This window comes from Bufo gargarizans, chromosome 3 (genome assembly GCF_014858855.1).
Source record: "Bufo gargarizans isolate SCDJY-AF-19 chromosome 3, ASM1485885v1, whole genome shotgun sequence".
NCBI classification, from domain to species: domain Eukaryota; kingdom Metazoa; phylum Chordata; class Amphibia; order Anura; family Bufonidae; genus Bufo; species Bufo gargarizans.
The window spans coordinates 212,481,693-212,625,871 of NC_058082.1; the positions used below are offsets into that span (position 1 = coordinate 212,481,693).

At 44.6% G+C, this 144,179-nt stretch overlaps 1 protein-coding gene across 3 annotated transcripts; it reads left to right on the plus strand.

The window, feature by feature from the left end:
* The first annotated feature begins 21,301 nt into the window (after positions 1-21,301).
* Positions 21,302-115,937, plus strand: UXS1 (UDP-glucuronate decarboxylase 1). Of its 3 annotated transcripts, XM_044284611.1 has the most exons (16): positions 21,302-21,548; positions 47,499-47,526; positions 49,910-49,961; positions 51,608-51,651; positions 54,043-54,103; positions 59,900-60,080; positions 67,983-68,087; positions 72,274-72,333; positions 72,676-72,797; positions 82,706-82,825; positions 85,629-85,672; positions 96,939-96,999; positions 99,764-99,821; positions 111,620-111,723; positions 115,001-115,112; positions 115,217-115,937. In XM_044284611.1, the coding sequence occupies exons 1-16, from the start codon at positions 21,455-21,457 to the stop codon at positions 115,231-115,233; spliced, it is 1,263 nt and encodes a 420-aa protein (XP_044140546.1). In that variant the 5' UTR covers positions 21,302-21,454; the 3' UTR covers positions 115,234-115,937. The 3 variants fall into 3 exon arrangements, with proteins under 3 accessions (XP_044140546.1, XP_044140544.1, XP_044140545.1); XM_044284609.1 differs by having other exon boundaries at positions 115,001-115,937; XM_044284610.1 differs by having other exon boundaries at positions 49,913-49,961; positions 115,001-115,937.
* The last annotated feature ends 28,242 nt before the right edge of the window (positions 115,938-144,179 follow it).

The following is a 144,179-nucleotide window of genomic DNA, read 5'->3' on the forward strand; positions in this document are numbered from 1 at the left end:
GGGCGATAGGATGTAACTGACAGCGGGTCTTTCCCTCTTTTGGGGATTAATGTGATGGTTGCTTCCATCCATGAGGGTGGTAGGGACCCCATTATCCAAGATTGATTTAGTACCTCCAACATTTGGGGAAGGATAGTTCCCTCATGTTTCCGGTATAGTTCAAATAGGAAACCGTCCACCCCTGGGGATGTATTACCCTTGATTGATTGCAGCGTGGTCTGTAGCTCGGTCAGTTGAATCGGCCTGTTCAGCCAATCAATGTCTGGTTGGTCAAATTCGGGGATCTTAATATTATCTAAATATTGGTCCATTTTTTCTCCTTGGTTTTTGGGCCCGGCTTGGTATAACGTTGAGAAGTATCGGGTAAATTCCTTTAAAATATCATCTGGGTCTCGTAGGATATTTCCTGCCTCTGTCCTGATTCCAATGATGTTATTACTCCCTCTTTGGTTTTGTACTATCATGGATAACAGTCTACTAGGTTTGCCGGACTCGCTGAAGCTTCTCAGCCCTGAAAAGAACATTTTGTTCTGTGCTTTATTATATAAATATTGTTTATATTCATCTTGTACTTTTTTAAGTTGAAGTTGTTTCTCTGGAGTGTTTACATTAGTACTCTCATTCATTATCTGGTTGAGCTTCCCTTCTATTTCTTTTTGAGTTTGGGCAAAGGCATTTTTCTGTTTCCTGATTTCATGTGAATATATACCCCGAAGCGATGCCTTAAGCGAGTCCCAGACCATATGGATGTTTGTTGAGTGAACATTATTGCTCCAAAAGAGCTTTATTTCTTCATTAATCTTATCCAGATCCCTTATTAATGTCATCCAGTGGGGGTTAAGTTTAAAAATTCTATTTAGATTTGGTTTATTAGGACTATCCAGTATTACCGTAACCGGGCTATGGTCAGAGACCCCATGACACTCATAATTCATTTTTTTAATCTTATTAATGAGCCCGGGGCTGGCGAGGGCCAGATCAACTCGAGACATGGACCTATATGTGTTGCTGAAACATGAGAAAACTTGCTTATCTCCATAGAGAGATCGCCATATGTCAACCAATGCCATCTCTTTACATATTCTGGATAGTACAGTACTTGGACCAGAATTGAATTCATAATTAGTTATGGTAGAGATCCTATCTTTTTTTATGTCCATGACCGAGTTGAAGTCGCCCATCACCAGCACCGGGCACTCCTCTCGTGCTGCAATATATTCCATCAATTTACATAATACAATTGTTGTAAAAGGGGGTGGAATGTATATAAACGCAATAATTCTCCTCTGCCCCTGCCAATTACAGTGCAGAAAAATATACCGGCCCTCTTGATCAATTAACTGTTCTATTGGATCATAGTCTACCTGTCTATGAATATAGACACTGATTCCTCTAGAGTATGTGGAGTAACAGGAATGATATTCGTGAGATGACCATCTCCTTCCACCCAGTGCCGCCACTTTTTTACTTGTAAGGTGGGTTTCTAGCAAAGCCACCACTGCTGGTAAATGTCTAGAGACAAGATCAAACACTACACATCTCTTAGTTTTAGCCGCGAAACCGCGGATATTCCAAGTCAATATTCTAGACATTTTTTAGTAGTGGGACAACACTGGGTGGAGGAGCAGGAGCCCCCCCAACTATGTACACTCAAGACCTCGACAGTTCCCCGCGGAAAGAAACCGGGATCTGTCCTCTAAATCCGCCATTTTTTCCTTCAGTGCCTTATTGTCACCCTCTACTGCTGCCATCCTTTTTTTAATCTGCCTAGATTCTTTTTGCAATTCTATAGTCAGAGTTTCGTACTTTTTAATGCGTTGCCTCATTTTATTTAAATCGTCCCGGATTACCGAAATATCGGACTGCACTGCTGCCACCGTTATCGTCAACGTACTTAATGATTGATTAGTTGTTTTAACGGCATCCAGTATACCCGCTAGTTTGTGGTCTATATTACTCATCTGATTATCAGCTTCCGCTGCCTGATTTCCTCCCGCCTTCTTTAGCGGGATTTCACTCTCTTCATCGTCCCCCATCTGTGATATTTGTTTCTGATTTCCCCTTGTTTTAGTTAATGGAGGTGGGGATTTGAGGTATTTATCAAGCTGCGTCCTTACAGCTCCCCCTTTGGGTGAGGAGGTTCCGATAGACTTTCTGTTTTGTTATTTATTTATTTATTTATTTTTATTTTTTATTATTCCCTTCCCCTTTCCCCCTTTTACAGGGTTACTTCAGAATCAATATTGTATAAGACACGATATTACTATGCACACAGTCAAAAACATCTTATGGCACCCAGGCAAAGTAAATAAATCCGGGGGATCTTGCATATAAGGCCCCGATATCCTGAATCCCTGAAGGCTCCAGAAATGTGATTGCCCTGATTCTAGGGCTCATAGATTCCGGGCTCTGGGGCTCAGAGGAGTAGTGGAGAGGTTTTCACCCCGGAGCGATACAGTGCAGTGTCCAGCGACGGGGTAAAGGCAGCGCTAATGTACACTGGTATACCTGGTATAATACCCAAAGACTGCCGTTTAGGCACAGCAGTTATCACAGCGGTCCCACAGATGAATCAGATAGAGCCGCTAGCAAATGAGGCAGCGTATGGAAAAACCGGCCAGTACAACGTCAGCTGGTGGGGAAGGGGGAACCAGCCTCTCCCAGCCGGACAGCACACCTCTCTTCAGGGCCCCCCCCCCCCCCCAGGAAACAAGGCGGCAGGGCAGATAGGGCATCAGAAACAGCGCTAATAAGGCAATCAAGCTCAAAAACGACCGCTCCTTGCGGGCAGCACCAGGCGGATGGGGCTCCCCAGAATGGCAACACGCAGGGGGACGTCTACTCACACCTCACCGCGCCGCGACTACCGGAATCCGGACACCACATGAACACCACATGGAACCTCCAGCTCAGAGCAGGCACAGATGGAACAGCCTGGGACAGCAAGGACCCCCGGTAAGGATCCCGGACGGCCAGCCTCTGACACCGGCTCAGCGGAGTGAACAGCAGCGCTCCAAAAGTGCGGGGAAAGCAGGAAAGCAGGTCAGTCTCTCTCAACAGGAGTTGGGTAGCTCACCAACGGCATCATCGCTCGTGCTGCAGCGGAAGCGGGAGCAGGAGCCGGAGCCGTGGGAGGGGGCGGACCGCTGCACACCCGTCTGCTCACGTCATGCCGCAACGCCTCCCAAGTTGCACTTTCTAATTCCAGCATTTAATATTGTATATGACATAGTGGGGAGATAAAATAGTGGGGACCATAGTGGGGACCATAGTGGGGATAAAAATTCCAGATGGGGTGAAATTGGAAAAAAAGATGCAATTCCACAACAGTTTTATGAGTTTTGTTTTTACAGCGTTCTCTATACGGTAAAACTGTCCTTTTAATTTTATTCTTCAGGTCAGTATGATTACAGTAATACCACATATGTATAGTTTTTCTTTTGTTTTAATACTGAAAACAAATAAAAACCTTTAAAAAAAAATGTTTTCTTGTCACATATCCTGACCCATATAACTTTTTAGTAGTTAGAAGTACGGAGCTGTGTGGAGATTATTTTTTGCGGGACAATCTGTACTTTTCATCTGATATGCACTTTTCTATTGTGTACATATTTTTATTTACATTTTGGGGAAAGGTGGCTTCATAGAAACTAATGTGCGGCAGCCTCTTGTCATTCAGGACAGAGTCTGCCACAAAATGCATTAGGTTTCACCGATCCTCGGCACAGCCAGAGCACACCCAGAAACACGCGCTTCCGGGTTTTTGCTTGTATAGATGCTGTGGTCAGGTTTGACTAGGGCATCTGAAGGGGTAAAAGTCCGCGATCAGCATTACTGCTGGTCGCGGACATTAGTTTAAAACAGCAGGCACCTGGTGATTATGGTGCCCTTTCTCCTTGCAAGTCTCAATTCAGTAAGAGTTAGTTGCGCCACTATCTGCAACTTCGCCTCGCTCACGCCACGTTTCACCCCAGAACTTTTTCTTTTAGTGTGCAAGCACAGCCACCGTTGCTGGATTGCAGGGTGGTCTTAACCATGGAAACCAGCAATGTATAATGTGATGCAAAAATGAATCAAGCCAGCAAAGGAGGCAATATGGACAATCACAATAAATTAGTAAGTGTCTTGTATTAACTTTGTGTACATGATAAATGCTATTTGCTGAATTGAGACAATCCCCTTTCCCATACTCAGCTCTTTTAACCATCATTCATAGGTAATTTCTTAAAGGTCCTTCACTAATGTCCGTAATGCTTTATTCACAGTCTGATTTTGGTCCAGTTATAGTCGTCTCCGGTACCCTTGGAGTTGTAGCAGGGGTGGAGATAAGCAAAAGATACAAGAAAGTCAACCCCCGTGCAGATCCCATGGTGTGTGCATGTAGAGAGCTGAGCTCCCCCTTTCCTTTTCTTGTCTCTGGTTTTTGGACATAACATTCTTGACGCTCCTTCTGTAAGTACCTCATGTATAAATTGCTATTATCCATATCCTGGATCTGGGGTAAGGTGATGATATGTCCAGCACCAGAAATCATAGTATATGGCTGTCTTTAAATGTTTATAACTGGAGTTGCTGAATGGATTAAAAATAAAAAGTAATTGTATTGTAATGATGTTCGCGATGTAACGATGTAACGCGATATCACACCACAGTATAAAAAATAATGAAAAAGACAAACATACCTAGTTACCTTTCCTCTCTATAGGTCTTTATTTTCATCGGAGAGACATTACTGACCTTGAACTGGGCCATCGTGACTGACATCCTCCTGGTGAATGTTGGACTTCCCATAGCTAAAATTATACACAAGGCGATCTACAGCCCAGTTGATGTTGATTACCTGCTAGGTGTTGCTGGGAGCCCCTATCTCATCGGGGTGGTAAGTAGTTGTTATGGCATAATGTTTGAACTGCACTTTTAACATAAGGCCTGTTTGGTCGTTTGTGTGAAGCTGTGTTTTTGTGGTAGCCTTCATACCACATCCAACAATATATAGACAGTATATATATATATGCAGCACGCCAGACCTGCAGGGTATAGCGATAGTGAGGTCACGGTTATGGGCAATCGAGGGTTACTCACTTTTTAGAGGGGAACCCTGGACAGGCATGCAACAGTGAAGGAGAGGTAGACACTAGTTCCTCTGGGGCACACTCTGTAAATAGGGACCAGGCCTGATGGTGGAGGAGGTGCCCTGGATGTTGCAGGTATTTTGAGTGCCTGAGGCAAAGTCCCTTTAAGGATTGTGACGCCAGTGCCTGTAACGGTGGCACACCGATTTGTAGGAGGATTAAGAGAGTACACAGATAGTAAACCAAACGTTGCTTTACTTTGGAAAACAGTCCAACTTTGTACAGGCAGTTACAGTAGATGATGATGCAGTCCTTTATAGCACAAATGCACAGCAGGTTCACTTTACAATACGGCAGGCATAAATCTTGCAAGATACTTGGAGGGTAAACAGTTAATGCTTTGCAGTACAGTGCTGCTCTATCCCCTCAGCTATTCTAGCTGGCTGGATCCCAAGGCCCGGATGCCTAATTGCTGGCTTGAATCCTTGGTATATAAAATCTTCCTCCAGTATTGACACTTGCTTTATATATAACAGTGCCTCTGCCTCTCAGCTTACTTCTCTGCTGGGTTGGAAGGTGGCTGTAAGTTTCTCCCAGGAGGACCATTCCTACTACTGGGGTGGCTCATCTGTGTTAGCTGGATTACTGGTCTCCAGGCAGGCTGTACTCCTTCTAGCCTCCTGGCGCAACTAGAAACCAGGACTGTCTAGCTGCATGTCAGGAGGAGGCCCTCAGCATATCTTGGGCTGGTGCCTTCTCACTTCTGTCTCCACAGACTCCTGACTATGACCTAACCCCTCCCTGTCTGGGCCTGGACATTTATACTAGGGGCTCCCTATCTCCCTCTAGTGTCTGGGATGTCTAATTACACCCAACTAGGCCTGCTAAGCATTAACAGGGGAAACATACAAATGTAAAAACACACAGGAAATACATTACAATGCATGGATAAATATAATATCACTGTCCCTTGTGAGCAGAAGTAACACGTTACCCAATTGACCCTTGTGTAGTGCCCACTCCTACCTAGTGGAACATTACATATACAGTGAGTCCACACGCAGAAACTATACACAAGCAAACCATTCTTACCTTGTGTGTATGACACCAGAACTCCCATGGCAAGATGTCCTGGAGCTAGGTCATAGATGATCAGCTATGTGAGCCATGTCTATACCAATGTCTAATACCAGTGCTGTTTGTAGTTGGGAGGATAGTGGCTCCTCCATTATCTATAGAAAGTACAGGGGCTACATACATGAAGGATGAGCACAGTTATTTATTACCCATACATATTTTAACTATATATCTCTTCTCGTTCAGATTTCTGACCGCATCAGAAGAGGATCTGAGGAATCGGCTCTTTTGATGTATCACAATCTGTTGTATGCTCTCATGACTTGTCCATTTGTAGTGGCTATTGGAGGAGCTTTCTTTTTCCTCTTTATTGAAAAAGTTTATATGAAGGCAGAAATGGAGTCTTCAGATGTGTGTAAAATATGTCCATTATTCTCTCTTGTAGAATTAAAGTGAAGCTCCACCTTAGTTAACATTGGCTCTATCTATAATCAGAAAATGTAACGCCCTACGCCTTAATATAGCAGCTGTTAAAACATGTCATTATGACTTATCATTACCTTACATTTCATACGTAAATAGCCGACCAATCACCACTTCCTCACTAGTTACGGGGCTGTTTCAGTATGGCATAAACATTTTTTACTAAACCCTTCCGATCATAAACAATTTCCATTTTTTTATTTTGTTTCCCCGCCCCCCCTCCAATGGCCATTTTTCCTTTCACATAGCCTTTTAAGGGCTTGATTTTTTTTTTTTTGTTAGACAAGTTGTACTTTCTAGTGGCATCATTTAATATTCCATATGATGTATCGGGAAGCTAAACAATTATTAATGAGGTGGAACTGGAAAATTGCAAACGTGCCATTGTTCTCATGCTCAGTAAAAATGAGACATTACCTTTTTCTGTGGGTCAGTGTGATTGCAGCAATACCAAATTTATATATTTTTTGTTAAGTTTTAATACTTTGAAAAAAAATGTCCTTTGCATCACAATATTCTGCTACCCAAAACTGAGTAAGCCTACTTTTTTGCAGGCGATCTGTCATATATATGACTTTTTGATCACTTTTTATTCAGTTTTTTTGAGAGGCAAAACAACCCATAAATGGCGATTCTGGTATTTTGTTTTTCCCATTACAGCATTCACAGTACAGGATACATACTTTTATATTTTCAGAATTTAGACCTTTTCGGATGTAGCGATATCAATTACGTTTATTTATTTTTATATATACTATAGGGAACGGGGGTGATCAGATTGTTTTCATTACTTGTGTACCTTATTTTTACCCTTAATAGGGATTTCAAGATGTGAATGCAAAAGGTGCCTCCGATCGTGGACACTGCCAGCAGTTGTCTGCTCTATAAAACAGCTTCTGAGTGGTTGCCATAGTTAAGATCTGAAGGATGTAAGGGGCTAAAAACAAAGTAAAGTAGAAGTTTCTATGAATTTTTGGGTGGAATCTATTTTCAGTTCTATTAATTATTGAGTTCTGCAGATTAAGGGTACATGCACACGATCGTATGTGTTTTGCGGTCCGCAAATTGCGCATCCGCGAAAAAAACAAAACGGATGCCATTCATTCATTTTGCGGATCCATTGTAACAATGCACAATGTGCTGTCCGCATTTTTTGCGGACCCAGTGAAAAGAATGGGTCCGCATCCTGTCCACAAAAAAAACAGAACGGAAACAAACAACGTTTGTGTGTATGTAGCCTAATAATTATCTTGTATTCTTTGCACTCTTCTTGTGAATATCATACTGTCTCCGGGATAATGTTTATCCATTCTTTTTGTCTTTTCTTAGCTGAACACTGCACTTAAGACATTTTTGGCATCACTGAAGTATATGTAGTAGACCTTTGCATGAAGTTAACCTTTTACATGAAATTGCCTGTATTTTAGTGCCACCCTCCATTTCTAAATACAGCATTAGTGGCTGATTTCTCATATAGTGATTGGCAGCCCACCCTATAAGAATATGCATACACTTAGTTGTCAAGCAGAGATTTAGGCTACTTTCACACTCGCGTTTGGTGCGGATCCGTCTTGTATCTGCACAGGCGGATCCGCACCAATAATGCAAATGCTTGTATCCGTTCATAACGGATCCGTTTGCATTATTCATTCAAAAAAGAGTCTAAGTCAAAACGGGAAAGTCAATGGGGGATGGATCCGTTTTCAATTGCACCATATTGTGTCAGAGAAAAACGGATCCGTCCCCATTGACTTACATTGTAAGTCTAGACGGATCCATTTGGCTCTGCATTGTCAGGCGGACACCAAAACGCTGCAAGCTGCATTTTAGTGACTGTCTAAAAAACGCAACGGAGACCAAACACAGCCAAATTGATGCATTCTGAATGGATCCTTATCCATTCAGAATGAATTGGGGCTGAACTGATCCGTTTTGGGCCGCTTGTGAGAGCCCTGAAACGGATCTCACAAGCAGACCAAGAAACGCCAGTGTGAAAGTAGCCTTAAAGGGAGTGTCACCTCCATATGGCCATATACAGTGCTTACATGGCTCTGTAGCACACCTATACAGGATTGTAACGGTACCTTTGTTCTTTTCTTTAGACTTGCACAAGCAGTAAAAACAAAGTTTAATTCATATGTAAAATAGGGCTGGTGATGAATCATGTGATGGACCATGTGATGAGCGTAGTGACGTCACCAAAGGTCCTTTTCCTCACAGATGAAGACAGAAGAGATGCCGGCTGCGCGAACAAGTGGATTAAGGTGAGTTAAAAAAATATATATATATTTTTTAACCCCTCCAGCCCTATTTTACTTAGCATTCTGTATTCAGAATGCTATTATTTTCCCTTATAACCATGTTATAAGGGAAAATAATAATGATCGGGTCTCCATCCCGATCGTCTCCTAGCAACCATGTGAGAAAATCGCACTGCATCCGCACTTGCTTGCGGATGCTTGCGATTTTCATGCAACCCCATTCATTTCTATGGGGCCTGCGTTACTTGAAAAACGCACAAAGAGGAAAATGCTGCGATTTTCACGCAACGCACAAGTGATGTGTGAAAATCACCGCTCATGTGCACAGCCCCATAAAAATGAATAGGTCCAGATTCAGTTCGGGTGCAATGCGTTCACCTCACGCATTGCACCCGCGCGGAAATCTCGCCTTTGTGAAAGGGGCCTAACTCTGCCTAAAACATAGCTATACACCTAGTCCCACCCAGTCCTCTTAATGCCCCACATAGTAATTATTCCCCCTTTATGCCACCGCACAGTAGTTATGCCCACATGTGCCTCCTTCACAGTAGTTATGCTCAGATGTGCCCCATTACAGTACTTATGCCCAGATGTGCACCTTCACAGTAGTTATGCCCAGATGTGCCTCTTCAAAGTAGTTATGCCCAAATGTGCCCCCTTTAAAATAAATATACCCAAGTGTGCCCCTTCACAGTAGTTATGCCCAGATGTGCCTCTTCACTAGTGATGTCCCGAACTATTCGCTGGCAAACAGTTCACGGCGAACATGGCTTGTTCGTGTTTGCCGCGGCAGGCGAACATATGCGATGTTTGGTCTGCCCCCTATACATCATTATTGAGCAAACTTTGACCCTGTACCTCACAGTCAGCAGACACATTCCAGCCAATCAGCAGCAGATCCTCCCTCCCAGACACTCCCACCTCCTGGACAGCATCCATTTTAGATTCATTCGGAAGCTGCATTCTTAGTGAGAGGAGGGACAGTGTAGCTGCTGCTGATTTAATAGGGAAATCGATAGCTAGGGCAGTGTTCTGTGTCCACAGACTCATCTGCTGTAAGGACAGCGTCCTGACAGCACCCCAAAAAATCCCTTTTTAGAGCTGGTACATCAGTCTGCTTTTTTATATATATATATATATATTTGTGGGAGGAGCTGAGCGAGGAACAGAATAGGCATGCCTACGTACTGTCCTGACCTAACTGGCTGGAGTGTGCCCGACGCCAGTGACGAGGTAAGGCCTGAATAAGTGGGCCACCCAGGAGGAGAGCATTAGAAAGGGGATGGGAGGGAGGGGCAAGAAACGGGCGCCCTCCTGCTTGTAGGAGGGGGTTTAAATAAGGTAAGTGCGCTCCTCCCACAATTACAGGCTGCAAGCAGCCTTCAATATTTGTGGGAGGAGCTGAGCGAGGAACAGAATAGGCATGCCTACGTACTGTCCTGACCTAACTGGCTAGAGTGTGCCCGACGCCAGTGACGAGGTAAGGCCTGAATAAGTGGGCAAAAAGAGAACTGGCACGTTGCAAGGTATGAAGCATTTATTGAAGCATTGTGTGACCTATAATGCCAAAGAACAAAATGCTCTGGAGATCTCAGCTCGAGGATTCGGAATGTACCTTGCGAAGCAGGACGACCGCCAACGACCCATCTTGCAGATGACGTGCGCCGGTACCTGGTGACTAGATGCTGCGGACGCGGCCCCTATACGAAAGGAGTGCCCGGATATCGTGCTAGGGTTGTAACCCAACCCTGCGGCTAGGGTGCGGATGTTGGAGATGAACAGGGTTGAAGACAGGGGCTTACCGTTGACCGGAAGCAACGGGTCGTTTAAAGCGGGAGATTGGAGGGAGGCCAGGAGCTCCTGGAGCACCTTGATAGGACACCAACAGTTGGCCGTAGGGTAAAATTCCACCTCTGTGGGAGGACCAGTTTGATTGGTCTTGGAGGATGGAATGGACAGGATGAAGTGGTCGGAGTGCCAGGCGAGATGTCGCCTGAGCAGGGTTGTTCGGGAGATGGCACTGCAGGTGAACTCCCCAGGTCTGAGGAACCCATAGAACCCGAGGTACATGGCCGCTTTGGCAATGATGCTCGCTGATTGCCCAAAAGAAAGACCGTCTAGGGCTATGGATAACCTGCGGAAAAGCTCACCTGACACAGGTTGCCTGCGCACCTGGACTGCCGCGCTAACTTTCTGAATGCCCCTGAGGGTGGCTTTGATGGGCTGATTTGAAAAGATGGATCTGGCCGAGGGGTTGCTGAGCATCCGGTGGTGTTGGATGCCGGCCAAATACAGCTTGATGGTATTAAAAGATAGGTGGCGGTGGGTGTGGCAATGGGCTATGAAGGCCATGAGAAAAGTGACCTCGTCCACCTCCCCTTGTGGATGGGTGTCAGTGAACCGCTTGAACATGCTGAACCCGGCGTCATAGTTCCTGGCGGTGTTGGCGGCTAGCGACCGCTGGACTAATGACCGTGCAGGTGCTATCAGGGGCTCTAGTCCAGCAGGAGGGCGCTGTATGGTGGAGCTGGAATGCCGACGGGATCTGCCTCTGGGAGTTCCTGAAAGAAAACATTGAGGTTAAAACGAGACAGGGCGTCGGCCGCCACGTTCTGTGCTCCCTGGATATGGAAAGTGAAGACATAGAAGTTAAACTTCAAGGACAGCCAGACAAGCTTACGTAGCAGGGACATGATCCTGAGAGATTTGGCCCTCCCCTTGGAGATTACCTCTACCAGGACTTGACAGTCCGTTCTGAAGATGACTGACTTGCTCGCCCAGAGCGGACCCCAAACGTGGGCAGCCGCCACTATGGGGTATAACTCCAACAGCGGCGAGGACCTCATAGCCTCAGCCTCGGACAGGAGCTCCACCGGCCAACTGCCAACCAACCACTGCGGATAGAAGATTGCTGCGAACCCGCGGGAGGCCGAGGCGTCGGTGAAAACCGTGGGGGATGCTGCATCCGGGGATGGCACAAACAAGGAGATGCCATTCCACCCGGTCAGGAAAGCTTGCCACATCTGAAGATCCGCCATGGCGTGACCGTCCAGCCGGACGGTGGAGTCCTGATCCGGAGCAGTCGGGAGGAGATTGAGAAGCCGAGAAATGAAGGACCTGTCCTGTGGCATGATTTTGAATGCACAGGTAAGGAACCCTAACAGGGACTGGAGCTCCTGCTTGGACAAGACTCCGGAAGAGGCCACAGGGGAAACGGCGGCCTTGATCTTAGCCAGCTTGGCCGCGGGGAGGCTGGCCTCCATGTGGACCGAATCCAGGGTGATGCCCAAGAAGGTAACCCCGGTGCCTGGACCCTCTGTCTTGGCGGATGCCACGGGGACCTTGAGACCAGCGAACAGCTGGAGCAAGCTCGCCAACCCTGATGGGGGGCCCTGGGGCCTCTCGACGATCAGGAAGTCATCTAAATAATGTATGACCATGTCCAGACCCCCATGATGGACAAGGATCCAGTACAGCGCACAGGCGAACCTGTCGAACAGCCACGGGCTGCTTTTTGACCCAAAGGTGAGCCGATTAGCGAAATAGAACCCGTCTGCCCAATGCAACCCATAATATTGCCATAACCGAGGAAGGATGGGGAGCAGTTTAAAGGCGCCCGCGATATCGGCCTTGGCCAACCAAGCCCCCTCCCCAGCCAGCAGGATGTACTGGATGGCCTCGTCGATGGACGCGTAGGACATTGAGAATTCCTCTGACGGGATCAGGGAGTTAAGGCTGGGGATCGGCGACATGTGTGGAGCTGACAAGTCGTATATCAGACGTTTTTTATTGGAGGCCTGCTTGGAGACCAGACCAATGGGATTTATCCTCCAAGTAGCAAAGGGGATGGATTTGAACGGGCCTAGCAGGAAACCCTTTCGAACCTCGTCCTGTAACAGGGTGGCTACCGCCTCTGGGTCCTGACTAGCCGACTGTAGGTTCCTTCCCTCCCAGGAAACTTGAGGGAGGGCAACGAAGCCCGTATTGAAGCCCCTCTCGAAACCGGTGAGAAGGAACTCTACTGACTGGCGATCGGGGTGGTCTCGCAACAGGACGCCCTAGAGCTTGATGTTAATGTCGGCTAGTCATAGAGTCTTACGTTGCCTCTTCGGGCAGCTGGAGTGGGGGTGGGCCCTGAAGCAGAGGGAGCAAACGTGCAAGGCTCTACAACTATTGAAACCACAACCCCGGCGTTGAAGTTGTTGCAGACCTGACTCTGCCCTAAGAAAGTAATGGGCCTGCCCAGCTTGTCGGTGGAAGCTTGGAACCGTTGTGTGCCAGAGGGGCCTGGCAGGGAGCCCTCCCGGGCTGAGGTGGGGAGGTTGGGACACCAGTCGGCCATGTGCTGTATGGACTGGCACGCTGCGCACGTGGGGGCCTGCAACCCGGCAAAATGGCGACAGAACAGCTCCATGTCCAGGTTCGCCCAGTCTGTGATGAATTGGAACTGGGCGAGGGCGGCGGCCGCCTTGGCTGAAAAAGACCTGTGATAATCATAGAAGTTCGTTCTGTCGTACTTGTATCCTAAGTCGGTGACCCGGTACAAATAGGAGTCCAGCTCCTCACGTCTGTGTGGCTGGACGCCGCAGATGGTATCTCGGTAGAGGCTAAACGCAAGGACAAATTCTGGGATCGTCAGCTTACGGTTCAGGCGGGCATCCTTGGCCCGAAGAACCACCGAGACCTCCCCGCAATTAATAACCTTATTCTCAGATACGTCCTGCGACGCAATGAGAATGGACGCCAGGTTGACGTCCCTCCCCGCCAGGATGTCCCTTTTCAGGTTTTCTGGGATGAAATGCGAGGGGGCAATCTGGGGGCTGGTACGGACCGTACCTGGCGCCGAATCCTGGGACGTAGAAGGTAAGGCCGGAAGGGCTGGGGAAGGTGGTGCCGCCGGAGGCCGGGACTCCAATTCCCCCATCCTGGTTTGGATATCCGCAACCGAACCTGCCAGACTGCCGATGGTGGCATGCAACTGCAGGAGGGATAGCTGGATCGACGAGAGAGAGGGCTGGTCACTTGAGCCCGATGGCGCCGTCATTAGGAGACGGTACAGCTCCGCTTTTCTCGTGCAGGCGGGATGGTGAATTCCTCTCCTGTTGAGCTCTGCAACAAGCTTTGGGATGGTCCAGCTCCGCAGAGAGGGGTTGCTGGTGCGCCCTGACACGGAGGTCCCGGGTAAAGACAGGCTATCATCCGACTCCGGGGCCTGTGACATCTTCAAGCTGCATGGAGGAGGTATGAAGGTAACAGATGAGATTTCCTTCCCCCTCCCCCAGATGACCGAACAAGAGCTGCAGGGGAACGGGTTTGACCGTATAGAGGTGTTCGCTACTTACCTGGAATGAAACAAACCACGCTACTGACTTCTGTAGTGAGATGGAGACCTATGAACGGGAGCTTGTGACAACGAATACTTAACGCAGTGACAGGGTGTAATAGCAGCCTCGTGGCTGGATCTTACCTGGACAAGGAGGAAACTTTGGCGCAACGATAGTGGCTTGCTTGCAGCTCTGGTGGCCGAGGCCCTGTTTATGTGAAGAAATAAGCTGTGTTTGGACCGATACCCAGCGAGGGATGCGAACAGCTAGTCCCTCATGCAGCGACAGGGTGCGTGACCCTGACCCATGCGAACCTGGACCGGAACCGTGCCCGAGTGACTCAGGGAACACATGACACCTGACCAACACGGGGAACACATGACTCCTGAATGAACAGGGAACACATGACCCCTGAACGCACGGGAAACACAAGACGCCCGGCCAACCAAGGGGATCCATGATACCCGAGCGAACAGGGAACACATGTCCCCCGAATGAACAAGGGACACATGACCCCCGAGTGACCCAGTGAACACGTAACACCAACACGAAGCCAGGCGGACACCGCACCTGAACGATTCGAGGGAAAACATGACATACAGGGAAGACATTAACGCCAGAGTGAATCAGGGCAGATACCACACCTGAGAGAACCAGAAAAGACATTATACCTGAGCGATTCAGGGAAGACATTACACCTGAGCGATTCAGGGAGACATTACATCTGAGCGATTCAGGGAGACATTACACCTGAGCGATTCAGGGAGACATTACACCTGAGCGATTCAGGGAGACATTACACCTGAGCGATTCAGGGAGACATTACACCTGAGCGATTCAGGGAGACATTACACCTGAGCGATTCAGGGAGACATTACACCTGAGCGATTCAGGGAGACATTACACCTGAGCGATTCAGGGAGACATTGTACCTGAGCGATTCAGGGAAGACATTACACTTGAGCGAATCAGAAAAGACATTATACCTGAGCGATTCAGGGAAGACATTACCAGTGCGAATCAGGAAGTTATTTACACCTGAGCGTTTCACGGGAGACCCTCACACCTGAGTGCGTCGGGAAGACATTGTACCTGAGCGGTTCAGGGAAGACATGACACCTGGGAGGTACGGGGAAAAATAGAGTGGTTTGGGGACCTCATTAATTGAGCGAATCAGGGATTACTAGCACCTGAGCGATTCAGGGAGTACATTATACCTGAGCGATTCAGGGGACAAATGACACCTGGTGGTTGCAGGGACAATATGACAACTGTGCAGATCGGAAACACGTGATACTTGGGTGGTACTACAAATGACGTTACCCTGAGCGATTCAGGGAAAGCGGGACCCCTGGGTGACCTAAGGGCAGCCGCACCGGCGCGAGGCCCAGGTACCAGGCCCCTGACCTCAAGGAACGACTGCCCTCAGTCACAGGGGGTGAAGATCGGTCAATGTACTGGCGCGGTTGGCAGGCGCCCAGCCTGGCATTAAATCAAAGGTTCCCCCCTTTTTTTTATTTTTTTTTCTTCACAGCAGTGCGGGGGTTAATGGGCAGCAGGCCAACAGCCAGGGATTCAGCCGACAACTCGTTCATAGGAGAACGGAGCCCCCCTGGAGGCAGGGCTGCTGCGCTGCTAGTCCTGGCGCCCGGACCCCCGCACTGGGAATATGGCAGGAAGATGGTAAGGACGCCATGGTGCCGCTGCCAACATTAACAAGTGGGAACACCCCTGACTGAACCATGGCCCGATGTGTAACTTGTGTGAGTCGTCCCCGCCTGCCCCCCTCACTCTCAGTGAGGCGCGCCGCCCCAAGTTGCGGCGCATGCGCCGGAAGACCGGTACCTGGATGGGGGGGAGGAGGGGGAGGCGCCGCGATGTGCACTCACCGGTAGCAGTCGCGGTGGCGGGCAGTGCGGGGGTTAACGGGCAGCTGCTGCGCTGCTAGTCCTGGACCCAACGCAGCTTCAGGCCGGCTGAAACAGGGAACACGAGGTGCCGGTGGCAGGTGCATCCGACCGGGCCGCAGAGCGGTAATACTTACAAGAGGCGACGCGGCTGGCAGCACGAACGGGATGCGGGGTGACGAACCGACGGAAGACGCGACCGGAGGTGACATCAGGCGCTGAAGCAAGAAGCATTAGCAAGCAAGAAACAGGCGCCCTCCTGCTTGTAGGAGGGGGTTTAAATAAGGTAAGTGCGCTCCTCCCACAATTACAGGCTGCAAGCAGCCTTCAATATATATATATATATATATATATATATATACAGTACAGACCAAAAGTTTGGACACACCTTCTCATTCAAAGAGTTTTCTTTATTTTCATGACTATGAAATTTGTAGATTCACACTGAAGGCATCAAAACTATGAATTAACACATGTGGAATTATATACATAACAAAAAAGTGTGAAACAACTGAAAATATGTCATATTCTAGGTTCTTCAAAGTAGCCACCTTGTGCTTTGATTACTGCTTTGCACACTCTTGGCATTCTCTTGATGAGCTTCAAGAGGTAGTCACCTGAAATGGTTTTCACTTCACAGGTGTGCCCTGTCAGGTTTAATAAGTGGGATTTCTTGCCTTATAAATGGGGTTGGGACCATCAGTTGCGTGGTGGAGAAGTCAGGTGGATACACAGCTGATAGTCCTACTGAATAGACTGTTACAATTTGTATTATGGCAAGAAAAAAGCAGCTAAGTAAAGAAATACGAGTGGCCATCATTACTTTAAGAAATGAAGGTCAGTCAGTCCGAAAAATTGGGAAAACTTTGAAAGTGTCCCCAAGTGCAGTCACAAAAACCATCAAGTGCTACAAAGAAACTGGCTCACATGCGGACCGCCCCAGGAAAGGAAGACCAAGAGTCACCTCTGCTGCGGAGGATAAGTTCATCCGAGTCACCAGCCTCAGAAATCGCAGGTTAACAGCAGCTCAGATTAGAGACCAGGTCAATGCCACACAGAGTTCTAGCAGCAGACACATCTCTAGAACAACTGTTAAGAGGAGACTGTGTGAATCAGGCCTTCATGGTAGAATATCTGCTAGGAAACCACTGCTAAGGACAGGCAACAAGCAGAAGAGACTTGTTTGGGCTAAAAAACACAAGGAATGGACATTAGACCAGTGGAAATCTGTGCTTTGGTCTGATGAGTCCAAATTTGAGATCTTTGGTTCCAACCACCGTGTCTTTGTGCGACGCAGAAAAGGTGAATGGATGGACTCTACATGCCTGGTTCCCACCGTGAAGCATGGAGGAGGAGGTGTGATAGTGTGGGGGTGCTTTGCTGGTGACGCTGTTGGGGATTTATCCAAAATTGAAGGCATACTGAACCAGCATGGCTACCACAGCATCTTGCAGCGGCATGCTATTCCATCCAGTTTGTGTTGCCAAGAGTGTGCAAAGCAGTAATCAAAGCAAAAGGTGGCTACTTTGAAGAACCTAGACTATGACATATTTTCTGTTGTTTCACACTTGTTTGTTATGTATATAATTCCACATGTGTTAATTCATAGTTTTGATGCCTTCAGTGTGAATCTACACTGAAGTCATGAAAGTAAAGAAAACTCTTTGAATGAGAAGGTGTGTCCAAACTTTTGGTCTGTATTGTATGTAATGAACATGGAGGCAATCCACAGTGCCTCTCTTTTGTGGGGATAGAGCAGGTGCTAATTAGGTCCTGAGGTGGGGAAAGGGACCGGGCACTCCTGCAGAAAGAATCCGCGTGGATTATAAGAGTCGACGCCGTGGGTCCTTTGGGACTCAATGACAGGAATGACCTGAGTGTGTTTATTTAAACTTACTGCTGTAAGTATGTTGATTGTATTCCAGCTGGGCTCGATCGTATGGGCGGTAGCAAAGAAGTCTAAGCGTCGTGGTTGCTATGACGACTAGACGCAGTGACGAGTATAAGATGCGCCTGTGAGCACTACCCAGTCACTGACCTGATGATGCGCAAGTTAGCGCAAAACGGCTGTCGCCGCTGACCCCAGCTGTGTCTTACCGCACCATACGCTCCAGACCGAAGTGCCTTTCTTTTTCATTTTTATATGAATAAAGAACCGTTCATCAATGCTGGTGAGTGCCGCCTGTTCTATTATCTTCCATTTTTGCACATTATGGTGGGTACTATGGGGAAGGGGGGAGAGGATTACTATGGGGTCATCTACGGGGGGCACTAAGAAAGGGTATTTTATACTTGCAAATTATGGGAGACACTGAGGGCATCTACTGGGGCATTTTATACTGGTACATTATGGGGGGCACTAGTAGGAAGGGGGAGAGGAGCACTATGGAGGCATTTACTGGGGCATTATATTGGGGTATTTTATACTGGCACGTTATAGGGGCACTATGGGGACATTAGCTCAACTGGAGGCATTACAAGGGGGTATTTTTTGCACTGTCACATTATAAGGAGAATTATTACTACTGGGGGGCATTATGATGGGCTTTATTACTCCCCCATGGTATGACCCCCTAGTAGCAGCACCAGCCTCTCCCTGCTCTGCTATCCCTCTGCCCCTTCTCCAAATCCTTATTATGAAATCTTTCTCATTAGGATAAAACACATCAGCTCCACCGAGCCCCCGGCCAAAGTGTTGAAGTGGTGTCCGAGATCCCCAAGGGCCAAGCCAAGTAATTGTAAGTTTTCTTGTGAAATATGTTTATGTTATACACATATAGGATACACTGTGCCACACAATATACAGTATACCTCTACACTGTGCCCCACAATATACAGTATACCTCTACACTGTGCCCCAGAATATACAGTGTACCTCTACACTGTGCCACACAATATACAATATACCTCTACACTGTGCCACACAATGTACAGTATACCTCTACACTGTGCCACACAATATACAGTATACCTCTACACTGTGCCCCACAATATACAGTATACCGCTACACTGTGCCACACAATATACAGTATACCGCTACACTGTGCCACACAATATATAGTATACCTCTACACTGTGCCACACAATGTACAGTATACCTCTACACTGTGCCACACAGTATACCTCTACACTGTGCCACACAATATACAGTATACCTCTACACTGTGCCATACAATGTACAGTATACCTCTACACTGTGCCACACAATATACAGTATACCTCTACACTGTGCCACACAATGTACAGTATACCTCTACACTGTGCCCCACAATGTACAGTATAGCTCTACACTGTGCCCCACAATATACAGTATACCGCTACACTGTGCCACACAATATACAGTATACCGCTACACTGTGCCACACAATATATAGTATACCTCTACACTGTGCCACACAATGTACAGTATACCTCTACACTGTGCCACACAGTATACCTCTACACTGTGCCACACAATATACAGTATACCTCTACACTGTGCCATACAATGTACAGTATACCTCTACACTGTGCCACACAATATACAGTATACCTCTACACTGTGCCACACAATATACAGTATACCTCTACACTGTGCCACATAATATACAGTATACCTCTACACTGTGCCACAATATACAGTATACCTCTACACTGTGCCACACAATATACAGTATACCTCTACACTGTGCCACACAATATACAGTATACCTCTACACTGTGCCATACAATGTACAGTATACCTCTACACTGTGCCACACAATATACAGTATACCTCTACACTGTGCCACACAATGTACAGTATACCTCTACACTGTGCCCCACAATGTACAGTATAGCTCTACACTGTACCCCACAATATACAGTATACCGCTACACTGTGCCACACAATACAGTATACCGCTACACTGTGCCACACAATATATAGTATACCTCTACACTGTGCCACACAATGTACAGTATACCTCTACACTGTGCCACACAATATACAGTATACCTCTACACTGTGCCCCACAATATACAGTATACCTCTACACTGTGCCACACAATATACAGTATACCTCTACACTGTGCCACACAATATACAGTATACCTCTACACTGTGCCACATAATATACAGTATACCTCTACTGTGCCACAATATACAGTATACCTCTACACTGTGCCACACAATATACAGTATACCTCTACACTGTGCCACACAATATACAGTATACCTCTACACTGTGCCACACAATATACAGTATACCGCTACACTGTGTAGTCTGTTCTATAAGCACCATTGTTTTGTGGTGGCGGACAGAAAATAATCTGGAAGTGCCCCTCCCAAGACCAGGCTCTGGATCCGCCACTGCCCTGTGCTCCCCAGCAGCAGGTAAGATGCAGTCACACATGGCGCTACTGGGCTGGGTAGGAGGAGCACAGTGTGAGGCGCCAGCAGCTCAGCTGAAGTGGGGAGCGCCCTATGGAGGCAGAGACAGCTTAAGGTCCATTCACACGTCTGTGATGTGTTGCGGATCCACAACACACCCGGCAGGCACCCCCTATAGAAATGCCTATTCTTGTCCGCAGCTGCGGACAAGAATAGGACATGTTCTATCTTTTGCGGAGCTGCGGACCGGAAGATCGGGGCTGCGCTCTGTAAATGCGGACAGCACACTTTGTGCTGTCCGCATCCATTCCGTCCCCATAGAGAATGAATGAGTCTGCACCCGTTCAGCAAAATTGCGGAACAGATACTGATCCATTTGCGGACGTGCTAATGGAGCCTTAGAGTAAGGTATACCTCAGCCGTTCCAGGACCGCAGGACAGCCATCGAAACCCGGGCCTGTCCCGCCGGATATAGGACGGTTGAGAGATATGCTCTAGGGGTCAAATGAAAGCTGGGCTGCGATTAGTTGTTACGGGCAACAAAGCCAGATTTCCTTTTAGACAGTCTACATAACTTTGTGTGCTGCAGCTCGCCCGAATATTATAACATGAAATAAAATCCAGCAGTCATGTAAAGTGCGCCCAGAATGGACGTGCCCGCCGCGCACATTACTACAGCTTGGTGTTGCTAGGTAAAGCTATTCCTATAACTGAGGCCTAACGTCCTATCACGTGATCAGCGGACGCCAGTCAGCGGCGCGCATGCTCTCTCCTCTTATTTGCTTGTGTTTTTTTCTTCCTGTATCGAGAGTGGATGAAGTGCGGTACAGTTGTGCGCATGCGTGGTGTCCTGACCGGGCAGGAACTCACGCTAGTCCCCCTATCCTGGCCTTCATCCTTCCTCCCGGGGTTTAATCGTGACGCCGGGTTCCATGTCCCCAGCTCCGAGTTCGGGTACGGAACGCGGTCCGGCTGGTGATGGTAAAAAGCCGAATGCGTCGCTTCCTGACTGCAATCAATAGACGGATGATGAAGCTGCTCATTGCTCTCGCCTTGATCGCCTATGTAGCCTGTGAGTGCAGTGCCCGTTCGCCCATTCATTCCTTACAAGTCAGCCCGGGCCCTGAGGTGGGGGCAGTGTGAGGTGTATTCTGGTCACAGAGCAGGTGGCCCCTACCCGCCTTGTATTCTGCTGAGTGTACCCACCGCCTTCTGTGACAGGGCACTGCCAGGCGCCCCTAGTGTCCAGGTGGTGGTTAGTGCCAGGGGCAGCAGTGCTGACAGCTGGCACAGGGCAGTGACATAGACCTGTGTGGCCCTGGCATTATGAGATGGCATGGAGCTGCTGTGCACACTGCCAGGAGTGGAGGAGGTCCTGGACTGGAGAGGACAATGCCCCCTTTTTTCCATTCACTGGGCTGGAGCTGCCATGCTGGAAGTTTTTCCATCTCCGCGCTGGCGGCTAAGCACTCCTCCCTACCTGGGGTATAGCCTGTATGAATCCTCCTCAGGACTTATATGAAGTACCTGAACCAGGAGGAAAGTGTGCCCACACAAAGCGTGGCACTGCATTAAATGGTAGATGTCATCGGTAGGGGCAGGGGTTGCCTATCTATAATATAGGCTTTTTCTGACTGCATGTCTCCCAGGACATGGCATGTGATTACCAGCAGCATATGGTATCCCTGATTTATGTATAATGTGTCCTGTATGATAACATACCAGTGCTGCTACACAACCTTGTATACCCAGGCTGGTACCACGATTCTATAGTCTCAGTTCCGCTATTCCATTGTGTGGGAAACAATGTATCGGAGCTGCACCGTAAGGCCATGTTCGTATGACGCTTGTCTTACACCCCAGAATATGCTTTAAAGCCATTGAAAACTCTTTACTTTTGTGTTCAATGGGAAATACGCAGGCAGCATATTTTTGCTCAACTGTTCTACGATGATGACGATCTGTTCTAGTCTGCTGAGTCCTGATCCAACTCTCCTGTGCAATATCTCCTCCGGCTTGTATACAAGTGTATTCCGTCTGGGAAACACTGGTCTCTGAAGTGAACTTACCCTAATGATTTATAATGCTGTGAATTCCTGTCTAACTGTTGGTCTACTGAACTTATATTAATGCCATGACTACAGTTCAGTAGATCTGCGGCATACTCTTCAGAGGAGCAGTGTTCAGACCAGGAAATACCTCTCCTTTGTGGCGCATGTTTCCCAGACTGAACACTGGTCTCTGAAGTGAACTTATCTTAGTGATTTATGATGCTGTGAAATCCTGTCTAACTGTTGGTCTACTGAACTTTACTCATATTAATGCCATGACTACAGTTCAGTAGATCCGTGTTATACTCTTCAGAGAAGCAGTGTTCAGACCAGGAAATACCTCTCCTATGTGGCGCATGTTTCCCAGACTGAACACTGGTCTCTGAAGTGAACTCATCGTAAAGATGCTTCGAAGTCCCATCTTACTGCTGGTCTACTGAGCATTACTCGCATAATGCCATGAGTAGGGATGAGCGATCTGTTTTCAAGTACAGTGTACAAGGTTTGGGTTATCTAAGAATTCCATTCAGGATTCCACTACCACAGACCATAACTTATGATCCGTGGTAGCGGAATCCATAACTGAATTCTTAGATAACCCGAACCTTGTACGCCGAACTTGAAAACATAAGTTCGCGCAACACTAGCCATGACTACAGTTCAGTAGATCTGCTGCATGCTGTGGAGCTGTGTTCAGTCCAAGAAATACTGCCCTAATTGGAGGAAACTGGCCTTACACAAGCATGGAGGAGATACTAAGAGTACTTTCAGAATTGCGGCAGAGTGATCCGACAAGCAGTTCCGTCACCGGAAGCGCTGAACGGATCTCGCAAACGGAAAGCCAAAACGCCAGTGTGAAAGTAGCCTTAGCAATGCCAGCGCCCTACTGTATTGTATGCTACTGTTCTGCTCCGATACATTGTTTCTACACTTCATAAGCCCGATATGAAAGTATCTTTATTACAAATCCTTCCAGTAACAAACCCAGTTAGTGCGACCAAGACCATTACATTGTAGTTATGCCCACTGCATGCCAGTGTGAGTATCCAGTATGCTATACCAGTCTTAGGCCCCTTTCACACAAGCGAGTTTTCCGCACGGGTGCAATGCGTGACGTAAATGCAGAGCACCCGCACTGAATCCTGACCCATTCATTTCAATGGGTCTGTGTACATTAGTTCTGCGTTGCGTGAAATGCAGCATGTTTTATGTTCTGCGTTTTTTACGAAGCCCTGGCCCCATAGAAGTGAATAGGGCTTTAGTGAAAAACGCATTGCACCCGCACGGAAAAAAACTGAACGTAATCGCAGACAAAACTGACTGAACTCGCTTGCAAAATGGTGCAAGTTTCACTAAACGCACCTTGAACGCATCCGGACCTAATCCGTCACGCTCATGTGAAAGAGGCCTTAAAGGCAACCTGACAGCTTGTTAATCTGATAGGTACTGTGAGCAGTTTCCCTTTAATCTGGATTTTGTGCTCGAGAAGTGGTTCTTCATTCCTTTGTGTAACTTGTTAATCCATAGAAATATGCTTTTATTCTTGTTTTTCTGTATGATACTTAGCTTGTTGAAGTCAAGGAGGCCAGCGCCAACCTCCTAGAAGTCAGGCTTTCACTATCCTCTCCCAGCAGCTTGATTGACATTCTCCAGACCAGGGAACGTCATCCCCAGTTTTCACGAGATCTTACTCGGGCTCCTTATGGCGCATGGCCAGTGAATAGTGCTATACAACCCCTGGATTCAGCACTTCACTGCACATGCGCAGCAAGGTGAGAGCGCTCTCACTTGTAGGCCTCATGCACACGGCCGTTGTGCTGCCGTTCCGTGCATTGGGGACCGCAATTGCGGCCCCCAATGCACGGACTACATCCGTGCAGCGGGCCGGACCCATTCAAGTTGTGCTTCCTGTGTTCCATTCCGTGACTCCGTTCCTCATCTCCAGAATTGCGTACCTATTCACGTGAATGGGCCCAATGGCCGTGTGCATGAGGCCGTACAGATACTGTACACTATTCACTGGGCATGCACTGCAAGTGAAAGTGAACAGAGCCTGTGCTGAATCTCATAAGAATGGGGAATGATGTTCCATGGCCTGGAGAACGTCAGTCCAGCTGTGACTCAACATTATTCCTAGTGAGGAAAAAAGAGGAACAAACGAATTGGCATAAGACAAGAACAAGAATAAAAGGGCATTTTCTGCTGTTTTACAAGTTACAGAAAAGGATCAAGGCTCGCTTGCTTCTGGAGCACCATAACCAGATGAAAAAAGGTACTGTGGATCATTTATATCACATAAATGAGCTGTCAATTGAGCACTTTTTTTCTCAGGATCCTTATTATGTTTTTTATTATTAGTCAGCAGTGAGATGGATGCCAGCTGAAAATTTCTAAGTGCGCTAACTTTTCAGATTGTCTTCTCTCAGTGTCTATGAAGGTATTATTATTTGGCAACGTAGTCCGATTGCTTCCTGGAGATGTATAACTGCTTTATAAATGTGTAAATTAGGATAGCAATTAGGTCTCATGCACATCGTATGTATTTTGTGGTCCGCTAAAAAATACGGATGACGTCTGTGTGCATTCCTTATTTGACGGAATGGGACAGCTGGCCCTTTAATAGGACAGTCCTATCCTTGTCTGTAATGCGGACAATAATAGGACTTTTTTTTGGGAGTGGACATATGGAAACGGAATGCATAAGGTTTTTTTTTTTTTTTTTTTTGCGGACCCATTGAAATGAATTGTCTGTGAAGGTTCTCATTTATCCAGGTCATGGTATATCTGTAAATAATAAATCAAGGCAACTCGACGTACTGTAGATTTCTTCAAAACGTTTCACTCGTTCTTCTAACGAGCTTTCTCAATTCTGAGTGATTGTACAAGAATTCTGGGAATAAATACAGTACAGACCAAAAGTTTGGACACACCTTCCCATTCAAAGAGTTTTCTTTATTTTCATGACCTATGAAAATTGTAGATTCACACTGAAGGCATCAAAACTATGAATTAACACATGGAATTATATCCATAACAAAAAAGTGTGAAACAACTGAAAATATGTCATATTCTAGGTTCTTCAAAGTAGCCACCTTTTGCTTTGATTACTGCTTTGCACACTCTTGGCATTCTCTTGATGAGCTTCAAGAGGTAGTCACCTGAAATGGTCTTCCAACAGTCTTGAAGGAGTTCCCAGAGATGCTTAGCACTTGTTGGCCCTTTTGCCTTCACTCTGCGGTCCACCTCACCCCAAACCATCTCGATTGGGTTCAGTTCCGGTGACTGTGGAGGCCAGGTCATCTGTTGCAGCACCTCATCACTCTCCTTCATGGTCAAATAGCCCTTACACAGCCTGGAGGTGTGTTTGGGGTCATTGTCCTGTTGAAAAATAAATAATGGTCCAACTAAACGCAAACCGGATGGAATAGCATGCCACTGCAAGATGCTGTGGTAGCCATGCTGGTTTAGTATACCTTCAATTTTGAATAAATCCCCAACAGTGTCACCAGCAAAGCACCCCCACACCATCACACCTCCTCCTCCATGCTTCATGGTGGGAACCAGGCATGTAGAGTCCATCCGTTCACCTTTTCTGCGTCACACAAAGACACGTGGTTGGAACCAAAGATCTCAAATTTGGACTCGTCAGACCAAAGCACAGTTTTCCACTGGTCTAATGTCCATTCCTTGTGTTCTTTAGCCCAAACAAGTCTCTTCTGCTTGTTGCCTGTCCTTAGCAGTGGTTTCCTAGCAGATATTCTACCATGAAGGCCTGATTCACACAGTCTCCTCTTAACAGTTGTTCTAGACATGTGTCTGCTGCTAGAACTCTGTGTGGCATTGACCTGGTCTCTAATGAGCTGCTATTAACCTGCGATTTCTGAGGCTGGTGACTCGGATGAACTTATCCTCCGCAGCAGAGGTGACTCTTGGTCTTCCTTTCCTGGGGCGGTCCGCATGTGAGCCAGTTTCTTTGTAGCGCTTGATGGTTTTTGTGACTGCACTTGGGGACACTTTCAAAGTTTTCCCAATTTTTCGGACTGACTGACCTTCATTTCTTAAAGTAATGATGGCCACTCGTTTTTCTTTACTTAGCTGCTTTTTTCTTGCCATAATACAAATTCTAACAGTCTATTCAGTAGGACTATCAGCTGTGTATCCACCTGACTTCTCCACAATGCAACTGATGGTCCCAACCCCATTTATAAGGCAAGAAATCCCACTTATTAAACCTGACAGGGTACACCTGTGAAGTGAAAACCATTTCAGGTGACTACCTCTTGAAGCTCATCAAGAGTGTGCAAAGCAGTAATCAAAGCAAAAGGTGGCTACTTTGAAGAACCTAGAATATGACATATTTTCAGTTGTTTCACACTTTTTTGTTATGTATATAATTCCACATGTGTTAATTCATAGTTTTGATGCCTTCAGTGTGAATCTACAATTTGCATAGTCATGAAAATAAAGAAAACTCTTTGAATAAGAAGGTGTGTCCAAACTTTTGGTCTGTACTGTATGTAACTGAATCAACATCTGGTAATTATACCCAGCATGGGGTCAAAGGTGTTGATTCCATTATCCTAATTGGAGTCAGTAAGTGATAAAGACTTCCCAGAAAAAGGTGTCAAGACAGCATTGTATGTGGCAGATTGAAATTAATTGTTCCGCATATGTTGCAAGACGTCTTTTTTGCGACTTTTAATATATTTTGTCGCACAGGCATTTTTATGCCATTGTCACTAGTTGCGGGTGGCAGGGACATCACCCCAGGAAAATTTAATAACATTTATGCCTAAAAGCAAAGTGAAAACTACTCCTGTCAGTGGTTGGTGTGGGTTCCAATCAAGGACACAGACTAAATTTGCAGCTTCCTCTGCCAGTGCAGGAGCTATCAAAGAAGGGAGTGAAAAGCCGGTCTTACATAATGACCCCCATTATATCACTTGTATCTGGCATTTTTAGCACTTTTCCATCTGCAGGCTCTGTCTCTAGTTTGCTGTTTTCCCAGAACTGGTGGGTACAGACTAACTCTCATCCATTGCAAACTGAAAGTAGAGAAGAATCTGCTTCCTAACCTTCTCTTAATCACTCAGAAGCAGCCCCAGGATCATGGAGGACACTACAGAGAGGTACTGACCTGCAGGGCTGTGGAGTCAGTAAACCAAAGTTCTAGCTTCTGCATTTATGCATGTAAAAGATGGGGGTTAGAAAAGAGAGGGTTAATCAAATCTTAAGGAATAATTAATCCGAAAGATAATAGAAACAGGATGCGCCAGTGGAATAGAGGTATTCGTTATTGAAAAAATGGATAGGGTGGAAAGCAGAAATTTAGGCTAAAAAGGAAGGCAGCTATTGGGGTGACAACGTAGATATCAGACTACAGGGCCATTCACACGTCCGCAAATGGGTCCGCATCCGTTCTGCAATATCGGGAACGGTTGCGGACACTATGTGCTCTCCGCATACGCATTTCCGGAGCGCGGCTCCGCAAAAAAAAAAAAAAAGAACATGTCTTATTCTTGTCCGCAATTGCGGACAAGAATAGACCGTTCTATGGGGGGGGGGGGGTGCCGGCCGGGTGTATTGCGGATCCGCAATACACTACCGACATGTGAAAGGGCCCTACGTGTGAGGACAATAGATAAGGAGTGAGCGATGAAGTTGCAGGATGGGTTCATACACCATTAGTTACGCCATTTCCGTTTTTGTTTATACCTCCCAAAAGAGAAGCGCCACACCCTTCCAGTAGCGTATAATATGTTGTATAGCTGATCAGGTCCACAAAATTGGGTAGTCGGTAGATAAAGTAAGCAGGTAAATTGTAAAGGCAGAGTGATATGGATTATGATAGTTGTCAATCTTCTTATATTAAAAATAGGTTTCCATATCATCACCATGACGGCATCACAAGGAGATTGACCCCTGACCTCTGTAGGGGCAGGAACACGGAAGAGGTTAAATTGCCCCCTCCCATCACCATTTCCCAATGTTTCCTGTTCCTACTGAGGCCAGCGGCAGAGAAGAGTCTCCTTGCACGTCAGGGAGATGAAGTGGAAATTTGTTTTAGTTTTTCTTGGGAGACCTGTAGGACCGGTCTCCTATTTACCTTAAGCTCATTTCATTTCTTTGAGCCCCCTGTCCGCTGGCGGCCACATGATAATACTGGGCTGGGGAAATCGGGAGGGCTCGCTCTGGTACTTCCGGAGCCTGCTCCCAGGCTGCTGGCTCCTTCTTTCCCCCTGTGGGTTGAGCTGGTAACGCGGCCGGCGTGCAGGCACACTGAAGACGCACAACGTCTCTTCCGGGTCATGGCGGTCATGTGGTACGACCCGGAAGTTCACAGGAGCGGGAGGCAGTGGCAGCAGGATAAAAGAACAGCAGGGAGCCACGGACATACGCTGATCTGAGGTCTGAGTGAGTAGAGTGATACTTCCACTGTCTCAATATGTCGGTCCCTGAGCTGCAAAGTCCTAGGGAGCTTGATGCCCCAGCACTGCCTCCTGTAAGTTCCCCTTGTGGGATATCTGTTTTTATGTATCTACATCTGTGGGGTTTTTTTTTTTGGGGGGGGGGGGGGGGGGGGTTGCACATGGGTGTCTCCACCATACTCTATGTAAAATTCCTCTTGACCAGGTTGTTTTTTCATATCCTCAGTCAAAGGAGGCACCGAAGAAAGCTAAAAACCCTCTAAAATGTACCTCTTGCTTCAAGAGATTACCTGAGTCATCTGTAAAAAAAAAAAAAAAAACTCTGCAAGGACTGCATATCTAATATTATTCGTGAGAAGCTTCTGGACGGTTTCAGAACTATGATTCGGGAAGAAATTCAGTCCTCTGTGTCCACTATGACAGAGACGACCCAGGGACCTCAACCCCCTAAGCGACCAAAAATGAGGGCAGTGTCCTCTTCGGATTCTGAATGCATGGGAGGTGACGCATCTTCTTCCAAGCAATAGGCTAATGACAAACCTCTATGGGAGAGGTATCAGAGGGAAATAGGAAGTTCTACTTTTCATCTGATGAAATGAATGACCTCTTAAAGGCACTTCGTGCTACCATGGGGGTTGAGGAAGTCCAGAAAGCACATTCCATACATGAAGAAATGTTTGGTGGACTTACAGTTAAACGTGCCAGAGTGTTCCCAATAAACGAGAACATTAAGGAAATTATTATGAAAGAGTGGTCTAATCCTGAGAAAAGGCTGGGCATTTACAAAGAATTTATGAACTGTCTGCTGTTCAATCCTTCTGAATCCAAATTATTTGACAATGTTCCGAAAATTGATGTTCAAGTGGCTAAAGTAAACAAAAAGACCTCTTTGCTATTTGAAGTTGCGTCTCAACTCAGAGACCTGATGGAACGAAAATCATATATAGCCTTTTGCGGAAATAATGGGAGTCTTAAAGCTAATATAGCTGCCACGTCAGTAGCTAGATCCATGTATCTGTGGTTGAATGAGCTAGAAAATCACATTAGAAAAAAAAAACTCCACGGGAGTAAATAATAGCTTCTAATAAATGCATCTGCAGAATCTGTTAGATTTTCTGCCAGAGATGAGAGCTTATCAAATGCAGCACGCAGAGCTCTTTGGAGGAAATCCTGGTTGGGGGATAAGACTTCTAAAATGAAGCTTTGCTCTATCCCCTTCTCAGGAGAATACTTTTTCGGGCCATTTCTTGATACGTTTCTGGAGAAAGCTGCCGATTTAAAAAAAAAAAAGGGTTTCCTGAAGATGGGCCATACAAAAGGAAATTTCCTTTTCGCCCCTATTCTAGTCCGGACAAGTCCTACAGGGGCAAGGGAAAATCAAGCCACTGGAGCTACCCAAAAGGGGGGTGGAGGATACGGTCCATATACAAAACCATTCATTTCAATGGTTCCGCAAAAAAAAAAAATGTATGTACTCCGTATGCATTCCGTTTCTGTATTATCATTTTTCCGTTCCGTTGAAAGATGGAACATGTCCTATTATTGCCCGCAAATCACATTCCGTGGCTCCATTCAAGTCAATGGGTCCGCAAAAAAAATGGAACGTATACGGAAATGCATCCGTATGTTATCCGTATCCGTTCTGTTTTTGCGGAACCATCTATTGAAAATGTTATGCCCAGCCCAATTTTTTCTATGTAATTACTGTATATGCCATACGGAAAAACTAAATGGAAACACAACGGAAACAAAAACAGATCCGTGAAAAACGGACCGCAAAACACTGAAATAGCCATACAGTAGTGTGAAAGGCCTATATCTGGTGACAGACAATGATGCCAGAATAGGGGGGAGACTGCAGAATTTTCTAGTTCCCTGGGAATATATAACATCAAACCCTTAAGCCCTAGAAATAATATGATCAGGATACAAAATAGTTTTCTACTGTTATTTCTCCCCCCCAGAAGATAATGTTTTGCAAGGAGTTTGAGATTTGATAACACTGTGAATAGTAGTTCCTGTTCCCCTTTCTCAAAGAGAACAAGGCTTCTACTCAACATTTTTTCTAGTGAGGAAAAGAGGGCTCCTTTCATACTATAATAAATTTAAAAAGTGTAAACATATTTATCGTATACAGAAAGTTCAGGATGGAATCTTTAACCCCTTAAGGACACAGCCTTTTTACACCTTAGGACCAGGCCATTTTTTGCAAATCTGACCAGAGTCACTTTAAGTGCTGATAACTTTAAAACGCTTTGACTTATCCAGGCCGTTCTGAGATTGTTTTTTTGTCACATATTGTACTTCATGACACTGGTAAAATGAAGTAAAAAAAAATATTTTTTTTGCACCAAAAAATACCTAATTTAACAAAAATTTGGAAAAATTTGTAAATTTCAAAGTTTCAGTTTCTCTACTTTTGTAATACATAGTAATACCCCTAAAAATTGTGATGCCTTTACATTCCCCATATGTCTACTTCATGTTTGAATTATTTTGGGAATGATATTTTATTTTTTGGGGATGTTACAAGGCTTAGAAGTTTAGAAGCAAATCTTGAAATTTTTCGGAAATTTACAAAAACCAAATTTTTAGGGACCACTACAGCTCTGAAGTCACTTTGCGAGGCTTACATAATAGAAACCACCCAAAAATGCCCCCATTCTATAAACTACACCTCTCAAGGTATTCAAAACTGATTTTACAAACTTCGTTAACCCTTTAGGTGTTGCACAAGAGTTATTGGCAAATGGGGATGAAATTTGAGAATTTCATTTTTTTGGCTAATTTTCCATTTTAACCCATTTTTTCCACTAACAAAGCAAGGGTTAACAGCCAAACAAGACTGTATCTTTATTGCCCTGACTCTGCCGTTTACAGAAACACCCTATATGTGGCCGTAAACTACTGTACGGCCACACAGCGGGGCGTAGAGTGAAAGGTGCGCCATATGGTTTTTGGAAGGCAGGTTTTGCTGGACTGTTTTTTTGACACAATGTCCCATTTGAAGCCCCCTGATGCACCCCTAGAGTAGAAACTGCATAAAAGTGACCCCATCTAAGAAACTACACCCCTCAAGGTATTCAAAACTGATTTTACAAAGTTTGTTAACCCTTTAGGTGTTGCACAAGATTTAATGGAAAATAGAGATACAATTTCAAAATTTCACTTTTTTGGCAGATTTTCCATTTTAATATTTTTTTTCCAGTTACAAAGCAAGGGTTAACAGCAAAACAAAACTCATTATTTATGGCCCTGATTCTGTAGTTTACAGAAACACCCCATATGTGGTCGTAAACTGCTGTACGGGCACACGGCAGGGCGCAGAAGGAAAGGAATGCCATACGTTTTTTGGAAGGCAGATTTTGCTGGACTGGTTTTATTGACACCATGTCCCATTTGAAGCCCCCCTGATGCACCCCTAGAGTAGAAACTCCAAAAAAGTGACCCCATTTTAGAAACTACGGGATAAGGTGGCAGTTTTGTTGGTACTAGTTTAGGGTACATATGATTTTTGGTTGCTCTATATTACACTTTTTGTGCGGCAAGGTAACAAGAAATAGCTTTTTTGGCACCGTTTTTTTTTTTTTTGTTATTTACAACATTCATCTGACCGGTTAGATCATGTGGTAATTTTATAGAGCAGGTTGTCACGGATGCGGCGATACCTAATATGTATACAATTTTTTTTATTTATGTAAGTTTTACACAATGAATTAATTTTTAAAACAAAAAAAAGTTTTAGTGTCTCCATAGTCTAAGAGCCATAGTTTTTTCAGTTTTTGGGCGATTATCTCAAGTAGGGTCTCATTTTTTGCGGGATGAGATTACGGTTTTATTGGCACTATTTTGGGGTGCATATGACTTTTTGATCGCTTGCTGTTACACTTTTTGTGAAGTAAGATGACAAAAAATTGCTTTTTTTACACCGTTTTTTTTTTTTTTTTACGGTGGTCACCTGAGGGGTTAGATCATGTGATATTTTTATAGAGCCGGTCGATACGGACGCGGCGATACCTAATATGTATACTTTCTTTTATTTATGTAAGTTTTACACAATGATTTCATTTTTGAAACAAAAAAAATCATGTTTTAGTGTTTCCATAGTCTAAGAGCCATAGTTTTTTCAGTTTTGGGGCGATTATCTTGGGTAGGGTATGATTTTTGCGGGATGAGATGACGGTTTGATTGTTACAATTTTGGAGTACATACAACTTTTTTGATCACTTTTATTAACTTTTTTCGGGAAGTAAGGTGGGCAAAATTTCAATTTCATCATAGTTTTTTAATTTTTTATTTTTATGGCGTTCACCGTTTGGGTAAAGTAACATGACCGTTTTATAGATCAGGTCGTTACGGACGCGGCGATACCAAACATGTGTAGGGAATTTAATTTTTTTTATTTTTAATCAGTGATAAATGTGTTTTTTGATTTTTACTTTATTTTCACTTTTTTTCACTTTCTTTTTGACCCAGACCCACTTGGTTCTTGAAGATCCAGTGGGTCTGATGTCTGTATAATACAGTACAGTACAATATATAGTACTTTACTGTATTTTACACTTTGTCTGAATAGATCTATGCCTTTCAGCACAGATCTGTTCAGCACCATGGACAGCAGGACGCCTGAGAGGAACCTTCCCCGTCTGCTCAGTTATGGTCAGAACTGCGCAGACGGGGAAGGGTAAGGACGGGGCTCTGGGGGGGCTGCCTGGGAGCTCTCTCCCTCTCCATTCGGGGGGCTGCAAAGGCACAGCAGCCCCCCGATGGGAGAGGGAGGGAGCTCCCTGCGCTGTTAACCTTTTCCATACAGTGGTCCGTACGGACCGCGGTATGGAAAGGGTTAAACGGCTGACATCGCAGCACAGATGTCAGCCGTTTATACCAGGGTGCCAGCAATGTGCTGGCACCCTGGTATACCCACTAGAAACCAACGATTATTCAAGGGGAGGCGGGCGGGGGATCGCGATCCCGCCTACCGCACCGCCCGCCTCCCGCACCGCCCGCAACCCTCCCCCTGCACCTCCCACCGTGCTCAAATAACTTAGGGGTGCAGGGGGGAGGGATGCAGGAACATTTTTGGAATCCTAAAGTTTCTGATCCCCGCGGTCAGGGACCGCGGGGATCAGAAACTGCAGAAATCGCAGCAAACCGCAGGTCTGAATTGACCTGCGGTTTGCCGCGATCGCCGACATGGGGGGGTCACAGGACCCCCCCGCGCATTTAGCCTAGGTGCCTGCTCAATGATTTGAGCAGGCACCGGGTTCCGATCACTGCCAGCCGCACGGCAGTGATCAGAAATACACAGGGCGTACATGTACGCCCTGTGTCCTTAAGTACCAGGGCACAAGGGCGTACCTGTACGCCCTATGTCCTTAAGAGGTTAAAATCCATCATTCCACTAATAAAGTTAGGGGCAGTTTTTTGAACAGTCTATCTAAAAGACGCATATTACCATGTTCCTATTCATCAGTTACCAGGAGTTCCTAAGGTTTGCAATCAGGGATCAGATTCTTCATTACAAATTCACAGCACTGCCTTTTGGGATTTCCTCAGCCCCAAGACCATAACATAGACAACTTTCTGGTAATCGGCGACTCAGTGGATCATTTAACTTCCGATTTTAAAAATATTTTTATCCTGTCTGACAGACTTAGGTTGGGTGATGAACCCAGGAAAATTCTGTCTCCAACCTTCTACAAGTGTAACATTTCTGGGAGTGGTCTTGGACTCTCAGAAACAGACAACCTACCTTCCCAGGACAAAATATATGCCCTCAGACAGAAGATCAAACTGTTCCAAAAGAGAAGGAGTTGCTCTATAAGAGAAGCAATGAGCATACTGGGTTTTCTAACCTCCCAGTATTCATTCGGTAGCATGGTGTCAATCCCACTATCGCACCATGCAGGTCTGGATCTTACAACAATGGGACAAACAGCTAAGATCGCTAGAACAGAAGTTACTGATACCTGGTTAGGTAAAAACATCTCTCTCCTGGTGGACAATTGCACAAAATCTAACCAAAGGAGTAGTTTGGAACAAATCTCCCTCTATAATGATCCTGACAGATATGAGCAGAACAGATTGGGGAGCAAAAATTGGAGACTGCTATTACCAAGGTACTTGGGACAAAGTAGTAAATAACCAGTTATCAAATTTGCGCGAGTTGAGAGCTGTTTGGGAGACACTAAAATCCACTTTGAGGTCTCTTAGTATCTTCACGTGATGATTTCCATCGGACGACATGACTACAGTTGCATACCTCCTACACCAGGGAGGAACGATTTATCTCAAGGGCTCCTTAAATCAAGAAGCAGATTATCTCAGCCGGCAGAGAATAGATCAGACAGGGTGGTCATTGAATCGAGAAGTATTCAACATGATAACAGACAGGTGGGGCTCTCCAACAATAGACCTGTTTGCCTCAAGAAGAAATGAAACACTTAAAATATTTTGTTCTCTGAACCCAAGAGACGATCCTTGGAAAATAGACGTTCTTTCCCTATCTTTGGACTGGGAGTTAGCTTATGCATTTCCTCCTCTTCCCCCAATTCCGAAGGTAATTCAGAAGATCCTCCAGGCCGAAAAACCCCCTACTGGCCAAAAAGAAGTGGGTTCTCCCTCCTCCAGAAGCTAACTATTGCGGATCCTTGGGTTCTGCCCCACAGGAATGACCTCTTAAAACAGGGTCCCATTCTGCATCCACATCAAGAGATACTCACGCTCACAGCTTGGGTCCTGAGATCTGTGCATGAAAACACCACAGACTTTCAGACAGTGTTATATCTACACTGAGATGTTGCAGGAAAAAAGTGAATAGAGCTAAGGATATGGGCTGCTAGATAGCTGCTAGCACACCCACAATATCCAGTCCCCATAGCTCTGTGTGCTTTTATTGTGTAAAAAAATACAAAAAAAACGATTTGATAGATATGCAAATTAACCTTAGATGAGTTCTGTCCCTGAGATAAGTCCAGCATGAATGAGCCCAGCACCACCCTGTAGCCTCCGAATCTCCTCCTTGCTCCCCGTCGTCACAAAGCTAGAGCGATGTAATCTCGCCATGCGCAAGCTGATGTCAGCACAGGGAAGGAACATTATGCCGACACTGCACATGCGCCAGCTTGCGCATCGCCAGATTACGGCGCTCTAGTTTTGTGACGGGGAGCAAGGAGGAGATTCTGAAGATGCAGGGCGGTGCTTGGCTACTTCATGCTGAACTCGTCTCAGGGACAGGACTCATCTAAGTTTAATTAGCATATCTATCAAATATATAATTTATATTATTTTTGTTATCTTTTTGGACACAATAAAAGCACACAGAGCTCCTTAAAAAAATAAAAATTAGAAAAGCTTTATATGTATGACCTGGGAATGCAGAGAATCATGTGCCAGTCTAAATGGAAATAAAAGATACATGTAAAAAGTGCAGCTGTTATATTCAGTGCTGGCCAAGAAAGGGTTGTGTGGGAATAAGTAACTTCTCCCAGGTGCCTGCAGCCAGCCTCCACTATAAGAAGATTTCTACTTACCTGCTATCCAGGTAATAGCTCTGGCTCAGGTGTATCTATTTTCTGGACCGTGGCTTGTTTACTTTTTTTTTGGCACAGACCTGATCCTCTCCTCTGCTGTAACCAATGGATGGATTCGGTGGTGACTTATCCACAAGAGACACCTCACCTCTGAAGCCAGTTGTTGACTGCAGCGGAGAAGATTATCATGCCTGTGCCAGGGACAAAGTAAACAAGCCGCAGACCTGAAGATGGACACACGGGAGCCGACACACAGTACCAGAGAGGCACAAAGTAGGAATGATTCTTTCCATAGAAGAGGCAGGCTGTGGACACCTATGAAAAGTTACTTGTTCCCGGATAACTCCTGTCTTCCTCTTCTGTCCAACAGTTCTGAGATGACTGTAGACATGCTCAGAGGTGAGCTTCCTTCTCTGGTCTTTTATGGAGGAACTTATGACTGAGAATGTGCAACACAGTTTCAGGCATTGTAACTAAGGGCCTTTGAGCAGCATAAGGGTAGGTTTACACTGAGGATTTTGTCCGCAACAAAATCCTTTGTGTATCCTACAGCAGAAACCACTCTCGGTGTAGCGCCATTAAATGGAAAGAAATATACCTAGTATAAGGGACGGGAGAGTTTGGAACTGATTATCTATCCCCTCTGGAACATCCTGCTTATTTTAATAAATAAGGGCCTAAGATTGATAGAACATACAGTACAGACCAAAAGTTTGGACACACCCTCTCATTCAAAGAGTTTTCTTTATTTTCATGACTATGAAAATTGTAGATTCACACTGAAGATATCAAAACTATGAATTAACACATGTGGAATTATATACATAACAAAAAAGTGTGCAACAACTGAAAATGTCATATTCTAGGTTCTTCAAAGTAGCCACCTTTTTGCTTTGATTACTGCTTTGCACACTCTTGGCATTCTCTTGATGAGCTTCAAGAGGTAGTCCCCTGAAATGGTTTTCACTTCACAGGTGTACCCTGTCAGGTTTAATAAGTGGGATTTCTTGCCTTATAAATGGGGTTGGAACCATCAGTTGCGTTGTGGAGAAGTCAGGTGGATACACAGCTGATAGTCCTACTGAATAGACTGTTAGCTGCTTTTTTCTTGCCATAAAACAAATTCTAAGTAAAGAAAAACGAGTGGCCATCATTACTTTAAGAAATGAAGGTCAGTCAGTCTGAAAAATTGGGAAAACTTTGAAAGTGTCCCCAAGTGCAGTCACAAAAACCATCAAGCGCTACAAAGAAACTGGCTCGCATGCGGAACGCCCCAGGAAAGGAAGACCAAGAGTCACCTCTGCTGCGGAGGATAAGTTCATCCGAGTCACCGGCCTCAGAAATCGCAAGTTGACAGCAGCTCAGATTAGAGACCAAATGCCACACAGAGTTCTAGCAGCAGACACATCTCTAGAACAACTGTTAAGAGGAGACTGTGTGAATCGGGCCTTCATGGTAGAATATCTGCTAGGAAACCACTGCTAAGGACAGTCAACAAGCAGAAGAGACTTGTTTGGGCTAAAGAACACAAGGAATGGACATTAGACCAGTGGAAATCTGTGCTTTGGTCTGATGAGTCCAAATTTGAGATCTTTGGTTCCAACCACTGTGTCTTTGTGCGACTCAGAAAAGGTGAACGGATGGACTCTACATGCCTGGTTCCCACCATGAAGCATGGAGGAGATGGTGGGGGGGTGCTTTGCTGGTGACACTGTTGGGGATTTATTCAAAATTGAAGGCATACTGAACCAGCATGGCTACCACAGCATCTTGCAGCGGCATGCTATTCCATCCGGTTTGCGTTTAGTTGGACAATCATTTATTTTTCAACAGGACAATTACACCAAACACACCTCCAGGCTGTGTAAGGGCTATTTGACCATGAAGGAGAGTGATGGGGTGCTGCGCCAGTTGACCTGGCCTCCACAGTCACCGGACCTGAACCCAATCGAGATGGTTTGGGGTGAGCTGGACCGCAGAGTGAAGGCAAAAGGGCCAACAAGTGCTAAGCATCTCTGGGAACCCCTTCAAGACTGTTGGAAGACCATTTCAGGTGACTACCTCTTGAAGCTCATCAAGAGAATGCCAAGAGTGTGCAAAGCAAAAGGTGGCTACTTTGAAGAACCTAGAATATGACATATTTTCAGTTGTTTCACACATTTTTGTTATGTATATAATTCCACATGTGTTAATTCATAGTTTTGATGCCTTCAGTGTGAATCTACAATTTTCATAGTCATGAAAATAAAGAAAACTCTTTGAATGAGAAGGTGTGTCCAAACTTTTGGTCTGTACTGTATATATTTATGACTAACTTTTATAAATTTATATGAAAGCTAATAAATTCATTACACAATATTAATGGATAATATTTTAAGATATTGTCTCCATCTAAAACTAGCCTCAACTCCACCGCCCTGCTGATCTGTATGGTTGTGAATAAAGCACTTAGGGAGTTTATATCTCAGTTCATGTAGCTCCAGCAGTCTTGTCTGTGTGTGCTCCTGCTCACCCCCCCCCCCCCCCTCTCTATAGACTTGTATTGACATATGTAATATAATCCTCCTGTAGAGTTGTTCTGTCTTGGATGGGATTAAAGCTGGCCATACGCGTTAGATAGAAGTTGAACCATCAATCGCCTGGTGAACGTTCATTTCGCAGACATGGCCATACACACTTTAGTCAGAATTGGCATTACAGTTGTTCAAACTGGCCTCACATGTTCAGTGAAACCAGGTGATGGACGAAAGATCTTTCTGGGAATGTTCTATCAAAGATAGATCTTTTTGTCCATGAAGGATCTTTCGTCAGACTATCGGATAAAAATATTAAACACGTCCAACTCCTTTTCAGACGATAATGGTCTGTCATCAGTTGGCTAAAACACTCGTTAAAAAATTTCGCCAGACGAGTGTTTTCTTTTTGGTTGGAATCGTCTGTTTTGACCACCTTTTAAAGGGGTTGTCTCATTTCAGCAAATAACGTTCATTATGTAGAGGAAGTTAATACAAGGCACCTACTAATGTATTGTGACTTGTCCATATTGCTTCCATTGCTGGGTGGATTCATTTTTCCATTACACTATACACTGCTCATTTCCATGGTTACGACCACCCTGCAATCCAGCCATTCTTGCACTCGATAGGAAAAAGCACCAGTCTATGTGTGCTTCCACAGTCCCAACCACCAGAGAGACTGCGCTTTTTCCTATAGTGTGCAAGCAAGCACGACCACCACTGATGGATTGCAGGGTGGTCTGTTACCATGGAAACGAGCAAAGGAGGCAATATGGATGTGCCGTGTATTAACTTTCTCTACATGATAAAAGCCGCTTGCTGAAGTGAGACAAAGTGAAAAGCAAAAAGGGAAGGGAGAGGTAACCAGCTGAGAACTAGACATTTCTCAATGATAAGGCATATTACAAAGTGTCTTGTGGTCGCTTGTACTATTGATTTATGCAAAGCTGTGTGAAAAGTTAGTGCTATTTACACCTTTTCGGACAATTTTTTATTTATTTTTTTCATTTTACTCATTTTGGCCTAAATTATTTTTTTTTCCAATTAGTTTTTATTTAAAAATATTGAGCTTTTCTGTCACAAAGGGGTTAACCATTTTTCTAGCTGTGCGGATGCTACTTTCACTTTGGGCTGTAATCTAATAACCCTTATCTGTATATTTCTTAGTAGGTCAATGACACTTATTTAAGGGCTGTATTACACTAAAAGGTTATCTGACAGATTTTCTGACCAATCATTGATCAGATTGCCTATTACACGCACAGATCTTTTATTATACACACCAATAAATTGGTCTGATTGTACAGATATTGGTCAGATAATTTGTTTGTGTAATAAGCCACTTGCTTATCAGTAAGATAGGAATTGAGCTTTAATGAGTTTTTCTAGGGTCAGAGATAAGGAGCCTGTCAGGCCAGGTGCCTTACAGAACAGAGTGAAAATACAGGTCCTGCTACTAAGATAAAATCAAAGTTGTTCAGGGAGGACGGCTCATTTTTAAAAATAAAGACCAATTTTAAAAATGATTTTTAGTTCAAAATGAGTACAATGCAATAATAGAAAGAACTGCCACCAAAGGTTTACATAGCCTTTAAGTATTTTATGTGAATCTTAGAAATGCCAAGGAATAGTTACCACCATCAATAGCTAGAAAGTTAACAGGGCTAACAGCATTTATCCTGTATCTACATGATAGGGGATAAAAGTATGATCGCTGGGGGCCAACTGATGGGACCCCCCGGCTCTGTGTGAGTGGAGCTATACTGCGCATGTGTACCTACTTCTCCATTCACAGTTTATGGGACTGCCAATTACAGCATTTTGCTATCTGTCAGTGGTCATTCATGCACACTAGGGACTGGGTGTTGGGATGCCATGAGACACCTCTACATGCCTTTCATAAGGCATCTATTTTAAATCTATATAAAATGTTGATTTTCTTTGTAAATCTTTTCCTTTATTTACATTGTACAGCTTTTTAAATATGTCACACCTTTATCAGTCCCTGTACACTTAATAATCGTGGCTCGTCTCTCGCCAGCAGGACAAATGCCACGATTAGCACGCACGTACAGAATGCCAATCTTAATAAATACCACCCTATACATTTTAGTTTTCTTTAGACTCCCTGCTAAGTTAGATGCCATAAGGTAAAGGTGACTGTGCTATTGAGGGGTACTACCATGTGGGACATTATGGCATATTAAATCAATAGGATATACCGTAAATGTTGAATAGGTGGGGGTAGTCCCACCTTTTGCGACCTGCTCCTATCTCAAAGAACGAGACCCTTCCCTAAACCTTGCTTGACAAGTTTGTTCACTTCGGGGTGTTATTCTTAAGATTGGAGCTGGTCCCAGAGGTGGATACATTAATAGCATATCATTATGCCGTAATGTCCTAGCTTGATTAACCCCTTTAAGTCATATAGCCATCTGCAGATTAGCCTCAACCTCCATTCATAACTGTAGCCATGTAGAAAAAAAAATATATAACCATGGTTGTTGCCATGATTTCCCTGGTGCAGCTTTGGGCGTTAAAATTTCCAGTTTCGGACCATTTTCATCCAACAACTTGTCAAGTATTTTACATTAGTATTTGGTCATCAAAACTAGAAGCTGGTCCAAAACAGAGAGACTCTGGAAATATTTGTCCCTCTTCTGTGTTCCCTGTTCTGTATTCTGGAACTGTTGTTGGCTTTGACCTACAAATACTTATGCAAAATACTCACCAAAAAATATGCTGTTGCATATTAACCTGTTTTAAAACGCCACCAAGGCCAAAGCTTTAAAGGATAACTGTCATGTTGTCATCAAAAAATCTATTTTAGCATATGTTACTGCAGCAGCAGCATTATGCATAAAGCAATCTTTAGTTCTTCACATACCACCATTTTCCTTGAGTTTTCCCCTTAGTTACAGCCGTTTTGAATCCTACAATATGAGGATCTTCTCAAGATGGCTCCTCTGAGGCCAAAACTGCTTTCCCTCACTTCACATACACACTTGCTGTAGCCAGCAGCTTCCTGCCAGCCAATCAGATTGGATTACTGAGAGACACGCCTCCTCACTCTGAAGCCTAATGCAGCCATGCAGTGTGAAGGAGCGACCCTCCATCTTCCAGTCTTAGCTGGAGACAGACAAGCCATAGCAACTGTCTTATAAGGGAGCAGTGGAAAGGGACAGGGGACATTAATGAATGCTGTTATTATAAGGTAATTACAGATCTTTTGACAATCATTGACGGACTAACTCAGGTATACATGCCTAGCTCTAATAAACTAGCAAATAAAAAAATAAATATGACGGCTATCCTTTAAAGGTTGGCTGCTGTTTCACCTTTATATGGTGAGGAGGTAATGATTTATGTGGGCGAGAGCTGTCATCACAAGCGTCTATTTTTAAACCTGCCAGTTCATTGACCTGACAAACCTTTAAACTGTTCCATAGCTGCAGCTTAAAATACAAGATGTTCTCAGATGATGAGACATCTTTAGGTTAAAGGGGTTCTGCACTTTCATTTAACTGATGATCCCGGCGGTAAACAGTGAGAAGGCCGCGCTGCTGCCTTCTCAAACAGCTGATCGGCGGGGGTCCTGGGTGTCGGACCCCGGCCTATCATCAGTTAAATGAAAGTGCAGAACCCCTTTAAGGACAGGCATTATGGCACCCACATATGACAAACCTTCGGTGCACAACGGTTTCACTATTTTGAAGAATGCAAAAAAAAAAAAAGAATTAGTCCAGCACCTCAAAACAATGTACAGTATAATAAAGTACAGATGCACACTACCTTGCCTGGCATGCAATAGCCAACAAATACTGTATGTAGCAGAACCATGCTCCATGCCCAAACATCATGAATTATTCTAAATTGCCTACTGCTATACTTAATATATATGAAAATTTGAAGCTCTTTGAATACATTTTTAGCAGAATCTTGTCTGGCCCATCTAACAAAGACAAGGTGGCTTCTGCAGTTGGGAATCTATCATATCAGTATTTGCGTCTCCTGGGCTTTAAAGGCTATGTATACTTTTTGCAGTCAATTTTTTTAATGATTGCATTTAACTTATTTTGGGCTAAAAATCATATTTTCAATTGGCCTTTTTTAAAAATATTGAGCCATTCTGTCACAAAGGGTTAACTGTTTTTCTAACTGTGTGACTGGTACTTTCACTTTGTGCTGGTCATCTAATAAGCCTCATCTCTAAACTACTGAGAGGTCATAAGCACTTATTTAAGCCACGTTCTTATCAGTAAGATAAGAACTAAGCTATAATGTTTATAATGTGAGAGAGCAGAGATTAGAAGTCTGTCTGCTCCTCAGATGACGTAAAAGACAAAAAATCCACAGGCAGCTAGTAGAGCATCTTGGCTCTGTACAGAAAAAGGATTCCATATTGTTAATAAAGACTTATTGAATGATTTATTTTTTTTAGCTCAAAATAAGTACAATACAATAAAAAATGCCCCTAAAGGTGTACATAGCCTTTAAGCCTCCAACATTCAGGGCAGTGTAGGATCCAGCTGCAGTATACTCATTTTTAAAAGCCTTGGGCAAATGGGCAGGATTGCATAGTCCAAATTGAGGCAGCCACTTCCCTATATGTACAATGCAAGAAGTATCAAACCAGAACTTTCAAACAATATGTAATAAAGTGCAGGTGCACACTACTATCTCTGACATACAAAAAAACTGTATATCTAGCAGCACACTGTTCTAAAAGCAAAACATATGCAAACACTGGGAACATGGATTTCTCGGCTTTGCATTACTACTATACTTACTGTACATGAAAATTAGAAGCTGCACTATTTTGAAGGTAATACAGTTTTACCTACAAAATCTTTTCCATATTGGCCACCATGTGTAGGATTTCGACCTTTTGTGGATCCAGTTGATTCACATGAAACAGATCTAATTGAGCACTCGCTGATTTAAAGGCTATGTACACCTTTGGGGACTTTTTATTTATTTATTTATTTATTTATTTATTTATTATTATTGCATTATACTTATTTTGAGCTAAAAATCTTTTTTGTTAATTGGTCTTTATTGACAATATTGAATCCTTTTTTCTATACAGCGTTGACATGCTCTACTTGCTGCCTGTGGATTTTTTGTTTTTTCCGTCATCCGAGGAGCAGACTGACTCCTTATCTCTCTGCTCTCTCACATTAAAAAACTAATTATACCTCATTTCTCCTCTTACTGATAAGCATGTGGCTTAAAGGGGTTGTCTTATAGGTGGGACCCGCACCTATATAGAGAACAGAGCCCTGCAAGGTGGTGGCTGGAGGTCTCTGGTCTGGCCACTACCAAGCTGGCTCCCCATCGAAGTGAATGGGAGCGTACCGCTCATGCGCTGCCCCCGCAATCATTCATAGAAAATGCGCAGTGTGTCCTCCTTCACTTGCGGGCCTCCGTTTTCAATATAGGTGCGAGACAACTATGATGAGACAACCCCTTTAAATAAGTGTTTATGACCTCTTCGTAATTTAGAGATAAGGGTAATTAGATGATGGCACAAAGTGAAAGTACCAGTCACACAGTTAGAAAAACTGTTAACCCTTTGTGACTGGACAGCTCAATATTTTTAATAAAGGCCGAATGAAAATATGATTTTTAGCCAAAAATAAGTTAAATGCAATCATAAAAAAAATATTGACTCCAAAGGTGTACATAGCCTTTAAACACTATGGGGGAGATTCTCCATGAGGGGAAGTTTTGTAGTCCGTTTTGCAGGAGCTTCATTACTGTAACTTGTGCCAAATTTATCTGTCTAATAATTGTTCATAAATTTGGTCCATCATTGAGTCTAAGGCTTCGTTCACATTTTCATGTCTGACGGATTGAAAACCCATCCGTGTTTTATTTGTGGAGAATCTGTGTTTGGTCCATGTGTCTGTTATTTTTTGCTCTCCATGTGTCATCCATATTCCACGGAAACACTGCTCAGCTAAAAAATAATTTCCAGAGCATCTCCTACCATTGGTCAGTGAGAAACCACTGGCAAAACATGGATGCCTTCCGTGTTGCGTCAGTGATTCATCATGGACCCATAGGTTTTAATGGGCGAGTTGGGATCATCATCACTTATCAAAGTGATTAAAAGCTGAAAGGCACGTATACCGTCCTTGGAGAACACAGGCAGCACATGTCTCTGATTCTGTCTTGAGATGATAATGTGCTTTCTACCCCACTCTTTTACAAAACTAAGAGTGTGACAATTTTTGTGACTTAAAAAAAAAAAGCCACCGTTGATAAATCTGGTTTAAAAGGGTTATGTGACGATTGATGAAAACATTAAAATCAGACATTATATAGAACCTGACAATCTTTCCAAAGCTGCATTCACACGTCGGTGTGCTGTGCGTGTTCTCCACGGACAGCACACGTCCCCTACATGGGCCGTGGGTCTATGTTGTTAGAAAGGATGCATGCTCTATCACGCCCATTAGTCTATGGGTACATGAAAACCACGGATTCCATCCGTGTTGCACCCATGTTTCACAGATCATTAGGAAGAAATGCTTTGAAAATTATTTTTGAGCTGTTCAGTGTCGGTGAAACACGGATGGCACACAGACACAAGGACCCAACATGGATCCTTCACGGACAGCTTTACAGATACATCACTGACCACCTTCTCGCAAATTTGAGCAGACACTGATGTGTGGATGAGGCTTAACAATGGTAGGACTGAGCTCTTTTGTGGCTCTACAATTTGCGGACCGCAAAAACGGATACGGTTATCTGTAAACTGAGCATGTGTGACCACCTCGGTAAGGCTATTTTCACACTTGCGGAAGTGTGATCCGGCAAGCAGTTCCGTTGTCGGAACTGCCTACCGGATCCGCCGATCTGAATTTGACTGAAAGCAAATGCATTGCGAGAACGGATCCATCTCTCCGCTTGTCATGCGGACAGACGGATCCGTCTTGTATCTTTTTCCACATTTTTATGCGCAGACCGTAAGGACTGGATCCGGCATTCCGGCAAGTCTTCAGTTTTTTTCGCCGGAGATAAAACCGATGGAACTGCCCACCGGATCACACTGCCGTAAGTGTGAAAGTAGCCTAAGGTGGACAAAAAATAATAATCAAACAGCAGGTTGCGCTATACAGGTACATTTTATTGAATATCTCAGTGGCTATACTAAGGCCTCTTTCAGACGGGCATTGCGGGAGAAGGTGCGGGTGCGTTGCGGGAACATGCTAGATTTTTTTTTTTTCCGCGCGAGTGAAAAACATTGTAATGCGTTTTGCACGCGCGTGAGAAAAATCGGCATGTTTGGTACCCGAACTTCTTCACAGAAGTTCAGGCTTGGGATCGGTGTTCTGTAGATTGTATTATTTTCCCTTATAACATGGTTATAAGGGAAAATAATAGCATTCTGAATACAGAATGCATAGTAAAATAGCGCTGTAGGGGTTAAAAAATAATAATTGAACTCGCCTTAGTCTACTTGATCGCGCCGCCAGCATCTCTTCTGTCTTCTTTCTTTGCTGTGTGCAGGAACAGGACCTGTGGTGACGTCACTCCGGTCGTCACATGGTCCATCACATGATACATCACATGATCTTTTACCATGGTGACGGACCATGTGATTACCGCAGTGACGTCACCACAGGTCCTGTTCCTGCACACAGCAAAGAAAGAAGACAGAAGAGATGCTGGCTGCGCGATCAAGTAGACTAAGGTGAGTTCAATTATTATTTTTTAACCCCTACAGCGCTATTTTACTATGCATTCTGTATTCAGAATGCTATTATTTTCCCTTATAACCATGTTATAAGGGAAAATAATAATGATCGGGTCTCCATCCCGATCGTCTCCTAGCAACCGTGCGTGAAAATCGCACCGCATCCGCAACCCCATTCATTTCTATGGGGCCTGCGTTACGTGAAAAACGCACAAAATAGAGCATGCTGCGATTTTCACGCAACGCACAAGTGATGCGTGAAAATCACCGCTCATGTGAACAGCCCCATAGAAATGAATGGGTCGGGATTCGGTGCGGGTGCAATGCATTCAACTCGCGCATCGCATCCGCGCAGAATACTCGCCCGTGTGAAAGGGGCCGAAGTCTTTAGATAAATTCAATTAGGCACCTTCAGTTATTTTTGGAAGTCCCATGGCAGAGAATGAAGAGTGGTCCTATTGATATGCCAAATGGCAATACCCTTTTAATGCTGTTATTTGGACCAATGATTAGAATTGGATTGGAAAGGGTTATCCAAAAGTACACAGCTCCTGCGTTTCATTAAAAGGCTTCTCAGCATGGTTGATTTATTAGGTATTGGATTTGAACAAGGAAACATTACTTCTGTTGAGACTGGCAGAGGACAATATGACCTGTCTGTTCCTGGAAGTGTCTCCAAAAGAAATATCTCTTCTGGGGTTATGCTATGTACTTACTGTACTTGTACTTACTGAATATCTGAGTTGTACTTTTATATCTCTAATGTATTTTATTTTTTTCTCTTTAGCTGTTTGGGGAAACTTTGTCAACATGAGGTAAGGTTATTTCAGTCATGTCTGTGAAAACTGTAAGCGATACCTGTCTTGGTCATGATACAAACCTGTGATTAGTCTTTAAAGGGTTTCTGTCATCTGAAAAATGGGTATTAAGTTGGCTGACGTTAGCGATGTGCTAATGTCAGCTGAACATAACTATATGGCCCCTTTCACACGTGCGAGTATTCCGCGCGGATGCGATGAATGATGTGAACGCATTTCACCCGCACTGAATCCCGACCCATTCATTTCTATGGGGCTATTCACATGAACGGTGATTTTCATGCATCACTTATGCGTTGCTTAAAAATCGCAGCATGCTCTATTTTGTGCGTTTTTCACGTAACGCAGGCCCCATAGAAATTAATGGGGTTGCGTGAAAATCGCAAGCATCCGCAAGCAAGGTGCGATTTTCACACACGGTTGCTAAGAGACGATCAGGATGGAGACCCGATCATTATTATTTTCCCTTATAACATGGTTATAAGGGAAAATAATAGCATTCTGAATACAGAATGCATAGTACAATAGCACTGGAGGGGTTAAAATAAATCAATAATAATTTAACTCTCCTTAATCCACTTGCTCGCGTAAACGGCGTCTCTCCTGTCTCTTTGCTGATTGCAGTCAAAGGACCTGTGGTGACGTCACTCCGGTCATCACATGGTCCGTCACATGATCTTTTACCATGGTGATGGATCATGTGATGGAACATGTGATGACCGGAGTGACGTCACCACAGGTCCTGTTCCTCCACACAGCACAGACGACAGAAGGAGATGACGGCTTCGCGATCAAGTGGACTAAGGTGAGTTAAATTTTTTTTATTTTATTTTTTAACCCCTTCAGCGCTATTTTACTGTGCATTCTGTATTCAGAATGCTATTATTTTCCCTTATAACCATGTTATAAGAGAAAATAATAGCAATCTACAGAACACCGATCCCAAGCCCGAACTTCTTTCGGGTTTGGGTACCAAACATGCAAAATTTTTCTCACGCGAGTGCAAAACGCATTACAATGTTTTGCACTCGCGCGGAAAAATCGCGCTTGTTCCCGCAACGCACCCGCACATTTTCCCGCAATGCCCGTCTGAAAGAGGCCTATTAGTGCCATCTCACTCTTTGCCACTGTTATTGAGAAAAACAAACTCTTATAATATGCTAATTAGCCTGTAGGAGCAGGGGGGGGCGTTGCATCTGCTCCTAGAGGCTCCGTTTGCCCACCTCTTTTAACGCCCTTCTTCTCTTGATTGACAGGGTCAGGGCAGCGCTGTTCTCATCCCGCTGGCCGTGTCAACAGTGTAAATCTCGCGCAGTGAGGAAGCCAGCAGCCGCCGAGCATCCTTCCCTCACTGCGCCTGCGCCGAATACTGAACGGCGCAAGATTTACACTGCAGACACAGTCGGTGGGAGGAGAGCAGCGCTGCCCTGGCCCTGTCAATCAATAGAAGAAGGGCGTGAAAGAAGTGGGCAAACTGAGCCTCCAGGAGCAGGTGGAACCCCCCCACCCCCCGCTCCTAGAGGCTCATTAGCATATTATAAAAGTTACGGTAATTTTTCTCAATAAAGGCTTTAGGCAGTGAGATGGCACTAATATAGTTATGTTTAGCTGACATTAGAACATCGCTAATGTCAGCCAGCTTAATACCCATTTTTTTAGGTGACAGAAACCCTTTAAGAGGGTTTTCCAAGATTTTAATATTGATGACCTATCCTCAGGATAGTTCATCAGTATCTGTCCGGCAGGGGTCCGACCCCAGGGACCTCTGCTGATCAGCTGTTCGAGAAGGCAAATGCCACGGCAGCAGGACCATGAACCTCTCGCAGCTTTCCCTAAGTGAGGACATGTTCATCGGTCACGTGGCCTAGACGCAGCTGAGCCCCATTGAAGTGAATGGGGCTAAGTGTGATACCAAGCACAATATAAGGAGCTGTGCTTGTACAGGAGCTACAGTACCTTCTCAAACAGCTGATCAGTGGGAGTTGTGCGTGTTAGACCCCCAATTTTCAATTATTTTTTTTATAAAAGACAACATATTCTAGGATTGGGCACCCTAGATTAAAATATGGAACAAGTGCCTATGGGAAGAATGTCATGTTGATATTTGGATTCTTAATGCTTGAAGGACTCTTCTTCCTCACTTCAGAGCGGTGTGGCGAATGGTCCAGCTGCCTGCTCAAACCGACCAATGACAAAGCTCCTTGATGTAAGGAGCTTTGTTATTGGTCATTTCAGGCACAAGCAGCATCGCTGCGCTGTCTGCGCCATTCACAGCACTGATGAAAGGGAGGGAAAAGTCTAAGGCGTATTGGTATGACAGCCTTCAGAGCTTCATCCTTCACCCACGATTGTCTTGACCTACCTACTTATTTCTTCTCAGCAGGTCAATCCAGGAGAATGGGGAGCAGAAAATGGAAAAGAAAATAGAAGAGGTCTGTTCTATTATTTTCCTGTGTCTTACATAGCATTTATGGTAAAACTGTTCTGTTCTGAATTCTTCTAATTCCAACATGCAATTTCATTTGAAATGTCAGCCCTATGTGGTGATGGAACGCAGCGCTCTCACAGAGGATGGCCGTATAAATTAGAGAATATTTCTTCTATTTCAGGAACTCATTAACTGTAGCTTAAGATGGTTATACCTTTTTATTCTCTCTCGATTGTGCACAATTTCATATCTCGCCAAGTCTTTTGAACATCACTTGTACTAGCCGCAGACGTAGCAATTTTGGTGCTCCTGCCACTTGTCGTACAGCTTGTCACAGGAGAGTGCGGAGGAGGAGGGGTGACAGGGCTGAGATCCTAGAACGCAGAGAAGATGTCTTTATCCATTTCCTGTTTTTCACTGCAATAAGAGAGAAATTAGGATCAAGGGAAAGGAGGTTTTGCCAATGTTCCTTTGACAATACCCAAGTGTACCTCAGAACGAACAGAATATCATTACTATACACACGTTTGATTGTGATTGACTTTTGAAACCAAATTAATATAATAAATTTGTTTTAGGGTCCATTCACATGTCCGCATCCGCTCTGCAATTTTACGGAACATGTGCGGACCCATTCATTTTCAATGGGGCCGGAATGTGCTGTCCGCATCTTCGCTTCCGCATCCGCACCCCTGGATCCGCACTTCCGTTCTGCAAAAAAAATAGAACCTATCCTATCCTTGTCCGCAATTGCGGACAAGAAAAGGCTTTTTCTATGAGAGTGCCGGTGATGTGCGCTCCGCAAAATGCGGAACGCACCTTGCAGGTGTCCGTGTTTTGCGGATCCGCAAAATACATACGGACGTGGGAATGGACACTTAATACGTACATCATTTTTTATAAATTGATAAATTGAGAACTTGATTCAGTATTGTTGACTGTCATTTATGGACTGGTCAGAAGATGACACATTGATAGGGATAATTATTTGCAACCAATTTTCACTGTGTAGCCCCCTCCAAAAAAAAAAAAAAAAAAAAGGATTATATTTATTTACCGGTATTTCACATTTCCTACAGACTGCAGTGCCACTCCTCCCCTGGAGATACTGATACTCGACGATGCCTGCTTCACACTTACGTTGTGGCATTCCGGTTTAAGATTCAGCAGAGGATCTTAAAACCAGAATTAAACAAATCTGTGCCATTTAATGCATCCAGGTGCATCTGCTTCGGCTGGATCCGGTTGCATTAAATCAAAACTGAACACACCGGATCTGGCAACATTGACTTACATTGATTTTCATAGATACGGTTTCTTCTGCTTCATGAACAGACATAAAACCACACCTTGCACTGGTTTTGTGTCCGGTCCAAAAGAATTCTACAAAATGGAATAGAATGCATCCTGACCAGTTTTGCCCCCCACTGACAATGAATGGGGACAAAATGAATCTGCTTTGGCCTGGTTTTGAGATGCACTGCCAGATCTCAAGACCGGAATCCCACAACGCAAATGTGAAACAGGCCTAATTATGTTGAATAGTTTACCAAATCCATCAGCACTGCTAGTAGCGTAGGAGACCTGATCTGGTAAATCTGTCTTTTCAGGGCAGTCTTTTGCTTCATTCCAGTATTTTCTTTTGTACAGGTCATTGCACCATTGAGGGAAAAAATAAGAGATTTGGAAAAAAGGTAAGTCCGTTTGTAAAATGAGAAAATGAGATAGATAGATAGATAGATCTAGAGAGATATATAGAGAGCCTTGCTTGAGAAAGGCTCATGTGAGAGCCGAAACGTCGCTTGTGCCACCTATGGGTGAATAAACTCTCTTTCACTGAAGATCCTTGGGAGTGCAGTCCGTTTTTTCTATTCCGTATCAGTGGGTAAGCACCAGTTACTATACCCGGACATTGCACCCGTTTTTTACTTCATTTTTTGCTTGGTGGATATATATATATATTATATTATATTATTATTATTTTTTTTAAAGAGGATCTGTCGCCTCTCCTAACTTGTCTGTTTTATTAAAGGGGTTGTCCAAGTTATATTTATTGATGACCTGTCCTCAGGATAGGTCATCAATATCACATCGGCTGGGGTCCGACAGCTGTTTGAAGAGGAGGCGCGCGCCGTGTACGCCCTCTGTATTTCCAATCACCGGTGGGCGGTGATCGGAACAGAGTGCCTGCTGAAATCATTCAGCAGGCACCGTGTGACAGTGTCTGCGTTCCAAATCTCTCTTCAATCGGCGCAGGCGCACTGAGAGGAGGACCTCGCTCGGCTGCTCCTTCCTCAGTGCGCCTGCGCTGATGATGTCACATCTACACCCAGCGCAGGCGCACTGAGGAAGGAGCGGCCGAGCGTCCTCTCAGTGCGCCTGCGCCGACTGAAGACCGGTACGGCGCAGGCGTGAGATTTGGAATGCAGACAGAGCCAGCCGAAGGAGGAGAGCGCTCGCTGGCCCTGTCGATCAACAGAAGGAGGAGGCATTTTTATTTTATTTTTTTAAAGAAGGATGCGGCGGCTACCAGCAAGCAACCGCCCCACTTGCCGGTAGCCAGGTAATTAACATAGAAAAATTAACAAAGGAACTAAACCACAGAAAAATGTAAGAACTCTATATTTTAAAAAATCGCACTATAAGGTTTTTAATTAGCCCAAAAATGAAAAATGAATTTTGGGGGGTGACAGAAGCCCTTTAAATCACTAAAAGTGCAACACCAAGCGATCAAAAAGGCGTATGCCCCCCAAAATAGTGCCAGTCACCTCATCCCGCAAAAAATGAACCCCTACCTAAGACAATCGCCCAAAAAATTAAAAAAAAAAACTATGGCTCCCAGACTTAAACATGATTTTTTTATTTATTTTTTGGTTTCAAAAATGCTTTTGGGTATTGGGTATCGCCATGTCCGTAAGAACCTGCTCTATAAAAATACCACATGACTTAACCCCTCAGGTGAACACCATAAAAAAAACAAACAAAAAAAACGGTGTCTGCTGTATGGCCACACGGCAGGGCGCAGAAGGAAAGAAACGCCATACAGTTTTTGCTGGACTGGTTTTTTGACACCATGTCCCATTTGAAGCCCCCCTGATGCATCCCTAGAGTACAAACTCAAAAAAGTGACACCATTTAAGAAACTACACCCCTCAAGGTATTCAAAACTGATTTTACACACTTTGTTAACCCTTTAGGTGTTCCACAAGAGTGGAATGGCAAATGTGGATGAAATTTCTGAATTTCAATTTTTTGCTACTTTGCTTTACAAAAAGTGTAATATAGAGCAACCAAAAATCGTATGTACCCTAAAAGAGTGCCAACAAAACTGCAACCTTTCTAAAATGGGGTCACTTTTTGTCGTTTCTACTCTAGGCGTGCATCAGGGGGGCTTCAATTGGGACAAGGTGTCAAAAAAACAGTCCAGCAAAATCAGGGCAATAAATACAACAAAATGAGTTTTGTTTGGCTGTTAACCCTTGCTTTGTTAGTGGAAAAAAATTATTTATAATGAAAAAATCTGCCAAGAAAGTGAAATTCTGAAATTTCATCTCCATTTTGTATTAATTCTTGTGGAACACCTAAAGGGTTAACAACGTTTGTAAAATCAGTTTTGAATACTTTGAGGGGTGTAGTTTCTAAACTGGTGTCATTTTTGGGTGGTTTCTATTATGTAAGCCTCACAAAGTGACTTCAGACCTGAACTGCTCCTTTAAAAAGTGGGTTTTGGAAATTTTCAGAAAAAAAATCTGAATAAAGCAGTAAGATGTATTAGCTTTCTAAGCATAGAAAACCTATATTCTCAATATGGTAAGGATACAGAACTGAATCTTTCACTGGGTATAGAAAGACAAATCATTATCTGCTTGATCATAAAGAAAATTATGTAAATATGCTTTACAAACCTGTGATGAAAACGAAACCTAATTATTTAACTTTTTATGTTATGTACATGGCTAAAGTGGTTCAGATATATTGTAGCTGCAAAACTACTTGCATGATATAGTTTCCATTAGTATGTTAGCGAGATTTTCCAGTTGTGTCGGAGATGTAATTATGTGATTTTTCCCTTTTTTAAATCACAGCTTTACACAGAAATACCCTCCTGTGAAATTTCTATCAGAAAAAGACAGGAAGAGAATTTTGGTGAGTATAGTTGGTCTTCTAGCTGATCTACATGAACAGTTTGTGATGTAAGATAATGCTTTGCATACGGTACCTTGTATTTCTATGTGATTAACTGCCTGCCTAAAACCAATTCGCCCCTTTTTATTTTTTTTGTCTATAATCTCCTGGGTCTTTAAATACAGAGTTTGTGCTTTGTGAGGAAAGCTGGAAATGGAAAATAGCAGGTTGCGTATCACACTTTTCAACAGGTCATCAGTTTCCACTTGGGGAACCAAGAAATCAAAAGTGATAATATATGTGATCTTAAAAAAATATTTTTCGGTTTTTAGAAAAAAGGAAAATTTAGCATCTTTTCATTGTTTTACGCTGTAGGCTGCATAAGACCTCTTTCACACTACGTCGTCGTCGTCCCCCCCCCCCCCCCCCATTAAATCTACCTGGTTTCAGTCAAACCTTTTAGAAAAACTATTGTGTTTAATAGATACTTAGACCTTTGTAGAAATGATGTTGACTAAAGTGGAAATCTTTTGGGAAAACACTGATCCAGGAAGTAAAAAAAATGGATCCCCTTTAAAAAAGAGAAATATACACGTGATCCAATGCATAACGGATACAACAGTTTGCATTAGTTTGTCCCAAAAATGTTTGCATGCCCGAAGCAAAAAAAGTGGTATGAAAGATGTTGACTATGCAATCAGCATGTTATAGAACAGGAGGAGCACAGCAGATTGATAAATAGTTTTCAGTGATTTATGGTTATTCAAGATTACGCAAAAAGAGTTGTAGAGCAGCACAAACAGACCTTGTCGACCAATCCCGGAATGCACCAGCCGCGATGGGACCACAGATCCACAGTAGTCCGGAGAACAATAGAGGAAAAACAAGGATCACAGCAGCATATCCGGTGCGTCTTTTTATTGGAAGCCTTGAGAGTGCACACACAAGAAAAGTACGACGTTTCGGCTGCGCAGTAGCCTTTATCAAGTATACAAATGATAAAACTGGGAACCATAAATACTCTTAAGTGGCCACTCCTATATCATAATGGAGCCAATCACCTAAAGGCTCAACTCAATCAACACAAGTGCATAATTAAAAACAGCCCAAACACCGATCAGACTGTCTGTGACACATTATAATAAAATGTGTACCTGATCCATATTAATGTGTACCTGATCCTGGACGGCGGCACGCTATGACAGCGGCACGGTGACGTCATGGACATGCGCAGTACATTCAAAGAGACGGCGACTTGGAGCGCGAATACACGCTGTCACGGATGATCCCCGAGAATATTGAACTGTCCTCCCAATATTATCAATATTACTCTGCCTTATTGATCAGTAGGTCTATTAAACAGTAATTATTTCCCTAGGCCCCAGAACCTACAATTTGATTACTCAGAGCGTCTCCTTCTGTGTACCCAGAAAACAACATAGTCCTTTTGTTCAAGTCAGTCAATAGATGCCCAGCAGATAACGCAATTACAGCTGGCTTCCTTAGGTTGACAAAAGAGCTCCCCTTTCTGCAGAGATATCACAGCTAGGTGTGAAGACTGCACCTGGGGGGAGCCATTTGGTGTCGCTGCCATAAGGGTCTGTAAGCTAGCTTGCTGCAGACAGGCCGGCACCAAGGTTTCCCAGATTGCAACATGAATCTGAGATATGATTTTTACCTTTTTAAGAGAGACCATGCATCTTACGGACGTAAAAATTACATCATCGTGTCACTCAGAATTCACTGGACGTTTACATAGGACAAACATAACTCTAAGATGTGCCCAGGTAACGTTTATGGTGTTGGTAGCGTTGGTAGCTAGTCATTTCACACCACCTGCCAGGGCAGGTACCTGGCTGGACCGTAGACCAGTAGGCATTTATAAATGTGGCAGTTGTAAAGCCTGCCCTTTCTTGAATACGGCCAAAACTATTGTAGGATCCACTTCTGGCCAGACGTTCCAGGTACGAGATTTCATCAACTGTAGATCTAGGGGGTTGGTGTATCTGTGCCAATGCACATGCCCTCTGGACTATGTTGGGAAAACTACTAGAGAGTTCAGAAGGCGTATTCTGGAACATATCAATGATGTCAAAAACAAGGAAATTACTCCGATAGCTGTACATGTTAACGATCATCATGGTGGGGATCCAGGGTGTCTTCGATTCACGGCGCTTGAATTAATACATCCATCGCCACGCGGAGGGGATTGGGACAGGAGGATCCTACAAAAAGAAAGCGAATGGATCCATAGACTCCGGTCTCAATCCCCCCTTGGCCTAAATGAAAGATTGACCTTTTCCTGCTTCTTATAATCTGTTTTACTTACTGGCCTCTGGCCTATGCTAGCTATATCCATAATTCCCCCCCCCTCCCTCTCTCTCCCCCCCTTCCCGTTCCCTTTTCCGTATGTCCCTCCCCTGTCCTTTCCCTTTATCCTTGCAGCATATGGGCTCGGTTGGACATTTCTATCCTTTTGGACTGAGCCGGGTGCGTGAAGTACCCAAAAATTTTTTGAATATCACAAACGGTGTATAGTAAATGTTTCACCGTCATTTCTATCATCTCTCTATATATTCTATATCTATTATTACAATAACCCCTTGTCCTCATTATGGCCCTTTATTTAATCATCTGCCATCTTGATATCCTCTTTATCTATAGATTTATATATACTCCCCTCTGAGCATTAATCCTAAATAACAAAGTTACCTTCTATTATTCAGATAGTTGATTTCTATATTACTTATCTCCATGTATCCATCTCAATGGACTTACAAAAGCGGCTTTAAATTATCATTGACACATTGTGGCCATGCACTTATGCCACTCAATGTTGTTATATATATGTTATTGGGAGGATTTCACGCTCCCTTATTCGATCTGGCCCATTGCGCTCCAGTCTGGAACGCAGGGCTCAGTCTGGTCATGCCGCATTTAGACGCCGGGATCGCCGTGTGTTCCACGCTGGAACGCAAGACCCGATGACGTCAGATCCGGACGGCTGAACCGGATATCCTGCGGCGTGCGTTCCACAATGGAGCGCACGCCGTCACTAGTTCAGGCGTGCGAACCATACACCGGAGGGGGTCACCTATGAACAGGTGATTATATTTCTAATTAGAGGACCTGTATAAATCAAGGGCTACTTGGATCTGACCAAGTATTGGACCCTGGGAGGCTTCATAGGATCTGAGGGACTCATCTTCATAAGTAAGTACCCCTATTTTATTACAGCTAGCCAGGAGATGATACTTTTTGGGCATGCCTGAGATATATATACTCCTTTGTCATTAAGTGTACTTCAATTAGTGGACGGCCAGACCCTGAGGGGCCGGACTACACTATCCAGATCACCGTTAAAGGTAACTAGTCTATCAGGTGTTACTTTATATATGGGTATTGGATATTCCGCTGTGATCTTACCTATTACTATTTTTCTAGTATCCCATCATACTGGATGTGAGTCAAACAGACTGTGGACAACATTAACACAACCTGTTGTCTAGAGCACCACTATCTAGAAGACTGCCATATGTATTTTTTTGGCATCAACCACGATCACGTATGTGCTCTATATGTTGCCTTACTCTAGTGAGTGTTCTCCTATAATCTGATAGATGTTGGTGGAGGCGTCTCACAATAGTGGGTGTGTAACCTGTGTACACTTGAACGCATATATATAGCGTGTGTTATCTTTTTCTCTACAGATATCCACGGTTGATGGCCATATGTGAGGTGCACATGCCCGTTATATCAAGATGCCCGATTTTGCACCTATCCCTCTAGACCTCCCAGAAATACTATCTGGTCCAATTTCCTTTCTTTTTTAACTATATATGTCGTGTGACACCGCCTGCTAGACGGCTACTTTATAGGGATGCCAACATTGTTTGGGTCTCCACCCGTCTGACATGGTCTTTGCTTTATTATCCTTATTGGTGATTTATCTTATATGTATCCACCCCCTGATGATCCCATACGGTGGGGGAAACGCGTCGGGGCTTTACACAGACTAGTTCTGTGACATGATTGATTATCCTTCATTCGGTGTCCTTTTGTAATTGTAGTTTAGTTTATTGCACCGTGTACCTGTTGGTCCTCTGCATCAACAGGGCTGTATACACCGTGCATTGCGTGTTATTGATCTTCCTTGTCCACGCCCACACCAGCCCGCCACATTCGACCCTGACTCTTAATCACCTTACTTGTTAGGGCACATCAGGAGTGTCCAGTTAGGTTCGAGGACAGGGGGCCTCCACCATCAGGAGTCGCCCCTGGGCTCAGGGCCTAGTATTAGGGATTATAGCCTAGGGCTCTCTCCCACATCCCCAAAAGCTTGGTTATCTGGGTGGTCTGGTGTGGACCTGGACATTATATGGACAATGTGTTTGTTATAAGTAATATTAAACTTTAATCATTTATATTTTTGTTAGGGTTAGGCCTTAGCTGGACTTGACTAATTTTGAATACTTAACCCATCACTATAACTCCTATCTCAATTTGCTGGATGTTTATTTTAACGTTATGGTGTTACCCCATCATAGAACCAGTTATAATAGTAATATTTGGTATCCCTGAACTCCATATTTTGTGGGGAATGTGAATATGTGCTTGTTACTTGTGTACAGCGGAGACATCCCACGATATGGCACATGCCATATTTCAGAACTGACATTCACCTCAGGAATACAGCCTGCCCAGCAGGCGGACTCTCAATTCCCCGCCTTGATTCTGGGACCCTTTATAACAAAGACCTAGAATCTGCTAGAGGAGTTCTCCACTTTTAACAACACCTGAAGAGGGCCTCAGCCAGAGAACCTGTGGGCTGTAGGCATATTACACTGGACAAAGGCTTCTTGGACTTTACCCCTGCAACGGACATCTTTTCTGCGGAAACTAAGTATTTTCTTTCTTTTCTCCCTTTTGTTTATTGGACTATACTTTCCTTGATTATTGTGTTATAATTACTGTGCATCGTGATAATTTGTATTGTATATAGATATATAAAAATTACCTCCAAGTCATTTCTCTAGCCATATGCCTGTTTTCAAACACTGCAAAAACTTACCCTAGCCTCTCCGAAGAGAAAGCTACTCGGTTCTGTTATCTAGATAGTGGGTTCCTTGCTCCCATAAATTGCAAGGTGGTGGCAGCTAAATTACCCTGTGTGTGGTTCCGGTCCAGTTCGTCACACGCTTACTTGCGGTCAGTCGGCGGTCCACTCCCTGCGCTTTCAGCCTATCGACTGTACGGACTCAAGTTAGACTGTCGGTGTGCTGAAAGTGGCTGGGAGGCCTGTTTGCGGATTGACCACTAGGGGCACTGTGACGGTTTCGTGACGTATTGTGGCCGCGGCGGTCGCAGTTCGTCACACACGCGGCACGGTCAGATGCCATTTAATATGGATCAGGTACACATTTTTTTATAATGAGTCGCAGACAGTCTAATCGGTGTTTGGGCTGTTTTTAATTATGCACATGTGTTGATTGAGTTGAGCCTTTAGGTGATTGGCTCCATTATGATATAGGAGTGGCCACTTATGAGTATTTATGGTTGCCAGTTTTATTATTTGTATACTTGATAAAGGCTACTGCGCAGCCGAAATGTTGTACTTTTCTTGTGTGTGCACTCTCAAGGCTTCCAATAAAAAGACACACCGGATATGCTGCTGTGATCCTTTGTTTTTCTTTATGGTTGTTCAAGAAGATTGTTAGTCATGAAGAACGCCCACTGGGGCTCATATTGATTTTATATTGTCATTGGCCTTAAATCTTATTTATACATTTACAGCCTTATTTGCTATTGTCGTTGCAGATAACTGGAGGTGCTGGTTTTGTGGGTTCACATCTCACAGACAAACTTATGATGGATGGTCATGAGGTTACTGTTGTGGACAATTTTTTTACTGGTAGGAAAAGGAATGTGGAGCATTGGATTGGCCACGAGAATTTTGAACTCATTAATCATGATGTGGTGGAACCACTTTACATTGAAGGTAAACACATCCTCATTACCGGAGAAATTCCTGCATGTTCACTCTGACGTTTTATGGATCTTTCAGTAAGGGTCCATTCACATGGCCGATGTCCGTGTTTTGCACATCCGCAATCTGCAGACAGCAAAACAGTTTCGGATATGAAAAGCACAGACACCAGCCATGTGCATTCCGCATTTTGCGGACCGCACATCGCCGTCACTATAATAGAAATGTCTTTTCTTGTCCGTGGATGCGGACAAGAATAGGACATGTTCTATTTTTTGGCGGGGCCGTGGAAAGGAAGTGCGGATGCGGACAGCATTTTGCGGACATGTGAATGGAGCATTACTCTTCCTCCTTTTGAAGTAATACCTCTATAAAACCTTTTCTGTAGATGATCATTATAGGGTCAAAAGTAGGTTGACACCCCACTTAATTATTAAGTTCAGAGGTTTCAGCCGTACTCATTGCAGACAGTTTCATAAAATCAAGCACACAGCCATATACTCCATAGACAAACTTTGGTAGTACTGTAGTATGGGACGTAATGAAGACCTCTTTACAGGTGGCATTGTGAGAAGTTTCAACTTTGCCCTCAGTCAGTTTGTGAGATTTCTGATCTGCTGGTTTTGCTCCAGTCAACTGTAAGTGCTAGTATTGTGAAGTGAAAGCATCTAGAAGTACATTTCAGCCATAATGTGGTAGACCCTTCAAATTAAGTGTGGGACCCCCACATTGCAGCAGCACAGAACCCAGATTGTCAGGGTCGGGTGGGATATATCTGTGCCTGTCAGTCAGCAGGCAGGCGGGCGCTTCTTCACCTGTGGTGACAGCCCTTCCCAAGTGAAGGATTCTAGCTAATAATAATAATTTGTTAGACTCGATTCACTCATTCCTAGTTGGCACCCATTCTGTATAGTTGTCGTGTCTATGTATAGTTGTTGTCATGGTCAGATGGCCATATAGTGTACATACTTTATAAAGCTGTTTTATTGCTAGAGAACAGCTGATAATGAATGGGGTATATGCAGTTTGCCAAGGAAAAGGCTTAAAATTGAATATGAACCACAGTTCTTCTCGGCCAGCCGGTCTTTCTTCCAGACACAACAGCACACTTCTCCACAGGTTGTGTAAGGCATTATAGCTCAGCTCTATTCACTGGAAAGCCACAGTGTAGACGTCTGAGATATTGTTAGGCCAGGTTCACATGGCAAAATCCACAGCAAAAACATCATAATTAGTAGTTGAAAAGCACTTATTTTTTTTGAGTCTTAAGTATTTTAGAAGAGTGAGGTTTCTGCTTCCCCATTGCCTTGTTTGGAAAACCACCACCCAATCTGTTTCAAAGAAGTAAAATGTCACACAGCGTTTTTCATATGGGCTACTGAAAAAAAACCCAAAAAAAACCATAATGGTCATGTACAAAGTTTATAGGAAGCTTTTGATGGACTATATATAAATATATTTTACGCAGGCACAGTCTGTTTTTTGTTTTGTTTTATGCTGCCGAATCAGTAGCATATTTTGCCCATGTGAACATAGCCTTGATAATGAAGGGAATCTCCTCCGGATCTATTCAGATAGCCACTTGCGTTGCAACAATCTTAGAGTCCATTCACACAACTGTATCCGATTTTCAGTCTGCATGTGCATTTCAGTGCATCCCACACTTTTTTGAGGGCTCCATTGAAACATGCCTATTCGTGTCCACAAAAAATGCAGTTTGGACGCAGACCAAAACTACAGCTGTGTGAGTGCACCCTTACAGGGTGTAAAAAGAGATTGTGCAAGGCGCCCTGTCCATGTCACACGATTTCTTTAGCGCACATCACTTATTTCAAAGCCTTTTCTATTTTGATGCTTAGTTTATCCTTTCTTTATGTATTATGTTTATGCTTTTGTTTTATGTATGTTTCATTGGTTTACCAGCACTTTCAGTTCCTGCACATTTTTAACGAAACCCCCCCCCCCCCTTCACCGGCTACACATTTCATGTGGCTGCATTTATTTCTCCAAAATGTTTTTTTATACCAAATAAAATGTTGATAATTTAAATATATAAATATATTTCATTTCAGAGGACCAGGTCCCTAAACAATCTACCTTTTTCTTACTGATGATCTATCCTTTGGATAGGTCATCAGCATCTGATTGGTGGGGGTTGGACTAGGGACTCCTGCCGATCAGCTGTTTGAGAATGCACAGTACTTCCCACAGGCCAGTAAAGTCCTGGTTGTCCGACCCCTGCCGATCAGATGCTGAAGACCTACCCAAAGGATAGATCATTAGTAAGAAAAAGAGGGGTAACCCTTTTTAACCACTTCAGCCCCGCTAGGTGAAACCCCCTTCATGACCAGAGCACTTTTTACACTTCGGCACTACACTCCTTTCACCGTTTATCGCTCGGTCATGCAACTTACCACCCAAATGAATTTTACCTCCTTTTCTTCTCACTAATAGAGCTTTCATTTGGTGGTATTTTATTGCTGCTGACATTTTTACTTTTTTTTGTTATTAATCAAAATGTAACGATTTTTTTGCAAAAAAATGACATTTTTCACTTTCAGCTGTGAAATTTTGCAAAAAAAACGACATCCATATATAAATTTTTCGCTAAATTTATAGTTCTACATGTCTTTGATAAAAAAAAAAATGTTTGGGCAAAAAAAAAAAATGGTTTGGGTAAAAGTTATAGCATTTACAAACTATGGTACAAAAATGTGAATTTCCGCTTTTTGAAACGGCTCTGATTTTCTGAGCACCTGTCATGTTTCCTGAGGTTCTACAATGCCCAGACAGTAGAAAACCCCCACAAATGACCCCATTTCGGAAAGTAGACACCCTAAGGTATTCGCTGATGGGCATAGTGAGTTCATAGAACTTTTTATTTTTTGTCACAAGTTAGCGGAAAATGATGATGATTTTTATTTTTTTTATTTTTCTTACAAAGTCTCATATTGCACTAACTTGCGATAAAAAATTCTAGGAACTCGCCATGCCCCTCACGGAATACCTTGGGGTGTCTTCTTTCCAAAATGGGGTCACTTGTGGCGTAGTTATACTGCCCTGGCAATTTAGGGGCCCATATGTGTGAGAAGTACTTTGCAATCAAAATCTGTAAAAAATGACCGGTGAAATCCGAAAGGTGCACTTTGGAATATGCGCCCCTTTGCCCACCTTGGCATCAAAAAAGTGTCACACATCTGGTATCGCCGTACTCAGGAGAAGTTGGGGAATGTGTTTTGGGGTGTCATTTTACATATACCCATGCTGGGTGAGAGAAATATCTTGGCAAACGACAACTTTTCCCATTTTTTTATACAAAGTTGGCATTTGACCAAGATATTTATCTCACCCAGCATGGGTATATGTAAAATGACACCCCAAAACACATTCCCCAACTTCTTCTGAGTACGGCGATACCAGTTGTGTCACACTTTTTTGCAGCCTAGATGCGCAAAGGTGCCCAAATTCCTTTTAGGAGGGCATTTTTAGACATTTGGATCCCAGACTTCTTCTCACACTTTAGGGCCCCTAAAAAGCCAGGGCAGTATAAATACCCCGCATGTGACCCCACTTTGGAAAGAAGACACCCCAAGGTATCCAATGAGGGGCCTGGCAAGTTCATAGAAATTTTTTTTTTTTTCGCATAAGTTAGCGGAAATTTATTTTTTTTTTTGTTTTTTCTCACAAAGTCTCACTTTCCGCTAACTTAGGACAAAAATTTAAATCTTTCATGGACTCAATATGCCCCTCAGCAAATACCTTGGGGTGTCTTCTTTCCAAAATGGGGTCAGTTGTGGGGTGTTTGTACTGCCCTGGCATTTGAGGGTCTCCGCAATCATTACATGTATGGCCAGCATTAGGAGTTTCTGCTATTCTCCTTATATTGAGCATACAGATAATGAGATTTTTTTTTCCGTTCAGCCTCTGGGCTGAAAGAAAAAAATGAACGGCACAGATTTCTTCATTCGCATTGATCAATGTGGATGAAAAAATCTCTGCCAAAAAAAAAAATGGAGGGGAAAGGCGTCTGCCAGGACATAGGAGCTCCGCCCTACATCCATACCCACTTAGCTCGTATGCCCTGGCAAACCAGATTTCTCCATTCGCATCAATCGATGTGAATGAATAAATCATTGCCGGGATTTTTTTATATATATATATATATATATAAGTGTTTGCCAAAGCATAGGAACGCCGCCTCCTCCTCAGCTCGTATGCCTCGGCAAACGTATCTGTCACTGCAGAGGAGAAAATCCCGTCTTGCAGCGCCGCATACACCGACTTGCGTGTAATCTGACAGCAGCGCAATGCTTCTGTCAGAATGCACATCGGTGCTGCAGCTGGTCAATCGGTTGGTCCACCTGGAAGGTAAAAAAAAAAAAAAAGAAAAAACCAGGCCACAACGCAATAATTTTATTAACTTTGGAACAGAACATGTAACTTTAACTTTTGGAACTAAACATTAACCTGTTTGCTTACCTGTTTTTTTACCTTTATAGAACAAACCTCTCCTTCCCCATGGGTCAATGTGCAAAGCGCAAATCGCCCAAAGATGTGGCGAAGTGCGTTATGCGAAAGGAGACGTTTGCAGCAGCTGTGAGTGAATGGGCCCTAATAGCCCTGTGTGCCTGTCCTGGTGAGATGATCCCTATGCTAATAGTGTACCTGTGAGTGGTACTTCCGGAAACACTCTCCAAAGCATAGGGCAGGGTGGTCCGGACAGTCAGGACAGAAATAGCGGATGTCACGCCTTATTCCACTCCTGCTACAGACACGACATCTTTTTCGGGGTGACTGTTGGGTTGAGGTACCAGGAACGACATTGGGGAAATGTCGCTCGTGTAGACGGCTAACTACACTGGTGGTTGGGGCCACGGAACCTCCTGGATACAGGAGGTTCTCGATGATCTCTTCCTGAAATTTGAGGAAGGATCCAGTTCTCCCAGCCTTACTGTAGAGAACAAAACTATTGTACAGAGCCAATTGAATTAAATATACAGACACCTTCTTATACCAGCGTCTGGTGCGTCGGGAAACTAAATACGGAGACAACATCTGGTCATTGAAGTCGACCCCTCCCATGTGGAGGTTATAGTCGTGGACTGAGAGGGGCTTTTCAATGACACGGGTTGCTCGCTCAATTTGTATTGTCGTGTCTGCGTGAATGGAGGAGAGCATGTAAACGTCACGCTTGTCTCTCCATTTCACCGCGAGCAGTTCTTCGTTACACAGTGCGGCCCTCTGCCCCCTTGCAAGACGGGTGGTAACGAGCCGTTGGGGGAAGCCCGCGCGACTAGTTCGCGCGGTACCACAGGCGCCAATCCGTTCTAGAAACAAATGCCTAAAGAGGGCCACACTTGTGTAAAAATTGTCCACATAAAGATGGTACCCCTTGCCAAATAAGGGTGACAAGAAGTCCCAAACTGTCTTCCCACTGCTCCCCAGGTAGTCAGGGCAACCGACCGGCTCCAGGGTCTGATCTTTTCCCTCATAGACCCTGAAATTTGTGGGTATAGCCTGTGGCCCTTTCACAGAGCTTATACAATTTGACCCCATACCGGGCGCGCTTGCTTGGGATGTATTGTTTGAAGCCAAGGCGCCCGGTAAAATGTATCAGGGACTCGTCTATGCAGATGTTTTGCTCTGGGGTATAAATATCTGCAAATTTCTGGTTGAAATGGTCTATGAGGGGCCGAATTTTGTGGAGCCGGTCAAAAGCAGGGTGGCCCCTGGGACGGGAGGCGGTGTTGTCACTAAAGTGCAGGAACCGCAGGATGGCCTCAAAACGTGCCCTGGACATGGCAGCAGAGAACATGGGCATGTGATGAATCGGGTTTGTGGACCAATATGACCGCAATTCATGCTTTTTTGTCAGGCCCATGTTGAGGAGGAGGCCCAGAAAAGTTTTAAGTTCGGAAACTTGGACTGGTTTCCACCGGAAAGGCTGGGCATAAAAGCTTCCCGGGTTAGCGGTGATAAATTGTGTGGCATACCTGTTTGTTTCGGCCACAACTATGTCTAAAAGCTCCGCAGTCAAGAACAGCTCAAAAAATCCCAGGGCCGAACCGATCTGAGCCGTCTCAACCCGAACTCCAGACTGGGCAGTGAAAGGGAAAACTACAGGTGCGGCTGAAGTTGGGGACTGCCAATCAGGGTTTGCCAGCACCTCTGGGATTCTAGGGGCTCTACGGGCACGTCTTTGCGGTAGCTGCGACGGGGTCACTACTGCACGTGCCACCGTACCAGCTTCAACTGCCCTTCTGGTGCTCGCTACTTCACCAGGTTGTACGGCAGTGCTGGTACTAGGTCCAGGGAGGGCTGGGCTGCTGGTGTATGCCTCACCACGTAATCCGACAGCACCAGCCCCACTCTGCTGCTCTTGAAGCGGATCCTGCGCAACCTGCGGTCTAGCGACACGGGGCCGGGTACGCCTGGTGGTATCAGGGACCTCAGCCTCCTCGTCCGAACTTTGGGTCAGAGAGCCACTGCTTTCTACAGGTTCGTATTCTGACCCGCTGGATTCATCAGATGAGGGTTCCCACTCCTCATCCGACTGGGTCAGAAGCCTGTAGGCCTCTTCAGAGGAATACCCCCTGTTAGACATGTGGGCAACTAAATTTAGGGGTATTCCCTGAGACTACCCAAGAAAAAAAAAGCAAGCCTGTCTTACAAAGGGGAGGCCTAGCGAAGTACCGGAGGCCGCTGCGGTTGATAAAAAATATCAAAACTGATTTTTTTATCGCCGCAGTGCGTGTAAAGTGAATGTGCAGTGATCAAAAAAAAATTTTTTTTTGTCACTGCGGTGGGGCGGGTGTGGGCGAACGCACGTGTGGGCGACCGATCAGGCCTGATCGGGCAAACACTGCGTTTTGGGTGGAGGGCGAACTAAAGTGACACTAATACAATTATAGATCTGACCGTGATCAGTTTTGATCACTTCCAGATACTATAAAAGTACAAATGCTGATTAGCGATACGCTAATCAGCGAATAACGGACTGCGGTGCGGTGGGCTGGGCGCTAACTGATCGCTAACTACCTAACCAAGGGACCTAAACTATACCTAAAACCTAACGGTCAATAACAGTGAAAAAAAAAAGTGACAGTTTGCACTGATCACTTTTTTCTTTTCACTTGTGATTGACAGGGGGGATCAAAGGGTTAATTGGGGTTCAGGGGGGTGATCAGGGGCTATAGTGTAGTGTTGGTGTACTCATTGTGAAGCCTGCTCCTCTGCTGGATCCAACCGACGAAAAGAACCAGCAGAGGAGCAGGCAGCCATATAACAGATCATATTTACTAATATGATCTGCTATCTGGCACTTTGATTGGATTTTTTAAAAATCAGCAACCTGCCAGCCACGATCATTGGCTGGCAGGTTGCTGACGAAATACTGCTGTGCGAAATGCCGGCGCGAACTGCGCATGCGCGCGCGCATATTCGCGTCATCTCGCGTCTCGCGAGATGACGCGTATATGCGTGACTGTGCGCAGCGCTGCCACCTCCGGAACGCACATGTGCGTTAGGCGGTCCGGAGGTGGTTAAAGTTCAACCTTTTCAGCTTTTTTTTTTTTTTTTTTTGCTGAAAAACCCACCACATTATTTTTTATGATAATCGAATGGGGAATACAAGTGTCTTTTAATATAAAAAAAATCATAGAAGGTGTAGCTTTGGGCTTCATATTTTTTCAGTCATCAAGATGAGCATTGCCTGTGGGATCCTGTTGTTTTATCATGCACAACTGATTACTTAGAGACAGCATATTCTATACCAATCAGTTGAAGCTAACATGTTCCGAATTAATAATACAAAAAATGTATATTGCATAGTGGTCAGGAATAAAATAAAAATGCATCATTTTAGAGGTATCTTCGAATTAATATTGTCTCTTACATGTTTGTTTTTCCTCATAGTGGACCAGATTTATCATTTAGCCTCTCCCGCTTCTCCTCCAAATTACATGTATAATCCAATCAAGACTTTAAAAACCAACACGATAGGAACCTTGAACATGTTGGGTAAGTTTTATATAACACGATATATAAATTTGCATATCTGCTGTCCTTCTGCAGCCTTCCACTAGAGATCCTAGCTCTGTTCACATCAGAATTACTGGAGGGAAAAAATAGCGCGTTATTCAGGGCATTTTTTTTTTTTCTGGTACGGCTGGGTTCACATATGCGCTTTGAACTCCGGCAGTCTGTTCCAGCATAGGAACAGATTGATGGAAGTCACTGTATCCAGCATACATGCTGACTTTCGGATGGAAAAAAAATACCAGAAGCAGTATTTTTTTATCTGGTGAACAGCTGGCAAATATTCCGGAAAACAGCCGGATCCTATTACACTGAATGAGTGCACGGTGGTATGTGAACCCAGCCTAACATGCAGGCAGAGGGGTTCATCAGGCTCTGATAGTATCCGTCACAGCTTGAAGTCTGTTCTGTTCTGTGACAGGAGCAGAAACAGAGTTCTTAATGTAGATGTGAACCAGGTTGCTGGTGTAGGCTATTTCCCAATCCTAAGGGTAATTGCACACGTTAGGATTTACGTGCGGAGAATCTGCAGACGTTTGCAGGGCAATCCATGCGGACAATCTGCGTCAGTTGATGCGGATTTGCACATGGATTTGGTGCGTATTTTCCACATGCAAATTTTACTCTCCCTATAGAAGCGAATGGAGAAGTTTCAAATTCCTATAGAATACAATGTACATCCTGATGGTGTGCATTTAGCCTAAAGGGGATGCGTTGTCAGAAAATGATTGTTTTAAGGGTCACTGAGTATCCATAAAACTTTTGATATGTCATAGAGACGCATCAAGGGTTTTGAGTATTGAGACCCCCACTGATGGCCAGAACGAGGCAAGAGAAGTTCTCGCATATCACTCTCCTCGCTGCGGGGGACAGAATAGAGACAAGCCCGTAGACTTTCTGTTGAGTCTGTCTCTCTTCCCCTCCTGCACCGAGGAGAGAGAGTGCGTTATGTTAACACTTCTCTCTCTTTATCTCAACACTTGACCACCCACCAATAATAAAAACCTTAGGTATGTCTCTTACATATCCAAAGTTTTATGAAAACCCAGTGACCCTTTAAATCAAGTTTTTATATTAACAAATACTTGGTGCATCAATCCCATACCCTTTTTCAAGATCCATGATCATCACAGGCTTAAAATGCATCCTGACCTAGTACTACTTCTACACAGCTTAAGTTTGCTACAATGTATCGGTGTAAGAGCTACTACCCTAGCCGTCAGGACAGAGAATTTTACTCTATTGTGTGTTAGCTCACAGGTGTGTATTGACTGGATACATTGTAATAATTCCTCAGCCAGATGAAGTCCTTAGAGTTCTTCTGCCTCTAAATAAAAGCAAGAATACTTTTATCCACTGGTTGCAAGCAGAGGTATTAATGATTTACTAAAGCAAGAAAAAGGTAGAAAGTAGTGCATCTTCTCAGTATACAGAGATTAAAGGGCTTGTTTGCTGGCCCTGTTTGAATTCAAAATATCGCGCCTGCGCCGTACCTGTCTTTAATCGGCGCAGGCGCACTGAGAGGCGGCCGCTCCATCCTCAATGCGCCTGCGCCGGGTGTAGATGTGACGTCATCGGCGCAGGCGCATTGAGGATGGAGCGGCCGACAGAGCGGCCGCCTCTCAGTGCACCTGCGCCGATTAAAGACAGGTACGGCGCAGGCGCGATATTTTGAATTCAAACAGGGCCAGCAGAGAACGATCCCGTTCCCTGGCCCTGTCACTCACACAGCGGAGGGGGCGTCATTATGAGAGGAGGATGCGGCTGCTACCAGCAAGTAGCCGCCCTACTTGCTGGTAGCAAGGTAATTTACATATTATAAAAATTGCTTTTTAACAAAATCTACTGAACAAAAATGAATATTTAGCTTATGTATAGGGAGCTCGCAGTGTAGGGATTATTATTAACCCAAAAAAACAAAAAAAAAACGGTTTAGTGGGCTGACAGAAGCCCGTTAAAGGGACACCTGTTTAACTCTGTGTTAAAAAAAATTGTTTACATTTTTATTTTTCATTTTAGCAGTACCGTATACCATTAAATACTAAATATTGGACTTCTGTAGCAGTTATGACAAAAGTAAAACTCTTATATGGATAGTTAATTTGTCAGTTCGCTTCTCCTGTAAGTGAAAGATGTTATCTGTTAGTAAAATAGTGGAGTAGCAGAATTTGGATAACAGTATAGCTCTTTTGTTCTCCTGATACACCTAGATACATTTACTGACAGAAGAGTAATGCAGTTATCGGTGTGAGGCTCAAATTGAGTTACTAGAATTCTGCACAAGGGTCCTTGACCCAGGGAGTCAATGCTGTATTAGACAGCCCGATTCTGCAGGTGATTGTTGGGAATGAAGCGTTCACAATTGCCCGGTTACTTAATCCACGTGTACACACTGCATATCAGTATGCCTCTGCCCACAATTGACAATGTACTATGCATGCCCAGGCCCGGCGGTGATGCGTGGAGGCACCGGATCACGAATGGAGATAAGAATAACGCCACAAGGCTGGCTGGACAATAATGAGGGGAGAAGTCGGGTTCAAGTAAAGCTGGGCATTTGCAGCACACTCGCTGCCCCTGGGCACTTGCAGTAGCTAATTTGCATATCTTTAAAGATGCTCTGTCACCAGGATCAACCCTATTAAACCAGACAAACTTCCTGGTAGGGCTCATCATACTGATTAAAACAATACCTTTCTTTTGTCTGTGTGATAAACGACTGCTGAGAAATCTGCATTTTTATTGATATGCAAATGAGAATTTTGAGCACGAGTCAAAGCCGAATCCTTTGAGCACGGCTTTGTAACACCCCCTGTGCTCTGCAAGCACCCCCCTCCCTTTGATTGACAGGGCTAGACATCAGTCTGAGGGCAGAGCTGTGTGCTACTAATATCATATCACTATATACTATAGCTTCACCACACTGAGATCTGCTCAGAAAGCTAATCTACATGTTACTGGTTTATTCCCACACAATCTATTAAACAGACACCTGTAATGTGTGTTGGCTTATAAGCATAGAAAAAACGCACATCTCTGTGGGGTAATGTTATAGCTTGGTGGTTAAGTGATTAGTTTTGCATGTAGAGATCCCAGGTCTGAATCTTGGGATAGACTTGGAAGTTTTTTTTTCCCCGACATTTATCCCATAAGAAAAGTTTCTTTTAGAAAGCTAATAAATATTACTGGTTTATAATCATCATATTTTGAATAAAACAGTAATAGGTTTTATAAAAAAAAAACACACCACTATTCTCAATATAGTAAGGCCTTATTATTATGATTATTGATTATGGTTTTAAATAAGAGAGAAAAAAAAATTACAAAGAAAATGTACAACTCTCCAAGGACTCGAACCTGGGATCTCTACACACAAGGTAAACCATTATACCACTAAGGGTACTTTCACACTAGCGTTGTTAGAATCCAGTAAATCCCCCCCCCCCCCCCCCCATATCAGATGGAAAATGAATGCGTATAAGGGAGATGGGAGAGAGGGCCGTCAGCCACGAGCCTTTGTGGTCAGCCTTAAAGGGGTTGTCTGAGTTAAATAAACACTCGGGAAAAGGCCGGAATTAAGAAAAGAAGCCATACTCGCCACTTTTCTCCCCTGCCTCTTCTAGCACAGTGCTCCAGTCCTGCCCAGCTGACGTTTTCTTCCTGGCTGTAGCGGTGATGTTCACGCACATAGATCTCTATGCACTGCAAGAGATCTGTGATTGGCTGCAGTGGTGAGGTGGTGTGCATGGAACGTCACTGCTGCAGTCAGGACGATGACGTCAGTGGGGCAGGACTGGAGCCCAGCACCAGAAGCTGCAAGGGAGAAAAGTGTTACCGGTAAGTATGGCTTCTTTTATTACTTGAGACCATTTACAGCTGCTGCCTAAGTGGTAAAGAAAACGTATTTGAAAATTAGTTGGACAAAAGAACTTTAGTCCTTGAGCCATCTGTCTATAAGAACTTTCCCAGTAGGACTGTTCGCCTTCCCCCAGTATAATTGAATATACGGTCAGCTTGAAGGACTGTAATGGGACTAAAGTGGACTAAAATGTGGAAGGCTGCATAGGCGAAAAAATTATCTGATGAACATTCATTCAGCAGTTTTTTCAGACATTGAACTCCGAAATAAAATAAAATTCTTATTCTTTTATATACTTGTCTTTTCTAGGATTAGCGAAGCGTGTTGGAGCTCGGCTACTACTGGCGTCTACTTCTGAGGTCTATGGAGGTAATATTGTGAAATTACATTGCAATATCTTGGTAGATTTGGTATTGCATTCACAAGCGTATTGCTAAAGGGGTTCACACTTGAAATCGCTTTCAACATTGTTCCTGCGTCTCATAAATTGTTAACACAATTATCCCTGGTGTCATGCTGCAAAGCAAAAGATAGAGCCAAGACTGTAGGAAATTATGCAATACTTGGTTTAAGTCATCTTTGACCCTTCATATTATATTGATTTAACGGTTCCTTTCTAAGCATACAGTCTAGATTATGCGTATTAATCTTTGATGTGATTACATTTACTTAGAAATAACGACTAAGCTTGTCTTTCATTTACATAATCAGATCCAGAAGTACACCCTCAAAATGAAGACTACTGGGGACATGTGAATCCCATAGGCCCCCGAGCTTGTTATGATGAGGGGAAGCGCGTAGCTGAGACAATGTGCTATGCATATATGAAACAGGTTGGTTGTCTTATTATGTATGCAGAGTAATCTGTAATGCGCATTGCCTGTTCTGTAGATATTGGTCAGACTAGGGATGAGCTAATCGACTTTTGATGAAACATCCGAAGTAGATTTGCATAAAACTGTTTCCTTACTGTACGGAGCGAGCAAAGTTAGAATGAGCCGAAGTTATTACTTTGTGAAGTCTTGCGAGACTTCCCGTAATAACTTTATAAATTGGTTTCTACTGTAAAAAAATATTTACTGAATTCTGGTTCGGTTCCAAGGTACCACTTGGAACCGAACCCAAGTTCAGGAAGTAGTTTTTTACAGTAGAAATCAATTTATGAAGTTATTACGTAAAGTTTCGCGAGGTACCACTTGGAACCGAACCCGAGTTCGGGAAATGTTTTTTCTCGCCCAGTTTCCTTGGGGGACACAGAAGACCTTGGGACACAGAAGACCTTTGGTATAGCTCATCTCCATAGGAGGCGTGACACTAAGTGAAGACTGTTAGCCCCTCCTCCACAGCTATACCCTCAGCCTGGAGAGAGAGACTGCCAGTTTTTTGCTTAGTGTCCAAGGAGGCAAGACACTCCCTGCTCTGCAGGGCTGTTTTCTCCTTTATTGTTTTAAAATTTTTGATTTTTACTTTTTCTTTTCTTTTTGTTCCAGAATACGGGACAACAGAGACGCACATGACCTCTCTGTTTCTCCCGGGGTTGAGCTGCGCCAGTGCCGGTCATCCGCACTGCTGCCTCCCCCACAGAAGGCAAGGTGGACCAGGGCAGCCCAGCTCCCCTGCATCCCGCCAGCGCAAGGGTCGCCTGCACGCCAAGCCCCTCTTCCAGCGTCCTGCCACTACGGTGCCAGTAGCTGAAGGGGCGACCCTGCTGGAATGGACCGAGGGTGAAGACATCTGTGGTGAGAGAGTGGCTTCTCCAGCCCTACGTCCCCTCCCTCCCCGGTCTCCTGCGTGACTGACCCCCATACTGGTAGCCTATCCGAGCAGAGTGGCTATAGGGTGGCCCTGCTGGACCTAGGGTGGTCCCTGGGGTGCCGCAAGGCGGCAATCTGCTCCCTCTCTTCCCCGCCATAGATCATACCGCTGGTGCAGGACGCGCGCAAAGAGGGGGCGCTTACCGGTGCGCTGCTCAGGACCTGCTGCCGCTCCTGACGGCATGGGTAATCCTGGGCGCCGCCAAAATTTAGTCCAGGCTTCGCGGCCTGCTGGCCCGCACCATCCGGTGCTCCTTCCTCGGGCCCCTGACTCTTCCGGGCCGCGGGGTGGGCACCCGCGGTCTGCATTGCATGTGCGCACTATGCTCTAACTAGGCCGGCCGACCATCCGTCCGGTTGGCCGGACGCCGCAAATTTGGGCCCAGACATCGCGGCCTACTGGGCCGCACTTCCACGCTCCTCTCGGGTCCCTGATTCTCCCGGCTGCCGGGTGGGCTCCCGCAGCCGGCATTGGATAGCGCTGTGTTCCAACAGGTCCCGGCCGGCCGTCGGTGCATTCCGGCCGGCCGGGGCGCTGCATAGTTTGTTCAGGCTTCGCGGCCTGCTGCGCACTTCCGGCGCTCGGGTTGGGCACCCGCGACCGGTACGGGGGCTCCCGCGGCCGGCTTAGGCCGGCCGATACTTTAAATACTTGCGGCCCCGGTCAGCCGGGCGACGCTATAATTTAGGCCCCGGCTTCACGGCCTACTAGGCCGCAACATTCTGGCCTCTGGGGGGGGGGGGGCGGGAACTCTCCAGGCGCGGATTCTTCCCGCCTGGAGGTTCCCCCACCCCCAGGGGTTCGCTGCGCCGCCCCCAGGCCAGATGCCTGTTAACCCTTTGGGTACTGGCCGGCTCCTGAGGGCCTGTACGGCCTGTGCCCCTGTATGGTGGCCCCCTTTCTGCCTCAGGGAGGCTGTAATATTAATAAATAAATAATAATGATAATAAGATAATAAAAAAAAAAAAAAAATACTATTATTTTGTTTTAAATAACTGGACTTGTGGGCTGCGCAGGACGCGGCAGCCTCATCATTCAGTACTGCTGTCTGTATGCATGCCCCCCTCTCTTAGGCGGTGTGTCGTGTTCCCCGGCCGCGGCGCCTCCCAGGCGTTTTTTCTAGCCCTCTCCCGGGATTCGGCGCTTGCCAAGTGCATGCAGATTTTTTTCTGACCAGACTTCGTCACCCACTCCAGTTCTGGTGGCTGCAGGTGCATGACCCTCCTTCCTAGGCGGAATACTGCACTCTCCCTGGCTGCGGCCTGGCCTCGTGCATGATCCCCCTTTTCTAGGCGGACTGCTGCACTCTCGCCGGATGCTGTGTTGGCCATATGCACGACCCCCTTCCACAGGCGGGACGCTGCACTCACTGGATTCGCTGCCGGCTATGTGCAGGTGCTGGCCATGTGCATGAACCCCTTCCATGAGAGGTATACTGCACTCTCCCAGGATAAGGAGGTATACTGCACTTTCCCCGGTTACGGTGCCGGCCATGTGCACGTTCCCCTTCCATAGGCGGAACACTGGATTCGCTGCCGGCCATGTGCATGAACACCTTCCATAGGCGGAATACTGCACTCTCACCGGATACGGTGCCGGCCGTGTGCGTGAACCCCTTTCATAGGTACACTGCACTCTCACTGGATCCGTTGCAGGCCATCTGCATGGCCACCACCCCCCCCTTCCGTGGGCGGTGTGCTGCACTCTCACTGGATTCGCTGCCGGCCATGGACATGTCTCCTTTCCTCAGGCGACATACGTGCACTCTCATCCATGGCGGCGCTCTCACTGGATGCGTGGCTGGCCATGTGCATGACCCCAACATTTCTGGGCGGAATACTGCACTCACTGGATGCGTTGCCGGTCATGAGCATGCCCTCTAACTTAGGTGGAATGCTGGCACTTCCATTGGATACGGTGCTGGTCTTGTGCATGGCCCCCCATTATTCCATGGGCGGCATTTTGCACGCTCACACGATCCACGGCTGTCCTTGTTTATGCTGTGCTGGACTGGTACACGTCCCCCTTCATTCGGTGTTGGGTGGATTTTTGCACAATCACTTAATGATAGAATAACCTGTGCATGCCCCCTTTCACTAAAGTGGACCTTCCTGCGTTCTGCTGGATATGTGCGGCCATGGGCATGGCCCCCTTCTGGGCGGAGTATGGTATGTCCTACCTTTCCGGAGTAGGTACTGGCCTTGGCATCCTCCCCTTTTTTTGGGCAGGCCTCTGCAGTGGTTGCCAGGTACATTTTCCCCCTTTTCTGGGCGGACTGTTTGCGTTCCATCGCATGCCGTACTAGTCTTGTGCATGACTACCTTTCGGGTTGCACTTTGCACTTCCATTGTTCCGGTTGGACTCTGGCTGATTCTTCGCTGAGTGACTATTTTTTGCAGTGGGCGGACTTTCTTGTGCGCTCTATCCGTTGTTTGGGCCGTGTATGCCTTCTCCTCCCATAGGTGGGTTGGCCTTCTCACTGCTTACGGGGCTACTTGTCCGTATGCCCCCCTTTATCCTGAGATGTACTTTTTTCTCTTGGGATATGGTGCTTCCAGCAAGCCTTGCACTATTCTCTAAAGAGCTCATTCGGTCCAACTGTGTGGGCCTGAGGTGGTGTCCAACAAACAGCAGATGAATGCCCAATGTATTCAAAGGTATATACCTTTTTTTATAAGTAGACGGGCTCTACTTGTTCGCTACTGCACCTAGCTGGGTGGTACTCATTCCTTTCGTGGCCCTTCCGCCCGGGGTGTGTTCGTGGTCCCTAGATACGTACCCATTCGTCCTCCCGCAGCATTGTTCCCCTGCGCTAGTGGTCACATGCTCGGGAGTGCTGTTGTCTGCAGCGCCTCTCGAATTCTTCGTTGGCTCGTGCAGGACTGCGATTCCCTTGCCTGCTGCAATTTCCTCCTCTTCGGATGCAGTGTGGTATGAGTCCTTCCTCTTGGCGCCTCTGCGCTTCTGTTTGATCTGCTGCCAGGTTCGGGCTGCTATTCTCTGGAAGGTCACCCAACTTCTCTTGGGTGCTCGATTACCCAGGTCCGGAGGACCTCCGCCTTGGGTTCTCCAAGGTATTCGCCTTCTGCGAGGCGGTGGAGCCGGGCGTCTCTCAGTGTAGCGGGTTCTGCTTTTCAGCTGGCCTATGGCTTCCCTGTTGCCCACTCCTCCTCCTTTCGGTTGGAGGGTGTTATGCCGGCCTCTGTCTCCACTGCCTTATCTCGCCGGCTTTGTTTGGCTCCCGCTCGGTACGGATCACTCCGATGTGGCTTCCCGCCGGACTTCAGAGGCTGTTCTTTCACTGTCCTCCCCTCTGGGGAGAGCATGGTTGTTCATGTGGATGGTTCCGGTGTTCCTTTTGGCCTCGTGCTGTCTCCCTGGTTCACACTGGCTGTATTAGCTGTGTGCCTATTTACCGAGTCTACCGCGTGCTGTCCTCCCGCTGAGTGCAGATTGCATGGTCCTGCTGTAGACTTGCCTTCTTGATAACTTGGGGGGACTACCTTTTTCGATCCAGATTGTCCTTTGATCTCCCACACCGGGGCTGTACAACGTGGTTACATCAGCATGGACTTTTGCCTGTCTTCTCCTGGTATCTGGCGGATCCTTTGGGTTCTTTCCATCTGTCCTCTGCTCCCCCACTCGGGTGGATACGGGACAACGTTGTTCGAGGGCCGACGGGGCTAGTTTTGTCGACCCTTCTGCCCGTGTTACTGGTCTGCGCCTGATCACATTGGGTTTTCGCCCGCTTGCCAGGCGACTCCAGCGGGTTCGCTACTGTCCACTCCTGGCTGTGTTTCGTCCAGGATCTGTCGTAAGGCTTAGGGTTTTTTTGTATGGGGTTCTGTGGGAAGCTGTGCATTCCCCACTCTGAATTTCTCTCCCCATGGTTCTGTCTTTTACTTGGGGTGTCAAGTGTCGGCGCTGTTCTTCCTCTTCCAGCGTTCCCGGCCCTCTGGGCCTGCCAAGACCTTCTTCCTCGGAGTGGCTCTTTGGTTCCTCTGTACTGTCCTTCGGTACCGCCCTGGGACTATATACTGAGCTCTCGGCGCTCCAATCTTGTCCTTGGGGCCGTTACAGAGGTTCTCTCTACCCCTTCTGTCCGGTACGGTTGTGTTCTGTATCAGTCGTGTCTCTGACGGGTGCCGGAATGGCCCTTTTTTTGTTACGAGCCTTCTGTCTTTTCCAGGACAGGGCTGTTCTACATCCCGTTTTTCTTCGTTCCTTCCTTCCTTCCTTCCTTCTGAAGGTGGTGTTTGCCTTTCGCTTCAACACCTCACCTATTTGGACGTTGTTTGGGCCTTGCCGTTTTTTTACTTGGAGATCTCCGACTCTTGTAGATGTTCGGCCTCTTGGGTTTCCAGGAGGTCTGTGCATAGGGTTGACGGACTCCAGGGTGGTTGTCCTCCGCTTGCTCAGATTGGCTATTGCTGAGGTTTCCGCACCAAGGGCAGGATTCTGTCTTGGTGTCACCGTTCATTTCACCAGAGCGGTCGGTGCCTCCTGGGCCGGAGGCATTGGGCTTCGGCCATGCATTTGGGCAAGGCGGCCACAGGTCTACCTTGCACGCCTTGACAAGTTCTACAGGGTGCATACTCTGACTTTGGCAGATGCTGCCTGCCCCGCCTGGGTTTGCGGGCGGCGGTTCATTGATGCCTTTCGGGTGCTTCACCTTGGTGCTGTGGTCCCTCCCCCTTTTGGACTGCTTTTGAACGTCCCAAGGTCTTCTGTGTCCCCCAAGGAAACTGGGCGAGAAAACGAGATTTTTGTATAACTTACCAGTAAAATCTCTTTCTCGCTCTTTCCTTGGGGGACACAGCACCCACCCATTCATTGTTTTTCTCTGTACGGTTTCCGAGTTTTTGTTACCCGTTGGGTAGTTGGCTTGTTGGTTCCTTGTTGGACTTTGCCTTTTCTCACTGCTTGGACACGCAACTGGCAGTCTCTCTCTCCAGGCTGAGGGTATAGCTGTGGAGGAGGGGCTTAACAGTCTTCACTTAGTGTCACGCCTCCTATGGAGATGAGCTATACCCAAGGTCTTCTGTGTCCCAAGGTCTTCTGTGTCCCCCAAGGAAAGAGCGAGAAAGAGATTTTACTGGTAAGTTATACAAAAATCTCGTTTTTTTAAAGTAGAAATCAATTTATTAAGTTATCATGTGAAGTCTTGCAAGTAATAACTTCGGCTCATTTGAGACAATACATTCTAATAGAGCACTCGCTCCGTACAGTATTCAAAAAAAGTTTGATGCAAATCGACTTCGGATGTTTCATCTGAAGTCTATTTGCTCATCCCTAGGTCAGACCACTGTTCAGAGAAGAACAGTTTCATTGTTAAAGAGGACCTGTAACCTGACATGTCTGTTATAGTAACTCCTTGTATTCCACAACTGCGGCCTTCTCCGACTCTTCCTAGCCCATGAGGCATCACGTTCATCGGTCACATGGCTTAGGCGCAGATCAGCCCCATAGAAGTGAATGTGGCTGAGCTGCGATACCAAGCACAGCCGCTATAAAATGTACAGAGCTGTGCTTGGTAAGCAAAGAGGAGACTGCGGCACTACTGCGGGTGCCGGTGCCTTCTCAAACAGTTCATTGGCAGGGGTCCTGACACCCCACCGATCAGATGCTGATGACCTATCCAGAGGATAGGTCATCAGTAAAAAAATTAACTCTGAAAACCCTTTTTAAGGGAATGTCTCAGTTCAGCAAACAGCATTTATCACGTAGACAAAGTTCATACAAGGCGCTTACTAATGTATTGTGAGTGTCCATATTGCAGTGCTCCAGACTAAAAAAAAATATCAAGGAGCCATTCGCTCCTAACCTGAAAAAATTTAGGAGCCAAATTAAATTTTTTGGCACCAAATTTAAAATACATATAATTACGGTATAATAAAAAAAGACATGTATTACCTAGGGTTGTCACGATACCAAAATTTTGATTCGATATCATAAAAAAGTATTGCCATTCGATACTACAAAGTCTTGTCTCCATTTTGTAATTTTAAGTCGCATTGGCGACCATTTTGGTCGCCATCTGGAGCCCTGTATTGCCTCCTTTGCTGGCCTGATAAATTTTTTCCATCACATTATACACTGCTCGTTTCATTGGAAAAATGAATCCATCATAGGCAATATGGACAATCACAATACCTTATTAAGTGCCTTGTATTAACTTTGTCTACATGATAAATGCCATTTGCTGAACCAAGACAACCCCTTTTAACCCTTTCTACCCCGGAGGTTTTTTAGTTTTTGCGTTTTCGTTTTGCGCTCCCTGTCCTCCCAGAGCATAACCTCTTTATTTGTCTGTTCACATAGCCATATGAGGGCTTGTTTTTTGCAGGATTAGTTGTACTTTCCAACGCCATTATTTAATATTGCATATGATGTAGTGGCAAGCGGGGAAAAAAAAATCAAAATGGGGTGAAATTGAAAAAAAAAAAGCAATTCCACCACAGTTTTACAGTTTTTTTTTATTTACGACGTTCGATGTGCGATAAAACTGACCAGTTACTTTTATTCTACAGGTCAGTACGAATCCGGTGATACCTTTTTATATGTATAGTATTTCTTGCGATTTGACATATTTTGACCCCAAAAACTTTTTCTTGTAATTATGTGTATGGAGCTGTGTGGGGGCTCATTTTTTACAGGGCGATCTGAACTTTTCATTGATGCCATTCTGGGGTGTGTGTGACTTTTTTTGATCACTTTTTATTAAAATTTTTTGTAGAAAATGAAGCAACCAAAAACAGTCATTTTGACACTTTTTTCCGTTTTGCTGTTTGTCGTATAGGGAATATATTTTCATACTATGGGTGTTTTCGCACCTTGCGACACCCATGATGTGTATTTTATTTTTTTTTTTATTTTTTTGTTCTTTTATTTTGGGAAAAGGGGGGATGATTTGAATGTGTGTTTTTTTTTTTTTTTTTTTTTTATAATATAGATTCCATAGGAACTATAACAAGCAATCATTAGATTGCTATTCTCATAGACCCCAATGCACTAGCATTGGAGTCTATTAGAAAATTGCTTGTTTCCTGTGGAGCCCTATTACAGGCAAAGGCTCCATAGGCTGCTGTACCTTTGCAGCCCCCCGATGGAGAGGGAGAGAGCCCCATCCTTACCCTTCCGATGGAGAGGGAGACAGCCCCCCCAGAGCCCCATCCTTACCCTTCCCCGTCTGCGCCGGGGCTGCTGCACACAAGCTCCGGCGCCATCTTTAAAGACTTGGTCAGCGGCATACTATTGTGCCGCTGGTCGGGAAAGGGTTAAGGACCTGACAGTCTGATATCAATGAAAATTTTGTAATTCTTCATTTGTCCTGCGATGGTGCTGCAGATGAATTCAACGCTTGCTGCCATGTTCCCTGCTTACTGAGAGTCCCTGCAGAAGGGCAACCTATGATCAGCTTATTGTCTGGGAACCTTTAATAAAAGTGATCCTTCCAGTTTCTGTATACCATACTTCAGGAAATTCACTTTTTAGACTGGGTCTGAGTAAGGTACCTTTACTTAAAGGGGTTGTCCGACCATAGAAACGTATCCCCTGTCCACAGAATAGGAGATACGTATCTGGTTATAGAGGAGTGGAGAATCCCACCAATGACACAAATGAGGTGCCTGTGCGCTGTCACTCCATTGGACTCCGTAAGAATGCCGAAGAGAAGTACGCCACTCCTTTATCTTCAGCAGTCCCATAGAGTTGAATAAAGGAGTAGCACAAATGCATGGCCACCATTCACTTCGGGAGCTCTGGGACCTAGTTGTGATCAGTTGGACCCCCAATGATCAGATACTTATCCCCCTATCCTTCGGGATAGGTGATGCATTCTTATGGTGGGCTAAAGCCTTTAAATTTTTATGGTATTATTTCCTCTTGCATTTTTTGAACAATAGAATAAAGGACTCCAATTCAAACCAAGGGGGATTGAACTGAAGCTGAAGTATGGATTTTTCTCAGCAGTGATCATAGCCATTTCTATGGAGATTTAAAAGAAAAAGCATTATCCAATTATTATTATTTTTTTATTTTTTTTTAAGTATACCTTATTGTTTTGTAGAAGTTAAATCTTAGTCTTCACATATGAGAACAGAAAAGTTCCTTTGGGATTTGCTTTGAAAAATATATACTAGTTTCTCAAATCTGACCCGATCAACAATAAGGCGTTCTTTGAAGCGCTCACCCTGCAGTTACTTAGACTAGGGCTAAACAGATGAAAGGTCCTCTTTAACTCTCAACAGTCCATGACTGCAGGGACCAATATACTTTAAGTGCTGCTGTGACCTCTCAGTACTGCTCTTTTTACTGTTGGCTTATCTCCCAAGAGGCTGGGACTTCATAAAGACGCTTAATCTCTGTGTAGTCAGAAAAGCCTTCTAGGTAGTTGATGTTGAGTATCCTCCTCGCCTCATGCAGCTTCCTTCTTACAGCTGCCATTCAAGACCCTTGCTTTCTGAATTAAAATTAAATCTGCAAAAATATATTTTTCATGCTTCTTTGTAAAAACCTCAAGTTCAGAGAGGCTCTGCCTCGTATCATCCAAATAAGCTTGAGCGCTTTCATTGAAGATGAGCTCTGGGCTCGGGGGTGGTCCAGCCATTGTCCTAGTTCTTCACAGCAGTGTGCTGGAGGTTATTATATGATTTTGGAATTATTTGGTTCCCAATATGCAATACCAGGCATGGTCTCTATACAATGTATGGCACTTCGGTTTGTTTGCTGTGAGGAGACCATAGGGCTGCTTTCAAACGTCTGGTTTGTTGGGGTACAGGGTATCAGACTCCCATTGCCAAGATGGTGATCTATTCTGAGGATAGACCATCAATATCCAATTCCCAGAAAAATCCTTTAATGACCATTTTGACTGTGCATTAAATAAGCTAAAAGGTGTTCTCTAAACTCATGGTTTTGTTGGCAGGAAGGTGTGGAGGTCAGGGTGGCTCGGATATTTAATACCTTTGGGCCACGTATGCACATGAACGATGGAAGAGTCGTTAGTAACTTCGTACTGCAAGCACTTCAAGGAGAACCTTTAACTGTAAGTACCAAATGGCACTTCACTCACGCTTGGTCTGAATTAAGGTACATTTACACTGTGCCGATGAGAGGACGATTGTCAGGAAGGAAGCCTTCCCTCCTCATAGCTGCCTGCTCATTAGTGGTGGTGTAGCAATGCATTTACATTTAGCGATCACCTCCATGGTATGTGGATGAGTGATGGCTACCACCATGCTTCGTCCTCCTACAGCTGAATTGTTTCTGGGCAGCGGAGTACTGTCCATACAGCACAGTCTACTGCCCAGAAACAGTGACTGAGGCTGTCCGCATTTTACGTCGCTTCACCCGAAGAACAGGCAGATCATCGAGAACGAGCGTTCGTAGGAGCGTTCAGTTCCAAAAATCTTCCCGACAATTGGGCGGCTTAAATAAGACATTATCCTTGTAATTTCTGTTATAAGCATCCTGCCCTTCCCCCACACTTTACATTCTATGCACTGAACCTTTTAGTGGGAGTAAGCTGAAGATGTTTGTCTCTGTGGCATACATGGTGAGATGATGGAAAATTGAATCGTCAGTGAGATCAGCTCTATGAAAAAGCTTAATAAGCTAAGGCTACTTTCACACTTGCAGTTTGAGAATCCGGCAGGCAGTTCCGTCGCTGGAACTGCCTGCCGAATTCGGAAATCCGTATGCAAACGGATATCATTTGTAGACAGATACGGATTTGGATCCGTCTGACAAATGAAAATGGATCCCGTATTTATTTTTTGCCACTTTTAAAGGTCTGCGCATGCGCAGACCGGGAAACTGGATCCGGTTTTTTGGAACACTTGGTACCGAATCCGGCATTAATACATTTCATTGGGAATTAAGGCCGGATCTGGCCGTCTGGCAAGTATTCCAGAATTTGGGCCGGAGAAAATACTGCAGCATGCCGTAAAGGGACTGAACGGAAGACATCCTGATGCATACTGAACGGATTGCTTTCCATTCAGAATGCATTAAGATAAAACTGAAGCAATTATTTCCGTTATTGAGCCCCTGTGACAGAACTCAATACCGAAAAAGAATAACGCTAGTGTGAAAATACCCTTAGTAAAATAAGATTGTCCAAGGTTTTCCTTGCACATCTTAGTTAAAGGCATCTTTGCCTTTCGGTATTTCTTTTTCTCGTCTCATTTTTTTGGGACACATTGTTTCATCATGATATCTGCATTCTTGACTTTAGCTGAATTATTATTAAAGGGGTATCCGAGAATTGGGACCCTTTTTAATTAAGCGCTATGGCTTGAGGTGCCTAATAAAATCATACTCTCCTGTTCCCCAACACCCTGGCTCTGTTTGGCAAATATCCAGTCCCCAACTTGTTTGCTTCTGGACATGGTCATGTGCGCCACTGCAGCTAATGACTGGCCTCAGCTGTGACATATCCCCAAACGGCATGTAACCTAGCAGCGATGTGCCACTTGGCGATATGTCACCACTGAGGCACGTAATTGGCTGTGGTGCTGCACATGACCGTGACCGGAGCAGATGGGTATATTGTTTTAGATACCACACGCTAGGGGGCTTAATTAAAATTGGATCGCCTTTAATTTTTGTATCCTATATATACACATGGGCATGTCCTATTTGCCGCTCTTTAGTAAGTGAGAGAACCCGTAAAGATTTGGGTAGTGCCTATACAAGCACAGTAGGCTCTGGTCAGATCATGTTTGTGACCTCTGTCTCCCGCTATTGTGACAATAGAGGACCCGTTTATCATTTATGTGAACGTAGTCTTACCTTATATGACTCGCGGTTCATCTGGTATTAGGAACATAGCACTCTAGTGCAATTGGTTATGTTTTAGCACAATTCATTAATGATATTTTGATCTTTGTTGCAACAGAGCCAAACTTGTACCCAGATGTCCACTTTAGTCCCATAGAGCTGCATGGGGCGGCAGACACACCTGCGTATCTGCCACTCCATTCACACGGGAGGAAGTGCCCTGTTCTCCTCACCGACGGGCCCCAGCGGTCAAACCCTCCACAATCACTTTATCCACTATCCACATGTTAGGGGATAAGTTATTGTAATGGAAAGTGAGGAGGCGTGCAGGTCAGACACAGACCCTGTAAATGCGTAGGTCTGTGTATGAACAAAATGGAGGAGATGTATCGCCTATGGCAACCAATCAGATTCCACTTTTCATTTTTCGTCCCCTGGAAAATGAAAGGTGGATTATGGTTGGTTGCTATTGGCAATTAACGCAGTTTTCCTTTACACCAGTTTTGAGAAATCTCCCCCAACGTCTATTTGCAGAGTGGCTTCACTTCTCGTTTTAGATGAAGATGGCATTTCCTAATGTACTGCTCCTTATAGAACTGTTCTTGGGGTCCATTTACACGTCCGTAAGTGTTTTGCGGATCTGCAAAACATGGACACCTGCAATTTGCGGACAGCACATCGCAGACACTATAATAGAAAATGCCTTTTCTGGTCCAGAATTGTGGACAAGAATAGGACATGTTCTATTTTTTTTCAGGAACGGAATTGAGGATCCCGAAAATGCGGATTCGCATCCGTTCCAGCCCCATTGAAAGTGAATGGGTCCACAAATTGCGGACCCAAATTACGGACGTGTGAATGGACCTTTACAGAAGGAACTATGTGAAGATGACCCCACAAGGGTATATTCTGTCTATTCCGCCTTGTAGTGAAGTTCTCTGAAGGTGGATCTTTATTTTATACCTTTACTGTTTTTTACTTGTATGTATTCACTTGTGACTGACTAGTATAGGGTTATTTATGTGAACATCCACTTTCTGTGGTTTTTACTGGTTATTTATTTCTAGGTATATGGATCGGGGTCACAGACCAGAGCATTTCAATATGTCAGGTTGGTGTTTCCACTTTTTATTCTGCTCCTATTTCACCATACTTACTGTATATTGACCCATTTCTGACTAACGCCATAGTCTCCAGTACATGTCATAGGTCCGGATCTCTTCAGCTATTATTAAGTATTAAGCACTTCCATAAAAGATAAATGTTCTTACCAGGAAAAACCACAGTGAATTTGATTTGGTAGTGCTTAGAGTAGCACACTGTGGTACCAGATTTGATCAGATACGAAAGCTTATTACAAAAAAAAAATAGTAATCATGTGCCAAGTTATCCACGTATAAAACATAGTGTAGCTTGAAGCTGTTTCAAGTCGCACAGAATGCCTTGGAATTGCAGCTAAGCCTAATGCTGAATTACTGCCGTTTTCTGCAACCTCATAAATGATCCAACTCGTTTATGACGCTCAGTCATGAATATAAGTGGTATTGTCCTCTATTGGCTAATTTATGTAATAACACATTTGCATTCACATGTGTATTTATGTATGCGTCTGTCACGTGTGTATGTGTGTGTGTGTGTATATATATATATATATGTATGTATGCCTCTCTATATATACAGAGAGAGAGTATGTGTATATATGTGTGTGTGTGTGTGTGTGTGTATATATATATATATAATATATATATATAGACACACACACACACACACACACACACACAGTACAGACCAAAAGTTTGGACACACCAAACAAATTTATCAAAGTTGCAAAAAGGGATGATTACAGGCCAAGGCAGTATTTCTCAAACTACGCAGTTTGTAAAATGTGTGCTGTTGTGGTGAACTTGTAATGTGCCATTGATGTGAGAGATGCCAAATGCCATTGATGTGAGAGATGAATATTGACTGCAAAGGTGGACCAACACGCTACAGTGGAGAAGCTCACTGCCAAAATGAACCAGGAGGCTATCAGACATATGTCTAAAACAGCAGTTTAGTGAACCCTATGTATGGGGGCTCTGAAGCAGATGGTGACTGCACCTCTGCTAATAAAGTTGCATAGAAGGAAAAGCTTACATTTTTGCTGCAGTATTGGAATTGGACTTCCACTGATTAGCAAACAGTTGCCTTCTCAGATGAGTCACAATTTGGTTGACTCATATATGATCCAATTACTAAAGAGTTTTCTTTATTTTCATGACTATGAAAATTGTAGATTCACACTGAAGGCATCAAAACTATGAATTAACACATGTGGAATTATATACAAAACAAAAAAGTGTGAAACAACTGAAAATGTCATATTCTAGGTTCTTCAAAGTAGCCACCTTTTGCTTTGATTACTGCTTTCCACACTCTTGGCATTCTCTTGATGAGCTTCAAGAGGTAGTCACCTGAAATGGTCTTCCAACAGTCTTGAAGGAGTTTCCAGAGATGCTTAGCACTTGTCGGCCCTTTTGCCTTCACTTAGCGGTCCAGCTCACCCCAAACCATCTCGATTGGGCTCAGGTCCGGTGACTGTAGAGGCCAGGTCATCTGGTGCAGCACCCCAGCACTCTCCTTCATGGTCAAATAGCCCTTACTTTCAAAGTTTTCCCAATTTTTCGGCTGACTGACTGACCTTCATTTCTTAAAGTAATGATGGCCACTCGTTTTTCTTTACTTAGCTGCTTTGTTCTTGCCATAATACAAATTCTAACAGTCTATTCAGTAGGACTATCAGCTGTGTATCCACCTGACTTCTCCAAAACGCAACTGGTGGTCCCAACCCCATTTATAAGGCAAGAAATCCCACTTATTAAACCTGACAGGGCACACCTGTGAAGTGAAAACCATTTTAGATGACTACCTCTTGAAGCTCATCAAGAGAATGCCAAGAGTGTGCAAAGCAGTAATCAAAGCAAAAGGTGGCTACTTTGAAGAACCTAGAATATGACATATTTTCAGTTGTTTCACACTTTTTTGTTATGTATATAATTCCACATGTGTTAATTCATAGTTTTGATGCCTTCAGTGTGAATCTACAATTTTCATAGTCGTGAAAATAAAGAAAACTCTTTGAATGAGAAGGTGTGTCCAAACTTTTGGTCTGTACTGTATATGTGTGTGTGTGCGTGTGTGCGTGTGTGTGTATATATATATATATATATATATATATATATATATATATATATATATATATATATATATATATATATACACATATACAGTGGAGGAAATAATTATTTGACCCCTCACTGATTTTGTAAGTTTGTCCAATGACAAAGAAATGAAAAGTCTCAGAACAGTATCATTTCAATGGTAGGTTTATTGTAACAGTGGCAGATAGCACATCAAAAGGAAAATCGAAAAAATAACTTTTAAATAAAAGATAGCAACTGATTTGCATTTCATTGAGTGAAATAAGTATTTGAACCCTCTAACAAAAAAAGACTTAATACTTGGTGGAAAAACCCTTGTTTGCAAGCACAGAGGTCAAACGTTTCTTGTAATTGATGACCAAGTTTGCGCACATTTTAGGAGGAATGTTGGTCCACTCCTCTTTGCAGATCATCTCTAAATCCCTAAGGTTTCGAGGCTGTCTCTGTGCAACTCTGAGCTTGAGCTCCCTCCATAGGTTTTCGATTGGATTAAGGTCCGGAGACTGACTAGGCCACTCCATGACCTTAATGTGCTTCTTCTTGAGCCACTCCTTTGTTGCCTTTGCTGTATGTTTTGGGTCATTGTCGTGCTGGAACACCCATCCACGACCCATTTTCAGTTTCCTGGCAGAGGGAAGGAGGTTGTCGCTCAGGATTTCACGATACATGGCTCCGTCCATTTTCCCGTTTATGCGAATAAGTTGTCCTGTGCCCTTAGTAGAAGAACACCCCCAAAGCAAAATGTTTCCACCCCCATGCTTGACGGTGGGGACGGTGTTTTGGGGGTCATAGGCAGCATTTTTCTTCCTCCAAACACAGCGAGTTGAGTTAATGCCAAAGAGCTCTATTTTGGTCTCATCAGACCACAGCACCTTCTCCCAGTCACTCTCTGAATCATTCAGGTGTTCATTGGCAAACTTCAGACGGGCCTGCACATGTGCCTTCCTGAGCAGGGGGACCTTGCGAGCCCTGCAGGATTTTAATCCATTGCGGTGTAATGTGTTTCCAATGGTTTTCTTGGTGACTGTGGTCCCTGCTAATTTGAGGTCATTAACTAACTCCTCCCGTGTAGTTCTAGGATGCTTTTTCACCTTTCTCAGAACCATTGACACCCCACGAGGTGAGATCTTGCGTGGAGCCCCAGAGCGAGGTCGATTGATGGTCATTTTGTGCTCCTTCCATTTTCGAACAATCGCACCAACAGTTGTCACCTTCTCTCCCAGCTTCTTGCTAATGGTTTTGTAGCCCATTCCAGCCTTGTGCAGGTCTACAATTTTGTCTCTGACATCCTTGGACAGCTCTTTGGTCTTTCCCATGTTGGAGAGTTTGGAGTCTGCTTGATTGATTGATTCTGTGGACAGGTGTCTTTTATACAGGTGACTAGTTAAGACAGGTGTCCTTAATGAGGGTGACTAATTGAGTAGAAGTGTCTAACCACTCTGTGGGAGCCAGAACTCTTAATGGTTGGTAGGGGTTCAAATACTTATTTCACTCAATGAAATGCAAATCAGTTGCTATCTTTTATTTAAAGTTATTTTTTCGATTTTCCTTTTGATGTGCTATCTGCCACTGTTACAATAAACCTACCATTGAAATGATACTGTTCTGAGACTTTTCATTTCTTTGTCATTGGACAAACTTACAAAATCAGTGAGGGGTCAAATAATTATTTCCTCCACTGTATATATATGTGTGTGTATGTATATGTGTATATATATATATATATATATGTATATATTATCTATCTATCTATATCCATCTATCAATCTCTGTGTGTGGATGGATATCTATATACACACAATGAAAATTAAAGAATAATTTATGAACGCTTGATTTTTTTATTTTTTATTTTTTTTTAATAATGTAATCATCATTGCTCACCAGTTGAAGGAATTTTTGTTGTGGCTACAACAGTGTTTTTTGCAAAATAACCGAGGCACTTAATCAAAATACTTTATTTTGCAGAGAACACAATGATCAGAATTAGAGAACATCGATGACTAGCACAGAGAAAGATTACAGCTACATTTTTGAAGGTCTCTCAGCTGACCTTTTCATTATTTCTGTGTTTTCAGTTTCAAGGAACTGCTTTTACTTATTTTGCTGGGGGAGGGGGGGGGAGGCATTGTCCTGCATGAAAATTGCTGGCTGATTTAAGTGGTGAATGCAGAGAAGGAACCACATGTTGTGGAAGATGGTTCTGATGAACATTTGCATTCACTCTGCCATGTAGCTGTATAAGAGGCCTAACTCCTGCTGCCAAAAACGTTCTCCAAACCATAACACTACCCAGGGCTCCAGACAAAAAAAAAATATCAAGGAGCCATTGGCTCCTAACCTGAAAAATGTAGGGGCCAAATGAAATTTTTAGTCGCCAAATTTAAAATGCATATAATATAGCTGGGGTGCTTAGGACTAGGAGAATGGGGTTTTCTAAACTACAGCCCACGCAGTTAAGACTCCTTGAAAGCCTTTTTCTTTCTTAAAGAGACAGAGCAGCAGAGGGTTTAGGCGCAAATCGCGACAAGACTACAAAGTCTTGTTGCCATTTTATAATTCTAAATCGCATTGGCGACCATTTTGGTTGCCATCTGGAGCACTGCCACCACCTCCACCACGTTTTGATTTATATTTTTTTTTTTATATATATACACCCTTTGGGTTCAGTCTTTCCCCGGTTTGACTACAAACAGAATGTTTTCCATATGACCCAAATGAATTGCTTTCATCACTAAAGTGAACTTTGGACCACTTCTCCTCTGCCCACACAACTTGCTCCTCAGCCTTTTAGTCTAGGCTTTTGATTCTTTCTGCTCATGAGAGGTTTGGTCACTGCAGAGTGGGCTTTCAGTCCGAATGCTCTTAAATGTTTAGACTCTGTGTGAGACAGGTCCTTAACCTGTTCAGTGCTGATGGGTGAGCAATTCCAGCTGCAGTGCTGATTTGATAGGTCATTGAGATTCCCCACATTATCCTGTCCTCTCTTGCATTTGTCTTTAGTGGACGACCAGCCTTCTTGGGGGGGGGTTTGAATGAGTTTGTTGTTGTAAAGATGCAATATTCTAGAAATCACAGATTTGGAACGATCAACTTCTCTTGCTCTTCCTAATCGGGTCATCCTTTTGGCCTTCACCTGGACCACCTGCTGCTGGGGGCTTTCAGTCACTTTAGAACGGCTAACCATCTTGCAAAGCCAGTGAAAATTGTAAAGTTAGGCTTCCAGTTAAATAGGATTTGTCAGATAATTAAATGGGTTTTCTCTGCTTTTAATATTGATGACCTATCCTCAGGAGAGCTCATCAATATCAGAAAGGAGGGGTCTGACACCCGGCACCCCCACCGATCAGCTGTATGCAGTGCACGCGTGCCGGCTCCTGTCTCTCGTCGTGCTGCTGCTATGTTTATGGCAAGCAGGAAGAGAGACGGGAGATGGCACCTGCGCACCTTCTCTTCATACAGCTGATCGGCTGGGTGTCCGACCCCCGTCGATCTGATATTGATATCCTATCCTGAGGATGGGTCGTCAATATTAAAAGCCTGGAATACCCCCTTAAGGAAATTTGCACCAGGTGCCAGATTAATACCAATAACTCGAAGATATCTGAAAGTGTTCTCTAATTTTGAAGTTTTTTATACTGTGCTTCAGAATATATATGACTAATGAAATATGCGGAAAATACTGCTTTTACTCCTATTTGCATCCTTTGAAATAGGACTACACAGTGACCTTGACACTTCGGAAATTTGATGTTCTCTAATTGTGATCTCCAGTGTGTGTGTCTCTCTATCTAATATTTTAAGAAATATCCCTGTATAGGCTTTTTACACGTTTTCTACAGTTATGGTCTATCATTTATTCCTCAATTTTTGTAAAATTGCAGAAATGAAAATGAATAGCAGCCAAATCTGTCAATTACAAAAATGTTATCCCATCTGAGTACATCATTTACAGTATTGCAGTTGAGGTGGCTTTTTTACATTTTTGTGCCCCATTTTTCTTGTGCTTTCTTTGTTATAAAATGGAAAATAAATAACCGCTATATTCCTGGTCATGTGATGCGTGCGCACACAAGTGCACTGCTCGTAAATGTTATTGTAAGGAGCAATGGGATCTGCGATCGTCACATGACCAAGACCTGGAATAAATTGTGAAGATTTCCATTAAATGCCTGTAAGCAGAGAGCTTTAACCCTTAAGCCACAGTGCCATAATAGTATGTCGCTGTAAGTGGGTAACTAAAACTCCGCCTCATGCTTTTATGGTGCTTTGATGATGTGGGCTCGAGAAATGTGTCCGCACCATCCCTAGCGGGTACAAGCTGTATTATACAGGGTGGCCCATGAAAAAGTAGCCCGCAACCAATCGCAGTTCAGCTTTCATTTTTTTCACAGCCCTATAGGAACTGAAAGCTGAGCTCTGATTAGTTGCTATGGACAACTAAGACAGATCTAATATTAGGCAGTTTGATTTGGAGATATTGTTGATGGGCTACTTTTTTTGTTGACCACCCTTTCTATAGTACATTGGATCCAAATATGGTGCCATTAAAAAGTATATCTCGTCCTGCAAAAAAACAAGCCTTCATATCTTTGTCGATGGAGACATTAAAAAGAAAAAAGTGATGACTTTTGAACTGCAGAGATTAAAAAATTGGGGTGTCCTTAATTACCAAACCAGGCTGCGTCCTTAAAGGGTAAAACCATAAGGGATTACAGACTGAACTGAAGTGTTTTTTTTTGCCATTAAAGGCATATTTTTATTTATTTTTTTATTTATTTTGTATAATGGAATGTTTTTGAGAATTTCTAGTATACTTTCTGTATCAATTGTTTTTCAAGTATTACAGTGTGTTATGCCTGTTGGAGGAATGCGGACAGGCAGCCTATTAGGCCCTGGCAGGGCTGAATAGGATTAATAGGATGGAAGGCCTGGGGGCTTTCATTGGACAACTCCTCGGCAAACCACGTTGCCAAAGGAATGAAATGGGCTGATAGAGCGAGAGGTCCCCGGTCTAAATGTCCATGATCGGAGTTATCCTCCAGCCATTACAGCGGGATATGTGCATGCGATGGCTCAAGCAGTGCTTGTGTGCCCATGCCATCTCTGTGACTTTACGTCAGTTTGCAGGAACTACCTGCTTACCATAATGAAATGGTACATCATTGGGCAGAGATGGAATCGTAGAAACCATCAAGGGAGAGAAAAAAATCAGGCCTGGTCGTGTGATGATCACACGGGTGACAGGCATATTTGTTAGTATACAGTTATCAGAGCTGTGTTATCATCACGTGAACATGGACAGATTTGTGTCACCTGGCAATGAACACTGAGGTTCCCAAGGAATGACAACAAGCAGAGGTCTTGAAAACTGTGACATTGGCAGTGAAAGTATATTGGAATATTGTGTAACTTCTCAATGCAATAAATACACTTTCTCTGCTGAAATGTTTCATTTATATTTGGAATAAATAGCGATTACCATGAGTTGCTACTAGTATTACTGAGCAGTGCCTGCTGAGGAAGTGACGCTCAGGATGATTAATAGACACATTAGACCGGCTATGTTACCTCATCTGCGATCTCCCCGCCAAGGCTGCAGTACTGCCAGCAGTGATTTACATCTTCTGTATAGCAAGGGAATTTATAAGCATAATGGATTGTCCAGCTGTATAAACCATGCTATGTATCTTTATCGGTAATTGTGCAGGGTTTTTCTCTGTACGATATGCATGAAATAAATATAAAATGTTTATATTGCATTCCTACCCCAAATCACAAGGTAGAATATGGATGGGTAATTATACAGTATGTATTTCTATTGCTCATCTGTTGCAGTGGCATGAGAACCAGAGGTTCTATACTTAAAGGGAACCTGTCACCAGTTTTATGGTGTCCTAACTAAGGGCAACATAAATAAGTGACTGATTATCTTAGGCAAAATGCTGGGTCACTTTCTTTATTTGACCCAGTCAATCTGCCAACATCTTGTATTGAAAAGCTCCAGCTGATTATGATGAGTCATGAATATTTATGAGCTCCTGACTCTCCCCGCCTACCTGCTGCTGAATGACAGTTTGTTTCCATATGAATCAGCAGCGGGTGGGCAGGGGAGTGGCTATAGCTCTGAATTAAATATACGCTGGACTCAATGACATCACGCTGGACTCAAATCAGCTCATTATCATGCGGCATCTTTGTGTGTATATTATGAGGTAACCATCTGTCACACCAGTAAGTGAATACATCTAAGGCATTGTTCACACCTGAGCGTTTTACAGCGAGTTCCTACGCGCTGTAAAACGCTCAACAGGCAAGAACCAATGATTCCCTATGAGCATGGTTCTCACCTGAGCGTTTTACAGCGCAAACGAACGCGCTGTAAAATGCCCTACGCCCCAAGAAGTACAGGAGCTTCTTTGGGGCGTAATGTCGTGCGTTCCCGCACATAGACTTCCGGGAACGCTCGACAATGGGCGTTTGCTTGTTTCCGGAGCTGCGTATGTAAACGCCCGATAAAATCGCGCATACAGAGTACGCTCAGGTGTAAACCCAGCTTAAGGCTGGGTTCACACCTGAGCGTATTCGATAAGTGGTTTTTACAGGCGTTTTTATTGGGCGTTTTTGAGGCATATTTTGAGGCGTTTTAGTATTTTTGGAAACGCGCGTAGTACGCTCTGTAAAACGCTCAGGTGTGAACCTAGCCTAAGGTACTTTTTAGTAGTTAATGATTGTATATAATTAGTTAGATTATAATCAAATATCCACATGACAGGTTCCCTTTAAATGTATAGTGAAAAATCTGATTCCTACCATTATCTTAAAGGGAATGTCTGGGATTTTATATTGGTGACCTATAAGGCTACTTTCACATTAACATTTTCCGATATTGAGATCTGTAATAGGGTCTTAATACCGGGGGAAAAAACGCTACCGCTTTGTCCCCATTCATTGTCAATGGGAACAAAACGTAACTGAAAAGAACGGAATGCTCCAAAATGCATTCTGTACAGTTTTCATACCGGAGATGGGATGCGGCTCAAAACGGACTGATCCGTTTTCTAGGACACAGTTTGGCACAATAGAAAACTGACCTGTCCCCCATTGACTTTCAGTAGAGTTCATGACTGATCCGTCTTGGCTATGTTAAAGATAATAGAACCGGATCCGTTCATAACGGATGCAGATGGTTGTATTATCAGTAACTGAAGCGTTTTTGCTGGATCCGGCTAGTGTAAAAGTAACCTATACCGGGTTAGGTTATCAATAGCTAATCTTCAAGGGTCCGATACCTCGCACCCAAGGTGACCACCTGTTCAAAAGTGGCACCAGAGCTCTGCCCATTGTATAGTGGATGGAGCTGGCTACTGCAGCATTAAAGTGAATGAGAGCAGCACTACCCATCACATATTAATGGTCTACCCTAAGGATAGGCCATACATTTAAAAATCATGGACTTGCCTTTTTTAAGAATGTGTTTAGACAAATAATGCCCAGAATGTACGCTGCAAAAACCTGCGTGAGTCTTGATGTCCCCTTTGCTGCTGGAGAATGCGCCAGAGAACTGGCGTAAATGAAGATACATTTGTTGTGGCTGCTGGCCATGCCCCCTTCCTGACCATGTCACACCTCTTTTTGGAAAAAGACTTTTCTGGCACAAACAAAAAATGAAATGATCTCCCGCCATGTGCGTTCTATGTGGGATTTGCTGTGGGTTTTACGGTTTGCATACCAAGGAGAATCTGCAGCATAATAGCCATGCTGGAAATAGAAAAACTCCACAGTATGCGCTCTAAAAACAAAATCTGCTCTGTGTGTAAGACTCCGCTAAGGCTACTTTCACACTTGCGTTCAGAGCGGACCCGTCTGGGGTCTGCTCAGACGGATCCGCTCATATAATGCAGATGATGGGATCCGTTCAGAACGGATCCGTCTGCATTATATTGTAGAAAAAATTCTAAGTGTGAAAGTAGCTTCAGACGGATCCGTCCAGACTTTACATTGAAAGTCAATGGGGGACGGATCTGTTTGAAGATTGAGCCATATTGTGTCAAATTCAAACGGATCCGTCCCCATTGACTTACATTGTAAGTCTGGACGGATTCGTCTGCAAGCAGCGTTCAGGTGTCCGCCTGCTGAGCGGAGCGGAGGCCAAACGCTGCCAGACTGATGCATTCTCAGCGGATCCGCATCCACTCAGAATGCATTAGGGCAGTACGGATGCGTTCAGGGCCGCTTGTGAGAGCCTTCAAACGGAAGTCACAAGCGGAACCCCTAACGCAAGTGTGAAAGTAGTCTGACATGTGTTACGTCCTGAAAACTGCAATGAATCAGTCTGTAGATGGGTCTGTTCGGTAGCTTGTCCTGAAGTTTTAAAGGGAACCTGTCACCGGGATTTTGTGTATAGAGCTGAGGACATGGGTTGCTAGCACATCCGCAATACCCAGTCCCCATAGCTCTGTGTGCTTTTATTGTGTAACTTGCAACCCGAGTTGATACATATGCAAATTACCTGAGATGAGTCCTGTCCCTGACTCATCTCACCTACAGGACTCATCTCAGGGTAATTTGCATATGTATCAAATAGGTTTTTTTCCCACAATAAAAGCACACAGAGCTATGGGGACTGGGTATTGCAGATGTGCTAGCGGCCATCTAGCAACCCATGTCCTCAGCTCTATACACAAAATCCCGGTGACAGGTTCCCTTTAAAGCAGAATTTCAATCATTTTGAGGGCAGAGAAGAGGCAAGCTGGTTAAGGTGACTTTTTCAGCCATCTTTACCTTTATTTTTATTTCTATTTTTCCTAATCTATCATCGCCATACTCCTATTTCCAAGCAATTGGTGCCCTTAGTTTTGACTCCCCAATATTCTATTCAGACCATGCAATGTTGGGGGGTGCAAATAACCGGTGCTGATTCTCAATAGGGAGTGAACCAGAGAACTGTGTACGCTGAGTAGTCGCACCAGGCGCTCTGAACTAACTTACTCATGCCTTGTGTACAGGCTGCAGTACTTGGCCAATAGGTATATAGTGATGTGGCCTGGGTTGGTTGCATTAAGCAGATGTCCCCGGTCTGCTGAGGAAGTAGTATAGCAATGCTGGTGGTAGTAGTACCTAATCTCAGATATTCATAAACATGGGAACTAATAATGTACTGGTTCTTCTCTCTCGCAGTGACTTGGTCAATGGGCTTGTGGGTTTAATGAACAGCAATGTCAGCAGTCCTGTGAATCTGGTAAGTATCCCTTTCTGCTGTAATATTAATTTGAAACAAAGCAAATAAACGTAATATAAAGTACTTTAAGTTCAGTTCATTTTGAACTGAACTTTATTCAGTCGACCTATGGTAATGAATCATTAAGTGCCGGCTGGGCGTTCTCTTATCTCTAAAGTGTGGTGTTATCAGTGGCAATCCCTTCCTTCCTACTCCTGATTGGGGTCTCCTGGAAAGGACATCAACTAAAGCAGAAAACGTCAATCCATGGGACGGGTTTGGTTGTCAACAATAATGCAAGACATTTCAGAGATGAGAGAATGCTCAGCTGGATCAACCCTATACAAGCAGGCATATAGCCTGGTTGCTGCCACTGATTAAATCAATACCTATCTTTTATCTGTACGCGGTAGCATTGTGGAGAAATTTGAACTTTTATAAATATGCTAATTAGCTATTGGAGCACCAGGAGGCGGGCTTATTCAGTTTAAACAGTGCCCTTTGTGCTTCACTGCCTGCGCACTCGCTGTCTAGAACATCCCTATGAGCGAAGAAGCATACTGCACACGCATCATTCATGTCATTGAACCCGGAAGTGGCGGTACGGTCGTCTTCAAGCCGCGTGAGCAGGCGCAAGATCTCGGCGCTAGACCATAGGTGTCAATCTAAAGGGAGGGGGACGTGATTTTAAGAAGAGGGGCATCAGTATGGAGCACCATAGGCGTTGCTGGAGCGGTGCTCTAACTAAATAAGCCCGCCTCCTGGTGCTCCAGTGACTCATCAACATATTTATAACAATTCAAAATTCTCCACAACGCTACTACCTACAGATAAGATGGGTATCGTTTTAATCAGTGTCCACAACCCTACCAGGTTAATCCAGGTGACTGAGCCGTTTTAAAGGGAAATGCAGAAAATGACCTATCGTTTAAATCACTTTTTTATGTTAAACACATTTTTAAAGAATTTTTGGTGGTTTTTAATTTTCCATGTCAATATCTAAACAATAAGCATAAATTCCTGGAGTTTTTGCGTTGGCCACTCTAAGGCTACTTTCACACTTGCGGCAGTGTGATCCGGCGGGCAGTTCCATCGTCGGAACTGCCCGCCAGATCTGCCGATTTGGATGTGACTGTTAGCATTTGTGAGACGCATCCGGATGCGGATCCGTCTCACAAACGCATTGCAAGAACGGATCCGCGTCATGCGGACAGACGGATCCATCTTGTATTTTTTTTTTTCACATTTTTACCGGTCTGCGTATTCGCAGGCCGGAAGTACGGATCCGGCATTCCGGCATTAATACATTCCTATGGGGAAAAATGCCCGATCCTGCATTCAGGCAAGTCTTCAGTTTTTTTCGCCGGAGATAAAACCGTAGCATGCTACGGTTTTCTCTTTTGCCTGATCAGTCAAAACGACTGAACTGAAGACATCCTGATGCATCCTGAACGGATTACTCTCCATTCAGAATGCATGGGGATATACCTGATCAGTTCTTTTCCGGTATTGAGCTCCTAGGATAGAACTCTATGCCGGAAAAGAAAAACGCAAGTGTGAAAGTACCCTAAGCCTAATAATTGGCGCCACTTCTTGGTCTGTACAGATCCGCAATTATCTCTGTATCATTACAGCCTCATTATATCACCTCTGTGTGTACAGACAACACCTGAATCACCATTCACAGTAGGTGATATCGCAGCTTATCAGCTCTCTCCTAAACTCTGCACAGGTCACAGACCATGCCTAGAAAACTCTCCATTAGAAGTCAATAAGGTCCCTTCCTGAACATTGTGTCTATGGCCCAACTTTTTAAATGCTGTTAAGAAAAGCTCAGGCAAGATGGTCGCCCCCATAATCGTGTGCAGGAAACAGAATCAAAAAAGATAAAAGCAGATTAGAACAAAAGAATATGTGTTACTATCTGGTTTTAACTGGCAGATAACATGTTTGGTGACGCATTTCCTTTAAGGAGTTGTACCACTTTTAACAATTATCCCCTATACACAGGATAGGGATTACGTGTTTGGTCACTGGGGTCCAACCGCTGGCACTCCCATAAGTGCAATGCCAAGTACAGTGTTTGCAGCTATTCCATAGAAGTGACTGGTGCGGAGGACACGCATGTGCACCACTGCTCCATTCTCTTGCAGCACTTACAAACCCACGTTCTCATGACCGCTGGGGGACACTGTGCATAGCAGATGAGTTGTATTCGTGGCACAACCCCTTTAGAGATTCGTTAGCATATGAGTAAGTGAGAAAAAAAGATAATTTTCTCTCTTGTGCTTAGTTTCTGATCACATACATAAGGATATTTAGACTTCTTACCCGAGCACCTGTTCAGCAGTGGTAACGGGTAACCAGATGAGAGACTACCTTTAAAGTGGATCTGAAAGTGCTGCCCCATACACAGAGATACAGGCCCACTCTCCTATTAGGTAGACATTGTACCTCTGTAGCATCAGGCTTTTATTTCAAACACCTACGAGAGATAGAATGAGTGCTGGACCATTGTAGAGGGCAGCCTTCATGCAGATCTAGGACAGCATGGTCAACATCAGTAAGGTGGGCAGTACATTGAACTCAATGTTACGTGACTCATCATCTACAATCTCATTAGTTTGTGCATCATACGTCCATTTACTATTTTTATTTTTCTCAATAAAATGAAGACTGAATAACCGTAAGAAAAAAGTTTGAAGTTAATCATAAATTCACTTCAGCAGTGAAGTTAGTAATTATAAATTGCAATTACAGATGTAATCTATGTTCTCCTCCACAGGGAAACCCAGAAGAGCACACCATCCTGGAATTTGCCAGATTAATTAAACACCTTGTTGGTGAGTCCTGTCCCCCCTTGAGAAATCCTGCCAGTTGTTGATTAGATGAGTAATTTCCCACCGACCTCAGGGACGGCTGTTGGGGACTTGCTTGTCACCACTGTGCTCTTCTATGCATGCCATAAGACTGAATTTACTGTCTCTATATTAATTGTTGATAAATGTCTTTGATAGTATTGATACCACAATTATCGTCATTACGTTGATAATGTTGGAATTATTGCAGTTAAATATTCTGTTGAGCTGTTTGCTTGCATCAAAAAATCATTTGCAGATGTTCAAGATGTCCATTATTTGAGGTACTTGAGAGAAATTTCCCCCTGTAACGTCTGTAGATCTTAGAGAGGTGTGCTAAGTTGTAAGGCATATTCCCATGTCTTATGACTCAGCCCTCAGGCATGCGATAGAGTTGAGATATGACTCTTGTGCAGGCCACTCTATGGCCTCTTTCAGACGGGCATCCCGGATTTGCTCCAGATGCGTCAAGTGTGCATTACGGAAAACCGAGCAAGTAGGCACACAATTGCAGTCAGTTTTGACTGCGATTGCGTTCCGATGTTCAGTTTTTTCTGCGCAAGTGCAATTTGCACGCGCGTGAAAAAAAACTGAATGTGGTACCCAGACCCGAACCCAGACTTCTTCAGGTGTTCTATTCATTTTATTATTTTCCCTTATAACATGGTTATAAAGGAAAATAATAGCATTCTTAATACAAAATGCTTTGGTTAAAAAATAAAAATGAACTCTCCTCATCCACTTGTTCGCGCAGCCGGCATCGTCTTCTTTCAGGCCCTGCAAAAGGACCTTTGACGTAAGATCCTTCTATCTTCATTCAGCAGGACCTGCGCTGATGTCACCACGCTCACGTGGTGAGCGCGATTACGTCATCAAAGGTCCTTTTGTAGGTCCTGAAAGAAGAAGAAAGAAGACTATGCCGGCTGCGCGAACAACAGGATGAGGTGAGTTTAATAATTTTTTATTTTTATTTTTTAACCCCTCAAGCCAGATTTTAGTAAGCATTCTGTATTAAGAATGCTATTATTTTCCTTTATAACAATGTTATAAGTATAAGGGATAAAGACTTTGATGGGGTTGCTCATTACTATCATCTCCTAGCAACCATGTGTGAAAATCGCACCGCATCCGCACTTGCTTGCGGATGCTTGCGATTTCCATGCATCCCCATTCATTTCTTATGTGGCCTGTGTTGCGTGAAAAACACAGAATAGAGAACATGCTGCTACTTTTTTATGCAATGCACAAGTGATGCGTGAAAATCACTGCTCATCTGCACACCCCCATTGAAGTGAATGGGTCCGGATTCAGTGCGGGAGCAATGCGTTCACCTCACGCATTGCACCCGTGCGGAAAACTCGCCCGTGTGAAAGGGGCCTAATGAATGTCACCTCTGCCATCGTTGGGAAGGTGAAGACCAGTAATAAATGTTGGTTGAAAGGGCAAACGTACTTTATTACTACTGTAGTCACTACACCACTGTCCACAGGACATAATATTAGCTTGTCCTTTGTGTTTAACCCCTTCCCGACATATGACATAATAGTACGTCATGGCGGCAAGTGACTTGCAGCATTTTGATATACTACTGTCATGGTGATCGGGCGGGCACCAGAGCGGTGCATGCCCGATCACTGCAGGGGCCCAGCAGTCCCTGATAGCCGGGCCCCTGCTGTATCCACCGGCAACGCTGTAAAAGCCGATGCCGGTGGATTAACCACTTCTATGCCGCGGTCAGTGCTGACCGCGGCATAGAAGGTGCATGCGGCTGGTGAAGGAGCTCATCGGTTCCTGCGCTGCTGTGGCGGGGGACACGATGGGTGACAAGGCAGCCAGATGCCATGCACAGGCGGGCAGCCTGCACGGCATCGGGACCTGCCTTCTACAGCACAGAAATAAAGTTTAGAAAAAAAAAAAATAAAAAAAGTTAAGTTTTAAGTAAAGGGAAAAAAAAAAAGAAGTGTGCAATAAATATTGAGTTTTGTTTGGCTGTTAACCCTCGATGTGTTAAAGAAAAAAATTGAAATTTCTAAATTTTACTTTTTTGGCAGATTTTCCATTTTAATCATCTCCATTTTCCTTTTAATTCTTGTGGAACACCTAAAGGGTTAAAAAAAACTTTGTAAAATCAGTTTTGAGTAACTTGAGGGCTGTAGTTTTGCAATGGGGTCATTTATGGGTGGTTTCCACTATGTAAGCCCCACAAAGTGACTTCAGACCTGAACTGGTCCTTAACCACCTCCCGACCGCCGTACGCGTATATGCGTCCGGGAGGTGGTTGCTTTATTCCTCCTGGACGCATATACGCGTCTTCTCGCGAGACGCGAGATTTCCTGTGAACTGCGCGCGCGCTCACAGGAACAGAAGGTAAGCGAGTGGATCTCCAGCCTGCCAGCGGCGATCGTTCGCTGGCAGGCTGGAGATCCGAATTTTTTAACCCCTAACAGGTATATTAGACGCTGTTTTCATAACAGCGTCTAATATACCTCCTACCTGGTCCTCTGGTGGTCCCTTTTGTTAGGATCGACCACCAGAGGACTCAGGTAGGTCAGTACAGTCCCACCAAACACCACACTACACCCCCCCCCCCCCCCCCGTCACTTATTAACCCCTTATAAACCCCTGATCACCCCATATAAACTCCCTGATCACCTGATCACCCCCCTGTCATTGATCACCGCCCTGTCATTGATCACCGCCCTGTCAGGCTCCGTTCAGACGTCCGCATGATTTTTACGGATCCGATCCATGTATCCATGGATCCGTAAAAATCATGCGGACGTCTGAATGGAGCCTTACAGGGGGGTGATCAATGACAGGCGGGTGATCACCCATATACACTCCCTGATCACCCCCTGTCATTGATCACCGCCCTGTCAGGCTCCATTCAGACGTCCGCATGATTTTTACGGATCCGATCCATGTATCCATGGATCCGTAAAAATCATGCGGACGTCTGAATGGAGCCTTACAGGGGGGTGATCGATGACAGGCGGGTGATCACCCATATACACTCCCTGATCACCCCCTGTCATTGATCACCCCCCTGTCATTGATCACCCCCCTGTCAGGCTCCATTCAGACGTCCGCATGATTTTTACGGATCCGATCCATGTATCCGTAACCCAGACATGTATCCGTAAAAATCATGCGGACGTCTGAATGGAGCCTTACAGGGGGGGTGATCAGTGACAGGGGGGTGATCACCCTGATTACCCTGATCACCCTCTGTCATTGATAACCCCCCTGTAAGGCTCCATTCAGACGTCCGCATGCGTTCTGTGGATCCGATCCATGTATCCGTAAAAAATCATGCGGATGTCTGAATGGAGCCTTACAGGGGGGGTGATCAGTGACAGGGGGGTGATCACCCTGATTACCCTGATCACCCCCTGTCATTGATAACCCCCCTGTAAGGCTCCATTCAGACGTCCGCATGCGTTCTGTGGATCCGATCCATGTATCCATGGATCCGTAAAAAATCATGCGGATGTCTGAATGGAGCCTTACAGGGGGGGTGATCAGTGACAGGGGGGTGATCACCCTGATCACCCTCTGTCATTGATAACCCCCCTGTAAGGCTCCATTCAGACGTCCGCATGCGTTCTGTGGATCCGATCCATGTATCCATGGATCCGTAAAAAATCATGCGGATGTCTGAATGGAGCCTTACAGGGGGGGTGATCAGTGACAGGGGGGTGATCACCCTGATTACCCTGATCACCCCCTGTCATTGATAACCCCCCTGTAAGGCTCCATTCAGACGTCCGCATGCGTTCTGTGGATCCGATCCATGGATCCGTAAAAATCATGCGGACGTCTGAATGGAGCCTTACAGGGGGGGTGATCAATGACAGGGGGGTGATCAGGGAGTCTATATGGGTGATCACCCCCCTGTCATTGATCACCCCCCTGTCATTGATCACTCCCCCCCTGGTAAGGCTCCATTCAGCCATTTTTTTTTTTGGCACAAGTTAGCGGACATTTTTTGTTTGTTTTTGTTTTTTCTTACAAAGTCTCATATTCCACTAACTTGTGTCAAAAAATAAAATCTCACATGGACGCACCATACCCCTCACGGAATCCAAATGCGTAAACATTTTTAGACATTTATATTCCAGACTTCTCACGCTTTAGGGCCCCTAAAAAGCCAGGGCAGTATAAATACCCCACATGTGACCCCATTTCGGAAAGAAGACACCCCAAGGTATTCCGTGAGGGGCATATTGAGTCCATGAAAGATTGAAATTTTTGTCCTAAGTTAGCGGAAAGTGAGACTTTGTGAGAAAAAAAACAAAAAAAATCAATATCCGCTAACTTATGCAAAAAAAAAAAAATTCTAGGAACTCGCCATGCCCCTCATTGAATACCTCGGGGTGTCTTCTTTCCAAAGTGGGGTCACATGTGGGGTATTTATACTGCCCTGGCTTTTTAGGGGCCCGAAAGTGTGAGAAGAAGTCTGGGATCCAAATGTCTAAAAATGCCCTCCTAAAAGGAATTTGGGCCCCTTTGCGCATCTAGGCTGCAAAAAAGTGTCACACATGTGGTATCGCCGTACTCAGGAGAAGTTGGGGAATGTGTTTTGGGGTGTCATTTTACATATACCCATGCTGGGTGAGAAAAATATCTTGGTCAAATGCCAACTTTGTATAAAAAAAATGGGAAAAGTTGTCTTTTGCCAAGATATTTCTCTCACCCAGCATGGGTATATGTAAAATGACCCCCCAAAACACATTGCCCAACTTCTCCTGAGTACGGCGATACCACATGTGTGACACTTTTCTGCAGCCAAGGTGGGCAAAGGGGCACCTTTCGGATTTCGCAGGCCATTTTTTACACATTTTGATTTCAAGGTACTTCTTACACATTTGGGCCCCTAAATTGCCAGGGCAGTATAACTACGCCACAAGTGACCCCATTTTGGAAAGAAGACACCCCAAGGTATTCCGTGGGGGGCACGGCGAGTTCCTAGAATTTTTTATTTTTTGTCACAATTTAGCGGAAAATGATGATTTTTCTTTTTTTTTCTTTTTTCCTTACAAAGTCTCATATTCCACTAACTTGCGACAAAAAATAAAAAATTCTAGGAACTCGCCATGCCCCTCACGGAATACCTTGGGGTGTCTTCTTTCCAAAATGGGGTCACTTGTGGGGTAGTTATACTGCCCTGGCAATTTAGGGGCCCAAATGTGTGAGAAGAACTTTGCAATCAAAATGTGTAAAAAATGCCCTGCAAAATCCGAAAGGTGCACTTTGGAATATGTGCCCCTTTGCCCACCTTGGCAGCAAAAAAGTGTGACACATCTGGTATCGCCGTACTCAGGAGAAGTTGGGCAATGTGTTTTGGGGTGTCATTTTACATATACCCATGCTGGGTGAGAAAAATATCTTGGTCAAATGCCAACTTTGTATAAAAAAATTGGAAAAGTTGTCTTTTGCCAAGATATTTCTCTCACCCAGCATGGGTATATGTAAAATGACAGCCCAAAACACATTCCCCAACTTCTCCTGAGTACGGCGATACCAGATGTGTGACACTTTTTTGATGCCAAGGTGGGCAAAGGGGCACATATTCCAAAGTGCACCTTTCGGATTTCACCGGTCATTTTTTACAGATTTTGATTACAAAGTACTTCTCACACATTTGGGCCCCTAAATTGCCAGGGCAGTATAACTACGCCACAAGTGACCCCATTTTGGAAAGAAGACACCCCAAGGTATTCCGTGAGGGGCATGGCGAGTTCCTAGAATTATTTTTTTGTCGCAAGTTAGTGGACTATGAGACTTTGTAAGGAAAAAAGAGAAAAAAAAAAAAATCATCATTTTCCGCTAACTTGTGACAAAAAATAAAAAATTCTAGGAACTCGCAGTGCCCCTCACGGAATACCTTAGGGTGTCTTCTTTCCAAAATGGGGTCACTTGTGGCGTAGTTATACTGCCCTGGCAATTTAGGGGCCCAAATGTGTGAGAAGAACTTTGCAATCAAAATGTGTAAAAAATGCCCTGCAAAATCCGAAAGGTGCACTTTGGAATATGTGCCCCTTTGCCCACCTTGGCAGCAAAAAAGTGTGACACATCTGGTATCGCCGTACTCAGGAGAAGTTGGGCAATGTGTTTTGGGGTGTCATTTTACATATACCCATGCTGGGTGAGAAAAATATCTTGGTCAAATGCCAACTTTGTATAAAAAAATTGGAAAAGTTGTCTTTTGCCAAGATATTTCTCTCACCCAGCATGGGTATATGTAAAATGACAGCCCAAAACACATTCCCCAACTTCTCCTGAGTACGGCGATACCAGATGTGTGACACTTTTTTGATGCCAAGGTGGGCAAAGGGGCACATATTCCAAAGTGCACCTTTCGGATTTCACCGGTCATTTTTTACAGATTTTGATTACAAAGTACTTCTCACACATTTGGGCCCCTAAATTGCCAGGGCAGTATAACTACCCCACAAGTGACCCCATTTTGGAAAGAAGACACCCCAAGGTATTCTGTGAGGGGCATGGTGAGTTCCTAGAATTTTTTATTTTTTGTCGCAAGTTAGTGGAATATGAGACTTTGTAAGAAAAAAATAAAAATAAAAAAATCATCATCATTTTCCGCTAACTTGTGACAAAAAATAAAAAGTTCTATGAACTCACTATGCCCATCAGCGAATACCTTAGGGTGTCTACTTTCCGAAATGGGGTCATTTGTGGGGTTTTTCTACTGTTTGGGCATTGTAGAACCTCAGGAAACATGACAGGTGCTCAGAAAATCAGAGCCGTTTCAAAAAGCGGAAATTCACATTTTTGTACCATAGTTTGTAAATGCTATAACTTTTACCCAAACCATTTTTTTTTTGCCCAAACATTTTTTTTTATCAAAGACATGTAGAACTATAAATTTAGCGAAAAATTTATATATGGATGTCGTTTTTTTTGCAAAATTTCACAGCTAAAGGGGAAAAATGTCATTTTTTTTGCAAAAAAATCGTTACATTTTGATTAATAACAAAAAAAGTAAAAATGTCAGCAGCAATAAAATACCACCAAATGAAAGCTCCATTAGTGAGAAGAAAAGGAGGTAAAATTCATTTGGGTGGTAAGTTGCATGACCGAGCGATAAACTGTGAAAGTAGTGTAGTGCCGAAGTGTAAAAAGTGGCCTGGTCATGAAGGGGGTTTCACCTAGCGGGGCTGAAGTGGTTAAAAAGTGTTTTTTGGAAATTTTAAGAATTGCTTCTAAAATTTTAAGCCTTTTTAATTTCCTAAAAAAATAAAATGACATTTACAAAATGATGCCAACATAAAGTAGACATATGGGGAATGTTAAGTAATATTTTATGAGGTTTTACTTTGTTTTAAAAGCAGAGAAATTGAACTTTCTCGCCCATATTCATTGGGGGACACAGAAACCGTGGGTATAGCTATGTCCTCTAGGAGGCGTTGACACTAGGCAGAAGTTGTTTGCCCCTCCCACGGCAGCTATACCCCCTCCAGCCTGGAGAGAGAGCTTTAGTTTTAGCTTTAGCCGATTCTTTTAATTTTTTCCTTTTTCCCTTTTAGGTTTGGGAAACAGTCGCCCAGCCTCTCTGTTATCCCGGGGAGCAAGGACGATGTCTGAGTGCCTCACTGCTCGACCTCCCCACAGAAGCAAAAGAAGGATCCAGGGCTGCCCAGCTCCCCTGCTTCCCGCCAGCCACGGGGTCACCTAGGTCCGCCAAAGAAAAAGTCCCTCCCGCCATGCCAGACTCCTGCCACTCCGGTGCCAGCTGCTAAGGAGGTGACCCTGCTGGAAAAGGTGACCTCGTGGGTCCACTTAGGGAGGGTGAAGAGAAGAGGATGAAGATGAGGTGAGTACACGGGACTAGGTAAGTATGTTTAACCCCCCCCCCCCTCGGTGGCAATAGTTTTCAGGGGGTAACAGGCACAGGGGTTCATTTATCGTAGCCCAGGACCCCAAAAAGCATTCCCTCTCACTCCCCCTGTAGGCCGACGACTACAAGGGCAATTAGGGAGTTAATGGCCATATCCCCTGGCAGGCGCTTCAACACAGTGGGAGGCCGAGCGCACCGCTGTGGACCGGGACTATGCAGGGAGCGGAGCAGGCTCCCGCTCACCGATTCCTACTGCCATAATCCGCCCCTTACACCGGGCGCGCCTCTCCGGGGGGGTCACCGCCCACACGATCGGCCGTGCTTAAGTACTTGCCGTATGCATTCCACCTTCAATAGGTAGGGTAATTGCACTGCCATTGGATACTGTCCCGACTGCCGCGTTATCCCTTTCCATAGGCAGAGTGTTGCACATCACCGTGCTTCCTGTTGCTTTAACTCCTTCCACAAGTGATCCACTAGCGGGGGAATAACTAAACATCTTGGGATGCCGCAGTTCAACTACGCCAGGGCTCTAGGTGACTTTGCTTATTTCACAAGTGGGGCGTGGCAACAGTCGGTACCCCCGGGTGCCCGGTACTCTTTCTCTAGTGGTATATGGGTGCTGCCAGTGGATACGGTGGCTATTCCTCATTGTATCCTTCTTTGCTTTTGGCGCTGGTTTTGGGCATGATTATAACATCCTCTGTCTTCTCAGGGGGTTACCTAGCATCACTTATGTGTCCTAGAGACTCCCCATCTCCATGGGCCTCCACTGTTCCAGTCGGTCATGATATTGTCCGCATCAATACGTAGTGTGTACACCATTGCACATATGGTGAGTACATTCCAGCGAGTCGTGTGTTTTCACTGTCTCTGTATTCTCTATCCACCACTCCTCCTTCTCTGGGAAAGTGGTTCTGCTGGCACTCTGGTTTAGCTACTACAGCGTGTTCTCCACTGGTGCATCTTTTATGCTAGTGCTAGAGTTCGTGGTCGCTGCAGTGGGACATCCCCCCTCAGGTAGGGGTCCTACCCTGGCGCTAGCTTGGCAGTTGTTCCTATTCAGCACCCTTCCAGGTAGAGTTTTAAGGTTAGCTCTAAAGTGGGGAAAATTGGCTTCTACCTCACAGGGTGTTTTTTTTTTTGGCCTTCCTCTGGATCAACTTGCAGGATAACAGGACGAACTGGATGGACAAATGTCTTTTTTCTGCCTTATGTACTATGTTACTGTGGGAGTGGTATTTGCGTTACCACTAAATTACTAGGGTTCTTACTGCACAGCTCCTTCGTCAGGCGGTGGATTCTTCTAGCACTGAATTTGGTGGCCTCTGCGGGTGGCCCCCTCTGCTGGGGTATGGGGCTAGCAATATGGTGTGACTCCCCTTGCCTGGCTTCCTCCTCAGGCGGAGGTTTTTACACAGCGACTCAACCTTGGCTACTTCTGTATAGCGCCAGTCTCAGTTGGGGAATGGGCTTTTAGACCTAGCCTATTCTTCTCCTTCTGTCTTTTTCCTCCTCTGGCTCTTGGTTCATAGCCACCCTGCAAGCCTTGGTAGCTCCTACGTTACTACCTTCCCTCATCTGCATTTGCACGGGGTATTCGTTTTGTGGCCTTCCATTCCAGATATGCTCCGGTCCCGACTGGTGGGCTGTCGCGCCCACCACATTCCTCTTTCTACAGGGAATCCTTCCATTGGTCCTGGGTGTGCTAACGCTATCTACACGGAAGCTTCCCACCTTTCTCTCCCGAGCAAGAGATCCGGAAGCATGTGGCGTGGACGCCCTGATATCTCCTTGGGAGGAGTTCTCCCTCCTTTACTTGTTCTCCCCCCCCCCCCTTTCCCCTCCTACCAAGGGTTCTACGGAAGCTCAAGATGGAGGGCATTCCGACAAACCTAGTTGCTCCGAATTGGCCCTGTTGCGTGTGGTACGCCGACCTCGTTCTCCTTCTAGGAGACGTCCCTTGGTCACTGCCACTCAGAGACGACTTTCTTTCACAGGGTCCGGTCTTGCATCAGCCTTTAAGGTTTTTTCGTTTGACGGCGTGGCTATTGAAACCGCCATTCTGACGCAGAGAGGGTTTTCGACGGACGTCATCCACACTATGATTCAAGCCTGGAAGCCTGTCCTTCCTAGGCTTCTGTGAAAGCTGGCACATCCCCTCACTATGTTTTTTTTTTTTTGTTTTGTTTTTTCTCTCCCCACTGTCCTATCCTTTCTACAATCAGGGTTGGACCTCGGTTTGGCCCTTAGTTCCTTGAAGGGTCAGGTGTCGGCGCTTTCTATCCTGGGGGACACAGCTTTTCCAGCATCTTCTGGGGCCCATAAAAACCTCACAAGGGATTGGCGGCCTCCAAGGTGGCAATTGCACATTGGATTCGGTCTGCAATTGCTGAAGCTTATCGCGCCCGGAGCAGGGTTCGGCCATTAGGTGTCACTGCTCTCTCCACCAGAGCGGTGGGCGCTTCTTGGGCTCGGATAAATCATGCTTCGGCCGCAGAGTGGTGCAAGGCGGCTACGTGGTCCTCCTTACACACATTCACAAATTCTACCAGGTGCATACTTATTCATCGGCGGACGCTGCTTGATCTGCCTGGCCTTGCATGCGGCAGTTTCTTAGATGCCTGCTGGGTCGCTTGCTTCCATGGGTCTGTGGTTTCTCCCTCCCTGTGGACTGCTTTTGGAAGTCCAACAGTTTTTGTGTCCCCCAATGAATATGGGGGCGAGAAAATGAGATTTTTGTAGACTTACAAGTAAATACTCTTTCTCGCTCTTCATTGGGGGACACAGCACCCACCCAGTATTGTTGTTCGGCCACAGTTGCAGCAGTGCCGGTTAGAACCCCGTTGTAGTTCGTTGGCATTGTTGGTGTTCCACGTTTTTTCGTTGGTTAACTTGCCTTTCTTACTGCTTGTACACAAACTGAAGCTCTCTCTCTCCAGGCTGGAGGGGGTATAGCTGCCGTGGGAGGAGCTAACAACTTCTGCCTAGTGTCAACGCCTCCTAGAGGACATAGCTATAACAAAGGTTTCTGTGTCCCCAATGAAGAGCGAGAAAGATTTTACTGCTAAATCTACAAAAATCTCATTTTTGAAAATTACTAATTTTTCAAAAGTTTTGGTAAATTTGGGATTTTTTCATAAATAAAGGTGATATATTGACTCAAATTTATGACCATCATGAAGTACAATGTGTCACGAGAAAACAATCTCAGAATGGCTTGGCTAAGTAAGTGTTCCAAAGCTATTACCACATAAAGTGACACATGTCAGATTTGCAAAAAATGGCCTGGGGTAGAAGGGGTTGAAGGCTATATACACTCTTGGGGGCATTTTTTTTTATTCAAGTGTAATGAGTGTTTATGACCTCTGGTAGTTTAGAGATAAGGTTTATTAGATGACTGGCATTAAGTGAAAGTAAAAAGTACCATTCACACAGCTAGACAGTTAACTCTTTGTGACAGACAAGTACTTTTAGATTGTTAACCCTTCTGGCATCTTCATTATAGTTTATGGGAACAATGAAACATTTTGCTAATTTGGAGTAAATTACACAACTAAAAGGAGGAGAGCCACTTGCATGCTTTTTCTTTCTGGAGTATAAATGGGAGAGGAGGTCACCCCGTATCTCCCAATATGTGGAAGTGCAACTGGCACATATCCTATATTTGTCGTATACTTATAATATGCCAAAAATGTCCCACGTGGTAATACCCCTTTTTAAATTTTTTTATTTATTTTTTTCTTGGCTCTTGGAATCGGTTCAGTTTTTGACCAGAAACGGTTATGCATCCCTGCATTGGTAGAATAATGTCATGGGTCGCCGTAACCTTGGACAGTATTATACTGCAGTTGACAATTGTTGATGTTTCATGATTTGTGCATTATTAAATGTGTGTTGAGTGCATGTTCTTTCTTTATAGGGAGTGGTGGAGAAATACAGTTTCTTTCAGAAGCTCAAGATGATCCACAAAGGCGAAAACCAGACATCAGGAAGGCCAAGCTTTTGCTTGGGTGGGAACCTGTGGTATGTAAAGTGGGGCATAAACCTATGTGATTTATAGGAGTATGACATGTTTTCCAGTTTCTGTATTCTGTGAAAGGTTAGAATTTCCTTTTTTTTCTCTAATTAATAGCAGTGAAAAAGGTGCGTGTCATCAATTCCGTAAAGAGGATGTTGTAGACAGCTCCTTACATTAACTTCTTCCAGGCCGCTTATGTGACATATGTAAGCGCTGCAGGAGGGCAGTATGACCTGTGTGATACAGCTCACACATGCCGGTAATGACTGGGAGCAGAGATAACTCCAGTCCCAGTCATTTGACCCCCTGAGATGCCGCTGATTGAGGGGTGCTCCTTCTGACCTCTTATCGGGACCCCTACAGTGAAATAGCAGGGTGTCACTTGGTTGCTATGGCAGCTTGGGGCCTTTTGAAGACTCCCAGGCCTGCCATTAGAAACTGCCTATTAAGCCTTGCCAGCAGTAGTCTATGCTATAAGCGATTAAGAGATTGCATGCTGGAAAAACAGTTTGCACAGTGAACTCCTACAGAAAAAAATAAAAATGCTCAAATCTCAGTTTTTTGGTGACCTCATCTTCTGAAAAAAATGTCCAATGTACTTCAAAATAATACCAATAAAAATTAAATCCCATCCTGCAGAAATTGAGCTCTCGCATACCTCTGTAGATAGAAAAAGTTAGAATATGGTAATGCAAAGGAATTTTAGATTTTTTTTTTCAAAGATTTTATTTCTTTAAAAGTTGTAAAATATTGACAAACTGTTTTGGTTATGACTGTAATTCTATTAATGGTGGACTGGCCATAGACCCTACATAGACATTTGCTGATGGCACAGGGGGCAGCTAAAGCCCTCCTCAAGGCTGCCAACTGGGTACATATCAATATGATCTTTTCAGAATTAGTTAATGCTAGGAGCATCACATAATTATGCACCTGGCCAGTGGCCACAGGACTATGATACAGTTGAACACTGTGGTGGGGGTGGCAGCAGAGGTCGCAAGAACGCATGGATTTGCTCCGGATGCGTCGCATGCGCATCGCGGGAAAACCACGCGAGTAGGCACGCAATTGCAGTCAGTTTTGACTGTGATTGCGTTCCGATGTTCAGTTTTTTTCTGTGCGAATGCAATGTATTTTGCACGCACCTGAGAAAAAACTGAATGTGGTACCCAGACCCGAACCCGGACTTCTTCACTGAAGTTCAGGTTTGGGTTAGGTGTTCTGTAAGTTTTATTATTTTCCCTTATAACATGATTATAAAGGAAAATAATAACATTCTTAATACAGAATGCTTACTAAAATGTGGCTTGAGGCGTTAAAAAATAAAAAAAATTAACTCACCTCATCCAATTGATCGCGCAGCTGGCATAGTCTTCTTGCTTCTTCTTTCAGGACCTGCAAAAGGACCTTTGATGTAATCGCGCTCACAGCGTGGTGACGTGATGCGCAGGTCCTGCCGAATGAAGATAGAAATCTTCTATCTTCATTCAGCAGGACCTGTGCTGATGTCACCATGAGCGTGATTACGTCATCAAAGGTCCTTTTGCAGGTCCTGAAAGAAGAAGCCGATGCCAGCTGCGATAAGGTGAGTAAATTCTTTTTTATTTTTTAACCCCTCAATCCACATTTTAGTAAGCATTCTGTATTAAGAATACTATTTTCCCTTATAACCATGTTATAAGGGAAAATAATACAGTGAACTTACTTTTATGGGGTCCGGTGTTGCTTTCATCCCTCTCATCTCCTAGCAATCATGCGTGAAAATCACACCGCATCCGCACTTTCTTGCGGAGGCTTGTGATTTTCACTCATCCCCATTCATTTCTATGGGGCCTGCGTTGCGTGAAAAACGCAGACTATAGAACATGCTGCGATTTTCACACAACGCACAAGTGATGCGTGAAAATCACTGCTCATCTGCGCAGCCCAGTTGAAGTGAATGGGTCCGGATTCAGTGCGGGTGCAATGCTTTCACCTCACGCATTGCACCTGCACGGAATTCTCGCCCGTGTGAAAGGGGCCTAAGGCGTACCAATATGCCTTAGACTTTTCTGCCATTAATCAGCGTGCAGTGGGAAGCTAGCGGGAGTTGTAAGGAGGATGAGCTAGCTTCCGGGCAGTTGCTGTGCTCGGGAGAGCAGGGCGAGAGGTGCCCTCTATCTGAGGAGAGGTGCGAGCTAAAGAGGAATGGTGGAAAACGATAGCACCAACATCCAGTGCAGAACAAGGTGACAGAGCAGAGTATGATGTATCAATGTGTGTGATTATCACACTGCACTAGAAACATCACAAACCGATGGTGGAGTCTGTTCAGCTCTGTTCCTGACTATGATGAAGTCGGTTCAGTTTCCGTTCGGGATCCTGTATTTTTACCACATAAAAGTCCTACATGCAAGGCTTTTTTGTCTGGTCTCTTTGACAGAATCTGCAACCGAGGCCCTGAACACCGCCTCCAATGCAGTTCTGGACAAGTGTAGACCTATGTATTATGTACTTGAATTATTGCAACTTTCATACTCCTCGGCTAACAATACACCTCAAAAATAGTAAGAGAAGTATTTTTACTGTTCCTGAAAAAATGTAGTGTGACCTCTGGGTGGAAGTATTTTGTGCTGCATTGTGGTGGTTAGTTCTGCAGAGGAGGAATTTTGTGCTTAATTACAGTATTGCAGGCCCCGTCTACTTGGGTTACCCCACCTTCTGTCAATTTGGACCAACCTACGACATGGGACCACTTTGTTTTCTTTTCCAGGGCCACTTTTAAGTTCCCAGTCCGCCCCTGAATTCCATTGACATGTCATATAATTTTTTTTATATATATATATATATATATATATATATATATATATATATATATATATATATATATATATATATATATATATATATAAACCCCAAAAACATTTTAGGAATTGGTTGGTGGTTTTTTGGGTGTGGTTAAAATTTCCCCCCCACAAATAATTTCCCCCCTCTTTTTTTTAATAGAAGTTATGGAAAATTCTAATGGTGCTATTAAAAAAAACAAAAAAAACAAAACACTACTTTTGCCGCCCAAACATACAAACAAGCCTGCATACAGAAAAGTAAAAAGGTTATAGCTCTTGGAAAGAGGGGAGGCAAAAATGAAAATTGGCCTAGTCCTAAAGGTTAATAAAATAATGACCTTGAACTGAGCACATCACAGGCTAGTGGACTTATTACTCAATGTTCTGGTTGATTTGGTGCAAGTTCAGAAAGCTACGGTAACATTTGTCTTTCTCTCCCAATTTTCTATCTTCCTAGGTTCCACTAGAGGAAGGCTTGAATAAAACAATCCACTACTTTAGCAAAGAACTTGAATACCAAGCAAACAACCAATATATTCCTAAGCCGAAACCGGCGAGAATAAAAAAAGGTAGAATGCGACATAACTGAACACTCCATACAGAAGAGAGGCTATCTTGATGGTTTACAGGATATAATTTTTGTTCTCCCTTTCCCCTTTGTTTCTTTTACAAGAAAAGAGAGACTCCTGAGGGGGTATCATGAAGAATAAAACTGGAATTTCCCTATGAAGCTTGCTTTAAAGGAATGGATGTGCCTAATAATATTGAGAACTGCAAACATTGCCTTGCACTTTTTAAATTTGTCTTTCTATGTACAGTAGTGTAGGAAATACATGGAAATCTCCACATTTTATATATCTTGCTGTGACTGTTTTTGACCACTGTCTAAGGACAGGTCAGCCCTATTGCTGGTGGTGGGGCCAGCTAAGAATCACCATTAAGTCCTTTTTCAGACTCTGCTGAGTACAACGGGTTTAAATTACTGGTTTCGTTTTGAAGCTGAAGCTAAAAAGGAGATTAAAAAAAATGCCAATTTTATTTATATATGTTTTAAAAAAGTATGGTTTGTATTTTATGCATTCTATGCATTATACGGTGGCAGCCTTGTCAGAGAGTCCACTCTTACATACTGCCAATTTAGCTATACCCCTCGTCAGGTAAAGGGGTTGAAGAGTGTGAAAAGATACATATGTGCTGAAGCTTTGTGTCCTTGTTGGTTTTTCTTTGTTTTAGTTATTTTTATTGTTTTTACGTTAAACCAGTTTTTGTTCTCCTCAGTGTTCACAAGGCTGTAAATTTGAATTGAAAAGCAGCTATTATAAATAAGAATATTTTGAATCACTATTGTGTTGTCAGGTGTACTCTTGGATAAAGAAAATAAAGTATTATCAGTTTATGGTGGTTGAATATGCTATTTTAATAAAATAAGAACAAGAGGATCTGCTGTTGCTTTTTTAGCGCATCCCAACATGATATGCTGTCTTATAGTATTGATTCGCCCAATGCCTCCAGTTTTCATTGGTACTTGACTGGGGCCAAACAATAACTAAACCGTCAACTTTATACCTATGTTACTTCCTACAACAGATATATAAGTGTTCTTGTGCTATCGGAACTGGTGAAGCATGGGCTGCTGTATTGCATCATCGTCGTTCATCTGCAGTAAGAGAATGATGACTGTTAAAGGAGTTTGTGCAGCAGTTCTACTAAATTAACTCGAGCCTTTTATATTCTTAAGAAAAACACTCATACTGTGTTATGCCTAGAACAGGACCAGAGGGCATAGTGCATGACACGGGCATTCAAAGACCAAATCCCCCACCTCTTGGGAATCAGTACTAGGCAGAACACAGGACTGGAACTAACCCTTTAAATGGAACAGGAAGCATAGCTCTGTTGTGTAGTAGGCATGCTGGGTTAGGCTATTTATACACTAGCGGCAACACTGATTCGACAGGCTGTTCACCCTGTCGGATCCGTCCTGCCGCAATTTTGCCGTTCCACCGGACCGCCGCTCCATCCCTACTATGACTATAACTGGGATGGGTGGGGGCAGAGCTCCGGCGCAGCACGGCAGTGCATAGAGAAAGGCCACCGGACTAAAAGTACTGCATGTCCGACTTTTTAGTCCGGCGGCCTCTCACCTCGAACTTCCGTGCTGCGCTGGAGCTCCGCCCCTGTCCCCATTATAGTCAATGGGGACGGAGCGGCAGCACTGCGAAATAGCGTCAGAACGGATCCGACAGGGTGAATAGCCTGTCGGATCCGTCCTGCCGCTAGTGTGAAAGTACCCTTACTGTCTTGATGCTCTCAAAAAGAGAAACAATATAAATTATTGTAATTTGATACCTTTTAATGGCTAACTAAAATAAATTATTTTAGAAGGCAAGCTTTTGAAGCACTGAGATCCCTTCTTCAGGCCAGGAATGAAAAAAATCTATAAAGAAACATGGATATACACAGGAAAGAACAGAGAGATGGAGTAATACATTGCAAAACACCATCAAACAAAGGAATGGTCTTATTATTCCACCTTTTCTGTTCTTTCCTGTGTATATCCATGTTTCTTTAGAGATTTTTTTCATTTCTGGCCTGAAGAAGGGACCTCAGTCTCGAAAGCTTTCCTTATCATTTATTTTAGTTAGCCATTAAAACTTATCAAATTACAATATTTTATATTGTTTCTCTTTTTGAGGACTGTTGCTCTTACAGGCAGCGAATTAAGAGCCTGCTATGTGCTTTGCCTTCTCGCACAGGCTGTCCTTAAATGTCCTTAGGAGGACGGATTGCATGTACAGCAGCCATTTTAACTCCTTCACTGATTGTCCACAAAATTTTTTATCCATTATACAGTTGCAAGAAAAAGTATGTGAACCCTTTGGAATGATATGGATTTCTGCACAAATTGTTCATAAAATGTGATCTGATCTTCATCTAAGTCACAAGAATAGACAATCACAGTCTGCTTAAACTAATAACACACAAGGAATTAAATGTTACCATGTTTTTATTGAACACACCATGTAAACATTCACAGTGCAGGTGGAAAAAGTATGTTACCCCTTGGATTTAATAACTGGTTGAACCTCCTATGGCAGCAATAACTTCAACCAAACGTTTCCTGTAGTTGCAGATCAGACGTGCACAACAGTCAGGAGTAATTCTTGATCATTCCTCTTTACAGAACTATTTCAGTTCAGCAATATTCTTGGTGTCTGGTGTGAATGGCTTTCTTGAGGTCATGCCTCAGCATCTCAATCGGGTTGAGGTCAGGACTCTGACTGGGCCAATCCAGAAGGTGTATTTTCTTCTGTTTAAGGCTGAATGCACACGGCCGTGTTCCGCGAACGAGAGCGGTCCGTGGTATGCCGGGTTGGATTCCTGTTCAGAGCAGGAGCGCACGCCGTGCGCTTCATGCCGCCGCTGCACTACAGTAATACACTCGTATGATCTATACGAGTGTATTACTGTACAGCAGCGGCGGCATGAAGCGCACGGCGTCATGGCAACCAATGACGCCGTGCGCTCCTGCTCTGAACAGGAATCCAGGCCGGTATACCACGGACCGCTGTCGGCCTAAGCCATTCTGTTGTTGATTTATTTCTATGCTTTGGGTCGTTGTCCTCTTGCAACACCCATCTTCTGTTGAGCTTTAGCTGGTGGACAGATGGCCTTAAGTTCTCCTGCAAAATGTCTTGATAAACTTGGGAATTCATTTTTCCTTCGATGATAGTAATCCGTCCAGGCCCTGACGCAGCAAAGCAGCCCCAAACCATGATGCTCCACCACCATACTTCACCGTTGGGATGAGCTTTTGATGTTGGTGTGCTGTGCCTCTTTTTCTCCACACATAGCTTTGTGTGTTTCTTCCAAACAACTCAACTTTGGTTTCATCTGTCCACAGAATATTTTGCCAGTACTGCTGTGGAACATCCAGGTGCTCTTGTGCAATCTGTAAAGGTGCAGCAATGGGTTTTTCTCGCCCATTTTCCTTGGGGGACACAGACCTTGGGTATAGCTCAGCTCCCTAGGAGGCGTGACACTAAGTAAAACTGTTAAGCCCCTCCTCCATCAGCTATACCCTCAGCCTGGAGATAGAGGCTACCAGTTTTAGCTTAGTGTCCAAGGAGGCAAGACACTCCCTGCTACTGCAGGGCTGTTTTCTCCTTGTTATTTTTACTTTTTCTTCTAATTTTGTTATTTTACTTTTTCCTAGGGATACCAGAGACGCATTAGACCTCTCTGCTCTCCCGGGGTTGAGCTGCGCCAGTGCCAACTTATCTGCACTGCTGCCTCCCCCACAGAAGCAATAGGAGGATCTGGGCAGCAATGGCTCCCCTACATCCCGCCAGCTAGGGGGTCGCCCGCACGCCAAGCCCCTCTTCCAGCTTCCTGCCACTGCGGTGCCAGTGGCTGAAGGGGCGACCCTGCTGGAAAGGACTGAGGGTGAAGACGTCGGACGGTGAGATGGCTATTCCAGCCCATACCCCGTCCCTATCTGCAGCATCTACCCCTCTGGGTAAGGGGGGCACCCGTGGTCGCTCATTCTGAGCGCTCATCTGCAGGACAATGCAGCACAGCAGCATCCTCAGCACCCCCACGCCGTTCCCCCCCACGCTGCTATCTTTCTCCCCCCCCCCTCCCCCTCATTCGGGGCTGACTCCATTTTTCTCTTCTCTCTCTCTCCCCCTTCCCGCCGAGAACGGGGGGCGGGGCTTAGCGGTCCCGGCAGGGGGCGGGGCTTACGTGCGCGTCATTTTGGGGGCGGAGCTACGTTCTCCTTCACAGGAGACATTTCAAGCGCTGGAGGGGGCGGAGCTTGTTCCCCGTGCTTTCTGCTGAGGTTTCCCGCGCTTCCTCACTCCTGACAGGAAGCTGGGACACGGTGGGGGACTCTAACCTCCTGTGTACATCGCTCGGCTTCTGTGGGCGCTCTCTGCTGCTCTCTGCTGCTCACTGCTGTTCACTGCTTCTCTGCTGCTGCTGATCTGGGCCATCTCCTGACGTTCTTCTGAGGCACTGGTAGGACAGTTAACCCTCTCCTAACCCTCCTGGTCATAGCTGCTATAACCCTTTGTGGTCTCTATATTAGAGTACAACCACACTTCAGCATGTCAGATCCCACAGGTGCCCCCAAACCCTGGTACCATGCCTGTACCGCCTGTAAGGAACTTTTTCCGCGGGGGCAATCTGAGCCGCATTGCCTTGCATGTCAGGCCCCGGTGCAGGGCCCGCTTCCCGCTGCGCCCCCCGGTGCCTCTGAACCCCCTGACTGGGCTAGGTCTCTGTCTCAGGCGGTGGAAAGCCTTACACACGTAGTGGGCCGTCTCGTGGATAGACCGCCTCTCCCGCAGGCTGCCACAATCCCTGTCGCACCCGCTGGGACTACCGTTTCTGCCGCCCCCACTGGTTCCCTGCCTCCCAGCGAATCTTCCAGGGCCCGGCATACTCAGAAACGTTCAAGGGTTGAGCGCACATCTTCTCCAGATGCTTCGCTCTCTCCGCCATGCGTGCGAGCTCAGTCAAGTCTATCCTCTCAAAGGGATACGCTTTCTGAGGGAGAACTGGCGGATTCGGACGTGGACATGGACTCAGAGCTTCCGTCCAAATTGGCGTCCGCGGTGGGGCATCTTGTCACTAGCATCCGTGATACCTTTCAGCTACACGATGACCCCCCCAGCTCTGAACAGGCCGGCGTGTCCTTTCTCCGCCCCAAACAGGCCTCCAAGGTTTTTCCCATACACGCTGATTTTTCTTCTGTGGTATCCAAGGCTTGGGCTCGGCCTAACGTCCGCTTTATTACACCCAAAAAGCTGGACATTTGTTATCCCTTTCCAGCGGATTCTGTGACCACGTGGACATCCCCGCCTAAGGTTGATCCTCCCGTGGCTCGCCTGTCCAAAAGCACTACTATTCCTGTACAGGACGGCAGTCTGTTGAGGACCGTCGTACGGAATCCCTCTCCAAGGCCATATTTACTGCCTCTGGTTCGGCCCTTAGACCGGTCTTTGCCTCCGCCTGGGTTGGCAAAGCGGTCTCTGAATGGGGTTTGCAACTGGAACGGGAGTTAGGGTCGGACGTCCCTGTTCAGGACCTCCGTTCCTTAGCCCAACTAATTGTTCAGGCCGGAAAATTCGTCTGTGAGGCCTCCCTTGATGCGGGTGCCCTCATTGCCCGTTCCTCTGCCCTGGCAGTTTCTGTCAGGAGGGAACTCTGGCTGAAGGTTTGGGCGGCGGACGCCGCTTCCAAACGCTCTTTGGCCGGCCTACCATTCACGGGTTCCCGCCTGTTCGGAACCCGTCTGGACGAACTTATATCAGAGGCCACGGGTGGGAAGAGTACTCACCTCCCCCAGTCCAGGCCAATGGGCGCCCCCCGTGGTCGCGCTGGTTCGTCCCATTTTCGGTCCTTTCGCAAGCCCACCGGGTCTAGACCCGCGGCCAGTTCTTCTTCCTCTGGCCCAGCCCAGGATAGACGCAAGAAGCCGTTTTTTCGGACGCAACCTACCTGGCGCAAGTCCCAGCCTGCACGGGCTCCCACAGGCCAGCAGCCCTCTGCCTGAAGGTGCGCCCCCACCCACCCGGGTGGGGGGCCGCCTTCTCCTATTCAGGAACGTATGGCGGGCCCACATCTCAGACGCATGGGCGCTCGAGATTGTATCTTGCGGATACAAAATCGAATTTGCGTCCATTCCGCCAGACCGTTTCTTCCGATCCCGTCCTCCGCGAGATCCCGTACGAGTGGCCGCCTTCTTCGCGGCCATTCACTCTCTAATGGACAAGGGTGTCGTCGCCCCCGTGCCTCCGACGGAAAGGTTCAGGGGGTTCTACTCGAACCTCTTTGTGGTTCCCAAGAAGGAAGGCTCAGTGCGTCCGATCTTGGACCTAAAACACCTGAACCGTTTTCTCCGACTGCCCTCCAGACGGCTGATCTTCCTGGGGATGCTCCTGGATACAGAGTTGGCGGAGGTCCGCCTTCCGTCGGACAAGCGTCTGGCCCTTCGCGGGTCGGTTCGCAGTCTCCTCCGTCATCACCGCCCTTCCCTCAGATCCAGCATGCGGTTGTTGGGAAAGATGGTTGCCTGTTTCGAAGCGGTGCCGTTCGCACAATTCCGATCCCGCACCTTTCAGAGGGCAATTCTGTCGGCCTGGGACAAATCACCGAGGAGTCTGGACAGGACCTTTCTTCTGCCTCCCCTGGCTCGGGCTTCCCTCGGCTGGTGGTTGCATATCCCTCTAAGGGGGAAGTCCTTCCGTCCACTGAACTGGCTGGTGATTACCACAGATGCCAGCTTACGGGGGTGGGGGGGGGGGTTTCCCTCCCCGGTCCGTCCAGGGCGTTTGGTCTCTATCGGAGTCCAGACTTCCAATCAATATTCTGGAACTGAGGGCGATTCTTCTGTCCCTCAGACACTGGACCCATCGGCTGAGGGGCCACCCTGTTCGGATCCAATCGGACAATGCCACGGCTGTGGCATACATAAACCATCAGGGAGGCACTCGCAGCGATGCAAGAGGTGACCCTCATTCTCCTCTGGGCGGAGACGCACGTGCCGGCCTTATCTGCGATTTACATCCCGGGGGTGGACAACTGGGCGGCGGATTTCCTCAGCCGGTCCACCATCGACCCGGGAGAATGGTCCTGCACCCAGAGGTGTTCGAAGCCCTTTGTCTTCGCTGGGGTCGCCCCGACGTGGACCTCATGGCCTCCAAATTCAACCACAAGGTCCCCCTATACCTGGCCAGGGCACGGGACCCGAAGGCATACGGCGCCGACGCGCTCGTCCTTCCGTGGCGCGAATTCTCCCTTCTGTACGTCTTTCCTCCTTTTCCCCTCCTGCCACGGGTTCTTCGGAGGATCGCGGCAGAGGGCGTCCCCGCGATTCTAATCGCCCCGGATTGGCCCCGCCGGTCTTGGTACGCCGACCTAATGTTGCTGTTGGCAGACGCACCGTGGCCACTGCCCTCCAGGGAAGACCTTCTCTCTCAGGGACCGATCTTCCACGAGCATTTAGGCTCGCTACGTTTGACGGCGTGGCTATTGAGACCGCCGTCTTAACGCGACGGGGTTTCTCCGCGGACGTAGTCCGCACCATGATCCGGGCTCGTAAGCCCGTATCCTCTAGGATCTACTATCGGGTTTGGAGGTCCTATCTGGGGTTCTGTGAGTCCCGGAGCATCCCACCTCTCCGGTTTTCTCTTCCCACAATCCTGTCCTTCCTCCAGTCGGGTCTGGACCTGGGGCTGTGCCTCAGTTCTCTGAAGGGTCAGATTTCGGCGCTGTCTATTCTTCACCAGCGTCCCCTGGCCCCTCTAGGGCCAATTAAGACCTTTTTACAAGGGGTGGCTCACTCTGTTCCGCCGTACCGCCCTCCAGTTCCTTCCTGGGACCTGAATGTGGTGCTCTCGGTGCTCCAATCAGCCCCCTTCGAGCCTTTACGGGAGGTCTCCCTTCGCCTTCTGTCCTGCAAGGTCATCTTTCTTGTGGCCGTCACGTCTCTCCGACGGGTGTCGGAGTTAGCGGCTCTTTCTTGCTCCGAACCTTTCCTGATCTTCCACCAGGATAAGGTTGTGCTTCGGCCTGTCCCGACTTTCCTGCCAAAGGTGGTCTCCGCCTTTCACATCAATGAGGACATCGTCCTTCCGTCGCTCTGTCCCTCTCCTTCCCACCCCAGAGAACGGGAACTGCACCGTCTGGATGTGGTCAGGGCGTTGAGGATTTACTTGGAGGTCACCGGGTCCTTTCGGCGCACGGACTCCCTGTTTGTGGTTCCGGAGGGTTCGCGCAAAGGGTTGGCGGTCTCCAAGGTGGCTATTGCCCGTTTCATTAAACTGGCGGTGTCTGAGGCTTATCGAGCCAAGGGCAGACCTCCGCCTTTCGGCGTCACTGCTCATTCCACCAGAGCAGTCGGAGCTTCCTGGGCGCAGAGGCATCGGGCCTCGGCTGAACAGTTGTGCAAAGCAGCCACTTGGTCCTCTCTGCACACTTTCACAAAGTTCTATAGGGTGCATACGCATGCATCAGCGGATGCTGCTTTGGGCCGCCTGGTTTTGCAGGCATCGGTTTCCTGATGCTCTGGTGGTGTTCCGCCTTGGGTTTGTGGTCCCTCCCTTCTTGGACTGCTCTTGAACGTCCCAAGGTCTGTGTCCCCCGAGGAAAATGGGCGAGAAAAGGAGATTTTTGTATAACTTACCAGTTAAATCTCTTTCTCGCTCTTCCTTGGGGGACACAGCACCCACCCTTCTGTGTTTGGTTACAGGGTTATGGTCTGGCGCCCCGTTGGGTTGCTGGCTGGTTGTTTCCGTTATTGGTTGTTATCCTTTCACTACTTGGACACGCAACTGGTAGCCTCTATCTCCAGGCTGAGGGTATAGCTGATGGAGGAGGGGCTTAACAGTTTTACTTAGTGTCACGCCTCCTAGGGAGCTGAGCTATACCCAAGGTCTGTGTCCCCCAAGGAAGAGCGAGAAAGAGATTTAACTGGTAAGTTATACAAAAATCTCCTTTTTTGGACAGCAGTGGCTTCCTCTGTGGTATCCTCTCATGAAATCCATTCTTGTTTAGTGTTTTACGTATCGTAGATTCGCTAACAGGGATGTTAGCATATGCCAGAGACTTTTGTAAGTCTTTAGCTGACACTCTAGGATTCTTCTTCACCTCATTGAGCAGTCTGTGCTGTGCTCTTGCAGTCATCTTTACAGGACAGCCACTCCTAGGGAGAGTAGCAGCAGTGCTGAACTTTCTCCATTTATGGACTGATGAGCAGCAAGGCTTTTGGAGATACTTTTATAACCCTTTCCAGCTTTATGCAAGTCAAAAATTCTTAATTGTAGGTCTTCTGAGAGCTCTTTTGTGCGAGGCATCATTCACATCAGGCATTGCTTCTTGTGAAAAGCAAACCCAGAACTGGTGTGTGTTTGTTTTTATAGGGCAGGGCAGCTGTAACCAACACCTCCAATCTCATCTCATTGATTGGACTCCAGTTGGCTGACACCTCACTCCAATTAGCTCTTGGAGATGTCATTAGTCTAGGGGTTCACATACTTTTTCCACCTGCACTGTGAATGTTTACATGGTGTGTTCAATAAAAACATGGTAACATTTAATTCTTTGTGTGTTGGTTTAAGCAGACTGTGATTGTCTATTGTTGTGACTTAGATGACGATCAGACCACATTTTATGACCAATTTGTGCAGAAATCCATATCATTCCAAAGGGTTCACATACTTTTTCTTGCAACTGTAAATAAGTTGAGGCATTCAGGAGTTTATTTACAATGTTTTTTTTTTTTCAGTATTTTTATTTTTATCTTTCTCAAGAACCCCTTTAATGGAGTCCTGCTTCATTCAAAGTGCTAGTTCTAGCTCTGTAGGCTGCCAGATTCCAGCAATTGATCCGGAATTTTGGACGGAGGTAATGCCGCAGCATGCTGCGATATTTCCTCTGTCCAAAACACCGTTCAGTGACTGAACTGATCATATCCTGATGCATCCTGAATGGATTTCTCTCCATTCAGAATGCATGGGTATAAAACTGCTCAGTTTTTTTCCGGTATTTAACCCCTATGATGGAACAGTGGCGGAAAAGAAAAACACTAGGGTGAAAGTACCCTTATTCTGCATCTTATTCTCTTGTTACAAGTATTTCTGCTCTTCATGATTTTTTTTTTTAAACTTCCATTCAGAGATCGCAGCTGCACGCTAATTGTGCAGCTGCAGATCGGGTTGCCCGCTGTCACTGACAGCAGGGCAACCCTTAGAGAAGGCAGGGACAGTGCCCAGGTGCCCCTGCTTTCTAGATCGCTGTATAGCTGTGTATACAGTGCAGGAAGCACTATGCCAGGAGAGTGCAGGAGCTGACTTTCACAGACCTCTATCAGCCCTGCACTGAGGCTGTACAGCTCTGTATTGCGCTGTACAGCCTCTCTGGGGGGTGTATTTCTCCTGTAACTGGGGATACTATGTCAGCGTAAGGGGAAAAAAAAGTGAAGTTAAATGTTCCCCAGAGGTCTTGTATGACCTTATGGGGACACAAAGTGTAAAATAAAAAAGAAAGTGTTAAAATAAAAAAAAATGTTTCACATCTAAAAAAAATAAGAATTCCCCAAGTAAGGAATAAAAAAAAATAGACATATTTGGTATTGCCATGTCCGTGATGGTCGGCTCTATAAATATATCACATGATCGACCCAGTCCGATAAACACCATAAAAGAAAAAAAATGTCAAAAAATGCCATTTTTGTCACCTTACATCACAAAAAGTGCAACACCAAGTGATCAAAAAAGTGTATGTCCCACAAAATGGTACCAATGAACATGTCACCTCATCCCGCAAAAAATGAACCCCTAAATAAGAAAATCTCTAAAAAAAAAATAACTATAGCTCTCAGAACATGGAGACACTAAAACATAATTTTTGGGGTTTCAAAAATGCTATTGTGTTAATGTGAAATAAATAAATAAAAAAGTATACATATTAGGTATCGCTGCATCCGTAACAACCAGCTCTATAAAAATATCACATGACCTAACCCCTCGGGTGAACACCGTTGAAAAAAAGCCATTTTTGTCACCTTACATCACAAAAAGTGCAACACCAAGTGATCAAAAAGGCGTATGTCCTACAAAATAGTACCAATAAAACCGTCTACTCATACAGGAAAAAATTGGCCCCTATATAAGAAAATCGCTCAAAAAAAACCCAAAAAAACTATAGCTCTCAGAACATGGACACATTAATATATAGCATTTGTGAAACAAAAAAATTATTGTGTAAAACTTAAATAATAAAAAGTATACATTTTGGGTATCGCCACGTCCGTAACGATCTGCTCTATAAAAAGTCACTTGACCGAACCACTCAGGTGAACGCTGTAAAAATAAATAAATAAAACTGCTAAAACAACCAATTTTAAAGTGTTATAATGAATGATCAAAAATGGGATCACTTCTTGGGAGTTTCTACTGTAAGGGTGCATCAGGGGGGGCTTCAAATGGAACATGGCATCTAAAAACCATGTGACGCTCTTGTTCTTCTGCGCCCTGCCGTGTGCCCATACAGCAGTTTATGACCACATGTGGGGGGTTTCTGTAAACCGCAGAATCTGGGTAATAAATATTGAGTTTTGTTTGGCTGTTAACCATCGATGTGTTAAAGAAAAAAAATTGGATTAAAATGGAAAATCTGCTGAAAAAGTGAAATTTAAAAATTTTATCTCCATTTTCCTTTAATTCTTGTGGAACGACTAAAGGGTTAACAAAGTTTGTAAAATCGGATTTAAGTAACTTGAGGGGTGTAGTTTCTACAATGGGGTCATTTATGGGGTATCCACTATGTAGGCCCCACAAAATGACTTCAGACCTGAACTGGTCCTTAACCCCTTAAGGACACAGGGCGTACAGGTACGCCCTTGTGCCCTGGTACTTAAGGACACAGGGCGTACATGTACGCCCTGTGCATTTTCAATCACCGCCGCGATCGGAACCCCGTGCCTGCTCAAATCATTGAGCAGGCACTTGGGGCAAATGCGTCGGGGGGGGTCCGGTGACCCCCCTATGTATGCGATCGCAGAAAACCGCAGGTCAATTCAGACCTGCGGTTTTCTGCGTTTCCGGGTTATTCGGGTCTCTGAAGACCCGATAACCCGGAACAGGATGGTGATGGTGGTGTGATTTCACTCCACCAATCACCATCCAGCGATCCTGAGTGGTGATGGTGACATCACCACTCAGGATCGCTTTCTGATTGGTCAGGGGGCGGTCCGGCGGCAGATTCAAAAGAGGCAGGCGCCCCTCTCCTCCTCCTTTTGTGTTCCAGCGCCGGAGGAGAGAGGAGCTGCCTGCACGTGTCCACCATCGCTGCCAGCACCCCTGATCTGTGCCCCCAGGACCCGATCTGTGCCCCCAGCACCCCCCATCAGGTACATAGGGACAGCTAGGGAAAGTTTGGGATAGGCAGGGAAAAAAAAGGGAAAGTTAGTTTTTTTTACTTTTCATTGCATCACCCTAGTTAGGGTGTCTGGGGTCCACAGCACAGCTGTGTGACCCTAGACCCCCCAGGGGTGCTGCCACTTGCCCCCCTCCCCCTGCCACTTGCCCCCCCCCCCCCCCCCACCTTTTTTGGGGTGCTTTTTTTTTTTTTTTTTTTTTTTTTTTTTTTTTTTTTAGTTCGCTGACTGTGACCGGCACTTAGCGTCCGGCCACTGTTAGCGCATCGCACACCCCACCGCTGATCAACTTCGGACGGTTGATCAGCAGTTTTGAATTTTTTTTCCTCACTTTTTTGCCCTTTTTTTAGTTAGTTTTATTTATTTTTTTCTGTTAGTTTTAGGGTGAGTTCGTGAACACCCGTGCCCCCTCACACACGCACACCAAATAAAGAGTTACACACACGCACATATACACGCAGACACACACTCCCCTATGGCCCGCCGGACGTTCTCGGCCGAGGAGGCATACGCCCAGCTTGCCTCCGAGTCCGAGAGTCCCAGTGAGGATGAGGATGACCCCACATTCCTGTTGTCATCCGCATCCTCCTCATCATCTAGCGATGATGATGAGCCCCCAAGGCGGCGGAGACGCCGCCAGGCGGAGCAAGGGGACCGCCATGTTAGGGACCCTGTGGCCCACACTAGTACGAGCAGCTCTGGGGCTCGTACTGGTTTCCCGGCCCACCAGTTAAATCCACCGGAGCACCCTGCCGGTGAACTTGTCTGGTGTAGCCCAGAGCGATACGAGCCCGTGATTCCTGATTTTGTAGGCCAATCAGGAATCCAGATTTCCACAGTGGGCTACACTGAATATGACTTTTTTTGTCATTTTTTCAGTGACCCACTGGTAAATCTGATGGTGGAGCAGACGAATCTGTACGCCCAACAGTTCGTCGCTCAACACCCGGGCTCCTTTTTGGCCAGGCCCGGTGGCTGGACGCCGGTCAGTGCAGCCGAAATGAGGACATTTTGGGGCCTCGTGCTGCATATGGGCCTGGTCAAGAAACCCAGTGCCAGGCTGTACTGGAGTGGGGACGTCCTATATCAGACCCCACTTTACAGTACGGTTATGACACGCTCCCGGTTTGAGGCCATCAGGAAATGTCTGCATTATTCCGATAATGCAGCATGTCCACCCCGAGGTGATCCTGCCCATGACCGTCTGTACAAGATACGGCCGGTCATCGATCACTTTGGGGCCAAATTCATGGAGGCCTATGTACCTGGAAGGGAGGTCGTGGTTGATGAGTCTCTCATTGCGTTCAAGGGGAGACTCATTTTCCGCCAGTATGTGCCTTCCAAGCGGGCGAGGTATGGCGTGAAGCTATACAAAATTTGTGAGAGTACCTCAGGGTACACTTACAAATTTCGTGTATACGAGGGGCGAGATTCCCGGATTCAACCCCCAGAATGTCCCCCCACTCTGGGTGTTACCGGGAAACTTGTGTGGGACCTTATGCACCCACTGCTGGATAAGGGTTACCACTTGTACGTGGATAACTTTTATACCAGTATCCCCTTGTTCCAGTCCCTTGCCGCCAGATCCACGTCCGCTTGTGGGACCGTGCGGAAAAATCAACGCGGCCTCCCTGCCCACCCCCTCCAGGTACCTATCCCCAGGGGTGAGACCCGTGCCCTTACCACTGGAAACCTGTTGCTGGTCAGGTATAAGGACAAGAGGGATGTCCTTATGCTGTCCACAATTCATGGTAACGGCATCACCCCTGTCCCTGTGCGAGGTACCGCGGCAACGGTCCTCAAGCCCGATTGTATCGTCGCCTACAATCGGTATATGGGAGGAGTTGATCTCTCGGATCAAGTCCTCAAGCCATATAACGCCATGCGCAAAACCCGGGCATGGTACAAAAAAGTTGCGGTCTACTTGGTGCAGGTTGCCATGTACAACTCTTTTGTACTATCCCGAAGCGCTGGCAGCACAGGGACATTCCTCCAGTTCTATGAGGCAGTCCTCAAGGCCCTGATCTTTTCGGACCGGGAAAGAGCAGGCCGGAGTACCTCGGGAACTGTAGGCGCCCGGATCGTCCCTGGCCAACACTTTCCAGGTGTGGTCCCCCATACTGGAAAGAAGGGACGAACCCAAAAAAAGTGCAGAGTGTGTCGCAGGAGGGGGATACGGAAGGACATGACTACTCAGTGCGACACATGCCCCGATCATCCGGGCCTCTGCATTGACGGTTGCTTCAGGGAGTATCACACTTCCATGGAGTACTAAATTTATATCCCAATTTAGCACTGACATCAGATAAAAAAAAATGGTTCTCAGACTTGAGACACCCAAAAAAACTAAAATAATTTATTAAAAGTAGACATAGGTATTGCCGCGTCTGTAATAATCTCCTCTATAAAAATGCCCCATGACCTAACCCCCCAGATTAACACGGTCCAGAAAAAAAAAAAAAAGGTGCAAAAAAAGGTTTTTTTTGTCACCTTACATAATAAAAAGTTTAATAGCAAGCGATCAAAAAGCCATATAGCCCCCAAATTAGTGCCAATAAAACCGTCATCTCATCCCGCAAAAAATGAGCCCCCACATAAGATAATCAGATAAAAAAAAAAATAGAAAATGACTCTTAGACTTTAGAGATACAAAAATTTTTTTAGGGTATCAAAAAGGATAATATAGTCTAAAACCTAAATAATTGTAAAAAAAAAGTTGACTTATTAGGTATCGCCACGTCCGTAAGAATCTCCTCTATAAAAATACCCCATGACCCAACCCCCCAGATTAACACAGTAAAAAAAAAAAAAAAAATAGGTGCAAAAAAATTTTTTTTTGTCACCTTACATAACAAAAAGTTTAATAGCAAGCGATCAAAAAGTCATATAGCCCCCAAAATAGTGCCAATAAAACCGTCCGCTCATCCCGCAAAAAATGAGCCCCCACATAAGATAATTGGCTAAAAGAAAATAAAAAAAATGACACTTAGACTTTAGAGATACCCAAAAAAAAAAGTTGTATCAAAAAAGATAATATAGTCAAAAACCTAAATAATTGTAAAAAAAAGTAGACTTATTAGATATTGCCGCGTCCGTAAGAATCTCCTCTATAACAATATCCCATGACCTAACTACCCAGATTAACACGGTTAAAAAAAAAAAAAAAAAACGGTGCCAAAACCGCTATTTTTGGCACTTTTCCATTTCAGTCCGTTTTTTCCGGTAAGAAAACAAGGGTTAACAACCAAACAAAAGTTAAAATTTATTACCCTGATACTGCAGTTTACAGAAACGCCACATTTGTGGTCGTAAACTGCTGTATCCGTAAAAGGGAGGCTGCAAAAGGAAAGGACCGACATGGTTTCTGGAAGGCCGATTTTGATGGCCTTTTTTTATTGACACCATATCCCTTTTGAAGCCCCCCTGATGCCCCCCTAGAGTAAAAACTCCCTAAAATTGACCCCATCTAAGAAACTACACCCCTCAAGGTATTCAAAAATGATTATACAAACTTTATTAACCCTTTAGGTGTTCCTCAACAGTTAATGGCAAATGGAGATGAAATATCAGAATTTCAATTTTTGGTAACCTTACCTCACAAAAATGTAATATAGAGCAACCAAAAATTATATTTACCCTAAAAATACTCCCCCAAAAAATGCCACCTTATCCCGTAGTTTCCAAAATGGGGTCACTTTTAGGGAGTTTCGACTCCAGGGGTGCATCAGGGGGGTTGAAACAGGACACGGTGTAAATAAACCGGTCCATAAAAATCAGCCCTCCAAAAACCAAACGGCGCACCTTTCACTCTACGCCCCGCTGTGTGGCCGTACAGTAGTGTACGGCCACATATTGGGTATTTCTGTAAACGGCAGAGTCAGGGTAATAAAGATACAGTCTTGTTTGGCTGTTAACCCTTGATTTGTTAGTGGAAAAAATGGGTTAAAATGGAAAATAAGGCAAAAAAATGAAATTTTCCAATTTCATCCCCATTTGCCAATAACTCTTGTGCAACACCTAAAGGGTTAACGACGAATGTAAAATCAGTTTTGAATACCTTGAGGGGTGTAGTTTCTTAGATGGGGTCACTTTTAGGGAGTTTCTACTCTAGGGGTGCATCAGGGGTCTTCAAATGGGACATGGTGTAAATAAACCAGTCCATAAAAATCAGCCCGCCAAAAACCAAACGGCGCACCTTTCCCTCTACGCCCCGCTGTGTGGCCGTACAGTAGTTTACGGCCACATATTGGGTGTTTCTGTAAACGGCAGAGTCAGGGCAATAAAGATACAGTCTTGTTTGGCTGTTAACCCTTGTTTTGTTAGTGGAAAAAATGGGTTAAAATGGAAAATTAGACAAAAAAATGAAATTTGCAAATTTCATCCCCATTTGCCAATAACTCTTGCGCAACACCTAAAGGGTTAACGACGAATGTAAAATCAGTTTTGAATACCTTGAGGGGTGTAGTTTCTTAGATGGGGTCACTTTTAGGGAGTTTCTACTCTAGGGGTGCATCAGGGGTCTTCAAATGGGACATGGTGTAAATAAACCAGTCCATAAAAATCAGCCCGCCAAAAACCAAACGGCGCACCTTTCCCTCTACGCCCCGCTGTGTGGCCGTACAGTAGTTTACGGCCACATATTGGGTGTTTCTGTAAACGGCAGAGTCAGGGCAATAAAGATACAGTCTTGTTTGGCTGTTAACCCTTGTTTTGTTAGTGGAAAAAATGGGTTAAAATGGAAAATTAGACAAAAAAATGAAATTTGCAAATTTCATCCCCATTTGCCAATAACTCTTGCGCAACACCTAAAGGGTTAACGACGAATGTAAAATCAGTTTTGAATACCTTGAGGGGTGTAGTTTCTTAGATGGGGTCACTTTTAGGGAGTTTCTACTCTAGGGGTGCATCAGGGGTCTTCAAATGGGACATGGTGTAAATAAACCAGTCCATAAAAATCAGCCCGCCAAAAACCAAACGGCGCACCTTTCCCTCTACGCCCCGCTGTGTGGCCGTACAGTAGTTTACGGCCACATATTGGGTGTTTCTGTAAACGGCAGAGTCAGGGCAATAAAGATACAGTCTTGTTTGGCTGTTAACCATTGATTTGTTAGTGGAAAAAATGGGTTAAAATGGAAAATTAGACAAAAAAATGAAATTTGCAAATTTCATCCCCATTTGCCAATAACTCTTGCGCAACACCTAAAGGGTTAACGACGAATGTAAAATCAGTTTTGAATACCTTGAGGGGTGTAGTTTCTTAGATGGGGTCACTTTTAGGGAGTTTCTACTCTAGGGGTGCATCAGGGGTCTTCAAATGGGACATGGTGTAAATAAACCAGTCCATAAAAATCAGCCCTCCAAAAACCAAACGGCGCACCTTTCACTCTATGCCCCGCTGTGTGGCCGTACAGTAGTTTACGGCCACATATTGGGTGTTTCTGTAAACGGCAGAGTCAGGGTAATAAAGATACAGTCTTGTTTGGCTGTTAACCCTTGCTTTGTTAGTGGAAAAAATGGGTTAAAATAAAAAATTTGACAAAAAAAAGAAATTCTCAAATTTCATCCCCATTTGCCAATAACTCTTGTGCAACACCTAAAGGGTTAACAACGTATGTAAAATCAGTTTTGAATACCTTGAGGGGTGTAGTTTCTTAGATGGGGTCATTTTTGGGTGGTTTCTATTATGTAAGCCTCGCAAAGTGACTTCAGACCTGAACTGGTCCCTAAAAATGTTGTTTTTGTAAATTGCTGAAAAATTTCAAGATTTGCTTCTAAACTTCTAAGCCTTATAACATCCCCAAAAAATAAAATATCATTCCCAAAACAATTCAAACATAAAGTAGACATATGGGGAATGTAAAGTCATCACAATTTTTGGGGGTATTACTATGTATTACAGAAGTAGAGAAACTGAAACTTTGAAATTTGCTAATTTTTCCAAAAATTTGTTAAATTAGGTATTTTTTGGTGCAAAAAAAAATATTTTTTTGACTTCATTTCACCAGTGTCATGAAGTACAATATGTGACGAAAAAACAATCTCAGAACGGCCTGGATAAGTCAAAGCGTTTTAAAGTTATGAGCACTTAAAGTGACACTGGTCAGATTTGCAAAAAATGGCCTGGTCCTAAGGTGTAAAAAGGCTGTGTCCCTAAGGGGTTAAAAAGTGGGTTTTGTCAATTTTCTTAAAAATTTTAAGAATTGCTTCTAAAATTCTAAGCCTTCTAACGTCCTAAAAAAAATGAAAGGACATTTACAAAATGATGCCAACATAAAGTAGACATATAGGGAATGTTAACTAATAAATATTTTATGAGGTATCACTTTCTGTTTTAAAAGCAGAGACATTGAAATTTAGAAAATTGCAGATGTTTAAAATGTTTGGGTAAATTTGGGATTTTTTCATAAATAAAGGTGAAATATATTGACTCAAATGTATGACTAGCACGATGTACCATTTGTGTCTCGAGAAAACAATCTCTGAATGGCTTGGATAAGTAAAAGCGTTCCAAAGTTCTTACCACATAAAGTGAGATATGTGAGATTTGCAAAATTAGGCCTGGTCAGGAAGGGGGCAAATGTCCCAGATGTGAAGTGGTTAAAGTGAACCTGTCAGGTGATTTATGGTGCCATGTCTGAGAGCAGGATATGGCCGAGGGAGAGAAGCTTAGCTTTGTGATATATAGATTCATATGATTTGATGAAGAATTTCTGAGTAAATCATGACAGGACTTCTAGGAGAGTGAGAATCCTGCTAACCCTACTCACTCAGCCTGACTGACAACTCTCCCTGTATCGAGCTGTCTATCACTGTGTGTGGTGTTATCAGTCCAGATTTACTCTGCTTTTTGCTAAGAAATTTTATCCCAAATCGTATAAACCTATATATCTCAAAGCTCAGCTTCTCCCCCTCTATCATATGAACCTTTCCCCAGTCGTCTCCATGACAGCACATCTCTGATAAGATAGGAAAAGAACAGAGAGAGGTTTAAAATCCCCTCCCCTTCCCTTTACCACCAGTGTTTTTTCCTGTCCTGCCAAGGAAGGAAGACCAGAGAGGTGCTGGCAGTCTTTTTTTCTATTGTACCATTTTTTTATTTTTGCGCATTAGGACGGGGGTTGGATCTGCAGTGCAGCTCTCTTTCCCCCATGTTGCGGCCTGTGCCCGGGCCCCTTCGGTAGTGGTGTCCCTAGTGAAGATCCCTCCTGCGGCAGTCCAGTGGGGCTTTATGCGCTAGGACGCGCTTCTTTCCCGCCACTGGGTGATGCTGTCAGACGCAGGGGGCATGGCCATGCGTTTTGACGTCATGTCTGGTGTACAGGTCCCTGCACAGGCCTGCAGGGCCTGTGTAAGATGGTGCCCAACAACGTTCACCCGGTGTTTCTGCTTGTGGCATCCACGTGGACAAGGTTGGAGGATAATGAGTAGTCTGTTTCAGGCCCTCTTATGGCATTTTTATTTCCCTGTATTGGCTGACCCTTCCGTCCCTTGTATATTCAGGGAGAAAAGGAGTCTTCCTCCTCCAGTAAAAGTAAGACCAGAAAATGTGGTTTAGGCTCTAAATGATTACAATCCTCTGGAGCAAAACCCTTGTGCAAAGGTTGTAAAGCCAAAGAGGTCAAATCTGAAACTTCTAGCTTTCTGGAGGACATCAAGATGCTCGTTAGAAAAGAGGTTCATTCTGCTATGTCTTAGGCCTCATGCACACAACCGTTTTTTTGTGGTCCGCATCCGAGCCGCAAAAAACGGCACGGTCGTGTGCATGAGGCCTTATCGAGAGTTAACACCCTTCCCCCACCAGCAGTTGGAAAGTGACTCTGATTCTGTTAAGGGCTCATGCACACGGCCATTGCCCGCCATGGCTGTATTGCGGCCCGCATACGGCGGTTCTGCAATACATGGAACACCAGCCGCGTGCACCCCGCATCACGGATGTAGACCCATTCACTTGAATGGGTCCACAAACCCGGAGATGCAGTGCGGAAGCACAGATCAGAATCCCAAGGAAGCAGTACTTTTTTGTGGTGCGGACCGTCTGCTGCAGATCGCAGACCCCATTCAAGTGAATGGATCCACAATCTGCATGTGGCTGCCCCACGGTTGGTGCCTGTCCATTGCGGACCGCAATTTGCAGCATGGGCACTGAGCCCTGAATGTTCATGGGCATAAGATAACAGTATCAAAGGTCATTTTGCAGGTCCTGAAAGAAGACATGTCAGCTGCGCAAACAAGAGGATGACGTGAGTTAAAATATATATATATATATATATATAATGTATATTATTATTTTTTTTAACCCCTCCAGACACATTTTAGTAAGCATTCTGTATTAAGAATGCTATTATTTTCCTTTATAACCATGTTATAAGGGAAAATAATAAAAATGAAAAGAACACCTAACCCAAACCCGAACTTAAGTGAATAAGTCCGGGTTTGGGTCTGGGTACCACATTCAGTTTTTTCTCACGTGCGAGCAAAACACATTGCACTCGCATGTAAAAAACTGAACATCGGAAACTGATTGCAATTGAGTGCCTACTCACGCGGTTTTCCCGCAATGCACCCGCGATGCATCCGGAGCAAATCCGGGACGCCCGTGTGAAAGAGGCCTAACACTAGCCTCTCTGATGTATCATGGATGTCTAGGTTTCTTAAAACTGCTAATAGGTTGAGGCCAAAAATTAAGAATATGGTCGCTCCTTGGAACCTAAATACGGTACTATTAGGTTTGTCTGCTGCCCCCTTTGAACCGTTGGATTCTCTTTCTATGAATTGACTTGCCCTCGACCATCTTCCTAGTAGCCATCTCATCAGCCAGAAGAGTATGTGAGCTTCAGGCCCTTTCCATCCAGGAGCCCTTCCTAAGAATCTTTGAGGAGAATCTGGTATTCAAGCTGGATCCAATCAAGCCTGCCTCATTCCACAGGTCCCAAGACATCATAATACCCTTCTTCTGTGCCAACCCTAAAAATGAGCAAGAAGCTAAATTCCATAATCTAGATGTGAGACGTGCAGATCTTCATTCCCTAGAATCCACCAAGGATTGGAGAGTTGACAAGAACCTATTTTTTTTCAGTTCTGTGGGCCTAACCAGACAAAAAAAAGGCAGCAAAGAGTTTGATTTCCCGCTGGATAAGAACCACCATTTCAGAGGCATATAGAGCAGTAGGGAAATTTTTATTTTTTTTTAAAGGCCCATTCCACCAGAGCTTTGTCTGCCTCCTGGGCAGAGAGATCTTCAGCCTCCTTAGAACAGATTTGTAGGGCCGCTACCTGGAAGAGAGCCCACATGTTCACTAAGCAATACAAATTAGATGGTTTTGCCAATGAGGATATGGCCTTTGGACACAAGGTCCTTTGTGCTGTAGTCCCTTCCTAGAATTATTTTCTTTATTAATTCTCAGGATGTGCTGTCACGGAGACGACTGGAGAAATGAGTATTACACTCACCGGTTATCTGGTTTTCTTAAAGTCTCCATGACTGCACATGTTTCCGTCCCTATCTTTTGATTTTGTTATTCTTGTTTTGATATAAATTATTTTGATAAGGTTCCCTTTACCCTGGTTTTCCATTAAAAATACACTAGTGGTGAGAGGAAGGGGAGGGGAATTAAACCTCTCTGTTTTTTCCTGCTCTATCAGAGGAAGTCAGTCTCAGGATGAGCTGTCATGGAGGCTTCCAGGAAACCGGATTACCGGTAAGTGTAATACTCATATATATCACAGAGCCCAGCTTCTCCCCTTCTATCATATAAACCTATATATATCATAGAGCTCAGCTTCTCTCCTTCCTTCATATAAACCTATATATCACAGAGCGCAATGTCTCCCAACTATCATATAAATATATATATCACAAAACTCTGCTTCTCCCCCTCTATCATATAAACCTATATATCACAGAGCTCAGCTTCTCACCCTCTATCATATACATCTATAAATCACTGAGCTCAGTTTCTTCCCCTCTATCATATAAACCTATATATCACAGAGCTCAGCTTCTCCCCCTCTATCATATACATCTATAAATCACTGAGCTCAGTTTCTTCCCCTCTATCATATAAACCTATATATCACAGAGCTCAGCTTCTCACCCTCTATCATATACATCTATAAATCACTGAGCTCAGTTTCTTCCCCTCTATCATATAAACCTGTATATCATTGAGCCCAGCATTTCCCTCTCTATCATATAAACCTATATATCACAGAGCTAATCTTCTCCGTCTATCATATAAACCTATATATCACAGAGCTCAGCTTCTCCCCCTCTATCATATACATCTATAAATCACTGAGCTCAGTTTCTTCCCCTCTATCATATAAACCTATATATCACAGAGCTCAGCTTCTCCCCCTCTATCATATACATCTATAAATCACTGAGCTCAGTTTCTTCCCCTCTATCATATAAACCTGTATATCATTGAGCCCAGCATTTCCCTCTCTATCATATAAACCTATATATCACAGAGCTAATCTTCTCCGTCTATCATATAAACCTATATATCACAGAGCTCAGCTTCTCCCCCTCTATCATATACATCTATAAATCACTGAGCTCAGTTTCTTCCCCTCTATCATATAAACCTATATATCACAGAGCTCAGCTTCTCCCCCTCTATCATATACATCTATAAATCACTGAGCTCAGTTTCTTCCCCTCTATCATATAAACCTGTATATCATTGAGCCCAGCATTTCCCTCTCTATCATATAAACCTATATATCACAGAGCTAATCTTCTCCGTCTATCATATAAACCTATATATCACAGAGCTCAACTTTTCTCCCTCTATCATATAAACCTATATACCAAAAAGCTCAGCTTCTCCCCTCTATCATATAAACCTATATATCTCAAAGCTCAGGTTATCATCTTCATCATATAAACCTGTATATCACAGAGCTCAGCTTCTCCCCCTTTATCATATAAACCTACAGTTGTGTTCAAAATAATAGCAGTCAGACATCACTAAGGCTACTTTCACACTAGCGTTCTGCTGCCCGCTCGTGAGCTCCGTTTGAAGGAGCTCACGAGCGGAGCAGAACGCTTCCGTCCAGCCCTGATGCAGTCTGAATGGATGCGGATCCGCTCAGACTGCATCAGTCTGGCGGCGTTCAACCTCCGCTCTGCTCGCCTCCGCACGGCCAGGCGGACAGCTGAACGCTGCTTGCAGCGTTCAGCTGTCCGCCTGGCCGTGCGGAGGCGTGCGGATCCGTCCAGACTTACAATGTAAGTCAATGGGAACGGATCCGCTTGAAGATGACACCATATGACTCAATCTTCAAGCGGATCCGTCCCCCATTGACTTTACATTGAAAGTCTGAATGGATCCGCTCAGGCTACTTTCGCACTTAGAAATTTTTCTAAGTTATTAATGCAGACGGATCCGTACTGAACGGAGCCTCCGTCTGCATTAATATGATCGGATCCGTTCAGAACGGATCCGATCAAACGCAAGTGTGAAAGTAGCCTTACCTGATCAATCACTGTTTTTGATAGAAATGATATTTCTTCATGGCAAATAATTTACTAGCAGGTGTAGTAGAGTAATAGAAATCCAACAGGCATGACATGCATGCTGCTTATAATGTGTAATTAAATGACTAATTGAAAGGGGCATGTTGAAAATAATAGCAGTGTGGAATTCAATGAGTGAGGTTATTCATTCATTGAAAAACAGGTGGCAATTATTGCCCTTATTTAGGGAGAAAGGCAGCAAATGTTTGCATTTCTCTCTGAAATTCTGAGAAAAATGGGTTGTTACAGACATTGTTTAGAAGAACAGTATACCTTGATTAAAAAGTTGATTAGAGAGGGGAAAACATATAATGAAGTGCAGAAAATGATAATCTGCTCAGCTAAAATGATTGCAAATGCTTTAAAATGGCAACCAAAACTTGAAAGACGTGAAAGAAAGCGAAAAACTACCATTCAAATGGATATAATTGGCAAAATGGCAAGGACTCGGCCAACAATCAGCTCCAGGAAGATCAAAGAAAGTCTAAAGTTACCTGTGAGTACTGTTAGAATTAGAAGACGCCTATGTGAAGCCAAGCTATCTGCAAGAAGCCCCCAAAAAGTCCCACTGTTGAAAAATAGATGTGCTGAAGAGGTTACAATTTGCCAAAGAGCACGTTGACTGGCCTAAAGACCTTGAAATGGGTGTTCCAACAAGACAACGACCCCAAACACACCAGTAAACGTGCAACATCTTGGTTCCAGACCAACAAGATTGACGTTATGGAGTGGTCAGCCCAATCCCCGGATCTTAATCCAATGCAAAACTTGTAGGGTGACATCAAAAATGCAGTTTCTCAGGCAAAACCAAGAAATAGAGAAGAACTGTGGAATGTAGTCCAATCATCCTGGGCTGGAATACCTGTTCACAGGTGCCAGGAGTTGGTTGACTCCATGCAACACAGATGTACAGCAGTACAGAAACAGTGGTTATACAACTAAATATTAGTTAAGTGATTCAAAGGAAAGCAAAATCTTCAAACATTTTTCAGTTTATACAGTGAATGTTTGGGTTTGTAAAGAACATTTTTTAGAGGAACAACACAAATTTGATATATTTTTCTTCATGTTTTGATTTAGAATGGAATGCATTTGTGTGTATGGAAATAAAAGATATTAGAAGGATTTTGAGCTTTATTCACTTTTTTAAACACACTTCTAATATTTTGAACACAACTGTATATAGTCTCAGAGTTCAGCTTCTCCCCTCTATCGTATAAAACTATATATACCATATATCACAAGGGTCAGCTTCTCCCTCTCTATCATATAAACCTTTATACAGACGTGGACAAAATTGTTGGTACCCTTTGGTCAATGAAAGAAAAAGTCACAATGGTCACAGAAATAACTTTAATCTGACAAAAGTAATAATAAATTAAAATTCTATAAATGTTAACCAATGAAAGTCAGACATTGTTTTTCAACCATGCTTCAACAGAATTATGTAAAAAAATAAACTCATGAAACAGGCATGGACAAAAATGATGGTACCCCTAACTTAATATTTTGTTGCGCAACCTTTTGAGGCAATCACTGCAATCAAACGCTTCCTGTAACCGTCAATGAGACATCTGCACCTCTCAGCAGGTATTTTGGCCCACTCCTCATGAGCAAACTGCTCCAGTTGTGTCCGGTTTGAAGGGTGCCTTTTCCAGACTGCATGTTTCAGCTCCTTCCAAAGATGCTCAATAGGATTGAGGTCAGGGCTCATAGAAGGCCACTTTAGAATAGTCCAATTTTTTCCTCTTAGCCATTCTTGGGTGTTTTTAGCGGTGTGTTTTGGGTCATTGTCCTGTTGCAAGACCCATGACCTGCGACTGAGACCAAGCTTTCTGACACTGGCTAGTACATTTCTCTCTAGAATTCCTTGATAGTCTTGAGATTTCATTGTACCCTGCACAGATTCAAGACACCCTGTGCCAGACGCAGCAAAGCAGCCCCAGAACATAACAGAGCCTCCTCCATGTTTCACAGTAGGGACAGTGTTCTTTTCTTGATATGCTTCATTTTTTCGTCTGTGAACATACAGCTGATGTGCCTTGGCAAAAACTTCGATTTTTGTCTCATCTGTCCACAGGACATTCTCCCAGAAGCTTTGTGGCTTGTCAACATGTAGTTTGGCATATTCCAGTCTTGCTTTTTTATGATTCGTTTTCAACAATGGTGTCCTCCTTGGTCGTCTCCCATGTAGTCCACTTTGGCTCAAACAACGACGGATGGTGCGATCTGACACTGATGTTCCTTGAGCATGAAGTTCACCTTGAATCTCTTTAGAAGTCTTTCTAGGCTCTTTTGTTACCATTCGGATTATCCGTCTCTTAGATTTGTCATCAATTTTCCTCCTGCGGCCACGTCCAGGGAGGTTGGCTACAGTCCCATGGATCTTAAACTTATGAATAATATGTGCAACTGTACTCACAGGAACATCTAGTTGCTTGGAGATGGTCTTATAGCCTTTACCTTTAACATGCTTGTCTATAATTTTCTTTCTGATCTCTTGAGACAGCTCTTTCCTTTGCTTCCTCTGGTCCATGTCGAGTGTGGTACACACCATATCACCAAACAACACAGTGATTACCTGGAGCCATATATATAGGCCCAATGGCTGATTACAAGGTTGTAGACACCTGTGATGCTAATTAGTGGACACACCTTGAATTAACATGTCCCTTTGGTCACATTATGTTCTGTGTTTTCTAGGGGTACCATCATTTTTGTCCATGCCTGTTTCATGAGTTTATTTTTTTACATAATTCTGTTGAAGCATGGTTGAAAAACAATGTCTGACTTTCATTGGTTAACATTTATAGAATTTTAATTTATTATTACTTTTGTCAGATTAAAGTTATTTCTGTGACCATTGTGACTTTTTCTTTCATTGACCAAAGGGTACCAACAATTTTGTCCACGTCTGTATATCCCAAGGGTACAGCTTCTCCTCCTCTATCATATAAACCTATATATCTCAGAGCTCAGCTTCTCTTCTTCATCATATATACTTATATATCACAGAGCTCAGCTTTCTCCTCTATCGAATAAACCTAAATATCACAAAGCTCAGCTTCTCCCCTCTATGGTATAAATCTATATATCACAGAGCTCAGCTTCTCCTCTCTATCATATAAACCTGTATATCACAGAGCTCAGCTTCTCCACATCTATCATATCAAACTATATATCACAGAAATCAGCTTCTCCCCTCCATCATATAAACATATGTATCACAGAGCTCAGCTTCTCCCCCTCTATCATGTAAATATTTTTGCATATGTATATATATACACAGTGGATATAAAAAGTCTACACACCCCTGTTAAAATGTCAGGTTTCTGTGATGTAAAAAAAATGAGACAAAGATAAATCATTTCAGAACTTTTTCCACCTTTAATGTTACCTATAAACTGTACAACTCGATTGAAAAACAAACTGAAATCTTTTAGGTAGAGGGAAGAACATTTTTAAAATTAAAATGATATGGTTGCATGAGTGTGCACACCCTTAAACTAATACTTTGTTGAGACACCTTTTGATTTTATTACTGCACTCAGTCTTTTTGGGTATGCGTCTATCAGCATGGCACATTTTGACTTGGCAAGATTTGCCCACTCTTCTTTGCAAAAACACTCCAAATCTGTCAGATTGCGTGGGCATCTCCTGTGCACAGCCCTCTTCAGGTCACCCCATTCCAAAACTTTAATCTTCTTCTGGTGAAGCCATTCTTTTGTTGATTTGGATGTATGCTTTGGGTCATTGTCATGCTGAAAGATGAAGTTCCTCTTCATGTTCAGCTTTCTAGCAGAAGCCTCAAGGTTTTGTGCCAATATTGAACTGTTCCTAATTCCCTCTAGCTTAACTAAGGCCACAGTTCCAGCTGAAGAAAAACAGTCCCAAAGCATGATGCTGCCACCACCATGCTTCACTGTGGGGATGGTGTACTTTTGGTGATGTGCAGTGTTGTTTTTGGGCCAAACATATCTTTTGGAATTATGGCCAAAAAGTTCAACCTTGGTTTCATCAGACCAAAACACCTTTTCCCACATGTTTTTGGGAGACTAAAGATGTGTTTTTGCAAAATGTAGCCTGACTTGGATGTTTTTCTTCGTAAGAAAAGGCTTTCGTCTTGCCACTCTACCCCATAGCCCAGACATATGAAGAATACTGGAGATTGTTGTCACATGTACCACACAGCCATTAGTTGCCAGATATTCCTGCAGCTCCTTTAATGTTGCTGTAGGCCTCTTGGTAGCCTCCCAGACCAGTTTTTTCTTCTCGTCTTTTCATAAATTTTGGAGGGATGTCCAGTTCTTGGTAATGTCACTGTTGTGCCATATTTTCTCCACTTGATGATGACTGTGTTCCATGGTATATCTAATGCCTTGGAAACTCTTTTGTACCATTCTCCTGACTGATACCTTTTAACAATGAGATCCTTCTGATGCTTTGGAAGTTCTCTGTGGACCAACTCAGGAAAGACCAACTAGAGCAGCTGAACTTTATTTGGGGTTAATCAGAAGCACTAAATGATCGCAGGTGTATGCTGACTCCTATTTAACATGATTTTGAATGTGATTGCTTAATTCTGAACACAGCTACATCCCCAGTTATAAGAGGGTGTGCACACTTATGCAACCACATTATTTTTATTTTTTTTTGTTTTCTTTCCTTCACCTAAAAGATTTCCGTTTGTTTTTCAATTGAGTGGTACAGTTTATATGTCACATTAAAGGTGGAAAAAGTTCATTTTTTTACAGCACAGAAAACTGACATTTTAACATGGGTGTGTAGACTTTTTATATCCACTGTATATATATCACAGAGCTCAGCTTCTCCCCCTCTATCATATAAACCTATATACTGTATCTAAGAACTCAGCTTCTCTCCTCCCATATCTCACCATCCACTACAGCTTTGAACATGAGACTACCATCATTGTATAGGCAATCATCTTGGCTATCTCATACATAAACTAGACTTGCAACTATTTAGTATTTGATTAGTTATACAGATTCTTGTCGTGTAATTGCATTGTTACTGTTTTGCTCTTGGTGGTAGAACAATCGTTTTCTTCTTGTATTATACAAATTACAACATGTTCTCACATTCCCTAATAGCTCAGTGTGTTATTAGGTTGATTCCCAAGTGAAAGGTCATTGGTTCAAATCC

Coding starts and splice junctions, on each gene's coding strand:
- UXS1 (XM_044284609.1), top strand. CDS start 21,455: ATGGTAAAAAGCCGAATGCGTCGCTTCCTGACTGCAATCAATAGACGG. Junction 60,081..67,982: donor GGAACCACTTTACATTGAAG/GTAAACACATCC, acceptor TTTTCCTCATAG/TGGACCAGATTTATCATTTA. Junction 111,724..115,000: donor TGCTTGGGTGGGAACCTGTG/GTATGTAAAGTG, acceptor CTATCTTCCTAG/GTTCCACTAGAGGAAGGCTT.